The sequence below is a fragment of the Protomyctophum parallelum genome (assembly GCF_964188405.1).
Source record: "Protomyctophum parallelum genome assembly, chromosome: 15".
NCBI lineage: Eukaryota > Metazoa > Chordata > Actinopteri > Myctophiformes > Myctophidae > Protomyctophum > Protomyctophum parallelum.
The window spans coordinates 34,637,219-34,781,397 of NC_139710.1; the positions used below are offsets into that span (position 1 = coordinate 34,637,219).

General features: G+C 43.5%; 3 protein-coding genes across 3 annotated transcripts; 1 reads left to right on the forward strand and 2 right to left on the reverse strand.

The window, feature by feature from the left end:
* Positions 1-12,066: 12,066 nt before the first annotated feature.
* bmp2k (BMP2 inducible kinase) lies at positions 12,067-105,476 on the forward strand. Its single transcript, XM_083783447.1, has 17 exons — positions 12,067-12,696; positions 55,731-55,849; positions 62,694-62,799; positions 63,752-63,894; positions 65,632-65,753; positions 67,801-67,882; positions 75,576-75,708; positions 77,861-77,964; positions 79,628-79,707; positions 80,929-81,080; positions 81,498-81,754; positions 83,747-83,884; positions 87,743-87,975; positions 90,761-90,951; positions 92,679-92,802; positions 102,355-102,365; positions 103,869-105,476. The coding sequence occupies exons 1-17, from the start codon at positions 12,540-12,542 to the stop codon at positions 105,467-105,469; spliced, it is 3,753 nt and encodes a 1,250-aa protein (XP_083639573.1). The 5' UTR covers positions 12,067-12,539; the 3' UTR covers positions 105,470-105,476.
* Positions 105,477-116,550: 11,074 nt separating this feature from the next.
* Positions 116,551-129,652, reverse strand: paqr3a (progestin and adipoQ receptor family member IIIa). The gene is made up of 7 exons (XM_083783862.1): positions 129,488-129,652; positions 126,392-126,623; positions 123,934-124,096; positions 121,972-122,127; positions 119,646-119,843; positions 116,985-117,075; positions 116,551-116,840 (listed from the first exon to the last, which is right to left on the reverse strand). Exons 1-7 carry the CDS (start codon positions 129,546-129,548, stop codon positions 116,698-116,700), a joined length of 1,044 nt encoding a protein of 347 aa, XP_083639988.1. The 5' UTR covers positions 129,549-129,652; the 3' UTR covers positions 116,551-116,697.
* Positions 129,653-137,692: 8,040 nt separating this feature from the next.
* Positions 137,693-142,504, reverse strand: LOC310871813 (nuclear pore complex protein Nup214-like; the record flags this gene model as incomplete). Its single annotated transcript, XM_083783448.1, has 1 exon — positions 137,693-142,504. One exon carries the CDS (start codon positions 142,502-142,504, stop codon positions 137,693-137,695), a length of 4,812 nt encoding a protein of 1,603 aa, XP_083639574.1.
* Positions 142,505-144,179: the final 1,675 nt, after the last annotated feature.

Genomic DNA, 144,179 nt, shown 5'->3' on the forward strand with positions numbered 1-144,179 from the left:
CTCATCCACCAAAACCCTAGAAATATTCTTAAAGTGCAAAAAGGAAAATATAAAAAAGGAATATGTTATTATTCAACACTTGAGGAAAACAAACATTTTAATGCTTTGCCATACAGAAGTGTCACCGCCTGAAAATAGACGATCTACAAGCCTGTGAGTTTATTGGCTATGTTCGGCTCATGACATCGGCCACACAACAAAATGTAATAATCAATTCAAACTTAATTCAAAGGCACTCAAACGGGGGTCCATGGGGCAGTGCCAGAACACATGAAACATAAAAACACAAAAGTAAACAAAAATATAAATAAACAAAGCATACATAAACAAAGGGGACATTGTTGAGTCAAAACTCAGGAGTGGAACTTTTGACTAGCTCCTCTTCCATTATGGCCAACACTACACTTCCCAGAGTGCAGCAGAAAAATGGCCGCTGCTAATTAGGACACACAAACAAGCAGAAACCAGAGAGAAGAAGCTCCAAATTCTTTCAGGAGTTCAGTTCAACCCCAAAGACGCCAATGGTCTGTTAAAATGTTTATTTACTTTCATGTTTGAAATGCTGCTTTAATCCATTCTGGGCGGGAACCCCTTTTGGTGATTCAAGCATTATGTTATTCTAGTTAACTTTTGAAAAATAGCAGATCTACCAGCTCATAGCGCGGTATAGCCCCTTTCGGGACCCTACGTAAAACTTTTTTGATATTTTGTTTAGTTTTACGTTGGGTCCCTGCTCGCTACTGTATTTTCGTATGGAAATTCCTAAATGCGGATGTGGAGATTCTCTCTAAAATAGGCCCCGCGGCATGTGACGCCATTATTTTCCTTGAGTTATTCTGAATTCGGTAACTTTAAGTAGCTATACATCCCGGTGCGAATATCTCCTGTGGCGCGGAAGCCGTTAAGTATTTTTAATCTTTGTTTGACCGATTTGGTCGCTTTATTTCTTCTTGTTTGTTTACCGTTTATTGTACCGCCTCCCGGTGTGCGGTTGGCTTGTGAGGCTACGTCCCTGCCTCTGATCTGCTGTGTCATAGCTATAGCGCCACTAGCTAGCCAGATAGGCGGTACAATGAGGTGTCAATAAACAAGAAGAATCCAAGCTTCCAAATCGGGCAAACATATATTAAAAATACTTAACGGCTTCCGCGCCACAGGAGATATTCGCAAAGGTATGTATGTGTACTTATACTTTACATATTCAGAAAGCCTCATACTGAAGAATATCGTCAAAGACCGCGGGGAGGCGTTTTAACATGTAAACATGAGCCAGTAAATGTTTTAATCAGGTGGCATGGACGACGAGGAACAGGACCCAATGCACTGGGTCGAACAAATGTCAGAAACTTCAGTAGCATTTGGGTTCTGCTTGGAGGGCTAAGCGCGGTAGATCTGCTATTCTTTTTTAAATCGCGAAAATGTGGCACAAATGTTTGAATACGGTATACATTATTTCACAGTGAACATTTTTAACTCAAATTTTTGCTTCTGAGGGTCCCTGGAAGAACATATTTTCAGATGGGGGTGAGGCCAATTTGTACATAGGCTATAGTTTTTGGCATGAAATATGGAGCACCACTGATACAGAAACATGAGGTATTTCAGAAAACTGTCAGGATTTAGAAGACATTTTTACAATTTCGACATCAGGCCTAAACTTTAATGCTACCAAATTGGTTAAGGAACACATTGCAGCATTACCTGTGTGTTAATTTGGGCACACTGCTGTGTTGAACTTGAAACACACTTGACATAGTGTTTGGTAAATTAATTAATCTGTGTTTAAAGTATAAATTACAATTAGTCATATTTTAGTCACCTGTTAGTCTAGTTTTAGTCGACTAAATGTCAAAAGATTTTAGTCGACTAAATCTGCAGTTCATTTAGTCGACTAAAATGTATTTTGGCGGGCCTTGATGGCATCGTTATGGCGTAATGTTTTACTTGTTGAAAATAGATGATCTACTAGTCCACAACGCGTTGCACTGTGCAATGTAAAATGACTTAGAGTGGATCTCTTCGTGTCCACTAGTCCCTTCCTAACATTTTAGTCTAGTTTTTATTTGACGAAATTGTCAGTATATTTAGTCTTAGTTTTAGTCACCATTTCTGTTGTTTCCATTTAGTTTTCGTCAGTGGAAAAAGGTAGTTGACGAAATGTTTTCGTCTTAGTTTTAGTCGACGAAAACAACACTGCTTACAGGCTAGAGCGCCAGTGGCTCCATATTGTAACCGAGGCCCTAAATCAAGGTCCTAATCTGGTCTGAGAATTACTGCCGAGAGATCCCGACCTTAGCTCCGTAGTAAGGGATGGAAATGGGGTCTCTTGAGGCGAGCTTATATAAAGATAACAGTCAAAGTCACAATCGTAGTGCTTAAGCTTCATTCCATCTTTACTCGCTAGGCACCTATATTTATAGTGTTGAGTGCATGGTGTCAGAGGTGACGTCACCTCTGACACCATGCACGGTTATGGAATAAAGTGCTACATTAATACTGTTCACAGAGTCTGTTAACCTGCACATAAATCCATACACGGGTTTCGTAACACAGCAGGACAAGTGGGTACATTGATTTCCACAGCAGCAGGATATATTTTTGAATGGCAGCCCTTTTTGTAGTGTCGCCACAAGTGGGCAGTGTACGCCCACTTGTACAATGAATAGGCTCTAAAAAGTGAGATTTTCACTGGAACCGAGCAGAAATTAAATGTACGTGTGTGTTATAGGCCTATATGCTTGATGCTTCAGATTAAGAACAATTATACACAGCAACATGTCAGTAAAAATATCTACGATCAGGCAGAGGTGTAACACCCGGTTCAAATTAACCAGGGTATCCCACTCGCACTGTTTTTGGCAGCACATTTTAATTTTAATTTTAGTTTTAGTTTTCACTTAGTTTTAGTCACCTGGAATGTATTAGTGAAAGTCTAATTTTAGTCGACTAAATGTCATGAGATTTTAGTCGACTAAATCTACAGGTGATTTAGTCGACTAAAATGTGTTTTGGCGGGCCTTGATGCCGTCGTAATTGCTGATTTTACACTTTCTGAAAATAGCGCTGCGCAGCGACGCGTTGAGAGCTTGTAGATCAGCTATTTTCGGGGCGCAACACTGCACTCTTTATCTACTGGAGATGTGGTGTGTACGACATGGATTTGGAAACAAATTAGTTCAATGCAAAATGCTACGTTTCAAGTTCAGGAGACTTCGGAAAAAAAGAACAATTCTCCCGAATGCTGCCTTCCGGTATGGCATGGAAAGGAGAGGAGGGCATTTGCATTTCTTTCACCGACAGACAGACAGACAGGTCCCGACAGACAGACAGACAGGTCCCGACAAACAGACAGGTCCCGACAGACAGACAGACAGACAGGTCCCGACAGACAGGTCCCGACAGACCGACAGACAGACAGACAGGTCCCGACAGACAGACAGACAGACAGACAGACAGACAGACAGACAGGTCCCGACAGACAGGTCCCGACAGACAGACAGACAGACAGGTCCCGACAGAATCAGCTCAGAATCTATGAGAACTCCCAGGTTCTTTACCGTGGACTTGCTCTCTACGACCAGGTTGCCCAGGCGATTCATTATGGATAATTTCTGTGCGCTAGAGCCAGTTATGAGGACTTCTGTCTTATCCTCGTTCAGCATAAGAAAGTTCTCGCTCATCCAACATCTAATACTGATTAGACAGGTCAACAAAGATGATCTGTCATAAAAGTGGAAGTTCACATCATGAGCGCTAATGAGTTCACTCAGTGGCAGTATATACAGAGAAAACAGCAAAGGGCCTAGGATTGAGCCCTGTGGAATGCCAGAGCTAATGTTGCATGTGTCTGAAGCAAAGTCGGTTAAATTAACAGAGTAGCTTCAGCCTGTTATGTATGAAGAAAACCAGGACAAGGCTGTGCCTGACAGGCCTATCCAGTGCTCCAGGCATATCCAGAAATTGAATGATCAATAGTGTCGAATGCCGGCCCAGGCCGTAGCGTAACGGTCTGGGCACCGGACTGGTGATCCAGTCGCGGTGTGCCGCGGGTTCGACTCCCGGACCCGACACGGCCTTTACCGCATGTCATCCCCCCATCTCTCTCCCGTTTCCTGTCAGCCTACTTTCTATCCCTTAAAAAATCAATAAAGGCGTAAGCCGCAAAAAAATATCTTTAAAAAGATAGTGTTGAATGCCGCCGTTGGGTCAAGGAGTAGGAGGACGGATACCTTTTTCTTGTCAGTGGCCACCCTAAGATCATTCACTACTTTCACAAGAGCTGTTTCGGTGCTATGACCCTTTCTAAAGCCGGATTTACATTTATTATGCACCTCGTTGCTCTGGAGAAATGCTTCCAACTGATTACAAATATTTATTTCTATGATTTTGCCCAGAAAAGGGCAGATTAGAGATGGGTCTATAGTTTCCTAGCACAGAAGGTGCTAGGAAACTGGTTGTGTTTTTTTAAGTAGGGGCCTGACCACCGCTATTTTTAGTGTGTCCGGAAAGACGCATGATTTTAAAAGGAGCAGTTGACAATTTTTTGGATATCTCCAAGGACAATGTCTAAGACCTCTTTGAGGAAGGGGAAGGGGAATAGTGTCCAATGAGCATGTGGATGATGTCATCTGTGTTATTGTTTTGCGGAGGCCGTCTTCATCTTGAGCAGAAGGATTCCAGACTTCCCCTAGGGCAACTGGCACTTGCATACAAGGCAGTATTGGCTGTGTTAGCAGTTGGTGAATTAGTTTTGGCGGCCAAATTTGTGATACCAGCTCTGATGTTAATAATTTTATTGTCGAAGAAGGATGCAAACTCATTGCACAGTGCAGTGGAGGCAGGAAGTGGTTGTTTGTAGGACTGGGGAGGGTTGAGAACACGTTCGATGGTGGAGAATAGGACTCTAGCATTTTTTTAAAATTTTATTGATGATGTTGGAGAAGTAGGCTTGCCTTGCCAGACGCAGAGCTCTGCTATTTGCAGCTGTTGATGACTTAGGAATGTCTAGGTTATTAACGGTTTTATTTTTTCTCCAAACACGTTCATCTTTTCTGCATTTCTTTTAGCATGAGCGGTTGTGGTCATTGATCCAGGGTGTTGTTCTGGAGTTGGATTTATTTTTTTGTTTTCATAGCGGCACTGCGACGCTCTATGGAGGGAGTGATAAGCATTTAGCTGGTTGACCATGCATGCTGTTATTTGGACACAAAGGATTGTTGTATAGCTATTAGTGACCTTGACACACACACACACACACACACACACACACACACACACACACACACACACACACACGCACCAGGGCAGCCAACACCCCTGAATCCTGCAGGACGACTTGGTATGAAAGCCCCAAACATCACCAAAACACAGGAACTTACATCGGCTATGTTAAAAGGTTTCTGGGGGGAGACCCACAGCTTAATCGGGGCGTCAGGGCAGTGCATGCGATCATACAGAGATGTTCATGTTGTATAATTCCTTATAAAATGAACCAATATTATTGTCACTAAGTAAGTAAAATGTTTTTACTCGAACTCAGGCCAGGAATGTTTTTACACTTCACACCTGAATCCGAAGCTATTGTTCTCACTTTGTTTGAAGCTCACTCCCCTGGAGTGAGTCACCAGCTGGCCACTCTCCATTTTCCACTTTGTCATTAAACTCTTACTGATTTAAACTATTCCACAGTTAAACTTAAAGAATGACTTTCAACAATCGGTCATGAAACTATTAATAGTGAGTGCAACTTGTACTCATTTAGAATGTGCTATAAGATTATAGTGTTTAGCTCCATTGGGTTAAATCGTGTTAATTCACTTCTTAAAAGAGAATGTTCAGTTTTATTTTATAGTTTCGTTTCCTAACTATAAGTCTGTTTCCGTTTCATATACTTTTAAGTTATGATTAACCATGTTCATAAGAGTCTGTTCACAGTTTACATTTAAGTCTTGTTAAGTTTTAAACTATGTATTCATTATATCGGTTTATCGTCTAAAAGTTAGGGCTCCAGTTAAAACAGAATCAGGTTCCTTTGTCCTAGGTCCCGCCTCTCTCCAACCGGAAAGAGCTCCGTATGTCCGGAGAGGAGGGACCTAGTTACAAATATAAGGACAGGTTTGTGGGTTGATCTGGGTTCTGCTGGATCCGGTTGCTCACTTTTGGCTAAACGAATTGCTGTGTGTTTTTAATCCAGAGTTCCCAGAGGACGTTTTTTTTCCATTTGTGCTTTTGTCTTGACGGTGGATTGCTCTTTTGAATGCAAATAAAGACGTCTGCTTTAAACTCACTTCATCTGTACTTGACCCGTTTTTTTCCCTACCTTTGCTGCACGCTGGTTTTCGTTCTTCAGAAAGGAAAAGATACCGCATTCACTTAAATAATTAATGCATGTCATCAGAGATGGGTCTTACATGGCTTCCGTCATCAAATCAACTTTTGTAATTTAGGCCTATTTGTGTTGAAATGGATGAAATTGTACACGTCATTTTACAATGCGAAAGCAAAGCAGGCCTGATAAAAGTATCCAGTCCAATGTTTGCAGCCCTGATGTCAAGGACCCCCAAATTGACACTCATTAGCCCGTGAACCCCCCATTTGAAGAGATGTGCCAGGAGGCACCCATAAGAGAGAATTTCTATGGCTGTAGCAGTGATTCTCAACCCATTTCATTTCAAGGACCCCAAGTTTGACATGCATTATAGGCTTCGGACCCCCATTGAATGGCATTTCTATCTCTGGGACCCCCAATTATATTGTAAAATCAATGTAAAACCAAATGGGTTCCATTTGTACACTCTGTACTCTGTAGATACTCCTGATAAAATATAAAAATACAGTTCTAAGTGAAAGTTATTGATAATAGATTAATACCGTTATTATTATTATTAAGATTCTACTTGAGTACCATGTATTGTTTGCACAGTGCATTTACAGAAACGAGTCGTAGGCTAACTATCTGCCTAATGAATGCATTTACTAGCATTTAGAACCTTTATGCCACACGTTCATGGATGGTGGCTCACCTATTGCGAAATTGCAGAAAGAAGGAAAGAAAGAAAGAGAAAGAAAAATGGATTGATTGAATAATAGTCTACTTTATTAACAGTTTGAAAATAGCACAGTAGTACGATATAATACAATGGTGCTAAAGGGATAATCCCTGAGATTTAATTGTATTCAGTTCAGAGAGAAGATCACAAACTGATCTTTACTCACTACACTATACTAGGCAGCAGGGAGATTGAGTGCATGTGCGTGTGCGTGCTGAGCCACTACTGATGGTAAAACCAGGGCCAATCAGTCACTCACTTCCTATTGAGGTGGAGGAGACCCTGGAGGCAAAGTCGAGTTTATCGTTAAAACCATGTAATGACCCAGCCCTTCACTCTGCCTCTGCTGCCCTGCCTCTTCACCGCTGAAGGAAATGAGGACAGCAGAGGCTGCCAAACTGCATCTTTATCTGCAGACACACACGTGTGTGTGTGTGTGTGTGTGTGTGTGTGTGTGTGTGTGTGTGTGTGTGTGTGTGTGTGTGTGTGTGTGTGTGTGTGTGCGCCACATGCACGCACGCGCGTGCGTGCATGTGGAGTGTGAATGTGTGATATACAGTAGTGACATAATTTGAAGGGAATACCAGGGCCACAGGAGACGTCCCACTTAATTTAACACACACAGGACTTGACACACTGCTATGTTATGAGTATGACTGACAGTTTATGTGGTCAGAAGGACCCCATGAAGTCAGAACAGCACTATATAGACAAGCATGGAACAGATTGCAAAGAATTTCAACAGTTCAAAAGAGGCTCAGTGGTCCAGGCACCCTGAGCGTTAGCCCGAGCCTGGCAGTGTGTTCGACTCCCAATCCCGATGGCCTTCACTGCATGTCACAACCGCCCATGTCTCTTCCCAATTCCTGTTAGCCTACTGTCTGTCCCTCCTATAATTATTTTTTAAATAAAGGCGAAAGCCGCAAAGAAAACATAAATAAACCACCGCCTATTCAATTTTAAATGAAGACCCCCATGTTTTCTATTGTTGGACATGCATGAGTTATTGGCCCAGAAATCCTTTACTGCTAGTATTGTGCTGTAGGTAGTTGAGATAACAGTGTCACTGAACTCAACTCAACTCAACTTTATTGTCACATTTCATGTTTATGGGTGTAAACAAGTGTCCGGAATTCTTTGTCGTACAATCTCCAGGTAGAACGAGAGAGAAAAGGAAAAACAAAAAAAGATCAACATGTGAAATACATATATATATATATATATATATGTGTAGCCTGACCTATAGCATATCAAATACAAAACAAGAAGAAGGAACCACTGCTTTAGGACAGTGGTTCCCAAAGTGGGGTCCGGGAACCCCCAGGGGTCCTTGAGGGAGTTCCAGGGGGTACCCAGCTTAACACAATTTGTGCCCCAAGACGTCCACTGTGGACGGTCCACAGACGTCCTAGGAATTATGAATAGTTTGGAACAAACTTGACCCTTATGGGTCTGTAACTCTGAGAGTGTACAAAATGGACCCGTTAGGGTCCATTTGGTTCCTTTTTGTACACTCGCAGAGTTAATTTAACATTGATTTTACAATATTAATTGGGTCCCCGAGATAGAAATGCCATTAACCCATTCTGACCGGGCACCCATTTTGGTGTTAGCATCATGTTATGCTTTAGCTATTGAAAAATAGCAGACCTACAAGCTCGTATCGCGCCACCGAGTGGCGCGATACGAGCTTGTAGGTCTGCTATTTTTGAATAATAGAAGAACGACTGACATTTTTAGAATCTGATCTCAGGTCAGAATGGGTTAATCAGACCAGTGTGTGTCCAGTGGAAAACTCGTGTGAATCTGATCTCAGGTCAGAATGGGTTAAATGGGGGTCCGTAGACTAATGAGTGTCAAACTGGGGGGGGTCCTTGAAATAAAACGGGTTGAGAATCACTGCTGGAGCCGTAAAAGCCTTCTCTTATGGGGGTCCCTGGCATATCTTTTCAAATGGGGGTCCACGGGCTGATTAGTGTCAATTTGGGGGTCCTTGACATGAAAAAGTTTGGGGAACCACTGCTTTATAGGACAGAAGTGACCAGCAGGTGGCATCATTCGCTTCAGAAATCAGAGAACAATAAGTGTGTCAACAGAGACCCTCCTGTGGGGAGAAGAGGAGGAACAGGATGTGTCCAGACACGGAGTTACTTTGGAGTCATGTGACTCTCTCTCTCTCTCTCTCTCTCTCTCTGCGCCTCGTCTCTTATGTAATCTGTGTCTCGTCTCTGCCATGTGCTTTCCATATAGGCAGTGTGACCTAAATGTGAACATTGTGATCAGTTGCCACCAAACGCTTCGTCTTTCAAAGGGGTGTTAAACTTACTTGCAGAGAGCAAAGTGCAGCACATTGCATTTGGCCAGACAGCATAGAAACAAAGTGTCCCGAGACAACACTGCACACTGATGCTTTTTGTTCAAAATTAATATCCTGACCACTTTGACACATCAATTCCTCCCAGATTGATTCATCACAGGCTATACTGTCACTGAACATCCGCTTTTGGACTAGTGGGGAAATGGTACAATCAATCATGTTTATTTGACAGCCACACACAGACAGCTGTAAACCTATGCCCTAATTGCTAAACCCACATGACAAAAGTGTGTGCGACACACATTTTTGTCACGTGGGTTTAGGGCATAGGTTAGTCACACTAAACGTTAGTGTGTGTGGTAAGTGGCCTTGCCGAGCCTTGAGGCCCATATGTGCAGGAGCCTATCTCCTGTTTCTGTAGCGTGAGGCAGCTTGATGTACAAGTACACCCCCTGGACACAACGCTAGTATGTCGCAGGGACTTCAATCCAACTGTTGATGCTGAGTGTCAAGCAGGGAGGCACTGGCTCCCATAATCCCATTTTTAGAGTCTTTGGTATGACCCGGCCTGGGGATTGAACCCCGACCTCCCAGTCTCAGGGCAGACACCCTAACCACAACGCCACTGAGATGATAGAGCTAGTGTGTGGGGTGGGTAGGGGTATTGTCTTCAATAGCCAATTTAATTGATCAATAACTAGCCTATTTTATGTTTTGTTGTTGTGTAGGTATGTGTTACTGACAGTTTTTTATGTCCTTCTTTAACCTAGACTAAAATATTCTACTTCATATAGTAAAAAATAACAGATCTCCTTAGATGTAGGTCTTGTGGATCTGTTCTTTTTTTGAGGGGTAGGCCTATAGCCCCTCCTATGCACAGCTGTGTGTGTGTGTGTGTGTGTGTGTGTGTGTGTGTGTGTGTGTGTGTGTGTGTGTGTGTGTGTGTGTGTGTGTGTGTGTGTGTGTGTGTGTGTGTGTGTGTGAACATGGAATGGGCCCGGCCGGAATGCAGTTTTGTGTGTATGAGCATGGAATGCGCTCATGCAGCTGATTGATTTGCTGAGCACGGAAAGTGATGTATGAATGATGAAGTATGATTATGTACATGATGTATAAGAGCGCCCCTCACTTCACACAAGTGTGATTTTCGTGCTTTCCGCAGCACCTGGTTCCTAAACTTGGTATTTGCCACTAGGATCCGGTCTAAACCCGCCTACTGTATCCAGTATTTTTTCCCGTACACATACACGCACACGCTAAACCACTGGTTCACGAACACTAATTAGCCCGCGGCCCCCCATTTGAAAAGGTATGCCAGGGACCCCCAGAGAAGATTTTTACGGCTCTATGCAGTGATTCTCAACCCGTTTAATTTCAAGGACCCCCAGTTTGACCTGCATTAGTCTACGGACCCCCATTTAACTTAATGGCCTTTCGATCTCTGGGACCCACAATTCATATTGTAAAATCAATGTCATTTTAACTCTGAGAGTTGGACACTCTCTAAGTTACAGACCCCTATAATGGTCCATTTGGTTCCAAACTATCATTTAGCTGGGGACCCCCTGGACCTCCCTCAGGTACCCCTGGGGTCCCCGCCGGACCCATAGAGTACCCCACTTTGGGAACCACTGCGCTAAACCGTTTCCGTATCCGCTTCTAGACTGGATCCGTAAAAAAAAAAAAACTCAGCAAACCCCGCCCTTCTCCTCCTCGCGCGATAGGCTGACTGACACCACCAACCACCCAATCAGAAACGAGCGCAGCGTCTCTGTCACCAATCGGAACAACGGGAGAGGGCGGGACCGGCAGCCGCTGGCGTTAGGTTGTCAACGTTGATTGGTTGGCTCCTCATAACAGAAAAAAACCCACCCACTTCTATCTTCTTCATCCTCCGTCCGCCCGCCTCGCTCGCGCTGCTTGCTTTGCTGCTGCCAGCCCAGCGAGAGTTCTGTTGAGTTTAAAACGGTGAACTTGAAACGAAACAACAACAATAATAATAATACCAATAATAATAATAATGAGCCGCAGACGACGGACGAGAGGCGGTGGGGAATGAGCCGAAAAAGGACCGAATGTGGGTGATTTTTTTGTGCAGCAGAGCAGCAGCAAACAGGGCTCTCTCTCTCTCTCTCTCTGTAACCCCCTCCTCGGTCCGGGTCCTCCCGGGGCGGGTTGCCTTCTTTGAGTCAAACCGCTGCATGTGGCGTGCAGGGCGGCCGCACGTAACGCCGAGTTGTCGCTCCTCCGGTCCGGACTCCGGAGCAGCAGCAGGAGACACCACCACCACCACCACTGGCGTGTTAGCCGAGCTAAAGCTAACAGGCTAATAACGCCGCGGCGAGGAGGAGGAGGAGGAGGTGGTGGAGACTAGTGGAGGTGAAGAAGAGGAAGACGTGGTGGGGGGGATATTGTAATAAAAGCACAAAAACAAAACGAGCCTGTCCTGTCCCCCAGGAGGCTGTTCGTGGGGGTTACCTTACCTACCACCACTAAAACAAACAAAACAAAGCCACGGTCCGTGCCACGGCGCCGCCACCAGCAACCAGCAGTGTTCTTCTTTCTTTCATTGTTGTGTTCTGTTCGTTTCGTTGACTGACTTTGACTTGCAGCAGCATGCTAGCTGCAGCTGGAACACTGCTATTACACAGCGTGATGTGTCATGAGTGTGACTGTCTGAGGGAGTGACGGTCCCAGGAACAAACAGCCGGTACAGCCAGGCGTCAGGAGTCAGGACAGGCGGTCATCTGGGAGTGGAGTTGGACTCTCTAGACTCACTGGACTGGATGCTGCTGTCATTCGCACCCCGGCGGTGGTGAGTGAGGAGGAGGGAGCCAGGCAGCGGGACGTGATCTGGAAGATATCCTATCCGTTCACTCACAGAGCACAGCCAGGCCGACGGGGTTGGTTTAGGTTAGACACAGACTGTTCTTTCTGGTGGATCATGACGGTCGAATAGCTCCTCCACCACTACGGAGCATGCAGGAGGACAGAACACTCGGTTGATTGGGAGGGGACGGACGGACACAGAACGTCGCCGCCGGGTGGTTGTGGTACGATTCAAAGAACTTTAGTTCTCAACGCCATTTAGTTTGATTTCCTTCCAACACAAGGGTTGTTGTTGGTTGGTTGGTGTGGTGTTGCTGCTCAGACGAGAGTGGGAACTACTAGAAATGAAGAAGTTTTCACGAATGCCAAAGTCCGAAAGTGGCGGACTTGGAGGAGGTGCGTCCGGCGGCTCGGGGTCCAGCTCCGGAGTCAGCAGCTACTTGGGGAAGGTGTTTGCCGTGGGCCGTTATCAGGTCACCGTAGAGGAGCTGATTGCAGAGGGTATGTACTACTAACCGTAGCCTTGTGGTAACAACATGTCTGACACTTTAATACGCACCATTCATGGGATCCACACTTCATTCATTGATCTATACACAATTCAAGTTCGATCAACAATGGTCAAATGCCTTATTTTTGAGGGGCGCTGGCTAGACCCTCCTATATACAGTTTAATGTTTGTTTTTAGTTCAATGTTTGTTTTAAAAACGCCATTGACAATGATGGGAAGATTTACGTCATCTTGTCCCTAACACAAACATATAAATCCCATTAACAATAAAGATAATTCAATGTTTGTTTTGACACCGTTTGTTATATATCATTTTCATCACCTAATTATAGCAAACATGAGTGTTAGACTTTAATATATTAGCGTCCCTCACTTCAAACGGGTGTGATTTTTGTTGTTGCTCTACAGTTGTTTTTTTGTTTATTGTTGTTCCTTTAGTGCAGCAGTACTTTACTTGGTGACATTCTCTGAGTCACCCAAACGTGCAACTATTAAATATTCAGTATGCTCCAAACTCCAAAGACAAAGTTGCTTAGTTCACTGCAGAGATGGTCCCATCACTGCCCTGCCTCGTAGCAACTTTGTTTAACCTGTCAGTGTAGCTAGCTAATAGGGAAGCCCGACTACAATTACATGTTTTGAAAAAGAGAACAGGACAACCTAACTAAGTGGGAATGAGGATATAACATGCATGCATATGGAATTTTACTTCCTTAAGTGGCTGTTCTATGGCATTTTCCTTCCTTAAGTGGCTGTTCTATGGCATTTTATTTTCTTTAAGTGGCTGTTCTATGGCATTTTCCTTCCTTAAGTGGCTGTTCTATGGCATTTTATTTTCTTTAAGTGGCTGTTCTATGGCATTTTACTTCGTTAAGTGGCTGTTCTATGGCATTTTATTTCCGTAAGTGGCTGTTCTATGGCATTTTATTTCCGTAAGTGGCTGTTCTATGGCATTTTATTTCCTTAAATGGCTGTTCTATGGCATTTTATTTCCTTAAGTGGCTGTTCAATGGCATTTTACTTCCTTAAGTGGCTGTTCTATGGCATTTTAATTCCTTAACCCATTCTGACCGGGCACCCATTTTGGTGTCGGCATCATGTCGTGCTTTAGCTATTGAAAAATAGCAGATCTACAAGCTCATATCGCGCCACCGAGTGGCGCGATACGAGCTTGTAGGTCTGCTATTTTTTGAAAAATCGAAGAACGACTGACATTTTTAGAATCTGATCTCAGGTCAGAATGGGTTCATCAGACCAGTGTGTGTCCGGCGGAAACCTCGTATGAATCTGATCTCAGGTCAGAATGGGTTAAGTGGCTGTTCTATGGCATTTTACTTCCTTAAGTGGCTGTTCTATGGCATTTTAATTCCTTAAGTGGCTGTTCTGGCATGGCAAGCTGATGGCTTTTCAACTAAGTGAAAGAAAGCCATGTGTCAATGAACACCTACAGTCCTACACAAGGAAGTTTTAATCATCATGGTTCCTATGCAAGCAGAAAGGGGCAAGCCACACCTGCTTACCTCTAACCTTGAAGGCCCGTATACGTTGTCAACAATGACATTCATGTCAGTGGCATTAACACAAACAGCATTGATTGACGGTGTTCTTTTTGAGTTGCGTAACATTGCAAACATGCTGTGGTACAGCATGTTACAAGGGGCGGAAAAAAAAAACAAACAAAAAAAAAACCCTGTCTATGTTCAGTTGTCTGTCTTTGTTTGTGTTTTACAATCTAATCGTGGGAAGTGGCTCTAACTGGAATCTTCGCTAAGAACACAAAGGACGATCCTGACTGCCTCGCTCCTTGCAGCGTCCCAATAAGCACCCACCATTTCTAATCTGGGCTGTGTGAACATTCAGTGAAAATGGCTTGTGTGCAAGTTCAGCTTGTAGATCGCTATTGTCTGCGATTAGATTTGATGTATAGCAGGCACGTGCAGAGAGTGTTAGAGGGGCAGGGGCTGAAATCCCGTAAGAGGGCACTTTTGGACAGAAATAGCAGATCTACAAGCTCACAACGTGTCGCGTTGTGGGCGTGTAGATCAGCTATTTTTGGGGTGCAACCCAGCACTCTTTATCTACTGGACATGCGTTGTGTAACGACATGGATTTAGAAACATATTTGTTCAACGCAAAATTCTGCGTTCCAAGTTCAAGAGACTTCGGGGGAAAAAAGCGATTCTCCTGAATGCTGCCTTCCGGCATGGCATGGAAAGGAGTGGCATTTTGCATTTCTTTCACCATGTAGTAAACGCTGCATTCATGGTTTTGGAGAGGGCAGGTGTTTTACAGACGGGTAAAAGGGCAGGGGCTGAAGCCCCCTTTGATGTCTATGTGTGCACGTCCCTGATGTAGAGGGGGAAAAAGTAGCAAACCAAGTATAGGGCCCTGGGGGACCCCGGTCAACTAGGGTAAGTGCAGTGGTGAAGCACTGGTGGACGCAGTCACCCCCCTCTTGGTTCTCATTGCTGACACCTCTCGACGCACAGTGCTGCTGTCATACTGTATAATGGAGGACATTAAGCAAGGGCAGGGAGAGGCTCATCAGAATGCGCAGCCCGGCTGCCTCGGAAGTCCCACAAGCCGGGCGGCGTCTGTCTGTCACTTGGTGTGACTGCTTTCAGTGGTGCAGAATGAATCATGGGATGATTCCTAAAGTGATTAGTCTTAAAAAGACAAAATATCTTTTATTTAATTTATTAGGATGCAGAGTAGGAACCAACGTTTCGGCAGATGCAACTGCCTTGACGTATCTGCCGAAACGTTGGTTCCTACTCTGCATCCTAATAAATAATCGGCACTTTGGCTATGATATCGGTGTGTGGGGCCACTCTTTTGTCTTCTTAAAGGTCATTACACACTGGCGAATTAGCGACACGATATATTCGTGCGAATAATTCGCATTTAAAAAAGAAACAATTGAAGTCCATGCAAGCTTCCACATCAGTGGCGAATGTGCGAATGTGCGAAAATGCGACCGTTTTCGCTTTTATTTGTTCGCTCTGGTGTCGTATTTTGCAGAGATTCGCAGGCGAACTGCAACATGCAATATTTCGCATTTTCAGATCGCTTATTCGCATCGCGTCGCTAATTCGCCAGTGTGTAATGACCTTAAGACTTATCTTTGTAGATGTTTCTGCTGTGAGCTGGCACCACTACTAAGACTGGTGTGCATTTAGCATCCTCCTGCACAAATTCTGATTTATTCCTAATCCTAAAGTATCACTTTATTCAACCATTTGTCAGCGGTTTTCAGCTTTGACGAAAAGCACGACGCCGCCTCAAAGTGTAACAGGTGTGCCATTATGTGGCCCAGGTAGGAGGAAAGTCTCATTATCTGAATCATCGGTAAATAAAAAGATGGGTAGTGGTTATTGTATAATTAAAAAAAGGCCTAGAAATTGTGTATTATAAGTAAGCTTGTTTCTCTCCTTGTAACTCATCTGCAGAGTAGGACAGTTATTATGTTGAGCAGGAACTCGTCATTTCCCTTTGTGGTTTCTGTTCTGTCTGATGGCTGTCGGAGAGAACCCAAGAAATAGAGCACAGATCTAGTAACAGGATGCATCTGTGACTGTGTCACTCGTGCTCTACTAAATTAAATATCTTTGGTCTTAATAGCCATTCTTTTGTAGCGTTGGCATCTTAACATGCCCTCTCTCTCAACCGCAACACAAGTCTTTTCTTGCAATCCCTCTCTCAGGAAAAAAACGTTGTAGTGCTGAGGAGGACCCAACAGGAACACATTTTGCACAACACATGTCTTATTCACTAAGAAATGTATGCAAATTTGCTTACACAAGATACAAGATGAGCCCTGCCCTGGCCTGCGCCAGCAAAGCCCAAACAGTCATCAACCTGCAAGGGCACATGGGGTCTATCTATGCTCACAGAATAACTCCTCCTACTTCCGTGCCCCTTCCCTACTTCCTACAGATGATACTAATTAAGGCTCTGTTCCATTTTTGTGTACAGTGGTTCTCAAACATTTTAATTTCAAGGACACCCATAACTCTCAGTTGCACACCTTTACGGGGCCATTTTGCAACTCACTCAAGGACACTTTGAGACCCACTGCTATAGCAGAGTATTTCCAGTGAGCCAACATGACAGTCTGCTGGTCTTTGTGCACTTTGTGCATTTCTTTTGGAATACTTTGAGCCCTGTCTACGCACCCGTCTCTGAGCCTAACAGGTGTGCATAAGACCTTGTTGCAGACTATAACGAGGCAAAGGATAAATTAAAGGATCGTCCACACATACAGCAGTACAAAAAAGTTGCATGCCATGATGCCAAATCCAGTGCACAGTATAGCTGAATAATGGAATGGCTGCTAAAACAACAAAGGGAGTCTAGTACCAACACCCCTCAAGCCTGGAGCGGCTGGTCATCACAGGAACACAGGCATCACAGGAGCAAGGACACATTTTTCAGAAGAAGGAGAGGACACTGTAGCAGCATGGAGAATTTAAGCCTTTTTATGAAGTCACCGCACATGTTGAAATGTTAGTCGTTTTGTATACTAGCACCTAATAAAAAGGCTTATTAATTGTCTGTGCTGCTCCAGTGCCCTCTCCTTCTTCGGCTACTAAAACAAGTTAGGAATGGAATGGATACTACAATAATTAATGTTCTGACTGCTCTTTGCGCGGGTACAGGCTTTAGTTTAGACATAGTATTGGTCCGACTGTCATTAGACCCACAACCAACCGGCTCAAACCCTAACCTAACCCTAACCGCAAGCACGGGAGCAGTGCATGTTCGACCGCATGTCCGACCATTGTTTCAGTGTTGTTCAATGTTGGTCCGTTGGTCCGTTGTCTAATCTGTGTGTGCATCCCTCTTTGAGCATGCAATTTATATCACCATTAAAAGCTCTTAACCCATTTTTACCTGAGATCAGATTCTAAAAATGTCTTCTACATCCTGACAGTTGTTTCTATGTCAGTCGTTCTTTGATTTTTCTAAAATAGCAGACCTACAAGCTCGTAGCGCACCACTCGGTGGCGCGCTATGAGCTTGTAGATCTGCTATTTTTCAATAGCTAAAGCATAACATAATGCTAACACCAAAAGGTGTTGGCATAACTGACCTGAGCAAAATAACTGACCTGAGCAGTGAGCACACATTTACGTGTAATTAGCATATGTGCAACTATGGCATTAGTATAGTGGATTTATTCCATTGCCTGTGCAATTTGGCATCCTTCTAGTGATACTGGAAAGCTTAGTGAATAGGCTAGCACAGCTTATTTTTACACTTTGAAAGCAGCAAAAACTCTTGATGGAATTTGAGGCCAAGTTGTTTACTGTGCAAGTGGAACCTTGACTTAAGCCAAATTTGACCCAGACGGAAATTTCCGGTCTTTTCCAAATTCCAATCACAGCGATGGTCTTGGCCAATTTTTTTTTGCCTAATCAAATGCTTAAGTTTAGAATGCTGCTGACTTTCTTGTCGCACATACTTTGTATAGCCGACACAATGACTGACTAAATAATTCAAAACATGTTTTTTTTCAAATCTGGCATGCTCGTTCAGCAACATTACATGTCTGTAATTAAAATAATTTAAGACGTTGTCTTGTGCTAGTTCTTTTTTACTTTTTAGTATTGGTAGACTTCACTGTGTTTTGCATTGGTTGCTGGCAAATACGTTAGTTGATGCATTGGCTACTTGTGACTAGTAACTTTTGAATATGTCAAGTAGACAGAATTTGATCTATAGAACACATTTATGAACTATTCTTTGTTTCCTCTCCATTAGTTCTTTTTATTACAATTCCCCTTTTGACAATGATCCATACGGTCCCTCTCACTGCTGTCCCCAACAGTTGTTCCGTGGTAGGGTAGGGTGTAACCACATGCCTCCTGGCTCAGACACACATGGAGTCGACAGCTGCTTCTCTCACCTGACGGTGAAGAGCTTTGCTGTGAGGCCCGTTATGCGTGCAGTGCAAGTTAACCCATTCTGACCTGAGATCAGATTCTATAAATGTCTTCTACATCCTGACAGTTTTCTGAAAAAGCTATGTTTCTATGTCGGTCGTTCTTCGATTTTTCGAAAAATAGCAGACCTACAAGCTCGTAGCGCGCCACTCGGTGGTGTGCTATGAGCTTGTAGATCTGCTATTTTTCAATAGCTAAAGCATAACATAATGCTAACACCAAAAGGGGTTCCCGCCCCAAAATGGGTTTTAACACTATCCCTCCCAGTTCAACTCCTCACTGAACAATTTTAATTGTTTCCTTTTTTTAACGTTAGACTTAAGTGCACTGGAGGCGTGCGAAAACAAGACGATGTTGGCAAGTTCTCTTTTTCAGAGTAATAGCGGCCATGTTTTCCCGGCACCCCAGAGCTCCTATTTTGAAGGAATCCCGGGACTGATTGTGTTTGTGTTACCTAGGTTGTAACCCAGGGGTATTCAATTAGATTAGGCCGGGGGCCACAACTGTAGAATTATTGTGTGTGGGGGGCCGCACAGTGTGCGTGCGAAGCGCGGATATTTGTGGGTTCTCAAAATGCTTTTTGAGATTTATGTATATTTCCGCACAGTAATGAGCAGGATAATATGTCTATACAGGTATATGCCACCTTAGAATAGATGTAGGCCTAGACCTATTTGACAGTGCATAAACAGCATTGCTTTGACATTAACGACTGGACGGACACACACACACACACACACACACACACACACACACACACACACACACACACTCACTCTGCTGTGGGCAGTTCAGAAACCCGTCCACGACCACCAGTGACATCATCGTTAGGCAGATTGTTTTTTAAACAAGATTTATTTACGTGAGAATAGTTTATCAGACTATAAAGATCAGATTACATAGAGCAGTGATTCCCAAAGTGGGGTTCGGGGTCCGGGGACCCCCAGGGTCCTGGAGGCAGTTCCAGGGGGTCCCCAGGGAAATTATGGTTTGGAACCAAATGGACCCTTATGGGTCTGTAACTGTAACTGTGTACAAATGGAACCAAATGGACCCTAACAGGGTTTATTATTGTGAGAATGATGGCTTCCATTTTCGCATTGCAACTTTTCAGGACTAGAAAGCCTGCAGTTTCTATTAGCTTGGATTCTCCATTGATGTCACTGTTGGGTGGGTTTCTGAACTGCCCACAGCCCTCCTATGTGACACAGACCGAGTAGAAAAAAACGTGTCATTTTATCATGATTATTAGTGAGGACCTATTATATGAAGATAGGTTGAAAAGTGGTCCTTTAATGATTACCGTCATTATGGTAATCAAACAATTAATATCGCACACACCATACCTGTAACTTTTATTATCCCTCTTATTATTCTCAAAAAAAAAAAAAAAAAAAACGTTTTTTTTTTTTTCAAAATTCTTCCAGGGGCCACAAGGGGGCGCTCCGCGGGCCGCATGTGGCCCGCGGGCCGCCAATTGAATATCCCTGTTGTAACCTATAGAGCACCCAAGTCCTGACGTCACTGTCGGTAGAGGGCGTCAGTCCCCAGGTTCATGTATTTTTTATTTGCATTATAATCTCCATAGGGGGATTTTAGATCTCTTCATATAAGAACTGCGTTTGAAAAATAAGCCGATCACCCCAGCCTTTTCACTCATATGGATATGAAGCATCGACTGAAGGTGGAAATGTAAAAATATACCCAAAGAGTAACAAAATAACCGTTAGAAATAAATAAGTTAACCCAGAGACTACATTTCCGGGTAGGCGGGTGGCTGCATATGCCTGTCGCACAACATAAACTGAATGTTAATTACGTTTATTTTTATTTTATTGATATTTAATGTTTTGTGGTTAGTACGAGTTGAGTCACCACCAGCTGAGCTTATGTCAACAAGGAATCTCAGGAACGCAATGTGTTGACTGCTGGGCGTGACGTATATTAGCAGCGACATTGCCTTCATATCAGTGTTGTTTTTGGCAGGCATTTTTTAGATTTAGTCAGTCTTAGTCTTTTGGAAAAATGCTTAATTAGTCTTAGTCAGTCTTAGTCATTTGGAAAAATGCTTAATTAGTCTTAGTCAGTCTTAGTCATTTATATCCTTGATAGTTTTAGTCGACGGAAACTCCTAAGGGTTTTAGTCATTTTAGTAAAATGTTTTAGTCCATTTTTAGTCAAAATTTTAAAGAAATCTTTAAATAAAATGTCTATAGCTACAGGTATTAATACATTGGCATTGGAATCAAGGTTGACAGGTTGTCATTGTCATATGAAGCTATATGATTCCCTGCTTTCATATGACATGAAAAAAATAAAAATACAATGGCAGTCCCTCAGTCAAATGGTCACAAATATACCGGTATATAACTTCAACTGAGAGTTCAGATGCAAATAATAACATAAAAATAAAATGTATGATATGCTATTTCATATACCGGTAATATCTAGGGATGCACCGAAAGGGAAATTCTTGGCCGAAACCGAATACCGAATATAGGAAACAGTTGGCCGAAAACCGAATACCGAATAGCCGAATACATCTTTGTTGTAAAGCTACCTGATTATGGCAAAAGACATGATTATGGCAAAACCCAACTTAAATAATAAACACTTATGCGTCCATTAAAAAACATCTAATTAATTGGAGGCTTTGTGATTAATTAATCTCAATTAATCACATTTTAATCGTATATCAATTGGCCTATTTGACCTGAACGGTGAGCTTTTTTTTCTACATAAGCATAGTCAATAAAACAAGTAGTAATAATAATTGTGATAATAATATTATTTATATAATGCTTCTCTGAGTACTTTAAGGACACTTTTCAAGGAGAACATGAGAAAACAAATAAAAACAACTTTATTAGAGAAAAACTAAGTATGGAATAAAAAAAATGAAAGTGGAATGAGATAGCAATATTCCAGAGGTGGGTTTGAATTTATAGGTGGTGGCATGTCTCTGAATTTGCATTTTGTGTGCATTTTGACAGGTCTGCCTGCTGTGGACAGTGAAACCCTGAGCATTAAACACAGGCAGACGCAACGATAGTCTATCATTCATTGTTAAAGCTCCAAATGATATTCCCATTCGTCTTTGTCTGCCCGTGTAAACGCAGCAGCGAGTGTGAGGGGTTGGGGAACGGATGGAAAGTACATAGTGTTATTAAGGCAGACTCCTTCTAACTATATGGAAGAAACTAACGTTAGCTCCCATGCTAGCAGTAGCTTCCCTCGTCAGACAACACAACACCACCACAGATCGGGTGGAAGCTGCTGCCTGGCTGATATCACTGCTTGTGCCCGTGGATGGGAAATAAGATTTAAAAGGCTATGGAAGCTTGGATGAAAGCACAGATGTGTGCAATAACGTTTTGTCATCCCTGTGCATCCCGTCTGCTGCTCGTGTGTTGTGAGTCTGTCGCTGGACTCGCTGCCTGCTGATGCAACAGATGCATAGTTAAAGAGCGTCATAAGTAGGGGTGGGTCCCGAATCTCGGGACCAAGTATGTACCGAACCGAACGTGCCTGGGTACCGGGTACCCATTACAATAATTCAATTTCGGTTCTCTATCGGTTCCCACAGACACGCAGTCACACGATATTTATTTATTTTCTTCCAATAAATAGATGCGCAGGGAACAGAGCTGATCTACAAGCCTACATTGCGTTGCATTAGCGACGAGTTGTGGGCTTGTGGCTTTCAGAGGCGGAGCCATCTCTCTGCATGGAGTTAGTTGTCGAGGAGTCTAGAGACAGTGACATGCGCTATGCCTGGCACTGAGGCAACATCATTATTAAAGTTTCTTAAACGTAATTTTCAAGTGAAGTTTATGGGAGGAAACTTTTAAGAGGGGACAAGAATCTTGCGCCTTGTCTGAGTCTTCACTGCATACGTGCGCAGCACGCTGGCTGCGCAGCATTGAATCAACATGAGACAAGGAGAGAAAGCGTTGGTGCACTCATTCGAGTGCGCACCCGTGTGTGTGTGAGTGTGTGTGTGTGTGTGTGTGAGTGATCACGGCGTCCAGATACCCAGTCTAACTTCGAGAGGTGGCGAAAAAACAACAAAAGATAGCCTACTTTGGGCAGCCCATGCACATTTCTGTTAGTAGCAAACCACAGCATGCAAGCCGCCTTTGTTTTATTTCAATGATCCCCCATTGATGCACTGCCCCCTCCCCTTCATTAGCGATGCTAATTTACACAGTCAATCGTGTGTGTGTTGCTCTCAGATCTCAGACATGCTTTTATTTGTTATTGGTAATAAGAGAAGTAGCCTACAACACTATTGCCCTGGGTAAATACAGAATCGATATTATAAAGATACATTTAAAATAATCACTATATTATCCACAAATGGCTCAATAAAGGAGAAGATGTTATACTATTCATTATACATGTCTTTAGTATACAGTATACACTCTGCTCTGACATGCCATGCAGACTGTGCACCACATGAGACTACATGAGACTATCTTTTTATTTTTTTTCTAGATTTCTGACTTTGTGTTGCAGTGATGTTTATGTTGTGTAGTCTCTCAGGCATATTTGTTGTCATTGTCAGTAGTAGTAAGAGGTAACTGTAGTATCCACAAATGGCTCAACTGTTAAAGGAAAGGATGTTGGTCTATACTCTATTCATCTGTCTTAAATCAAAGTCTTAAAAATAAAAGCTTTGTGAAAAACAATTGACCTTAAGTTTATACAATTTATTTTTTTACTATATTATCCACAAATGGCTCAACTGAATGAGGAGGAAGAGGATGTTACACTATTTATTCATTACATGTCTTAAATTGACATTGAGCTTTTTGTTAAACATTTTACCTCTTTTATATCATTTTGGAACCGAAATAGGGAACCGTTAAGAACCGGAATCGATAAGCAGAACCGGAATCGGTACCGGACTCGAAAAAATCCTAACGATACCCATCCCTAGTCATAAGCATGCGCCCTTCCTGCGCTGGAAGTAGCAGATCTACAAGTTATCTACCCGTCGCAATGCACAGCGCTTTGGGCTTGTACATCTGTGATTTTCCCGCAGTTTAGTTGAATTATATCGATTCACAACTTTAGGACCCCTACAAACTTTGTTCGTCAATCCACTAACATTTTCGTCTAGCCTCGTCTTGTCAACGATAACACACACACGTCTCGTCATCGTCATCAAACCGAGCTATGGTATTTAGCTCGTCAGCGTCAGTCTTGTCCCGAATTATTTTAGTGTCGTTCGTTTTAGTCCGTCTTAGTCCTGGAAAAAGGGGCGTTGACGTCGTCATTTACGTTATCGTCAGTCCTGACGAAAACAACACTGCTTCATGTGTAGTTTCAAGGCTTTTGCGGCCACATTAATTCCATTTTCTACAGAAACTGGCTGTATCAAATATTAATGAACATCATTAACGACACAGCCACCCTCCTGACAGAAAGGCTGGGGTGGTCGGTTCATTTTTTCAAACATAGTTCTTATATGAAGCGATCTAAAATCCCCCTATGGGGATTATAATGCAACTAAATAAATACATGAACCTGTGTACTGGCGCCCTCTACTGAAAGTGACGTCAGACTTCGGTGCTCTATTACTGCCTCAGCTAATTGCACAGTGCTTTTCAAGGTTGGTGCTACAGACAGCTTCCCTGTGTTTTGCATGCCTTGCATGATTTAACCGTGTTCACGGAGCACTTCATTTAACCTTGTTCACGGAGCACTTCATTTGACCTTGTTCACGGAGCACTTCATTTGACCTTGTTCACAGAGCACTTCATTTAACCTTGTTCACGGAGCACTTCATTTAACCTTGTTCACGGAGCACTTCATTTAACCTTGTTCACGGAGCACTTCATTTAACCTTGTTCACGTAGCACTTCATTTAACCTTGTTCACGGAGCACTTCATTTAACCTTGTGAACAAAGTGTAGCGGTTGGTCTTCAGGGTATGATCTCTGCATCTGAGGTGAACGGGTGAAGTAGGCCCGTTGGCGTTTAGTAACGTTTTATTTTTCACAGGACATGCTGACGATGCAGAATTTCCTGTGAGCAAAATCTGACACCTATTCACAGTTTTTCAGTTTCAGGGGATACCTGTGATGAGCCACAAAATCACATAAGCGGTGTCTACTATACACGCAAAGGGTTGCCGTGTTGAACACGAGGCTTTTTCATCATGTCTTGATTCTTGGAATGGCTTTATAAGATGGCGTGCAAGCAAGTGGGCTTCTGGCCCGTGCGTTACTGTGATTTTCAGAACGCCTGCCCTGTTATCAATGCAAATCGGATTGCAAATGGCGTTCTGTCAATGCTGGAGCGGATTGTGAATGGGATGTGAAAGCCTCCGGTTTACAATGTCCTTAGTGTCTTCTTTTGTTAATGAAAGGAAAACAAACCAGAGCAAGCCTAATTAGATAACCCAACTGGGCACAGTGGATATTAGAATTTAAATATGCTGATAAGTAGGGATGCACCGATCCGGCTTTTTGGCATTCGATACCGATTTCGATACATGGGGGTCCAGTATCTGCCGATACAGAGTACCGATCCGATACCCCCCACAAAGAAACGTAATAACCTATTAAGCTGTATGCCTCACTGTGTGGAGTCTGGAATCCTATATTGTGTAAGGCAACATCAAGGCTTGACTTAAACATTACTTTCCCAACTTTGTAAAACAAAATGTAACAAACACAGATATAAATGCACTGAATTATTTATTAAATAACTGTGCAACAATTAGACCAGGTTAATGTGTGCGCAGGCTAGCCTGGCTGCATTCCACATGTTATACTGTCAATACTACACTGCTGTGTCACAGAGGAGGTAGAGTTGTTTTCATACTGTAATTACACATAATTATCGGATCGGATCTCATATCTCTACAAGCTCATATCGCGCCACCGAGTGGCGCGATACGAGCTTGTAGGTCTGCTATTTTTGAAAAATCGAAGAACGACTGACATTTTTAGAATCTGATCTCAGGTCAGAATGGGTTCATCAGACCAGTGTGTGTCCGGCGGAAACCTCGTATGAATCTGATCTCAGGTCAGAATGGGTTAACCCTGATGTCCATATTTGGGGCATAATCTGTTTTCACAGTATAATAAATACTGTGGTGTAAATAAGTGGTAAAATACAACTGGATACTTGCTGCAGTTTTAGATGGAAAAATTATCTGGGGCGGATATTTTGATATACTTTTTTTATCGTGCAGAGGACACACACTTGTTCTTCTTCTGTTAATGTTTTGTGTATGACCTATTTGATCCTCCCCTTTTTTCCTGTCAACCGTTGTGAGAGTACATCCCATCTACATGATTAGCATACTGTACTGGCCATGAATGGGTGGATTGTGTCCCCTTTGTTCGTCCTGTTCTAGCACCCTATAAAGAATGCTGGTACGGTGCAGTACTGGCTCCCATGGTGGGGATAGCTGTCTTTGTGCTTGCTTATTGAGGCCTTCTGTATCTCGACCACTACCCCTTCTTTGTGCCATTTGCAAATTCATTATTTTTTTTCCTCCCCAACGCATTATTGTCCAAATCTGAGGAGGGCATTGATTGGCCCTCGGCCAAATATGGGAGTGAACTCGGGGCCATATTAGGCAGAGACCATAGATTATTACACTATTCCCTTAGTTCTGCATTACAGTATTTCACTGTGTCGCATTTTGAAAATGCCAAATTCCTTCCTGGACCAAATGGAATGACACTTTAGGAACAGTGTTGGATGGTTTAAGTGTACAGTTCTCTATCTGTCACTGTGGGGTGTGCATACTTAGTTAGACTTAGACTACATGGGTTAACCAATTTTGGGCGGGAGCCCCTTTTGGTGTTAGCATTATGTTAAAAAAAAGAGTACCAGAAAAATAGCAGATCTACAAGCTCATAGCGCGCCACCGAGTGGCACGCTACGAGCTTGCAGGTCTGCTATTTTTTTTAAATCGAATAGCGACCGACATAGACACATAGCTTTTTCAGAAAACTGTCAGGATGTAGAAGACATTTTTAGAATCTGATCTCAGGTCAAAAGGCCTAACAAAAAAAAACGTTGGTTTCCGGTTGCCGACCGACTCTAAATAAATATGCGTGACCCATATTATTTTATTGGCATTTGGTGAAAAAAAAAAAAAAAGCTCAGAATACGACCGAGTAAGACCAAAAAGGTCTTTGATCATTACAATTCTCTTTGATGAGACCATCGGGACGCGCAAAGTAAAAAAAAATATATTTTTCGTCTAAAATATCACGTGCGCAAATGTTTTGGAATGCGTCATCGCGAGGAGACGCACAACCCAACACAACACAGCATGGACCTGTGCACCGTATCTGTCGTCTGCCCGTGCAAAGCACCGCCACAAATAATTCGATTGAATACTAAATCATTTGCAGACATAATTAAGGAGGTGAAACCGTGCCGGTAGTATGCGTGATTGCGTGGGGGTCTGCGAGTACAGTGACAGAGACTCAAACGTGTTACTGACTGTTACCCATTAAATCTGCGGGTCTGCTGCTGACGTTACGCCACTTTTTAGCTGCGCGCCACAGTTATGCTCAAATTAGTGCCCCTAAAGAATTCTGAGGCAACATGGCTGGAGACGAGGCAGCCAATCAGAACTGCTCGACTAGCCAAGCCGTGCAGACGATGGGATGTTCTGGGTAGTTGGCAACTGTCGTGACAGAAATAAGTTAACCAACCTCCAACCTTTTGGTATGTGAGTGATGCAGCACTTTACTTTGGTTTGGAGTTGAATTAAAACTCAAAAGTATTCAACCAGTGTGTGGTGGAGTGTGGACATTCTATTCAAAGTTTTCAAATGTTTAGCTCAATTAGCTGTAGGCATACAGTGTTATGTGTACTTGAACCATTCATTATTTAAAAATTTAAAAATAAATAAATAAAATAAAATAAATTCCTTGCTACCCATCCTTCCCGAGAGAAAAAAAAAAGAAAGAATTCCCTACCTACTAAGCCCAAAAATGACAGCCAATCGGAAACCAAAGTTTTTTTGTTTGTTTGGCCAAATGGGTTAAGGTTAGGTTTAGGTGTGCTGCCTCGTGGGAGGTGAGGGTTTTGTAGTTGTAGTTGTATGATTAATGACTGGTCTAACCAATGACTAGTACTCTAAACCAAATACTGTCTAAACTAAGTACTGCACCCGTCACTGACTGTATGAAGTGTTGGCCTGTTTTCCCCAAGGGTGCTTGTTTGCACACTGCATGGTCTCTTGACTCTCTTACAAGGTCATTACATGTAGATGATAATATTTAGTATTTACATGCCATTTCTCATGACACTGCATACAGTACATTGATGAATACATTTCTGTGAATTAACACATGAAATGAACAAAAAAAAGACAATAAGTAAATGGTACATGCTACATGGTGCATTTATATAGCTCCTTTATCCAAGGCCCTTTACACGGATTGTGCATTCCATTCACACACATTCGACTGACTATCATAAGATTTTAGTAGACTAAATCTACAGTTGATTTATTTAGTCGACTAAAATGCATTTTGGCGGGCCTTGATGCCGTCGTAATGGCTGTTTTTACACATGCTGAAAATAGCCGATCTACAAGCTCACAGCGTGTTACGCTGCAACGCGTTGTGAGTGAGCTTGTAGATCGGCTATTTTCAGCATGCAACCAATTGTAAATGGACTTATACGGGACCTCTTGTCAACATTTCAGACAGACACTGCCAGAACTCCATCCTAGTGTGTGATGGCTTACTTTCTTGTTGCAAACGACCCTTAAGACTTTGTCAGTGAAGTGCTCACGGCCAGTTGTGTGATCGGGATGAGATGATCGTTATAAGTGAAATGGTGACATTGTTATGCTATTACCTTGACTACACATTTATGAAGCCACTACTATATAGACCACTAGTGAACCTTTGCATGCCTAAAAACTTGTAAAGCTGCAAATTACAGCTTTACAAGCTCACGACAAGTCGTGACGTGCTGCGAGATTGTAGATCTGTTATGTTTGGCGAAGAGATTTGGTGTAGAGCAGTGGTTCCCAAACCTTTTTGGCCGTGCACCCTACATGGAAATATAAATGGCATACGCTACATAGAGACATATATTTCCTATTTATTTACATGCAGTAAAGGCCGTCGGGATCGGCAGACGGGATTACCAGCCAACCCGCTCACTGCTGACTGAGCCACGGCCCAGGCCAGACATCTCTGGTTGCCAGTTTGTTTGTTAGATGTCCAGTGCTGAGTTTTCAGAGAGTCAAAGTGTACAATGTGTGAAACAGATTCTATACTTTATGCTGACGAGCAGGCTTCTCTCCTAGACAGACTTACGTCTGTGAGTCTCGACTCTGAGCAATAGATTACCATTCGGACCAAGTGACGAAAGACTACTTCACCCGTAACCACCGAGGTTAAGGGCACAGTAAACATGCTCTGGTGCCAGTGAGTACTTGAAGAAGAAGAAAGCAAAAAGCAAAGCACTCGGTTGAGTAATTCCACGTCATAATGTCACGGGAACCGGGGTGCACTCACTGCACGGTTCTGGAAGACACTGTAGAGATGAATTATACCAAGCACTCACGTCACGTCACATAGTATCCTGGAAGGATTTAAGTTTTATTTAGTTCCTCTCCAGCAGCAAACGACAGTGTGGACGTTTCGGCCCGAGGGCCTTCCTCAGCGTGAATCTAGATAACAACTGCTTAGGTGTCACTCATAAAGAGGACCCGGGTGCCACGCAGTGTTGTTTTTGGCAGTTTTCAGTCTCTTGAATTTGAATTTTGAGTTTTGGTCACATTTTAGTCACCTGGAATGTTTTAGTGTTGGTCTAGTTTTAGTCTAGACTAGTCCCTTCCTTTTTTATTTTTTGACGAAATTGTCAACATGTTAGTCTTAGTTTTAGTTTTAGTTTTAGTCGTCATAGCTTAGTTTTCATTTAGTTTTCGACAGTGAAAAAAGGCAGTCGACAAACTGCGACGCGTTGTGAGCTTGTAGATCTGCTATTTTCAGCATGTGTCTGGAATGGATCATTATAAAACTATAAAAGTGAAGTTGATAGTATAAATTATCTTTTATGGGGTTCGCTGTCCTGATTGGATGCATTTTGTAACCCACCTGAAAATAATATTGTTTGAAAATGACCAGGCCTGATGAAAATGTCTTCTAAATCCTGACAGTTTTCTGAAATACCTCGTTTCTATATCAGTGGTGCTCAATATTTCATCTCAAGGACCCCCAGAAACTATATGTAATTGGCCACCGACCCCCATCTGAAAATATGTTGTTCCAGGGAGCTCCCAGAAGCAAAGATTTGAGTTAAAAACGTTCGCTCTGAAAGAATATATATTCAAAAATGTGCACTACATTTTCGGGATTTTTCAAAAATAGCAGACCTACAAGCTCTTAGCGCGGCACTCGGTGCCGCGCTATGAGCTTGTAGATCTGCTATTTTTCAATAGCTAAAGTATAACATCATTCTTAAAACACCAAAAGGTGTTCCCGCCTAGAATGGGTTTTGATACAGTTTTCAATTCAGAGGCTTTGTTTGATGCAGAGTGTACAGTTGTAGACCCATCAGGAGGTGGACGCTTTTCAGACAGGGCGTTAGTCCGACATTCATCCGCATGTCGGACTAGCGTCTGCTCCCGTGCTTGCGGTTATGGTTAGGTTAGGAGATGAGGGTTGGTTGGGTTTGGGTTGGGGTTAGGGTTATGCTTGCGGTTATGGTTAGGTTAGGAGATGAGGTGGGTTGGTTATGGTTAGGTTAGGAGATGAGGGTTGGTTGGGTTTGGGTTGGGGTTAGGGTTATGCTTGCGGTTATGGTTAGGTTAGGAGATGAGGTTGTCATTTGTCGGACCAATGACTTGTACTGCACCCGTGACCCGATCCATCACATATTCCCTCATGATTCACATGTTTTTTGTTTGCTTGTTAGGTTGGTTGGCCATTATTCACGTCATGTCACCATCAGAGGTGCAAACGTGTGTATTAGAGTAAAATTAGTGGTGGGATAATATGCTCCTCTAATGACACACCAAAGCACTGACTCACAAGCAGTGGTGGCAAAAGTACTCGGATGTTTAAATTTAGACCTGAGGACGATTCTACAAATGTCTTCTAAATCCTGACAGTTTTCTGCAAAACCCTAAGGGCTGTATTTTGCGTGTCTTAAGTACCAGGTCTTATTCCCTAACTCGAGTAAACTAAAGACCTGGAGGCGTGATCAATGCCATTTGGCTATTCTTCTGAGTGGCCAAAGAGCATTGATCACGCCTCCAGGTCTTTAGTTTACTCGAGTTAGGGAATAAGACCTGGTACTTAAGACACACAAAATACAGCCCTATGTTTCTAAGGGCAGTGGTGCTCAATATTTCATGTCAACATAAAATATATGTAATTGGCCGCCGACCGCCATCTGAGAAACCATGTTGTTCCAGGGATCCCCCAGAAGAAAATATTTCAGTTAAAACATTCGCTAGTGTGAAAGAATATATATTAAAAGATTTTCACAATTTCTCAAAAATAGCAGACCTAGAAGCTCATAGGCTCATAGGCACTCAGTGCCGCGCTATGAGCTTGTAGATCTGCTATTTTCAACAGCTAGCTAAATTACGGTATAACATAATGCTTCAAACACCAACAGGGGTTCCCGTCCAGAATGGGTTAAGTAAAAGTATCAATACTGCAATACTACTGTTACAGGTATAAGTCCGGAATTCAAGGCAATTTCAGAAAACTTTCAGGAACAGGATTTAGAAGACATTTATTTAAATTTGTCAGGCCTAAATGGGTCAACATCGGTTGTTATGATGGTACTTGGATGGAGAGCCACGTCTTTTCTGAGGTGGTACTTAAAGGACCACTTCACCACTTTTCAACCTATCTTCATATAATAGGTCCTCAATAGCCTCGGTACCAGGCTTTCAGGATTTTCATTAACGATGGCTTCCATTTTCGCTTTGCAACTTCTCAGGACAAGAAAGCCTGCAGTTTCTATTAGCTTGTATTCCCCATCGATTATCTGTCACTGGAAGACGGTTTCTGAACTGCCCACAGCCCTCCTATGAGACAGTAGGAAAAAAAAGCGCCATTCTTTCATGATTATTAGTGAGGACCTATTATAATGAAGATAGGTTGAAAACTGGTGAAATGGTCCTTTGAGTCTTCAGTTAGGAACCTCTAGTCTAGCGGTCACTCTTTTGGCTTCCAGTCACGCTGTAATTCAATCTCCTTGAGTGGCCTCTGTCCTCCCAAAGCACAGCCAGTTCTAATTGTCAGTGCAGTCTGATAAACCAAGTGCTATCGTTTTAACAACGCCATACTTTCATTCCACTGTGTGGTGAATGGTGATACAGTGATTTAGCCAGCCAGACAAGACCATGTTATATATCTTTGCTATTTTAGATGTTGGCCTCTTTGATCATCTTGTCAGCATGGCAGCGTATCCATTCCCAATCCTCCACAAAGCCTGACTGTCTTAACCGTGGCCTGATGGTCTCTGATTTCTCAGTTTGCTGTTTTAAAACCCATTTAGACCCGAGGACGATTCTACAAATGCCTTCTAAATCATGACAGATTTCAGAATGTTTCTATGTCAGTCTTTCTGAAACTATTTAATGTCAAGGACCCCCAGAATTATCTGTATTTGGTCGCCGACCCCCCCCCCCCCCCCATCTGAGAATATGTTGTTTCAGGGAATCCCACCATAAGCAAAGATTTGAGTTAAAAACGCCACATTTTCACGACCTACACAAGCTCATAGCGCAGCACTCGGTGCCGCGCTATGGGCTTGTAGATCTGCTATTTTTCCAATAGATAAAGCATGACATAATCCTTTAAAACACCAAAAGGGGTTCCCGCCCGTTGACTCCAAGAATGCAACACCAGGACACTTAAATCTCAGATGTTTGCGTTACACACACACACACACACACACACACACACGTACACACACACACGTACACACACACACACACACACACACACACACACACACACACACACACACACACACAGACCACGTGACATCACATATTAGGCCAAGCGGTCGGTGGACTCCCTCAGTCTGAGAGGGATCATGCAAGGATTCTGATTGATCATTATTCATATTGGCCCAACACATGTCCTACAGAGGTTTAATAAGTCACGTTGTGGTAATTAAATGCTTCCCAGTAGGGCTGGGGGCGGATATGACTTCAGCTTTGTACGACAAATTATAGGAAAGATTATAGCTTGATATGCAAGGCTCGCAATGTGTCACATTGTTAATTAATCCGGTTACCGGTTAATGAGTGACCCTGCTGGTGTAATTTCCTTTTTTTTTTACCCCACACCACCCACTTTCCTGCTTAACACATTCCGGGCGGGAACCCCTGTTGGTGTTTCTAGCATTATGTTATACTTAAGCTATTTAAAAATAGCAGATCTACAAGCTCATAGCGCGGCACCGAGTGCCGCGCTACGAGCTTGTAGGTCTGCTATTTTCTTTTATCGTGAAAATGTAGTGCAAATCTTTGAATATATATTCTTTCAGAGCGAGCGTTTTTAACTCAAATCTTTGCTTGGGTTCCTGGAACAACATATTTTCAGATGGGGGTCGGCGGCCAAATACATCTAATCTTGGGGGTTGTAACCTTGACATGAAAATGTTTGAGAACGACTGACATAGAAACATGAGGGTTTTTTCTAGAAAACTGTCATGATTTAGAAGACATTTGTAGAATCGTCCTCAGGTCAAAATGGGTTAATATTATATATACGTTTATTAAAAATCAACAACCCTGATAAAAGTTGTTGGATGGTTGTCAGCCTGGGTCTGTCTGTCGCAGAATGAGAAACACAGGCCCAGGCCCATGAGGCCCAGGCCCTACCCAGGCCCAGGCCCTACCCAGGCCCAGGCAGTAGAACCCAGGGGCCCAGGTCCCAGGCCCAGGCCCAGGCAGCAGCACCACTACCAAGCCAGACATGGCAGAATTTAAACTGTGAGGGGGAAAAATGGGTCAGTGGAGTTTGAGCTAGTGGAATGGAGGCTTGCATCATGTCATAGCTCAGAGCAATTTCGGTGGCTGTTATGGCTATAAAAGAAGGCAATAGTTCCATTGCTTCAGCGGCAACATCATTTTGATTAATTGCCCTACATATTTTTCCACATAACTTTCTTTATTAAATGGAATCCGCTTGTATAGCTCACAGTATTGTTTTCTGCCTTGATTAATTTGACGCTGAGCTCGTAGATCAGAGATCGGCATCCCGCTAGTTGTGATTGATTGGTCAATTCTTGATGTATTCATATTGTTTTTGATTGACTATAAAGAGGATAGATGTTGTTTGACTTGGGAAATCCACTTTCATAAGCAATCTGCATAATTAACTATGGATCCATGTAAGGTTGGGCGATATGCCAATTTTTTTCAACCGCCAATCGTCTGACCAATATTCGCCGATTGACGATGTATTCGTGTCATAAAAGTAAAGTGAGAACAGCTCACTGCAGGTCGCAAAAAAGCCAGATCTACAAGCTCTCAAGGCGCCGCGTCCTGCCTGTTTTCGCAGCTCCGTTCGCTAGGCGTTGAGAGCTTGTAGATCAGTCTGTTTCTGCAGACTGCAGCGCAGCTGCGCAGCCAGGGTAACTTGCTCCCTTCCCTCCCCGCACCGGTCGTCCGAGGCTCGGAGCGGAGCAGCGGAGCCCACAAGCTGCTGCGGCCGGGCTGATCCACACAGGCTCTCAAGGCATCACGTCCTGCCTGTTTTTGCAGTGCCGTTCGCTACGCGTTGAGAGCTTGTAGATCTGTCTATTTTTGCAGCGCTGGTGTCGGGGTTAGTTCACGTTGTCAATCAAAATAACATGGATTACAGGCGGAGATGAAGTTCAATCAGTGGGTTGCACTAGTATTGGCTACACGCTAAGCTAAGCGCTAAGCTAATGAATGATCCCCGTGCCTATACACTAACACTAGTAGACAGTTTTTTTATTTTCCCCCCCCGCCACTCACGGGTGGCGCATTGGGATTGTGATGAGACACGAGACAGCAGTGTGCATTCTGTTGTGACTGTATATTATTAAACTGCATGGGTCTGGACTCCGGAGCTTAAACAACATGTAGGCTACAGCCTCCCTCGGCTCCCAGCCAGGCTGCCGTAAGTGCCGTGCCACGGTGCCCGATGCTGGCTGCTGACAGTGCTGAGTGCGGGGACTGTGGGAGCATACCATTATAACGGGGGATTTCCACCTGGCCGCTGTTACTACTTTGCTGGGCCAAATTGATTCACATGTTGCTCACACTTTACAGGTTATCTGGGCTAAATCGTCCCGAGAAATCGCCTAATAAAAATATTCTGCGATTGGATTCGTATATTCGCGATTGACGATGTATTCGTATCGTCACCCAACCCTAGATCCATGTGGAACCCCAATGAGTGAAGTACAGCTATTAGAAGTGAAAATGAGCATTCATCGTTTTTCGACTGTGGTCGAGATCATGGATTTTACAATGCCACGCCAGACATCCCGGTCCTTCATTGCCACCCCCAGTTCCTGCTTACTGATGCCTGTGTCGCTAGCGATGACATCAGGGAACGACAGTTTTCTACCTCTGGTCCGCCCTGAGGCAGGACTCCAGAGAAGAAGGGAAGATATAACCTCATTGTCAGCTCTGTAGCAGTGACCGGCAAACAGTGTTCTTCTGGATCGCACTAGTGAAGAAACACAGGGAAGGTTGCCGTATATTAGATTAGTCGATGGGTGGCTCTTCCAAGACAGATTTTGCGCTCTCATTAGAAGGCGGGTGTAAGTGCCAAATAAGCATTATGACCACAATACTCAATGCTTGTGCATAGTTTTATGCTAGACTGCCATCCACAATGTAGCCTACAGGAGTGTGTTGACACTTTTTCATATGACTCTGGTTGTGAGTCTTGTGACGATTCCAAGTTTGAACTGATTAATTATCACACTAATACATTTCTGTTTGTCTGGCTTTTTTATGTATGAACATTTTTCCAACATGGACATGATTATGAAAATAATTGCGATAAGGCGATTTATTGTGACTGGCCTAGAAATGGCCAGTTAACCCATTTTGGGCGGGAACCCCTTTTTGGTGTTTGAAGCATTATGTTACACTTTAGCTATTGAAAAATAGCAGATCTACAAGCTCATAGCCACGAGCTTGTAGGTCTCCTTTGCTTCTGGGTAGGGTCCCTGGAACAACATATTTTCAGATGGGGGTCGGCGGCTGATTTTTGGGGTCCTTGACATGAAATATTGAGCACCACTGAAACAGAAACATGAGGTATTTCAGAAAACCGTCAGGATTTAGAAGACATTTTTTAAATGTCGACGTCGGGCCTAAATGGATTAAAAATGGCATCCCCGGGTAGTATTCTGTGTGGTGGAGAAATCACCAAGTGCAGAATCTCTCAATTGCTCACCAAAAACGAGCTCATGGCTATTTTTAGTCAGTCAAAGCCTGCCGCGGATCATTCTCTGGGTATCATTATAGTGCAACTTTGGAAGACTTTAGTCTTTTTTTTAACAGATAGTCGCTATAGCCAAAAGTGGGCCACGATGAGCTTGATGTTTGAAACTTGGGCATTTTTTTTTTTTTTTTTTTTTTTTTTTAAACATGTTTATTGATTTTCTTTACAGTACAAAGAAGTATTTTCAAAACAATTGACATATTTCCCCCCACCCACATCCCCATGGCAGCACAAATACAAACAAAATCTTATCACGAAATGTTTTGACAACAATACAGAACAAAAATAAATAAATAATAATGACAAAACTAAAAATTAAACGAAAATAAAACACAAACTTGGGCAGGTTAACTATAATGTGAGAAATGTACACTGTCAATTAATTCTCCATGTTAATTTAACCCAGAGTGTACAACATAAATATTTGCATCCATTTCTACACTCTGAGTTACAGACACACATTATGCATAAAACAAATATTAGTCAATGATAATCAGTTTGGGACCTGTGTGGAATATTACATATCATTTTTGGGGTCCTTGGCATGAAATATTGAGCACCACTGATACAGAAACATAGGATTTTCAGAAAACTGTCAGAATTTAGAAGACAATTTCTTTTTAATTTCGACGTCGGGCCTAAATAGGTTAAAGAAAGAACAATCTTAAAACAGGCTAAGCTTCAGACTGGTATTCCAATTCCAGTATTTAATTGACCTACATTTCTTGCTCTCGCACATCCACGCTTTTGCCAGCTGCTACTTCAGTTATGCACGTTTAGTTTATAGTAACTTGTGTTTCACAGTTATCAAATGACATTTTGGACTGCACTACTTAATGGCTGAGGTACAAAAGTCCATCTGTGCGTTGCCCTGCATAATGCCAAATCTCAATGGGTATTCTAAAGCGCTGGGGATCTAGAAGTCATTACTGGCAATTAACAGGAACAGTTTTGCACACAGGTGGTGAGCGGGCCTTTTTCGGAGTTGATGAAAATAAATGTGTTTTGAAAACGTTGGGAAGATGGCATGCCACCTTTTTTCTACATCATGTCATGTTTCTTTTGTAGAAGTTCTACTTTTGAGTCACAATATATTGTTTGCTGCTCACATATATTCTCTAAAAAAGTGCACGGGGACATTTATTTGAATTTGGAAAGCAATTTGAGCTCTAGAAATCCACAACATTGCCAAAGTTGTCATCCTTTGTTAGAATGCGTCGTTGTCATTATTGCTGCCTGCTTGTGCATTGCCACCAATGGAACCGCGTCAGTTTCAGTTATTGACATTCACATAATTTGTTTTGCAATGCAGTGTTTTTCTGATTGCATCATTGTTTGGCTGAATTTGATTTATATGAAATGATAACACTTACCTAAAAGGGGAGGTTGGTGAAAAGAAGCCATGTGGTTTGGGGACATTTAGACTGCTAAATAATTGCCTACCTCTGTAAACAATTGTGACAGGAGGAAACGGGTACCTTACTCTGGGTTTTCATTTTTGAATCACTTCAAGCTAACACACAGTATGTAAGGAGTGAGAGAGACTTTTGAGTAACCATTCTTAACCCATTTAGACCTGAGGATGATTCTACAAATGCCTTCTAAATCCTGACCGTTTTCTGAAAAAGTGAACCCATGTTTCTATGTCAGTGGTTCTCAACCTTTTCATGTCAAGGACCCCAAAAATGACTGAAAATATTTAGTTCAATATGTAGAAGCAAAGATTTTAGTTAAAAACCTTCGCTCTGAAAGAATACGGTATATATTAAAAGATTTGCACCACGTTTTCACGGTTTTTCAAAAAATAGCAGACCTCATAGTAACATATATGAGCTGGTAGGTCTGCTATTTATTTTTAAATGAGCTTGTAGACCTGCTATTTTCCAATAGTTAAAGTGTAACATGTTGCTTAAAACACCAAAAGTGGTTCCACTTCCCGCCCAGAATGGGTTAACTTGGGTACTGCTCGGAGACTACACAAAGAGAGGATGCAAACTTAATTAATTTAGTTAATTTCTCAAGCTGTAAAACCATGCAGAATGGTAAAGAGATTAGTGGGTTCTGTTCATATAGGGGAAGGGGGCCCCTAGGAGGAAAGGCCTCTGCTTCTTTCTAAAAGATCTCAACAAGAAATTCAATAGAGTTGTCCCGAAACCATTTTTCCCCCCAGACAGAGTACTTTTTATTACTCACCGATACAAGTACTTTTTTTTTTTTTTTTTTGAGTAACCACTTATTTTACCCCCTTTTTTCTCCTAGATGCAGATGCATCTCCTATCTACACTTAGTCAGTTGTCATTTATGCTTGTAGATCTGCTGTTTCTGGGCAATTTGCTGCAGTGTTGGTGTTGGGTCAGTTGGATGTTTTGGTACTCGGTTCCGAGTATCGGGGCCGGTTCCGAGTACTTGAGGGTACAACTCGGAACAACTCTAATTCTAGCCACTGTTAAAAGCAGGTCTACTAATTGGACTCTCTGAGGTTTTTTTTAACAAGCTAAGATGTCTTAGCCTGACACTCTGAATTTTCATTTGTTTCACTCTATTATTCAGTCTGAAAGCCCTCCCTACTACAGCCGTTTCTGGGATGGGCGTTGCCAAAGAGGCAGTCTTCGGTGATTGGTTCATACCAACCAATCAGAATAGTAGGAAAGCAGATGACTTTGTTGTCAATCATGTGGCTATGGCTAACCCGTTTGCTAACCAGACAAACACAGCCAACGAGCTCTAATAGTATGTAAACAAAAGCGGTAAAATATGTCGGATGATGATGTTTATAAAACATCTCTTGTCTGTAAAGAAACTATTTATCATACGTCGATTTAATAGCCAGATTGATATGGTCGTGAGTTACCGCAGTGGGGGGCGGCCATGTTTGTTGTTGTCTGACGCTGTTGAGTGACGGGGCTGATGGCCAATCAGCTGCTACGGTCGGATTTTCAACCGAGTCTGAGACCGCCTTCGGGAACGTCACCAGACCCTGAATCGCCTGAACATATTTTTTTAATGGGCGTGGCTAGCGATTCAGGGGCTGGAGCCAGGCTAAAGATGTCTTACTTGACTGAATATTAAGCGGTGGAGACAGAGAGAGAGAGAGAGAGAGAGAGAGAGAGAGAGACAGGGGTAATAACAGAGAGATCCATATCACCGATGACATCATGCCTCAAGAAAGACTCGGAACATCTGCACTCAAGGCCTGAGCAGAATCTACAAGCACACCACTAAGTCCTTTAATCCGCCCTCGCTCAAACACTCCTCTGCCTCTTCTGAAGATCTCTCTCTCTTTGCATGGATCATAAAGTCCATTCGGGGTCCGTTTCACAAGGCTTTGCCTGGTTCTCCTTTTCAAATCTGATTCTGCAGGCCGGGCATCCTGTCCTGTCACCCCCGTGACCGTCACATTTGGTCAAATTTCTTTTGTCATGTCTGGGTCCTCGATACTGCTTTTGCAGCGTAGGACATACTCTCCAGTAATTACAGCCTCATTCAGTTATAGGCTGTATCGTCGCCCCCCCTTCCCACACACACACTCCTTGGCTCAGCAGAAAGGGGTTTTTCCTCCCAACGCCCAACAACTGCCTGTGTCATGGTGGAGAAATGCTTCCACCTCCCTGCCCCTCGTGCACAGAGCAGCCATGAGGCCAAGTAACAGTCACTCAGTCACATCATGTGATTAATAGGTGATTAGGTGGGACAAGAGCTAGCAAATGTTCAAGGATTGTCTGCTCCTAAAGCATCATCTGTCAACTACCAATTTAATGTTCAAGGATTGTCTGCTTCTAAAGCATCGTCTGTCAACTACCAATTTAATGTTTAAGGATTGTCTGCTCCTAAAGCATCATCTGTCAACTACCAATTTAATGTTCAAGGATTGTCTGCTCCTAAAGCATCATCTGTCAACTACCAATCACTATGTATTCAAAAACCCAACGGCTTATAACTACAAGTAAACATCAGACCAGTGTTTGTTTTTTAGTTTTATTTTAGTTTTTAGTCACAGTCCTCCTGAAATGTTATCATTTAGTTTTAGTCACATTTTAGACAGTCACCTGGAATATGTTAGTGTTTAGTCTAGTTTTAGTCGACTAAATATCATGAAATTTGTCGACTAAATCTACAGTTGATTGCCTTGATGCTGTCGTAATGGCTGATTTTACACTTGCTGAAAATAGCCGATCTAGAAGCTCACAATGTGTCGCAGTGTGAAGCATTGTGAGCTTGTAGATCGCTATGAGCTTCTAGATCACTATGAGCTTGTAGATCGTTGTGAGATTGTAGATCTGCTATTTTCACCATGCAACCAAGTGTAAAAAAATGACTTGTACTGGATCTCTTGTCCACTAGTCCCTTCCTAGCATTTTAGTCCATTTTGTTTTGTTGACGAAATCTACAGTATATTTAGTCATAGTTTTAGTCACCATAGCTTGGCGTTCATTTAGTTTCCATTTAGTTTTCGTCAGTGAAAAAAGGCAGTCAACGAACAGTTTTCGTCGACGAAAACAACACTGCGTCAGGTCAGACGCACATCTAGGCCTATTTCGTCGTCTTAACAAAAAAACTGCAGATTTGCGTCGTAACCCAAACAACAACTAGCCGATGAACCGTACTGGGATTTTGGCCAGAGAAACATGTTTAACCAGATAGTTCAGTATGAGTGGAATTTACCCATGTTAACACATTGTATGCTAGAGTTTTCTATTTGCTCAGGCTTGCTGGTGCTAAGCGATTAACATTGGACTTTTGAACTTTTTAGGGGCCCACAGCGAGGGGCCTCTTATAGCTAGAATCACATCGCATAAATAAAAAGTAGGCCAAACATGTCCACTTCAATTTAAAAAAAAAATTATGATTCTACCATCTTCCATTCTGGAGATATTGACCTTTTTCTAAAACCTGCTTTTGAAGGCACGCTGCTCGCTTGAAAAAACAGCAGAGATATGGAAGGTTGAAGTTGACAGACATTGACAGACAGATATAAAAATGAACACAAATAATATCATATACATACTACACACTGAATGAAAGCCCTGAATGTCTACTTTTAGGAGGAAAACAAATACACATGGTCCCATGTATAGTTTGTCAGTAATTGGCTATTGAATGCAGCTTGCGCCCACCAGAGAGGATTTCAGAAAATGCATGGACCAGAAGAACTATTATTCACAAAATAAGGCCTATAGCGAAATGTACATACTATATACCGTATGAAACAGAAGACTCTCTGCTTTCATAAGAAAAATACTTCTACTGTAATAATAATGAAAATCACACCCCTGTGAAGTGAGCAGTGCAATGTTGCGCAACATTGCACTGCTCACTTCACAGGGGTGTGATTTTCATTATTATTACAGTAGAAGTATTTTTCTTATGAAAGCAGAGAGTCTTCTGTTTCATACGGTATATAGTATGTACATTTCGCTATAGGCCTTATTTTGTGAATAATAGTTCTTCTGGTCCATGCATTTTCTGAAATCCTCTCTGGTGGGCGCAAGCTGCATTCAATAGCCAATTACTGACAAACTATATTTGTATATATTTGTATATTTGTTTTCCTCCTAAAAGTAGACATTCAGGGCTTTCATTCAGTGTGTAGTATGTATATGATAATAATTTATTTATGTTTATATCTGCCTGTCAATCTCTGTGACTTTAAACCTTTAACTCGCTATGATAACTTCATGAGGAAATGCTCACTTCACAGGGGTGTGATTTTTATTATTATTACAGTATTAGTTTTTTTCTTATGAAAGCAGAGGGTCTTCTGTTTCATACGGTATATAATATGTACATGTCGCTATAGGCCTTATTTTGTGAATAATAGTTGGACCTGAACAACTGCATTCAATAGCCTGACAAACTGTACATGGGATCAATATTATGTATTTGTTTTCCTCCTAAAAGTAGACAATTAGGGCTTTCATTCAGTGTGTAGTATGTATATGACAATAATTTATTTATGTTTATTTTTATATCTGCCTTCAGAACGATAGTATAACGGTGAGATGCGTTACTGGATCGGTGAGTTTAGTGGTTGAGGTTGACATGTCTGGACATGTTTGAGGAAAGAAGCACAGGAGAGAGAGATGATCAAATAACTGGCTGCTTTGTTGGACAACGCTATCTTCACTTTGTTTGGGCAAAGAAGCAGAGATCAGCGATGGAAAAGAGTTTTATCCACGGCAGATAAGTAATGACGTATTATCGAGGGACCGCCATGATCAACTAACTGCCTGGGACCGAGGCTACGTTGTCACCAGCCAATGCAGCCATCGCTATCCGTTGTGTGATTGTAGCCTTTTTATTCATTATAATTGCAGTGATAAGACCTATATCACAGCCGGGCGTCTCTCTCGATACCGTGGATATAGCCTACACCCTACATCCACAATCACACAACGGATAGCGATGATGGCTGCATTGGCTGACGAAGACGTAGGCAGTAAGTTGATCATGGCGGTCCTTCGATAATACGTCATTACTTATCTGCCGTGGATATAAAGCTCTTTTCCATCGCTGATCGTGCTTCTTGCCCAAACAAACAAAGTGAAGACGCGATGGCGATACACACAACGGATAGCGATGGCTGGTGAAGACTGAAGACGTAGCCAGGCAGTTAGTTGATCATGGCGTGTGCCGTGTGCGTGTTGAAAACGTTATGAAATGGCGATCGTTGAAGATTATTCTTGGTTTATATACTGGCAGAGGGCAAATCGACACGACTGCGTTATATCTTTTTCCGAGAATGAGTGAGCGGTGCAAGGCGATCGCAAGGCGCAGTGGGGCCTGGGGGGGGGAACTCAAACTGCCAAAGCGATCAAGAGACTCCCCCCACAAAGCTTCCTCGGGAGAAACCATGTAGAAACAGGAGGGGAGGGGGAATCGAGTGTATTCACAGACACTAGAGTATGGGTAACTCCATTTTAGATGCCCTGACATCTGCGTTGGTCTATGCCGTTGCCGTGCAGACCCATACGTGTAATGGAGGCATTGGAGGAGGGAGCGTCTTCGCCACAGACAGACCTCTTTTCAGGAGGGAGGGGCTTTTTACTCCCGGATCACATATTGGAGCTTCCTGGAGACGAAAGCTGTTATTTTCTTCGGTGTCCTGGAGCATAGGACGTTGATGTACAGTAAGCAATAAAAAAACGTATAAAACGTATACATACGCTTCGCGCGTACGGCGTTCGATATTAATAAAGCGTATGGATACGTTTCCAGCATTTTTTGTGTTAAGGGTAACTATGAAGCCTAGCCCCGAGTGGAATAGTAAGAGAGTGGCGACACTAGCGTTGACTCCCATTGTAACAATGGAATGCGGAAGTGCTCATTCTATCTCAATGGGATAGTTCCAGCCACAGGAGCAATGTTTGGAACTATAGCCCATATTGGCACCCGCTTTGCGGCGAGATCAAAGCGTGTCGCTACTCTCCTACTCTACACTCTGCCCTAGCCTAAGTGGATCTCAACCTGTGGGGCAAGTGGCCCCCCAAATAATTCCCAAAACATTTTAAAGATAATATAACATAAATATAAAAAAATGTTATATTTCTGTAACCCATTCTGGGCGGGAACCCCCTTTGGTGTTTTAAGCATTATGTTATACTTTAGCTATTGAAAAATAGCAAATCTACCAAGCTCACAAACTTGTATATCTGCTATTTTCAAAAAAATCGTGAAAATGTGGCGCAAATCTTTGAATATATATTCTTTCACATTGAACGTTTTTAACTCAAACATATTGTCAGATGGGGGTCGGTGGCCAAATACATATATTTTGTGGGTCCTAAGGGTCCTTGACATGAAATAGTTTGAGAACCACTGACAGAAACATGAGGTTTTTTCAGAAAACTGTCAGGATTTAGAAGACATTTTGTGGAACTCTGGGGTCAGATGGGTGAGCAGCAAATAAATATACCCTTTGGTCCGATGGGTGGGCAGCAGACACTTTCTAAAGTGGGCCTTGTTTGATTCACAGCATGTTGACAACCACTGCCTACTACAAAAGTTGTCACATGACCTCCTAGGTGGAGTTGAACAGAGCGCTTGTCAGGACTCGTTTCTCAGGACTTCAGCGCAGGGCATTTAGTAACTTCATTCTGCTGTGTCAACATTGTAACATTTAGTAACTTCATTCTGCTGTCAACATTGTAACATTTAGTAACTTCATTCTGCTCTGTCATCATTGTAACATTTAGTAACTTCATTCTGCTGTGTCAACATTGTAACATTTAGTAACTTCATTCTGCTGTGTCAACATTGTAACATTTAGTAACTTCATTCTGCTGTGTCAACATTGTCCTTTGGGCACTTTTGATGCCTAGGACGCCCACACACGTCCTATCAAATTAAACCGCTGGGTGCCTGGCGGGAGCCCCTTCTGGTGTTTTAAGCATTATGTTATACTTTAGCTATTGAAAAATAGCAGATCTACAAGCTCATAGCGCGGCACCGAGTGCCGCGCTACGAGCTTGCAGGTCTGCTATTTTTTTTTTTATCGTGAAAATATGGTGCAAATCTTTGAATGTATATTCTTTCAGAGTGAACGTTTTTAACTCAAATCTTTACTTCTGAGGAAACTGATTGAGAACCACTGACATAGAAACATGGATTTTTGTGAAAACTGTCAGGATTTGGAAGACACTTTTAGAATCGGCCTCAGGTCTAAATGGGTTAAGGTATTTTTTAAACAATCTAAAACGGGATCGCTAAAATCACGGCCGTTGCTAGGTAACACCTTGCCGGTCCGTCCCGGAACCAACCTGTTTTGCTGCGCGCAGCCGTTCACTTTGTGGTTTACGACGGGCCGACGATCTTCCTTATTTACTCTGAATCTACGGCTTTGATCAGAACGCTCATGTTCCGTCCTCATTTCTGACTTCATCATGTGTCTCTTTTAGAATATTAACGATTCTAAATAGGGATGCCAGGAAGGGACCTTTTTTTTTTAATCAATATCTAAGATGTTATATTATGCACACCCATGGTCACATAACCATTATATGTTGAGTGCATGCTTTGATGGTTACAGTTTTATAATCAGTTTTGATGAGTAAACCTTCGTGGAGATCTTCTCAGTTCTCATTGTGTATGCTAGTTACTGCCATTCAGGATGGAAAATGAAATCCATTTGGATTTGGGGAGAAGTAGTTTCACAAGGGGCTGGTATGAAGTACTTGATATAAACAGAAAACGTTCAGTTCACTAGTCTACACTACTCTTCACCTGCCTTCATTTCATCTGATTGTCTGTCTGGCAGGCACTTAACAAGCGATCTGTGTCTGTTAGAGAGAGGGGCAGAGAAGAGTGGCTTTGCTCAACTTGATTTATACTTATATTCTCCACTCTTTTTTATTTATATATATATATTTTTATCCCACGATTTTGTAACCCATTTTTCACCCCTGTGTCAATCATCTAATGTGATCCTGGGCTCTACACACCCTCCACCAACCTAGTCCCCATATATGGGGGACATGGGGAGAGCAACAGACTTGAACTCATGCTTCCTTCATGCCTGAGTGTCCAAGTTGCTCCTTTTCTCCACTCTTGATGAAGGCACATGTTCGATATATCATGACGCCTTACTAATCGGACTAATCAGAAAATCGATTAATCGGCGGCATCCCTACTTCTAAAGAGAGATCAGTCTTATTACGACGGCGATGTCGGCGATCACCCATTTTCAACCTATCGCCATATACTTTGTCCTCAGTGATGCTTATGATATTGTGCCATTTCATTAACCCATTTTGTGCAGGAACCCCTTTTGGTGTTAGCATTACGTTATGCTTTAGCTATTGAAAAATAGCAGACCTACAAGCTCATGCTATTTTTGAACCACTGACATAGAAACATAGCTTTTTCAGAAAACTGTTTTTAGATCTGATCTCAGGTCAGAATGGGTTAAGAATAGTTTGATGGTAGTATGAGGATCTCAATCATTCTCTTGCCTAATATAACACAATCGGTTACTGTCTTGATGTGCAATGTTAACGTTGGTGTCCTTAGTAAGGATGGGTATCTTTAGGAGTTAATCGATTCCTTAATTCATTCATTTTGATGTGTACCCGGCATATTTTGATTCAGTTTGTGCTCTGAATGTAATTTAGATGCCCAACCCCTAGTCCACTCCTTACTACAGTCACTGTACTTAATGTAGATAGATGCCCAACCCCTAGTCCGCTCCTTACTACAGTCACTGTACTTAATGTAGATAGATGCACAACCCCTAGTCCACTCCTTACTACAGTCACTGTACTTAATGTAATTTAGATGCCCAACCCCTAGTCCACTCCTTACTACAGTCACTGTACTTAATGTAGATAGATGCCCAACCCCTAGTCCGCTCCTTACTACAGTCACTGTACTTAATGTAGATAGATGCACAACCCCTAGTCCACTCCTTACTACAGTCACTGTACTTAATGTAATTTAGATGCCCAACCCCTAGTCCACTCCTTACTACAGTCACTGTACTTAATGTAGATAGATGCCCAACCCCTAGTCCACTCCTTACTACAGTCACTGTACTTAATGTAGATAGATGCACAACCCCTAGTCCACTCCTTACTACAGTCACTGTACTTAATGTAGATAGATGCCCAACCCCTAGTCCGCTCCTTACTACAGTCACTGTACTTAATGTAGATAGATGCACAACCCCTAGTCCACTCCTTACTACAGTCACTGTACTTAATGTAATTTAGATGCCCAACCCCTAGTCCACTCCTTACTACAGTCACTGTACTTAATGTAGATAGATGCCCAACCCCTAGTCCGCTCCTTACTACAGTCACTGTACTTAATGTAGATAGATGCACAACCCCTAGTCCACTCCTTACTACAGTCACTGTACTTAATGTAATTTAGATGCCCAACCCCTAGTCCACTCCTTACTACAGTCACTGTACTTAATGTAGATAGATGCACAACCCCTAGTCCACTCCTTACTACAGTCATTGTACTTAATGTAGATAGATGCCCAACCCCTAGTCCACTCCTTACTACAGTCACTGTACTTAATGTAGATAGATGCACAACCCCTAGTCCACTCCTTACTACAGTCACTGTACTTAATGTAGATAGATGCCCAACCCCTAGTCCACTCCTTACTACAGTCATTGTACTTAATGTAGATAGATGCCCAACCCCTAGTCCACTCCTTACTACAGTCATTGTACTTAATGTAGATAGATGCCCAACCCCTAGTCCACTCCTTACTACAGTCACTGTACTTAATGTAGATAGATGCCCAACCCCTAGTCCACTCCTTACTACAGTCACTGTACTTAATGTAGATAGATGCCCATTAACCCCTAGTCCACTCCTTACTACAGTCACTGTACTTAATGTAGATAGATGCACAACCCCTAGTCCACTCCTTACTACAGTCACTGTACTTAATGTAGATAGATGCCCAACCCCTAGTCCACTCCTTACTACAGTCACTGTACTTAATGTAGATAGATGCCCATTAACCCCTAGTCCACTCCTTACTACAGTCACTGTACTTAATGTAGATAGATGCCCAACCCCTAGTCCACTCCTTACTACAGTCACTGTACTTAATGTAGATAGATGACCAACCCCTAGTCCACTCCTTACTACAGTCATTGTACTTAATGTAGATAGATGCCCAACCCCTAGTCCGCTCCTTACTACAGTCACTGTACTTAATGTAGATAGATGCCCAAACCCTAGTCCCCTCCTTACTACAGTCACTGTACTTAATGTAGATAGATGCCCAACCCCTAGTCCCCTCCTTACTACAGTCACTGTACTTAATGTAGATAGATGCCCATTAACCCCTAGTCCACTCCTTACTACAGTCATTGTACTTAATGTAGATAGATGCCCAACCCCTAGTCCCCTCCTTACTACAGTCACTGTACTTAATGTAGATAGATGCCCAACCCCTAGTCCACTCCTTACTACAGTCACTGTACTTAATGTAATTTAGATGCCCAACCCCTAGTCCCCTCCTTACTACAGTCATTGTACTTAATGTAGATAGATGCCCAACCCCTAGTCCCCTCCTTACTACAGTCACTGTACTTAATGTAGATAGATGCCCAACCCCTAGTCCCCTCCTTACTACAGTCACTGTACTTAATGTAGATAGATGCCCAACCCCTAGTCCCCTCCTTACTACAGTCATTGTACTTAATGTAGATAGATGCCCATTAACCCCTAGTCCACTCCTTACTACAGTCACTGTACTTAATGTAGATAGATGCCCAACCCCTAGTCCACTCCTTACTACAGTCACTGTACTTAATGTAATTTAGATGCCCAACCCCTAGTCCACTCCTTACTACAGTCACTGTACTTAATGTAGATAGATGCCCAACCCCTAGTCCACTCCTTACTACAGTCATTGTACTTAATGTAGATAGATGCCCAACCCCTAGTCCCCTCCTTACTACAGTCACTGTACTTAATGTAGATAGATGCCCAACCCCTAGTCCCCTCCTTACTACAGTCATTGTACTTAATGTAGATAGATGCCCATTAACCCCTAGTCCACTCCTTACTACAGTCACTGTACTTAATGTAGATAGATGCCCAACCCCTAGTCCACTCCTTACTACAGTCACTGTACTTAATGTAATTTAGATGCCCAACCCCTAGTCCACTCCTTACTACAGTCACTGTACTTAATGTAGATAGATGCCCAACCCCTAGTCCACTCCTTACTACAGTCACTGTACTTAATGTAGATAGATGCCCAACCCCTAGTCCACTCCTTACTACAGTCACTGTACTTAATGTAATTTAGATGCCCAACCCCTAGTCCACTCCTTACTACAGTCACTGTACTTAATGTAATTTAGATGCCCAACCCCTAGTCCACTCTTTACTACAGTCACTGTACTTAATGTAATTTAGATGCCCAACCCCTAGTCCACTCCTTACTACAGTCACTGTACTTAATGTAATTTAGATGCCCAACCCCTAGTCCCCTCCTTACTACAGTCACTGTACTTAATGTAGATAGATGCCCAACCCCTAGTCCACTCCTTACTACAGTCACTGTACTTAATGTAGATAGATGCCCAACCCCTAGTCCCCTCCTTACTAGTCACTGTACTTAATGTAATTTAGATGCCCAACCCCTAGTCCACTCCTTACTACAGTCACTGTACTTAATGTAGATAGATGCCCAACCCCTAGTCCCCTCCTTACTACAGTCACTGTACTTAATGTAATTTAGATGCCCAACCCCTAGTCCACTCCTTACTACAGTCACTGTACTTAATGTAGATAGATGCCCAACCCCTAGTCCCCTCCTTACTACAGTCACTGTACTTAATGTAGATAGATGCCCAACCCCTAGTCCACTCCTTACTACAGTCACTGTACTTAATGTAGATAGATGCCCATTAACCCCTAGTCCACTCCTTACTACAGTCACTGTACTTAATGTAGATAGATGCCCATTAACCCCTAGTCCACTCCTTACTACAGTCATTGTACTTAATGTAGATAGATGCCCATTAACCCCTAGTCCACTCCTAACTACAGTCACTGTACTTAATGTAGATAGATGCCCAACCCCTAGTCCACTCCTAACTACAGTCACTGTACTTAATGTAGATAGATGCCCAACCCCTAGTCCACTCCTTACTACAGTCACTGTACTTAATGTAGATAGATGCCCAACCCCTAGTCCACTCCTTACTACAGTCACTGTACTTAATGTAGATAGATGCCCAACCCCTAGTCCACTCCTTACTACAGTCACTGTACTTAATGTAGATAGATGCCCAACCCCTAGTCCACTCCTTACTACAGTCACTGTACTTAATGTAGATAGATGCCCAACCCCTAGTCCACTCTTTACTACAGTCATTGTACTTAATGTAGATAGATGCCCATTAACCCCTAGTCCACTCCTTACTACAGTCACTGTACTTAATGTAGATAGATGCCCAACCCCTAGTCCACTCCTTACTACAGTCACTGTACTTAATGTAGATAGATGCCCAACCCCTAGTCCACTCCTTACTACAGTCATTGTACTTAATGTAGATAGATGCCCAACCCCTAGTCCGCTCCTTACTACAGTCACTGTACTTAATGTAGATAGATGCCCAACCCCTAGTCCACTCCTTACTACAGTCACTGTACTTAATGTAGATAGATGCCCAACCCCTAGTCCGCTCCTTACTACAGTCACTGTACTTAATGTAGATAGATGCCCAACCCCTAGTCCACTCCTTACTACAGTCACTGTACTTAATGTAGATAGATGCCCAACCCCTAGTCCACTCCTTACTACAGTCATTGTATGACGGAGCACTTCAGCTTATAGTCGTTGTTTGTCCTCCATACATACAGTGAGGGGCCTTTTGTGTTCTTTAGGTGCCCTTCATTTGTCCAGGAAGTCATGTTGCTTGGCGCAAACTGCAAAGCCCCCCCCCCCCCCCCCCCAAACAAATCTTCCCATCCAGAACCACTCGTGGGAATAATGGCCTCTCTATAACTCCACTTCCGTTGGTTGGCATCATGACCGTGGGAGGCAACAAAAGGCCTCTAGGCAAGTCTTTTAGTGAGAACCTCATCAGAATATGACCGTCAGGGGAAAGCAGGCATGCCAGTTAGTAGGCAGCCACGCATCGCTAGTGGAGCCTGAGCGATGTAACCGCCAGGGGGAAGCAGCCATGCCAGTCAGTAGGCAGCCACCATAGACTGTAAAAAATATGGACAAAGCGTTCCCCGGGTCTAACATGGACGTAAAATGAAGCCTGTAATTCCTTGCACTGTAAGTCGCCATATTTCTAGATCCGTTTGGGCCCAGCTGGCCATTGGCTGGCTCCGTTTGGGCCCAGCTGGACAACGAGGCGGGACTTCCCCCCCTTACTCTTCGTTGGTTTTTATTCATCGTTATTATATGCAGTTTCCCTTGTTGAGCCGTACAGAAAGCTTGATTTACAGAGGCTTATCATGTAAAGGGTATTTTAATGAGCATAAAATCCCTCTACTTTTTTTTTTCCTGTTTTGTTTCCAATTGGTCCATGGTCTACTTCCTCTTCTTGGCAAATGCTTAATTTGATTTGTGTAATCATGGAATTTTGCACCAAATCCCAGTAATATTATTATTTCAGTTCTGTTAAGTCTACTACATCTCAGCTGGGATTTGGAGTCGACCAATAAACGGATATTATATCAACATGACTAATCTCCCCTAAAAGGAGGTTATGGTATTTAGCTATTGAAAAATAGCAGATCTACAAGCTCATAGCGTGGCACTCGTCTACTATTTTTGAGAAATCGTGAAAATGTATTGCAAATCTTTGAATATCAAGGAAGCTCTGAGAAGGAAGTGAAGTCGTCACGTGACTGGGCGGCGCCATGACACTTTCATGGGAGCCAAACTACCCGGAAGTTTGGCAGAATGCACTGGAGTCAATGAGAGCTCAGTGACCAGCTCATGAACAAACATTATTTATGAACAATTGAGACCTTTTGTAAAGTAATCACTTCTGGAAAATAACAGAAGACATGTAACACATTATTGTCTGCTGTGTTGTTATTCGATGTGTACACTCTCTGTGTAATCTTTATAGAGTATGGTATCTAAAGAGCACAAAGTACCTTTCTGAACGCACCAAGTATTGCAAGACTTCCCACCGTTTCCTGCCTGGCAGCAAAATCTCGCGATACTTCGGAGCCAGAAACGATACCTGCTGCTGTTTAGATCCTCAGATAAAATTATATACTGTGCACTCTGTGCGCACATCGAAAAGTAAGTGATTAGAAAACAACCTGTGATATGTCTTCTGTTATTTTCCAGAAGTGATTACTTTACAAAAGGTCTCAATTGTTCATAAACAATGTTTGTTATGAGCTGGTCCAGCCGGCTCCATTCACTGCTATGTATTCATTGCACTTCCGGTGTGAGTTTGGCTCCCATGAAAGTGTCCATGAAAGTGTCATGGCGCAGCCCAGTCACGTGACCACTTCCTTACCTTCTCAGAGCTTCCTTGATGTGTGTTGCGCTTTGTGATGACGCTGAAAACGGGCCTCGGCGCTGATTGGTTGTTCGTTAGACCCACCCCCACCACCGATTCTCATTGGATAATACATTTTTGTACCGAAAAAAATTATAGGTTCACAGACAGTGTAACACCAGACCAAAAGATGCAGTCCACTCAGAGAGTGGGCGGGGTCTTTGGGCTGCATCCAGGCTACCGCCGACCCCCATCTGAAAATATGTAGTTCCAGGGACCTCTTAGAAGCAATCATCACTCTGAAAGAATATATTCAAAGTAGGGCTCTCAAAGTTAAGGCACTATTAACTAGTTAACTCACAATCCTTTTAACGGCACTATTTTTTTTAACGCGCGATTAACGCACTGTGAAGTTTGACAGAATGGTTGAGAGATGCATGGCAATTTTACACTGAAGAGTTGAATAATTGAGTACCACAGACGAAAAACAGTCTAAGTCCAAATTTCATTCTGACCCCTCCACGAAAGGCCGTTGTCCTGAACCCTTATCTATAATTTATACATTATGGATAAATAGTGTGGACTTAGACTGTTTTTCGTCTGTGGCATTCATTATTGTTAAACAGCTGCATTACTTAAGTTAATTTAAGTCTACACAATTAGAAAACTTAGAAAACATGTTATTTTGATCAACATGGCCTGTTATCTCTCGTAATGGTACCATTGGCCAACATCAATACAGTTCTTTATTTTGGGTCTGGAAGGCTAAATGTCATCAAATGGTGGTCCGTGGCTCAAATGCAGAATAAATAATGGACCTTGATATGAAAAATCTCGAAGACCACTGATTTAAGGTATATTTAGAACGGATAAAAAATATGCGATTAATTTGCGATTAATCAGTTAACTATGGACAATCATGCGATTAATCAGATTAAATATTTTAATCGATTGACAGCCCTAATTCAAAGATTTGTTCCGCATTTCCACGCGTGACACTCGGTGCCGCGCTATGAGCTTGTAGATCTGCTATTTTTCAATAGCTAAATTAATGCTTAAAACACCAAAAGGGGTTCCCGCCCCAAAATGGATTAAGAGCGTCTAAAATCTAAATGGCTAAATTGTTCAGAGAAGAAGCTGATTGCTGCAATGTGTCTACCAGATAGCAGAACGTTAGTTAATCCAGACACGCTGTAGTGTAATAAACATCATCGTCATCAAACATTTTGATAACTGATAACTTACAGTTTGTACAGTGTTGCCACATACTGTGCTGTTGTTTTGGTGGAGTGAGTCAGTCAGTCATGCGCTCGGTGGTTGGTTGACTTACTCCATCCTTATTTGAACTCTGACCCCAAACTCCACTGAGTCAACAGCAGATGCGCTGATGTAACATCAGCCGCTACAGTGTGTCAAGAGGGATGACATTGAGCCGGTCATGAGCTAAACTCCAGCTAGGCTGCATGGCAATTAAACCAAACATATCCAAAACCACATTTAGAACCAATAACCCACTTGGTCTTCCTCATTTGGGTTAACCCATTTTTGGGCGGGAACCTCTTTTGGTGTTTTAAGCAACATGTTGTACTTTAGCTATTGGAAAAATAGCAGATCTACAAGCTCATAGCGCAGCGCCGAGTGCCACGCTACGAGCTTGTAGGTCTGTTATTTTTTTGAAAAATCGTGAAAATGTGTCCCAAATGTTATATGTTAATGTTAATATATTCTTTCAGAGTGAACAGTTTTTAACTCATATCTTTGCTTATTGGGGGGTCCCTGGAACAACATATTTTCAGATGGGGGGTCGGACTCCTTGACATGCAATTGTTTGAGAACGACTGACATAGAAACATGGGTTTTTCAGAAAACTGTCAGGATTTAGAAGGCATTTTGTAGAATTGAACTTTGGTCTAAATGGATTGATCGAATTAGTGAGAAGCATATAATAGTTCTTTTTTTTAAATGTCTTATCAATGAATTGACACAGGAAACTTCTACTACTTCTTTTTTTAACTAAAGCGATTAGGCTGCCCTATTTTATATTTCTTTCAAATATATAGCTAGCGAAATCTACAAGCTCGCAACGTGTCTTCCGTTTTCGCTACGTTTGAACATGTTTAAAACATATTTTGAAAACACGTTTTGGGAACATGTTATTGGGAACATCGGGAAGCCAGGGTTAATGTGGTTAAGATGCTTTCTAATGAGCATGGAGCCAGGATCAGTAACCTGATGGGACACGACCAGACTCTTTCTCCACAGGCTGGAGCAGGCCTGGCCCGTCTGTGTGTGTCATTAGATGGCTGCTACAGATGCGTATCAGTAAACCGCTCGCCCACATGTGTGTTTTTAATTCTGTAATCCAAGGTGTGCCTGCATGGGCCGTAGTTAATCTGATAACTTCTGCTACACTCCTCCTCCTCCTCCTCCTCCTCCCCTGCTCATGTCCAAACCAAATCCATGCTTTTTCTCCTCTTTCCATCTGACCTATGGGAACTTTGGGTTTTGTTTGGCTACAAAGTGCACCATTGTTGGCCCTCCTGTCTTTCTACTTCTGGCCCATGGGTCCTTGATGCTCGCCGCTCCGTTTGGCAGCCAGGTCTGTTAATGAGGGCAGAAGTGGCTATGTTGTTCACTTATGGCTCTTTCCAACTGTACTGTGCCGTGAAATTGGTTCTGGACTTGTTTCCCCCGCTCTCCGGATGTGTGGCTTCACATACATGATCAGATTATCCAATTCTGACCTGAGATCAGATTCATACGAGGTTTCCGCTGAACACACACTGGTCTGATTAACTCATTCTGACCTGAGATCAGATTCCAAAAATGTCAGTCGATTTTTCAAAAATAGCAGACCTACAAGCTCGTATGAGCTTGTAGATCTGCTATTTTTCAATAGCTAAAGCATAACATGATGCTAACACCAAAATGGGTTCCCGTTCAGAATGGGTTATAGATATTATTGATACGGAACCGAAATTCTGATTCTGAATATTACATTTGCATTAATTTGAACAACTATATTGAGCCCATCACCAGTTGAACCACAAGCCTAGCTTACTCGGTAGTCATCATCATTTTTCGACCGTGGTCGAGATTGTGGATTTCACAATAACACGCCATACTTCCCGGTCCTTCATTGCCATCCCCAGTTCCTGCTGGCTACTGATGCCTGTGACTCAGTAGTAGTTGATTAGGAATCTTGAGTTTCTTTTCCAGAAACTTGTTGCCATTAAACAGGCTGTAAAGGCCAGTCTACAGCAATGCAACTCCTCGCAAGTTGCAACATTGAACTAGCAATGCAACCATTGTCCCCAATGGCAGTTGCAATGAGTTGCAACCGATCGGAAGCAAAACAAACGTGATCGGGACATCCCTACCACACAGTGATATTAGTATCGCTATCGCTACACGAGGCTACCGCTAACCTAGCATCCTGCTGTGCTGTTCTGGTGCTGAAATCTGAAAGCGGTTGCTACATTGCGTGCTACATTGCGTGCTACATTGCGTGCTCTTTCGTAGGCCCCGCTAACCTAGCATCCTGCTGTGTTGTCCTGGTGCTGAAAGCTGAAAGCGGTTGCTACATTGCGTGCTACATTGCATGCTACATTGCGTGCTCTTTCGCAGGCCCCGCTAACCTATAGCGACCTTGCCGTGTTGTGTCTTCCAGGGGGGTTTTCGGTGGTGTTCCTGGCTCGCACACACAGCGGTGTCCGCTGCGCCCTGAAGAGGATGTACGTCAACAACGTCCCGGACCTGAACATCTACAAGAGAGAGATCACCATCATGGTAAATACATGCACACGGACGACTCCATGACACACGCATACAATTATTAGGGATGGGGATTATTGATTATAAGTCAATAACTCATTGATTGATATTTGACAATTTTTGATAACCCTAACGATCGATTAACTGTATTTTGTCTGGGATCAAAGGAACAAAAAAAATGCAGAGCTGAAGTAGACACCCTTCAATGTGTATGTGCTGTCGTTCTTAGTCTATGCATTCTGCTGACAGCTGTCATCTCAGGGTGTGACAGACAGACAGACAGAGAGACAGGGTGTGTCGAGAGAGAGAGAGAGAGAGAGAGGAGAGAGAGAGAGAGGAGAGAGAGAGAGAGAGAGGGGGGAGAGAGGAGAGGAGAGGAGAGGAGAGGAGAGGAGAGGAGAGGAGAGGAGAGGAGAGGAGAGGAGAGGAGAGGAGAGGAGAGGAGAGGAGAGGAGAGGAGAGGAGAGGAGAGGAGAGGAGAGGAGAGGAGAGGAGGGAGGAGGGGAGGGGAGAGGGAGAGGGAGAGGGGGAGAGGGAGAGGGAGAGAGAGAGAGAGATGCGCAAACATTGCATAAATGTGAGCATGCATGTCGTTCAAAAATGACATTTGACAATAATGTAAATAAAATAAAATAAAATCCTTTTACAATTTGACTTCCCAACATCAACAAAAAATATATAATACCGTTTTTAACTCAAATCTTTGCTTTCGGGGGGGGTCCCTGGAACAACATATTTTCAGATGGGGGGTCTGCGGCCAATTACATATAATTTTGGGGCTCCTTGCCATAGTAATAGTTTGAGAACCACTGACATAGAAATATTTTAGAAGACATTTTATATTAGTCACCTAGCAAGTTTTAGTCGACTAAATATAAGATTTTAGTCGACAAAAATATATTTTGGCGGGCCTTGATGCTGTCATAATGAATGTTTTTACACTTGCTGCAAATAGCCGATCTACAAGCTCACAACGCATCGCACTGTGAGCTTGTAGATCAGCTATTGTCAGCATGCAACCAAGTGTAAAATGACTTATACTGGATCTAGTTTATATTTGTTGACTACATTTTCAGTATATTTAGTCTCAGTTTTAGTCATCATAGCTTAGTTTTGATTTAGTTTCCATTTAGTTTTCGTCAGTAGAAAAAGGTAGCCGACGAACAATTCTCGTCTTTAGTTTTAGTCGACGAAAACAACACTGCCTGGCTCGTCGGTCATTGAAACATCACAACGCTAGAAGGTCCTGGGTTCGATTCCCGCTGGGGACGTTGTGGGCGCTGGCGGCGCGTTTCCTCCTCCGCGTCACATGCAGTAATCCTGGTCTCTAAACTGCCAACCCCCTGGCCAGCCGGGGCGCCTGATGGAGGGGAAAGGAACTGGTCTCTATACTGACTCCCCCTGGCCAGCCGGGGCGCCTGATGGAGGGGAAAGGAACTGGTCTCTATACTGACTCCCCCTGGCCAGCAGGGGCGCCTGATGGAGGGGAAAGGAACTGGTCTCTAAACCGCCTCCCCCTGGCCAGCCGGGGCGCCTGATGGAGGGGAATGGAACTGGTCTCTAAACTGCCTCCCCCTGGCCAGCCGGGGCGCCTGATGGAGGGGAAAGGAACTGGTATCTAAACTGCCTCCCCCTGGCCAGCCGGGGCGCCTGATGGAGGGGAACGGAACTGGTCTGTAAACTGCCTCCCCCTGGCCAGCCGGGGCGCCTGATGGAGGGGAAAGGAACTGGTCTCTAAACTGCCTCCCCCTGGCCAGCCCGGGCGCCTGATGGAGGGGAAAGGAACTGGTTCCTTCCACGCGCTACGTCCGACCAGGGAAACTCCCCCCTGTCAGGTGTAAAAGGAGCGACTTGGACACTCAGGCATGAAGGAAGCATGAGTTCATGTCCGTTGCTCTCCCCAGGTTGGTGGAGGGTGTGTAGAGCCCAGGATCACATGATTAGATAATTGACACAGGGGTGAAAAATGGTTTAGAAAATTGTGGGATCATTATAAATATATATATAAAAAAGCATCACAACGTAGCGCATGCCCAGTGAGAACTCACGTGGCTGCCTGTGGATAACAGCCCGGCATTGTCCCGAGACCCATCCTCATTCTAAATGCTTAAATTACCACTAATCTGCTGCTTGGACAGATGTATCTGTTGAACTCCTAACCCTACTGTCTCTCTCTCTCTCTCTCTGTGTGTGTGTGTGTGTGTGTGTGTGTGTGTGTGTGTGTCAGACTGATTCGCTGGAACTGTGAGTGTGCAGGCCTAACTCTCGCCACACACACACACACACACACACACACACACACACACACACACACACACACACACACACACACACACCCGACTTGAACCACTGACACAGATCTAGCCTGTTGCACCATCGCCTTTAGGTGTGTCAGTTTCCACAACACACAGCAGTTCCCTGAAACCGCTACAGCTGGCTTTTCACAGCCTAGTAAGAACGCACGCACACACACACACACGCACGCGCACACACACAAACGCACACATTGCTATATTTTATTTTCTACTCTAGCTTCGTTTCAGGTCTCCATATAGCATTTATTCAGACCAGTGTTGTTTTTGGCAGCACATTTCTATTTTAGTTTTAGTCATAGTCTTTGGAATAAAACTTATGACCATATTTTAGTCACCTGAAATGTTTTAGTGTTAGTCTAGTTTTAGTCGACTAAATATCGACTAATATTTTAGCTATTTTTTCAATAGCTAAATCATAACATAATGCTTAACACCAAACACCAAAAGGGGTTCCCGCTCAGAATGGGATAAATCTTCTGAAGGCAAATGGGTTAAAATGTGAATGGAAAATACCTGCATTTACACCGTTATTTTAGTGCGTGCGTCTTTTTCCGACGAGAATGTGAAACCATATCTCTCTTCACCATGTCTGAGGGTTTTTCTGGGTGCAGTATAGCTCAGGAGGAGGTCGTGTGGGAACCCCTTTTGGTGTTTTAATGCATCTTGTTAATTTAGCTATTGAAAAATAGCAGATCTACAAGCTCGTAGAGCGGCACCGAGTGCCGCACTACGAGCTTGTAGATCTGCTATTTTTGAAAAAAATCTTGAAAATGTGGCGCAAATCTTTGAATATATATTCTTTCAGAGCGAACGTTTTTTAACTCAAATCTTTGCTGCTTTAGTGCGTGCATCTTTTTTCGACGAGACTGTGGAACCTTTATCACTTCTGAACCATGTCTGAAGGTTTTCATAAGGTTGTTCTGGGGTGCAGTAGGTCAGGTGTTAGGTCGTATTATGGGGGGTATGGACTGAAGGTTGTTCTGGTTTCAGTAGGTCAGGTGTTAGGTCGTATTATGGGGGGTATGGCCTGAAGGTTGTTCTGGTTTCAGTAGGTCAGGTGTTAGGTCGTTTGGGGGGTATGGACTGAAGGTTGTTCTGGGTTGCAGTAGGTCAGGTGTTAGGTCGTATGGGGGGTATGGACTGAAGGTTGTTCTGGTTTGCAGTAGGTCAGGTGTTAGGTCGTATGGGGGGTATGGACTGAAGGTTGTTCTGGGTTGCAGTAGGTCAGGTGTTAGGTCGTATGGGGGGTATGGACTGAAGGTTGTTCTGGGTTGCAGTAGGTCAGGTGTTAGGTCGTATGGGGGGGTATGGACTGAAGGTTGTTCTGGGTGCAGTAGGTCAGGTGTTAGGTCGTATGGGGGGGTATGGACTGAAGGTTGTTCTGGTTTCAGTAGGTCAGGTGTTAGGTCGTTTGGGGGGTATGGACTGAAGGTTGTTCTGGGTTCAGTAGGTCAGGTGTTAGGTCGTATGGGGGGTATGGACTGAAGGTTGTTCTGGGTTGCAGTAGGTCAGGTGTTAGGTCGTATGGGGGGTATGGACTGAAGGTTGTTCTGGGTGCAGTAGGTCAGGTGTTAGGTCGTATGGGGGGTATGGACTGAAGGTTGTTCTGGGGTGCAGTAGGTCAGGTGTTAGGTCATATGGGGGGTATGGACTGAAGGTTGTTCTGGGTGCAGTAGGTCAGGTGTTAGGTCGTATGGGGGGTATGGACTTTTTTCCAGTAATATGTAACTTAACTAGTTACTTTCACATTTTGAGTAATAATATTACATTGACTTTTTTCCAAAAGTAATATTATTACTATTTTCACGAGCCTTGGTGGAACTGTGGGTTTGAGTGTTTATTTATAATGGTAGACTGGATAGGGGTCAAGTTGCTTTGCAGGCTGCTGATCCGCTCTAGATCTAGACTCGAACGGATATGGAAACGATGCACACTCGTCGGTACGTATGTGTGAAGTATCGTATGCAGAAGGGCGGGCCTTAAACAAACACGGAACAACAACCTAAACTAGTGTGTGTAACTCGTTAGACTGCACTGTTAGAGAGAAGAGACGTAAACAAACTAAGCATGGAGGAGGTGGAGGAGACAGACACCGGCACAACAAAGCGTTATAACATTCAATACTTGGAAGTATTCGCATTATTTTGAGTATGTCCGCGATTGAGACGAGATGAACATTATTGTCCGCTGCAAGTTGTGCATAGGGAAGAAGCTATATTCCACGTCGAATCTACTTCTAATCAATGTGTACAAATGGACCCATCATCATGTGTACACTATACAGTACACTTTTTAGAGTTAAATAAACACTGCAGAATAGGGGAGGGGGGACTGCTAATGTTGAAAATGCAAAGTAAGACTTTTGGGGACAAAATATGCAATTAAGTGTCCTTGAGGTCCCTGTTGTGCCGTTCAGCAGTTGCCCACCGCTGCTTAACTAGGAAGGGTTAAAGTCAGAGGACAGACTGCGTGTGGTTTATGTGCAGCACTTAAATGTTCCCTTTCTTTCTGTGTGGAAAAAACTGCCGTAGTGAAGAATTACACTATAATAGTGTGTGTGTGTGTGTGTGTGTGTGTGTGTGTGTGTGTGTGTGTGTGTGTGTGTGTGTGTGTGTGTGTGTGTGTGTGTGCGCGCATTGTGAGATATCATTTGGCTTCAGAAGACTTAGATTATGTCGCACACGACCACACACTCTTTTTGAGATATGCTACTACGGTCATTTTGTGCACTTTTTGAAACCGTTCAGTAGCCGGGATGGATGGATGTCGTTAGGATCTTGTCGATTCCGGTTCTAATCGATTCCCCCGTTTCAGTTCCATAATGGTAACCATTACCGTTAATAAAACATAAAAGTAATACATAATTCCATAAATAAATAGGTTGAATGTTTAACGCAAATATCTTCATTTCGTTAAGTGTTAACAGGAGTTAAGTAACAGCCAAGCTACACCAGGCTTTTCTCGCGCGTTTACTCTAAACACGCGGACCGCGCGTGCGTAAACCAAATGCCCCGGCTACACCAGATCTGTGGCGCGCGGCAGATTTGTGCGGGACCTTCCGGGAGGATATATAGATACGCGCGGAAGGGGGGCATACGCACGTAAAAAAAATTGAACCGATCCTATTTTTAGAGCACGCGTAGGATGGCCCGCGGTAACCGTGCGTCTGGTGTAGCTGGTATCATTGACATATATTGGTCCTATCCAAACGCACTGTACGCACGCAGTAATCGCTCGCAGTAATCGCATACGCACGCGCGCAAAATTGCCTGGTGTAGCTTGGCCGTAAGGGATAATATCTGCCTAGATCAATGTTGGGAGATAATTCACCTATAGGGAGTTTAACCACTGAGGCGAAGCCAAGGTGAATTATCTCCCGACAATGACCCCCTAGCCAGATATTATCCCGCTTATTAGATCGCTACCCAACATAAATTAATAAATTGACCCAAAACACAAACAACAAAAAAATAATTCCATAAGTTTGCGCTGGCTGCGTCTGCATGGCCAGCTGCAGGGCTGCAGCACTGTCGGAAAACAAGGAAGTGAGTTGATCAAATAGAATCAATTTTCGGGTTTTACGGCTTCGTCTATTTTCTCGCTCAAATGTTTTCAAAAACATTTTTGAGAGCAATGTTTAGCTGTAGTAAATGACATTGTGTGTCACTAGTGTGTGTGTGTGTGTGTGTTTACATGGCTGTCATGTTGGAAACAGCATTAACCCATTTTAGGCGGGGACCCCTTTTGGTGTTGGCATTACGTTATCCTTTAGCTATTTTTGAAAAATCGAAGAACGACTGACACAGAAACATAGCTTTTTTCAGAAAACTGTCATTTTCAATTTTTTTGAATCTGATCTCGGGTCAGAATGGGTTAAATCAAGCGGGGTGCAGCCGCGCAGCTGGTGCTCCGAGGGTCTGATTAGGCAGCGGTCTGTTGTAGCGCGGAGCGGTCCGTTATCAAGACATAACTCACCGCTGAATTCAGCCATTTGACCAAAGCACAAGATTTCTTGAAAAGTTATATACCACCTTAAGTCAATGTCACTGTGGAAGGAGGTAAAAGGTGGCGAACTTAACCCATTCTGGGCGGGAACCCCTTTTGGTGTTAGCATTATGTCATGCTTTAGCCATTGAAAAATAGCAGATCTACAAGCTCGTAGCGCGCCACCGAGTGGCGCGCTACGAGCTTGTAGATCTGCTATTTTTGAAAAATCGAAGAACGACTGACATAGAAACATAGCTTTTTCAGAACAGATTTTTTTTTAATTCTCAAGTCAGAATGGGTTAGAAGAGGGTCCAAGGCAGCTCTGTCCACTGTGTCCAGTTGAAGTGAAAAAAACATTTATTTCACATTAAAAAGGGTTAAAAACACGACCAACGCTTATATGAAACCCTCTCCAAAGAGCACCTAGTCTACAGTTTTCTCCACAACAAAGGACCCACGTAGCGCTTCTTCTTTTCTTTTTTTTATCAGCGATTGACCAATCAGAATTAAGTATTCGAACCAAGCCATGTAATAATCGTATTCCTCCTCTCCCCCAGAAAGAGCTGTCGGGCCACAAGAACATCGTCAGCTACCTGGACTCCACCATCAACGCCGTGTCAGACAGCGTCTGGGAGGTCCTCATCCTCATGGAATACTGTAAAGGTGTCTGTCTGTCTGTCTGTCTGTCTGTCTGTCTGTCTGTCTGTAGGGGCTTGTCTGTCTGTCTGTAGGGGCTTGTCTGTCTGTCTGTCTGTCTGTCTGTAGGGGCGCCGCACAAAATCCTGCTTAGGGTGCCAGATTGCTCAGGACCGGCCCTGGTTGGCAAGTAAAGGTCACCCTACCCCTAACCCTACCCCTGCTGTAGGGCATTAACCCATTCTGACCTGAGATTAGTTTTAGTCACATTGTAGTCACCTAGAATGTCTTGGTGTTAGTCTAGTTTTAGTCGACTAAATATCACAAGATATTGAAATGTATTTTTTGGTGTCTTGATGCCGTCGTCGTAATGGCTGATTTTACACTCGCTGAAAATAGCCGATCTACGAACTTGTAGATCGGCTATTTTCAGCATGCAACAACCTTCATCAGGACAGACTGATGAAGGTCTAATCGACGTTGACCCAATAAAGAGTGTCTGACAGTGTTGTCTGACTTTGTTTTTCCAAAGATACCCTTTTTAATGTATGCTCTATAGAGCATCGCAGTCCCTCCCCCTTTCAGAACGAGTGGCCCAGGAAATGATCAAAACGTATTTATTTAAAGACCTTTTAAGCGTCGTACGAAGCCAACTCTTGTCGTGACAAATCATGACAACACACAATATTTTGGACCAAACAAATAATTACAAAGAAGAAAAATTGTGTGTGTTGTCATGATTTGTCACGACTCGAGTTGGCTTCGTACGACGCTTAAAAGATCTTTAAATAAATACGTTTTGAAAAGCCTATGGAGAAAATGAATGGAGAATCATTTTCTGGGCCACTCGTCGTTCTGAAAGGGGGAGGGACTGTGACGCTCTATAGACTTCTGAGGTGTGTTTATCGGCCTTTTGCTAAAGAAAATGTCAACATGGAGATGACCCTTTGCTTCTCCTGCCCCCCCCCCCCCCCCCCAGCGGGCCAGGTGGTGAAGCAGATGAACCAGCGCCTGAACGTGGGCTTCAGCGAGGCGGAGGTCCTCCACATCTTCTGTGACACCTGTGAGGCCGTGGCCCGCCTGCACCAATGCAAGACCCCGGTCATCCACCGCGACCTCAAGGTGACCCCCCCCCCCCCCACCCTATCCCCGTGCAACACCTGTGTTCTCTCTAATTAACCCATTAACCCATTCTGACCTGAGATCAGATTCAAAAAATGTCAGTCGCTCTTCGATTTTTCAAAAATAGCAGACCTACAAGCTCGTAGCGCGCCACTCGGTGGCGCGCTATGAGCTTGTAGATCTGCTATTTTTCAATAGCTAAAGCACGACATGATGCCAACACCAAAATGGGTTCCCGCCCAAAATGGGTTAACCATTTTCATGTCTTCTTTTCTGAAATACCTCATGTTTCTGTATCAGTGGTGCTCAATATTTCATGTCAAGGACCCCAAAAATTATATGTAATATCACCGCCCACCCCCGACTGACAAAAGACGGGACGTAAAGGCTCTGTTCAAATGGCTAGTTGGATTTTCTTGGGCATTGTTAAGGTTGAATTTGTGTAAACCCTTTCTGCCCCTTCACGCTTTGGATTCATTGTGCCGAAAAGGGTAAGGAGCGTGTATTGTGGAAACTTGCGCCGTTTCTGAAATGCGGTGGGAGGGGCCCAGTGTGTGACCTCATCTCGGAGCTACAGAATGAGCGTAGGGAGAGGGAACATATGGGGCTAGCTTGGCAACAGAAATGTATCCAGCAAAGGAATGGCACCGTTCCTGAGCTTAACTCTGCTCGTCTGCCAAGTTTGCTGTCGGAGTTATTGCCGTGACAAACAAAGAGTACAGATTATACAACGGGTCGTTTCGAGGAAGCAATCTGATTGTTTGAAACATCCTTCTAGCCGTGGTTCAAACCAGCACCACTCCACACCTAGCCTGAGCTAACGTGTTAGTGTTAGGGTTTCTGGTCTAGAGGGGCGGGTCGCGGCTGAGATTTGCGCACGCCCTGATTGGATCTCATCGATCTGTCCGTCACCCCCGGCCCCTCCTCTCCCCCCTAGTGCAGCGCTACGTCACATCATTTGGAGCGACGCCCACCCGGAAGGGTTGACTCCCACTTTTAGACCAGAGCGGCCAATGCGTTCCTCCAGGCTTTCAATTTTTGCACCAACAAAAATGAAAGCCCGGTACCGAGGCTACTCCACACCTAATCAAAACAAAGAATTCAGCTGCTCTGTTTTTCCCAGAGCGCTAGCAAACTCGGTGGCTAGCTAGTTTATTGGGACATTTGTGGTCGCAGTGACTACATCTGTCATTAAAATAAATATTTTTTTCCAGCGATTTTCTTAGTTTTAAGGGTAGGCTAACTGTTGTATAATTGCAATATTATACTCAAGGGTGATTGTCACTTCAGTGATGCTTGTATAGTATAAATCCTGAAAAACCCTGTTTCTATGTCAGTTCTCAAACATTTTCATGTCAAAGACCCCAAAAAATCAAGCAAATATGTTCGCTCTGAAATAATACAGTATATATGGGTGAAATATAGCTGGGTGAACGTTACTTCAAAAGCAACGTCCCCTCCACAGGAGTCCGTCTTTAATCTCCTCCGTTGCTTCAGGTCATTAAGCGTCATTTAAAAAGGAAACGCCGAGTGATGACAGGAAACCAGAGACATTCTGTCATGTCAGCAGTATTGTAAATGAGTCCTCTCCTCTCCTCTCCTCTCCTCTCCTCTCCTCTCCTCTCCTCTCCTCTCCTCTCCTCTCCTCTCCTCTCCTCTCCTCTCCTCTCCTCTCCTCTCCTCTCCTCCCCTCCCCTCCCCTCCCCTCCCCTCCCCTCCCCTCCTCTCCTTTCTCAGGTGGAGAACATCCTCCTTAACGACCAGGGGAACTATGTGCTGTGTGATTTTGGCAGCGCTACACACAAGGTGCTGCTGCCACACAAGGACGGAGTGACCGCAGTGGAGGACGAGATCAAGAAGTGAGTGTGTGTGCACGTGGGTGTGTGGGTGCACGTGTGTGCCTGGAGGGTGACACAATTATCATATCATCGACTAATCGCAATTGTATTTGCGATGATCACAATTATTTTTGCATAATCTATCTTTTCCATATTGAACAATATGACATTATTGCATTTTCAATTTAAAAAACGTTCTGTTTTGAGACCGATTCGATACCGATTTAGATACTCTACCGATTTCATTGTGCATCCCTATTATATGATACAAGTTATTTTTTTTCAGATTTTACTTTGTGCAATTTTTAAACAACAAGACCAACTGCACCTGATCAAGATGATAGACTTATTTGCTGCCAACAATCTGCAGTTGTTCCAACTATGTCCGTTCGTTGCACAGTTCTGTCCTGCTCGCCTGTAGGCCAGTGTAGCCCTTTATTTACGCTCCATTTGTTCCGTCCTTTAAAAACCTTTTTGGGTAAGCCTCCTTTTCATGTACTGTAAGTGTTCCAGAGCCGATTATAATCCGACACATATTTTTCTGCTGCCATTTTTTATAGGATTAGTAGGTTAATGTTCAAATTAAATGATTTACTTTGAAATCATCGCACAAATCCGTGTATAATACTGAGGTTATACTCTGGTGTATTACACAGGGATTGGAGTTGTTCCGAGTTGTGATTTGTTTCCCCACATTTGCAGAAGCCAGTGATTCAACTTCCTATTATGGCCCTTATCGCCATTACATGGCAGCTCATAAACCCATAAACTATGGCTTATATTGACCCAGCACGGTCCCAATCTTCACAGGGCAGAACTTTGGCTTATATTGACCCAGCATGGTCCCAATCTACACTAAACTATGGCTTATATTGACCCAGCATGGTCTCAATCTACACTAAACTATGTCTTATATTGACCCAGCATGGTCCCAGTCTTCACTAAACTGGACTTTATTGACCCAGCATGGTCCCAGTCTTCACTAAACTATGGCTTATATTGACCCAGCATTTTTTTTTTTTTTTTTGCGGCTTACGCCTTTTATTGATTTTTGAAGGGACAGACAGTAGGCTGACAGGAAACGGGAGAGAGATGGGGGGATGACATGCAGTAAAGGCCGTGTCGGGTCCGGGAGTCGAACCCGCGGCACACTGCGACTGGATTACCAGTCCGGTGCCCAGACCGTTACGCTACGGCCTGGGCCACTAAACTATGTCTTATATTGACCCAGCATGGTCCCAGTCTTCACTAAACTATGGCTTATATTGACCCAGCATGGTCCCAGTCTTCACTAAACTGGACTTTATTGACCCAGCATGGTCCCAGTCTTCAATAAACTATGGCTTATATTGACCCAGCACGGTCCCAGTCTTCACAGGGCAGAACGTTATCTCTCACTTAGTTTTGTGTCAGTTGGTATTTAACACACCTACGGTGCTTTTGTGGACTTAAAGTAGCATTGAGTAGCAGTGTTATTATTCTCCCATTTATATCTGGCTTGAGGCCGATTCTTAAAAATGCATTCTAAGTTAAAAAAAAATTGCTATATACTGTAGATGGCAACAACTATACCCCAAAAGGGGTTCCCGGTAATGTTACTTATAGGGGTTCCGTCACTTAGGGGCGGCGGTGGCTCAGGGGTAGAGTGGCTGGATGGTAACCGCAAGGTTGCCAGTTTGAACCCTGTGGGCTCCCCCAGAGTTGGTGTCGAAGTGTCCTTGAGCAAGACACTGAACCCCTAATTGCTCCTGATGTGCTGGTTGGTGCCTTGCATGGTTTCCGCCGCCATCGGTGTATGAATGTGTGTATGAATGGGTGAATGTAATGCACAATCTATGTAAAGCGCCTTGGATAAAGGCACTATATAAATTTACCATTTACCATTTACAACCTGGCATGCCTATTTTGGGCATGTCATTATAGGCAACACAACAAAAGTTACAAGCTCACAACACATTGGGAAAAGGAAAGTTTGATCACATCGCATGTTTATTATTTGAATGCGTGTGTTTTATTCACATCTGTGACAGTAAAGCTCATTTGAACATTTGTCTCTTTGTTTGCTCAGGTACACTACGCTGTCGTATCGTGCCCCAGAGATGATTAATGTGTACGCAGGGAAGGCCATCACCACTAAGGCTGATATATGGGTAAGGTCCTCTTGTTTGTGTCTATGCTTGTGTCTTTTATTTTATATCTTTTTTTTATCCTGCGATTTTGTACCCCATTTTTCACCCGTGTGTCAATTATCTAATGTGATCCTGGGCTCTACACACCCTCCACCAACCTAGTCCCCATATATGGGGGACAAGGGTAGAGCAACGGACTTGAACTCATGCTTCCTTCATGCCTGAGACTGTCCAAGTGGCTCCTTTACACCTGACAGGGGGGAGTTTCCCTGGTTGGACGTAGCGCGTGGCCAGGGGGAGGCAGTTTAGAGACCAGGATTACTGCATGTTTTTTTGTGAGGGTACCTATGCTTGTGTCTATGTGGACATGTTAGCGTTTATTCAAATGCTGTGTGTGTGTGTGTGTGTGTGTGTGTGTGTGTGTGTGTGTGTGTGTGTGCGTGTGCGTGTGCGTGCGCGCACTTTGTGCAGTGATCAATTACGGCAGTGTACAGTCCACTTTGTCCATCCCCGAGTGGAATAGTAAGAGAGTGGCGACACGCTTTGATCTCGCCTCTGGGCTATAGTTCCAAACATTGGAACTATCCCATTGAGATAGAATGAGCACTTCCCGCATTCCATTGTTTACAATGGGAGTCAACGCCAGTGTCGCCACTCTCTGGTCCATCCTATCCGGTACGTTACTATAGGTGTGATTTGAACCGCCCAGAGAGAGAGCTCACCGTGCACAGGACATGTGGATGAGTGTCACATTATTGCTACTACCCAAAAAACACGAGGTATATATATAAATGATATGAGTCAAACCTTGAACTGTCATGTTCGACTATGCTGAGAGCATTGGGCAGATTGCGGACGGACTTTGTGAAAGGAGAACTTGTTGCTGACAGACCCGCCCTACCTGTATGTACTATGTTACTATTGATGGAGACACAGATATTTTGGTGTTTTAAGCATTATGTTTACTTAACTATTGAAAATACCAGATCTACAAGCTCATAGCGCGGCACTCGGTGCCGCGCTACGAGCTTGTAGATCTGGTATTTTTATCGTGAAAATGTGGCGCAAACCTTTGAATATAATTATATGCTTTCAGAATGAGGGGGGGTGGGGTCCTTGAAATGAAATATTTTGAGCACCACTGACAGAAAAACTGTCAGAAAAACTGTCATGTTTTAGAAGGCATTTGTAGTCTAAAAATGTGGTTACATGAGGAGGGAAAACAGGTAAACAGAGTTGCTGGACAACAACCAGTTCAGCCTGCATTACATGCAGGTATATTTGACTGAAGAGAGACTGGTTTGAACTCGACTGACTCAACTGGCAACCTGAGAGGGCCAGGGGTTTCTTAACCACTCCCTATGGGACTATGTGACTATGTCCTGGTGTTTACAGTAACAATAGGGGGTGCTGTTGCACCACTCACTTCAGACTGGTCTGATTTTTTTACTTTGAAACTGAGAATTATTAACCCATTCTGGGCGGGAACCCTTTTGGTGTTTTTAAAAGCATTAAGTTATACTTTGGCTATATTGAAAAATAGCTGATCTGACAAGCTCATAGCGCGGCACTCAGTGGATGTACAGTAGATCTGCTATTCTGCGGCCAATTACATATTTCTTTGGGAGTCCTTGACATGAAAATGTTTTGAGATTTTGTGTTTACAGGAGAAAAAAAAAATGGTAAAGAAAAGAGTTATTCTACAAGCTCACGGTGTGCCACGACACAACGTGTCGTGTACTTAATTGAAACATGCCGCCTATCAAATCATGGCCAAATATGTCCACTGCCAGTTTGAAAGTGGTGGTTTAACTATTGAAGCCCTATTGGCAGCCCTAGCTGGTCCAGGGCCCGGTTGAGCCTGTCTTGTCTGTCTGTCTGTCTGTCTGGCACCCTGGCGGTTATTCTACCCCCTGCAGCCCCTCCCCCGGGCTGTGTTCCTCCACGATCTGTCCCTCAGTGGCCTCCTTTCCCCCCCATAAAACATTCAGCACACTCATTCATAACACTGTCTGGGTCTGGAGCACACACACACACACACAAACACACACACACACACAAGCATGCACGCGCACACGCTATCTTGGCCAGTTTCATTGACTGTGTGTCGGCAGCATTTCTGCTTCAGTAAGCAGTAAAATGATGAGGGAGAGAATAAACAAGGGTACAGACAGAGCAGAGAAGAGGGGACGGTCCTTCCTAAGCTGGATTCACTGCCCAGACATGTGTTGCTGTCATGCATGTGAGGAAGCAGCAGGCAGAGAGCGGCCCTTTCCGGTTGAACCAGAATACCTGTTAAAACAGCATTTTTTTACTGAGTGCCTCCGAACTAGCCACAGATAGGAGATTATGGGCTCTATTTTCGTCACCGCTAAACCCCTTATCCCTAAACTTCTTTCACTATTTTGCTAAACATTTTTGAATAGTTTAAAATGGCCAGTCTACAAGCTCACAATGTGTCGATGTAGATTGGCTAGTTGTTGAACTATTAAAAAAATAGTAAAAAGAGGCAAATAAGTTTAGGGATAAGGGGTTTAGCGGTGACGAAAATTAAGTCCGATGTGTCTTTCTGGAGCTAATCTAAGGGTCTCATTAGGGATGGACATTTCCAACTTTACTCTGACCCATTTCTTTTTTTAGTAGTATCCTGGTCACTAAACTGCCTCCCCCTGGCCAGCCGGGGCGCCTGATGGAGGGGAAAGGAACTGGTTGGAATATCGTGTTCCTTCCACGCACTACGTCCAACCAGGGAAACTCCCCCCTGTCAGGTGTAAAGGAGCAACTTGGGCACTCGGGCATGAAGGAAGCATGAGTTCAAGTCCGTTGCTCTCCCCATGTCCCCCATATATGGGGACTAGGTTGGCGGAGGGTGTGTAGAGCCCAGGATCACATTAGATAATTGACACAGGGGTGAAAAATGGGTTACAAAATCGTGGGATAAAAAATATATAAAAAAAAAAGAAGTAGCGGACGTACAAGCTAAAAAAAAACGCATCGCAATATGTTTCCCCCAGAATAGGCATCATGCTGGGGTATTAACAGAAACCGGTTAACCTGCTAGAAAACAACATGATATTTAGATTAGAGTGAACCCAACGTCTGTGACTCACTCTCAGGGCTCCCAAATTAACACGACGCCAGGAATCCATTTGCGGTTGTGAAACTGTTACGAGCCTGGCTGTTAACTTCCTGAATTGCGTAAGTTTCGTATGTTGGTATTTTCCCCCTTGTTTTTACTTGTTAAGGCAGCACCAAGGGCAGCGATCTTAGAGCAAGTTGCAGCTTCATAACGTGGCGATTCAACACCACGTCCATTTAGCTACATCTTACCATTCAACAGTATTGTTAATTAATTTGTAATGATGGGTTAAACCGATAAACACCTTTTTTCTTTCTAGTTTTCACACTGAAATCCAGGAACAAGGAAATCACATGGTCGCTAAAACTCGCTCCACTTCCATAAAGAACGCTCATATCTCTCCTGCTGTATTGTCCACTCTATCCGCAACCACCATTACATTTTTAATGTACTCTTAACTACTGGACAAACACATGCCAACGTCTCTCCGATTATCAACGGTTGGCGATGCGATCGTAGTCGAGATTAATATTTTCGACTACTTAAAAGTTAAGTATGGGGGGGGGGGGGGGGGTCAGGTGCTAGGAGTGAATGAGTTGATGGTCGGTCCCTCCATCTGGCTGAGTGTCGTCATAATGTCAGAGATCCACAGGGCAGCCACGCCTTAAAACCCATTTAGGCCTGACGTCCTTATGTTTCTGTATCAGTGGTGCTCAAAAGATTTGAGGCACATTTTTACGATTCTTTTTCAAAAATAGCAGACCTACAAGCTCGTAGCGCTACGAGCTTGTAGATCGGCTATTTTTCAATGGCTAAAGTATAACAGAATGCTATAAAACACCAAAAGGGGTTCCCGCCCCAAAATGGGTTAATTACACCCTGTCCTTTGCGCAGGAAAACCCCTGTGAAGGTGTCCCATTTGAAGGTGTGACACGCAGCAAGGCAATCAGTAAGACTTAAGACAACTAGGCCATTTTTTTCACGTCGTGCAAATCGCTGAAGCATGATGACTCAGGAAGCCTGTTGATTTGACACCTTAACACCACCCCGAGCGGCGAGGACGGAGTTCTCTGTTCAATCAATTAGTAACGCCCAGCGCTCAGGACGGAGATTGATAAAAGAACAGAGATATTTATTGATATCAAAAACCGATCGCATCGCTCCACAGGCTGGGAGCGTCTGTTGCACAACATTCAATGTTAGCCGAATATCTTAAAACGTGAATAACTCAATGAATCATTCCGTCCAATTCTAAGCAAAGATCATGTGTTAGACGGCCCACCGTGGTCCCGTCGCTATAGTCGCGTTAGAATTAATCATACCCTCGCGTTGTTGTCGATCGCCTCAGGAGTGTTTTGGCTACTTCAGCCACATCCGGGATAGCTCCTGGTCAGTCTCTAAATGTGCTCCGCTGCTATGAATCGCTGGACGCTCTGATTTAATGGATTAACCCATTTTGGGCGGGAACCCCTTTTGGTGTAAGCATTATGTTATGCTTTAGCTATTGAAAAATAGCAGATTTACAAGCTCATAGCGCGCCACTCGTTGGCGCGCTATGAGCTTGTAAATCTGCTTGTAGGTCTGCTATTTTTGAAAAATCGAAGAACGACCGACATAGAAACATAGCTTTTTCAGAAAACTGTCATTTTCAAACAGACATTTTTAGAATCTGATCTCAGGTCAGAATGGATCAAATGACCCCGGGCGTTTGGTGTGTTAACAGGTGTCAGATTATTAAATAAGGGGCCCATGTTCCCTCAGCCCTATTTTCATTTCCCCTCCCTTCATCAAGTCACGAGTATGATCGTGTCACATGTGCTCTCCCTGCTCTCTTTGTCTGGCACAATCTTTTATGCTGCTAATTAATCCATCTTGACCTGAGATTCAGTTTTCTGAAAAAGCTAAGTTTCTATGTCAGGATTGTCAGCTCGATTTTTCAAAAATAGCAGACCTACAAGCTCGTAGGCGATATGAGCTTGTAGATCTGCTATTTTTCAATAGCTAAAGCATAACATGATGCTAACACCAAAATGGGTTCCCACCCAAAATGGGTTAAAGCACGCGTGTCCAAGAAATGTCACATCCACTTGGCCTTGAGAAACCTCTTTTTTAAAAAGGTTTATTTGTGCTGCAGCTTTTGGTCAGGACAGAAAACGGTGTCCTGTCTGTGCACCTCCTACCATCTCACTAGCTGTAATAGACAATTATGACTGTATTTACTTAGTGATGCCAGTCTTTTTTTAGCGGTGCAACCACTTACGGAGCTATGTGTGTGGCTGGCTGGGTATCTGACTGGCTAGGTGGGTGCGTCTGAGCACGGAAACAGCATGGTTGTTTTTCACCACCTGTGCGCAACCTAACACACACACACACAAACACAAAGTAACTACCAGTACAAGGGGTGACCTGAGGCAAAAAACACCGTTTTCAAAGGACTGCTGTAGGACCACATACCCGTCGTACCCATCCCATTTCAGTTGGGTGTCAGAAGCAACACTTCAGACTTCAGGCTGGTTTTGAGGTTTTAATTAGACAGGATAGTGTAGAGAGACTGGAAGGCGCCACTCACAAGGAGCATGCTGTCCGTGTGCTAATTGACCCTGCCACTGGGCACTGTGTCTGTTTCTGTTTGTTCCGTTGCTTCTTGGGTCGTTTTTATTTTTTAACCCATTTTGGGGCGGGAACCCCTTTTGGTGTTTTAAGCATTGTGTTGTGCTTTTAGCTGTTGAAAAATAGCAGATCTACAAGCTCGTAGCGCGGCACTCGGAGCTTGTACGTCTGCTATTTTAGACAAATCGTGAAAATGTGGAGCTTTTTTTTTAATATTACAGTATGACATTGACACTGACATTAGAAACATGGGGTTTTTCAGAAAACTGTCAGGGTTCAGAAGACATTTTGTAGAATCGTCCTCAGGTCTAAATGGGTTAAACCTGAACGTTGGTCTGAATCAGTGTGATTCAATTGCTTTCACAATTGATATTCTTTTTTTTTATCCTAATTGTTTTTACGGTGTATATGTACAGTATTCTATTTAGTTTTTATTAATGTGAACAGTTCTGTTCTGTGTCATGCTGACAATTCTAATTCATTAAGGTTTTAAAGTGTTTGAAGAGCATATTATTGTCAGGCAATAGAGCGCCTGGTTCACGGAAGTAATTTCTCTATGGAGAATAACATGGGCTCATCTTAAAATCATCTCATATAAGCGTTGTGGTCCAAAAATAAACAAGCTGTCTCGGCATTATTGTCGGGGAGGTGGCTCTGTATCGTTTACGAAAGTCAGTCACTCATATATGATATATATATTTTACTAATTCAGCAGCAGTAACATTGGCGTTTTATCTCAGTCAGTTGATTCTTCATAACCATATGAGTGAAGCGGCCGGGATGATTTGTTTATTTTTCAAACACAGTTCTTATATGAGGCGATCTAAAACCCCCCTATGGGGATAACAATGCAAATAAAACCTGTGGACTTATAGCGCCCTCTACCGATATTGATGTCAGACTTCCGTTGCTTTATATATACTTATTGTTATACTATATTATGGCACTTTTCCAAAAGTATTGGCCTGACTTGACCCGGTTCTACCAGCTGCTTGTCAATAACGGTTTCGGCTGCTTTCACCATTGATTTCACATTATAGTTTAAATAAAGCAACGTCGGTCAGTGATGTATTGACATTAGTGACGACCAATCGGACTTTCAGGTCACATTTTGGTATCCTTCAGATCACTCAGAGCAGTGCTCTTCAACCCTTCTCATATCAAGGCCCATTATTTATTTGTAAATAAATTTGACTGGATTTCTTTTCGTTTTTTCACGTCATATGAAAGCAGGGAATCATAGCTTTAAATTGACATATTGGTTGTTCAGTTTGACCCACCAGTTTTGGAGATATGGCTTATAGAGTAATGTCTTGCAGAGAAAACAGGCTTGAAAGGTTAACTTCTGTGGTCTCTAACATTACACCTAGCTACATGTTTAAGCTTTTATTTCATATTTACATGTCAATTTCAGCTCTGACACTTATTTCAGACATGCTCTAGTATGTGAAGAGTCGGCCTGTGCTATTAACTCTTTTTTTTTTAAATAAGGTTTTCTGCTCTGGTGAAAAGCTGGATTTTGCGCGATGGCAGGCTCTCAGTCAAATCTGGTCACATTTATCCGGACCACCGTTTGAATGGGATTTAGCCTCTCAGACACTAAACTTATTGTGTTGTTGTCGTTGATAAAAATAACAATTATTCTATACATTCTCTAATTCTAGTATAATCATCATCATATCTAATAAATCTAGTATAATTATCATAATAAATTATTCACAAATGTTTTTTTCACAGAATCAAAGGTAGTGAATCACCTGAGAATCTGGACGGTTTGCTTCTAGGCTTAAAATAATTTGGTATAAATATTTGTGTTTAAAAAAAAAATGCAGATGTTCAACAATAACTTTGATAATTTTGTCGAGTTGAGCCAGAAACATGCAGTGGAAAAAGTGCCATGTTGAATGAGCTGATGTGGAGTCTTAGTTGTAGTGTGTATGAATGTCTGTGTAAACTGTAAATGATTGAACGTGCATTGCGTGTACAGTACATGTACACGTAACTTATGTCTCTTTATGTTTGCAGGCACTCGGATGCTTGTTGTACAAGCTGTGTTTCTTCACCCTTCCGTTCGGGGAGAGTCAGGTGGCCATATGTGATGGAACCTTTATTGTTCCAGACAACTCTAAATTCTCCTTGAAGGTGCACTGCTTAATGCGTAAGTAGATGCTCCTTCCAACCTGCATTCATTAAACCCATTCTGGGCAGGAACCCCTTTTGGTGTTTTAACCCATTTAGACCTGAGGATGATTCTACAAATGCCTTCTAAATCCTGATAAAAAAAATGTCTTTTTAAAATGTATTTTCTTCTGAAAAACCTCATGTTTCTGTCAGTGGATCTCAAACTATTTAATGTCAAGGACCCCCAAATATATATGTAATTGGCCGCCGACCCCCATCTGAAGCAAAGATTTGAGTAAAAAAACGTTCTGCTCTGAAAGAACATGTATTCACAGATTTGCACCACATTTTGATATGGGCACGACCATGGGGGTCGGCGGCATATCACATATAATTTTTGGGGTCCTTGACATGAAATATTGAGAACCACTGATATAGAAACATGAGGTTTTTCAGAAAAAATATATATTATTATTCTTTAATTTCGATGTCAGGCCTAAATGGGATAATGTCCAAATTGAGAATCTACCCCCACCCGAAGAGTGTTTTTATCTGTGTTGAGGGTGAATGCCAGGCAGGTGTTTCAAATTGTTTCTCACCATACATGTATGCAACAAAAGGCCCCGAGCTTCTATTCTATGAAAGAGCTTTTTTTATCTATGTTCAAAAAGGGAGTGTGTGTGACTGTCTGGGTCCAGAAAAGTTATATTTTTAACTTTTTAATGAACTAAATGTAAAGTGCAACATGATGTGGCCTGCATAAAATGATTACCCAATATTTTCTATCCACACCTGTAACACTTGATTTTACACACACACACACACACACACACACACACACACACACACACACACACACACACACACACACACACACACACACACACACACACACACACTAGTTCGTTTAAGAAGGTGACTGTATGTAATATAATTGCTGTTGTGTATATAGGACGGTCTGCCATAAGTTCCAGTTCCTAAATGACATTGATTATGTTCTGGCCCACCGTCTAATAAACTTAGAGAAAAGACAACTGTCCCCCCACGGCCAACCCCTGCAATTCATGTCGAGGACCCCCAGAATTATATGAAATTGGCCACCGACCCCCATCTGAAAATATCTTGTTCCAGGGACCCCCCAGAAACGTTTTGAAACGTTTTTTTTTCACAATTTTTCAAAAATAGCAGACATATAAGCTCATAGTGCGGCACCGAGTGCCACGCTATGAGCTTGTAGATCTGCTATTTTTCAATATCTATAGTATAACATAATGCTTATATCACCAAAAGGGGTTCCCGCCCAGAATTGGTTAATTAATTAACCATTAATTGTTTTTTGTTTTTTTTAGAAAGTCTTGTGTGCTTGGACGTGTGGACGTGTCAAATGGACGTGTCGTGTAGATGCCTTCATGCTGTCTTTGTTGTGTACAAACAACAACATTCTCGCTTTCTGTTGTGTACAAACATGACGTTTAAGTACAAACCTGTGCTGTCAGTCTGGACGAGGCCGTCCGTCCTTCAACCATTGTTTTGAATGTCTTACCCAAATATGTGTACTAGTGTACCTCTGCTTCATCAGAGAGGAGGGTGGATCTTGTGTTCATTATTTGACAAAGGGCTCCCCCCAGTGGCCAAAGGTGCACGCTACATGTCACAGCCAAAGCATGCAGTAGTTTGCATTTTTATTTTAGAGAAAGCCGTGAGGGTTTCCATTGATTTCAGTACAGTATGAAAACCAACTAATAGATATAGTACATGTCAACAAGTCTTCATGTTTATATTATCGGGTTTTAGTATTCAAAGAAAAAAATTATTGCTAAACTATATGCATGTTGTTAATGATTCACCGCTGGTGGTGGCTATATCTTTGACGTGTGAAATAGCAGATATACAAACAGATAGTGTGTGTGTGTGTGTGTGTGTGTGTGTGTGTGTGTGTGTGTGTGTGTGTGTGTGTGTGTGTGTGTGTGTGTGTGTGTGTGTGTGTGTGTGTGCCTGCCGCACACGATCACAAATCTCTTCTGGGGGGACCCTGGCAAAAATATTTTCAGAAGGGGGGGGGGGGGTCTGCCGGCTAAATAAATACATATCAATATTGGGGTCCTTGACATGAAAGAGGTTTGAGAAGCACTGTTCTAAAGCTGGCTGTTGTTAAATGACCTTCCTCTGTCTTTTTGCCCGACCTCCAGGATACATGCTTGAGCCTGACCACGACCTCAGACCAGACATCTACCAGGTGTCCTACTTCTCCTTCAAGCTGGCTGGGAAGGACTGTCCGGTGCCAAACCTCTTCGTAAGTATTACACTGGCTCCCGGTTGTTTTTAGAATAGATTTTAAAATAATTGTACTTGTTTTACAAAGCATTAAATGGCCTCGCCCCCACCTATCTTCAGGACTGATTGCCCAGGTAGGTATGTCCCAAACCGCCTCCTTAGGTCCGCCACTGCTGGCCTGCTTGAAAAGCCACAAAAAATGGCTTTGAAAAAATACGGCGAAGCAGCGTTTTCTTTCCACGGGCAGATGGTTTGGAATAAACTTCCAATCCACCTTAGACTGGCACCCTCCCTAGATGTTTTTAAAACTCAGCTGAAGACCCACTTTTTTATTTTAGCATTTGGCTGAATCCTTTGATTTTAATCTCACTGTTTTACCTATTTATTTTGTCTTTTTATGCATTTTTATGTCGTTTGGTGTTTTTTTGCATTTTATTTACTGACTATGCCTTGATTGTTATGTTTGATATTTTTTTATACTTTGTTGTCTTGTAAAGCACTTTGCGCTGCACTCGTGTCATGAAAGGTGCTCTATAAATAAAGTGTATTATTATTATTATTACATCATCGCCTAAGTTCAGTTGTTTGTCATATCACTGTGAAAATTAAACCTAAAAAAAAAACCCGACAACATAGATCGTCAACTTGAACTTGTAATCGTGACAGCCCCGTTTGTAAGTCACCCAGGTGTGTTCGTCATGTGTTCAGAAGTATTGATGGAGTGTGTTCTGTTTGTCATGGCATCAGAAGTATTGATGGAGTGTGTTCTGTTCGTCATGTCATCAGAGGTATTGATGGAGTGTGTTCTGTTTGTCATGTCATCAGAGGTATTGATGGAGTGTGTTCTGTTTGTCGTGTCATCAGAAGTATTGATGGAGTGTGTTCTGTTTGTCATGTCATCAGAGGTATTGATGGAGTGTGTTCTGTTTGTCATGTCATCAGAAGTATTGGAGTGTGTTCTGTTTGTCATGTCATCAGAGGTATTGATGGAGTGTGTTCTGTTTGTCATGTAATCAGAAGTATTGATGGAGTGTGTTCTGTTTGTCATGTCATCAGAGGTATTGATGGAGTGTGTTCTGTTTGTCATGTCATCAGAGGTATTGATGGAGTGTGTTCTGTTTGTCATGTCATCAGAGGTATTGATGGAGTGTGTTCTGTTTGTCATGTCATCAGAGGTATTGATGGAGTGTGTTCTGTTTGTCATGTCATCAGAAGTATTGATGGAGTGTGTTCTGTTGGTCATGTCATCAGAAGTATTGATGGAGTGTGTTCTGTTTGTCATGTCATCAGAGGTATTGATGGAGTGTGTTCTGTTTGTCATGTCATCAGAAGTATTGATGGAGTGTGTTCTGTTTGTCATGTCATCAGAGGTATTGATGGAGTGTGTTCTGTTTGTCATGTCATCAGAAGTATTGGAGTGTGTTCTGTTTGTCATGTCATCAGAGGTATTGATGGAATGTGTTCTGTTGGTCATGTCATCAGGAGTATTGATGGAGTGTGTTCTGTTGATCATGTCATCAGAGGCATTGATGGAGTGTGTTCTGTTTGTCATGTCATCAGAGGTATTGATGGAGTGTGTTCTGTTTGTCATGTCATCAGAAGTATTGACGGAGTGTGTTCTGTTTGTCATGTCATCAGAAGTGTGTTCCAGTCTCACAGATGTGTTTGTGTTTGTCCTTCAGAACTCTCCTCTCCCCACCTCCCTCCCAGAGCCACTAACAGCCAGTGAGGTCGCTGCTAAGAAGAGTATGACGAAGGCCAGGTACGGAGTAGTACAACGACTTCACCACAAAACAAACACAAAACATCTGAATTATTTAGAGAATAGTGGTACTCGGGGTGGGTACAAGTATATGCAGTGGGTATGATATGATATGATATGATATGATATGATATAGTACTTTATTGTCAGTTCACACTGAAATGTGTCTTGCGACCCAGCAGCCAAATATGCAGAACACATTTGACATAAACACAAAGAACAAGACAATTTACATACATAAAGACGTGAAGACAAGAGCAATGTCCACCGCCTAGAATACCCACTAGGTAAACATGGGTAATCTAGACCAGGGGTGCCCAAAAGGTAGATCGTGATCTACCAGTAGATCACACAGGCTGTGCAGGTAGATCACATGACATGCCGCTAAAATATAATTTAAATTATTTAAAAACTATTTTTGGCATCTGCCACTTGAATTAAGGTGACTTCACTTGATTAAAGTGTTTCCTGACCGTGCACCCGGTAAAATGTTCCAAGAGACTGAGATAGCTGGAGTTGTGCTTGCTTCTTCCTTTCGAAAATGTTCACTTGATTAATAGACATCAAAAAGGGAAGCTCAAAACCCAAAATGCAATACTTTGTTTTCAAGAGTGTTTCGCAGTGTCGCACAAACATCAGTATTACAAAGTTATACAAAAACACCCTACCAATTCCATTTCCATGATGTAGCCATGGCCACGGTGTGAATGACATCAACGCAGCAGATACTGTACTTGCTACTAGTAAAGAGATCTCTCTAAAGTCCAAACTACGCAGCATCCATTCCCTCTCAAATGTTATTTACTGTACATGGATCAGCTGGTCAGAATGCACCACACGCTGCTGAATGTAACCCGACATGGCGAGACAGCGAAGTGTTGGCGTGCCGCTGTCCTGCACACTGCTGCGCAGGACAGGTAAAATAGCAGATCTGCAAGCTCACAGTGTCACTGTGAGCTTGTATATCTGCTTACTGCACGCAACAAACACCGGTGCGCAACTAAGTCTGTTGTGCTCGATCGATCGATCGATTCGATTTCCCTCCTGCTATTCTGACTTGATACAAGGGATGAAAATCTGTTTGTTTTGCTTCAACCCCTGCGTCATCAACTCCCCACAAAATGTAATTATCTCATGTTCAATGTATACACAGTCAATAAAGCTGTACCCTACAAGAGAAACCAGACCACACATTAATTTGTTCTCCCCTCCCACCCCCAGAATAACAGAGTCTGTCGGGCCGACGGAAACGTCGATCGCTCCCAGACAGAGGCCCAAAGCAGGCAACAGTAACGTGCTGCCCACCCTGCCCAACACAGTCACCCCCGTCAAGATGACGGTGCCTTCAGCACCCGTCAGCAACGGACAGAAAGGTACACGTACAAGCCTACACACACACATTTAATGTCAAATGAAATGTGTAACAGTTAATTTGTCATTCCTAGTCGCTTTTTTTTCCGTTCTGATACCCTGTTCAAACTACTCCCTTCCAAAAAACGCTACCAGAGCATCAAATCTCGTACCACCCGTCTCAGTAACAGTTTCTACCCTCAGGCAGTCAGGCTGCTGAACAGCTGACCTTGGACTGTATTGCACTGTTTTGTCACTTCACTTGCACTTTTTTCTGTTTTTTTGTCTTTTTCTTGCACTATAGATGTTTGTTTATGTCCTGTGTATGTAAGACTGAGAGTGCTCTGAGCAAAATAAATTTCATTGTATTTATACTCTGTATCTATACACACGACAAATAAACCTGAACCTGAACCTGATTGTGCGTTGTCATGTCTTAGCTCCCACTCCCAACCCTGGACAGCCAACATTGCAGTCCCAGCCCCAATCCCAGTCTCAGTCTCAGGCCCATCCCCAGCCTCATCCTCAGGCCCAGGCCCAGCCTCAGGCCTCCCACCATCAGAACCGTGTGCTCCAGCAGCTGCAGCCTGGTGACCTGCGTCTCCAGCAGCTCCACCACCAACAGCAACAACAACAGCATCACGCTGTGCAGCAGCAGCAGCAGCAAGCCAACGCACAGCATCTGCAGTACCTCCAGGTAACGGTAGAGGACAGTGGTTTCCTCAAAGTGGGTGCAAGACAAGTCCACTTTGATATTATTATCTGGAGCACCTGGTTTTCCTCTCTTTCTCTGACTATATTATATAGTGTGTGGTTGTCTCTGAGTGTCCTCTGTCCTCTCCACTATATTATATTATATAGTGTGTGGTTGTCTCTGAGTCCTGTCTGTCCTCTCCACTATATTATATAGTGTGTGGTTGTCTCTGAGTGCTGTCTGTCCTCTCCACTATATTATATAGTGTGTGGTTGTCTCTGAGTGTCCTCTGTCCTCTCCACTATATTATATTATATAGTGTGTGGTTGTCTCTGAGTCCTGTCTGTCCTCTCCACTATATTATATAGTGTGTGGTTGTCTCTGAGTGCTGTCTGTCCTCTCCACTATATTATATAGTGTGTGGTTGTCTCTGAGTGTCCTCTGTCCTCTCCACTATATTATATTATATAGTGTGTGGTTGTCTCTGAGTCCTGTCTGTCCTCTCCACTATATTATATTATATAGTGTGTGGTTGTCTCTGAGTGCTGTCTGTCCTCTCCAGTATAGTGTGGTTGTCTCTGAGTCCTCTGTCCTCTCCAGTATAGTGTGGTTGTCTCTGAGTCCTCTGTCCTCTCCAGTATAGTGTGGTTGTCTCTGAGTGTCCTCTGTCTGTCCTCTCCAGTATATTGTGGTTGTCTCTGAGTGTCCTCTGTCTGTCCTCTCCAGTATAGTGTGGTTGTCTCTGAGTCCTCTGTCCTCTCCAGTATAGTGTGGTTGTCTCTGAGTCCTCTGTCCTCTCCAGTATAGTGTGGTTGTCTCTGAGTGTCCTCTGTCTGTCCTCTCCAGTATAGTGTGGTTGTCTCTGAGTGTCCTCTGTCTGTCCTCTCCAGTATATTGTGGTTGTCTCTGAGTGTCCTCTGTCTGTCCTCTCCAGTATAGTGTGGTTGTCTCTGAGTGTCCTCTGTCTGTCCTCTCCAGTATAGTGTGGTTGTCTCTGAGTGTCCTCTGTCCTCTCCACTATATTATATAGTGTGTGGTTGTCTCTGAGTGTCCTCTGTCCTCTCCACTATATTATATAGTGTGTGGTTGTCTCTGAGTCCTGTCTGTCCTCTCCACTATATTATATTATATAGTGTGTGGTACTGTGGTTGTCTCTGAGTGCTGTCTGTCCTCTCCAGTATAGTGTGGTTGTCTCTGAGTGCTGTCTGTCCTCTCCAGTATAGTGTGGTTGTCTCTGAGTGCTGTCTGTCCTCTCCAGTATAGTGTGGTTGTGTCTGAGTGCTGTCTGTCCTCTCCACTATATTATATAGTGTGTGGTTGTCTCTGAGTGCTGTCTGTCCACTCCAGTAAAGTGTGATTGTCTCTGAGTGCTGTCTGTCCTCTCCAGTATAGTGTGGTTGTGTCTGAGTGCTGTCTGTCCTCTCCACTATATTATATAGTGTGTGGTTGTCTCTGAGTGCTGTCTGTCCTCTCCACTATATTATATAGTGTGTGGTTGTCTCTGAGTCCTCTGTCCTCTCCAGTATAGTGTGGTTGTCTCTGAGTCCTCTGTCCTCTCCGGGATAGTGTGGTTGTGTCTGAGTGCTGTCTGTCCTCCACTATATTATATAGTGTGTGGTTGTCTCTGAGTGCTGTCTGTCCTCTCCACTATATTATATAGTGTGCGGTTGTCTCTGAGTCCTCTGTCCTCTCCAGTATAGTGTGGTTGTCTCTGAGTCCTCTGTCCTCTCCAGTATAGTGTGGTTGTCTCTGAGTGTCCTCTGTCTGTCCTCTCCAGTATAGTGTGGTTGTCTCTGAGTGTCCTCTGTCTGTCCTCTCCAGTATAGTGTGGTTGTCTCTGAGTGTCCTCTGTCTGTCCTCTCCAGTATAGTGTGGTTGTCTCTGAGTGTCCTCTGTCTGTCCTCTCCAGTATAGTGTGGTTGTCTCTGAGTGTCCTCTGTCTGTCCTCTCCAGTATAGTGTGGTTGTCTCTGAGTGTCCTCTGTCTGTCCTCCAGTATCAACAGGCGGTGCAGCAGTCCATCCAGATGCAGCAACAGGCCATGCTGCTGCAGCAGCAGCAGCAACAACAGATGATGATGCAGCAACAGCCTCTGTACCAGCAGCAGGTTGCACAGGCCCACTACGCTGCTATGGTAATAATAATAATAATATCTAGAAAAAGTGCCCTTCTGGGCACAGGTCTCCACCAGGATTTCTTCCTCAGCCTAGTGGGAATATGCGTGCACAGTTTCATCGCAATCGGACGCTGCGTTGAGGAGTTGTGGCGATTTGTACAAAGCGGGCTACTCCTGAAAACTGTAGGAGCCATTCGTGGCCAATCAGGATGGAATATGAGAAATCAAACAAACCTGTCTTGATCACATGACTATGGAGATTATGTGTACCGATTTGCGTGAAATTTGGATAAAATCTGAATAGAATAATAGAAAATGTGTTTTACATATGTCGGCCTCCTGGTGGCGCTATAAAGAGCAGATGTGAAAAATTCCAGGCAAAGGTTTTTCCTTGGCCTCTAGGGAGTTGGCATACAAAGTTATCCACAGATCCGTGCAGTTAGAGGTAAAAACACTTTTCGGCCAGTTATAGCGCCACCTTGAGGCTGAGTTGAAATTGTTCATGTGGCATTTCGTCCTCGGCCTAGTGGGAATGTGGGTGCACAATTTCACGGAAATCACGCGATGTGTTCATGATTTGCAGCATTTGGTTTGAAACTGAGCACTCCTGTGAACTTTGGAAGCCAATCTTAACCAATCAGGATGGAGTCTGAGAAATCTGAAAGACCGGTTTCGTTGAATGGCTCTAGAGAGACTGTGTACCAATTTGCGTGATGTTTGGACAAAATCTGTAGGTGTACTGTGCAAAAACTTGTTTTGCACAAAGCGGCCTCCTGGTGGCGCTATAACAGGCCGTTCTGGAAAGTTTGGGGCAGAGGTTCATCGTTGGCATCCAGGGAGTGTGTGTGCAAAATTTGGCATCGACCGGGTTAACGGTGGCCGAGATTAGCTGCTCACGGACACACACACACGGACGGACGGACGGACGGACACACGGACGGACGGAGAGCAAAACATACTCTCCCCCCAGGCCTTCGGCCTGGTGGAGACAATAATATAATAATACCTCTGTACCAGCAGCAGGTTGCACAGGCCCACTACACTGCTATGGTAATAATAATAATAATAATAATAATAATAATATAATAATACCTCTGTACCAGCAGCAGGTTGCACAGGCCCACTACGCCGCTATGGTAAGAAGAACACGCGTGTCACTGATAGGGCTGGCTCCCACCTAGCCCCAATATGTTCCCTCAGTCCCTACGCTCATTCTGTAGCTCCCACCTAGCCCCAATACGTTCCCTCAGTCCCTACACTCATTCTGTAGCTCCGAGATTATGTCACCACCCACGCCTGCTCCCACCGCAGTTCAGAAACGGCACATGGTTCCCAAAAGGAACGCTTCTTACCCTTTTCTGCACAATTAATCCAAAAAGTGAAGGGCTACTAGAGTGCTAAACTAATTTAAACTCGGGAACGGCCAAGAGAATCCAAGTTTAAACGGTTAAACGAGCGTTTAAATTGGCTAGTTCGCACCATTACATGTTGAGCCATTGATTGATTGTCGCACAAATAATTGCGACAAGCGATTTCATTGTGTTTTTGGCATCAGGCATCAGAACGTGTGTGATTTTTATATATATTTTTTTTCATACAGTAATTTATACAAAGCAATTACTGACACGTTTATTCATTTTATACTAACAACACGTCACAAAGTTCGACACATTTTTACCTTGTAGATCTGCTGCATTTGATATTTTCTTAATTTGAATTCTGAAAATAGCAGTTTTGGACTTAAAGGACAACTTTAGTTTTTTTCAACCAAGTTTTAGGTTGTTATTAGAGAAACTAAAAGGTGAGTGTTAATTTTCTTTCATTTGCTGCTTTCTTTTGTTTTAGGGATTTTAGCAGTTTTTGACAGGGGGGCGGGGGCATTCGAGCATGGGGCTAAATATGTATTTTTTAACAAAATTTTATGGTGATTTATTTTTTTATGGTTTACTATAGTCATAATAAACGCCAGGAAATTACATCTGGCCACAAAAGATCACGGGATCTATTGAATGTGACAAACTGACATATTGAGCCTATACACACAGTATAAGCCTTCCCCCCAGTAGGCTACCTTCACATTCAGTAGATCCTGTGATCTTTTGTGGCCAGATGTAATTTCCTGGCGTTTATTAGGACTATAGTAAACCATAAAAAAATAAATCGCCATAAAATTGTGTTAAAAAATGCATATTTAGCCCCATGCTCGAATGCCCCCGCCCCCCTGTCAAAAACAGCAAAAATCCCTAAAACGAAAGAAAGCAGCAAATGAAAAAAAGATTAACACTCATCTTTTAGTTTCTCTAATAACAACCTAAAACATGAACCGTGGTTGAAAAAAACAAAAGTTGTCCTTTAATAAGGTTTCCACCCGATGTCCAGGTGTCCAGGTATCTTTCTTTAGAAACCTCGAAAAATAAGTTTTTGCTGCGATGCTGAAAAATTGCACTGCACTAATATTGGTGTCATTGATCCAAGCCGACACAATCGACTGATTAAATAAACATGCTCCGAACATGTACTCGGCCCACTGAACATGGCAGCCTTTCCGTTATGATTTCATCAATTCAGATGCATTGTGAGCTTGTAGATCGGCTATAGAGTGCCGAAGTCCTGACGTCACTCGCTCATCCCCTGGTTCTGCCTGGTTCACGGAAGTCATGTCTCTATGGAGAACATCATGGGGTCATCTTAAAATCGTTTCTTTATAAGCATTGTGGTCCAAAAATAAACAAGCTGTTTTCTCTGTCAGTTGATTCTTCATATGTGACCCCTTCCAGTATTTTCACCCACAAGTCGGCTCTAATGAAACTCCACGATGGTTTTCGTTTTTAGCCACATTAACACAGTTGGAATGTTAAAGAATGTTTTTATTCCATCAGAAAGTCGTTTTAGTGTCATTAAGTCGTTGTAATTACATACATACAAAAATGTCTCTGTGAACATTCCTGCACGTATTTACATAGTCATTTCGATTGGCTGTAGCTATCTTTGTTCTCCAGCTTAAGCTACCCAGATTACTTGCAGTGTTTCTGTGACACAATATTAAACACAACAACATCATTACCCGTCGTCGTTGCCAGTTTTGTGGCAAAAAAAAGTCACAGGATGGATGTTGCTGGATTTGTTTGACAAAAAAGCCTGGTTTTTGAAGTGAGCGATTGTATGGTTTTTAACTTTTTATAGGTCAAACATCAATATTACTGTAAGTATATGTCTGGGTGGTGTCGTGTTTTCCTTTAACTTCACTCATTACATGGTTCGCTATGTACCCCTAGGGCTGCAACTAACGATTCTTTTCATAATTGGTTCATCGGCCGATTATTTAAACGATGAATCGGATTATGACACTTATTTAGCTATTACCTTAAAAATATATTTTAGGTTATTTTAGACATTATTCTAACTAACAAAAAAGATAAATCATTAAAAAATACAGTTGATTAGCTGCTGATTAAGCTGCTATTCAAATTAATTAAAGCAACTCATGGTGCAACTGTCAGATTGTAAGGGAAGTCTTTAGTTTAGTTACACTTAACACTGGATTGGATATCTATGGTTAAGTGGGAAAACACCTATGATAAATTGCAAAAAACTAGTGATTAGTGCCGATTTGATTAATCGATTACTAAATTAGTTGACAACTAATTGAATAATCAATTCGATTACGATTCATCGTTGCAGCCCTAGTACCCACCCCACCCACCCACCCACCTACCTACCCAACCACACCCACACCACCAGCTGTCTTTAATTAACAACATGTAATAACAATGAGTGGCCGTCAGTCGTCATCATCGTGCATCATGTGATCTACCCTTCCCGTGTCCCCCTCCCCCTCCTCCTCCCCCTCCTCCTCCTCTCTCCATTCCATCACAGCTGCACCAGTATCAACAGGCTTTTGTCCAGCAGCAACAACAGCAACAACAACAACAGCAGCAGCAACAGCAGCAACAGCAACCTCTCCCCTATCTCACCTCCCCGCTGGAGTACCAGCTCCCCCTGGGGTCCTATAATTCCCCCGCGGCGGCGGCGGCGCCCGTGGTGGCCGGGAGCGTGTCCGGAGGTGGAGGTGGTCCGTCGCCTGTGGATCCCTCGTACGCTAACCCGAGGTAAACACAAAGACATCCTCTCTAACCCGAGGTAAACGCAAAGACATCCTCTCTAACCCGAGGTAAACACAGAGACATCCTCTCTAACCAGAGGTAAACGCAAAGACATCCTCTCTAACCCGAGGTAAACGCAAAGACATCCTCTCTAACCCGAGGTAAACACAAAGACATCCTCTCTAACCCGAGGTAAACACAAAGACATCCTCTCTAACCCGAGGTAAACGCAAAGACATCCTCTCTAACCCGAGGTAAACGCAGAGACATCTTCTCTAACCAGAGGTAAACACAAAGACATCCTCTCTAACCCGAGGTAAACACAAAGACATCCTCTCTAACCCGAGGTAAACGCAAAGACATCCTCTCTAAACCGAGGTAAACGCAGAGACATCTTCTCTAACCAGAGGTAAACACAAAGACATCCTCTCTAACCCGAGGTAAACACAAAGACATCCTCTCTAACCCGAGGTAAACGCAAAGACATCCTCTCTAACCCGAGGTAAACGCAAAGACATCCTCTCTAACCCGAGGTAAACACAAAGACATCCTCTCTAACCCGAGGTAAACGCAAAGACATCCTCTCTAACCCGAGGTAAACGCAGAGACATCTTCTCTAACCAGAGGTAAACACAAAGACATCCTCTCTAACCCGAGGTAAACACAAAGACATCCTCTCTAACCCGAGGTAAACGCAAAGACATCCTCTCTAAACCGAGGTAAACGCAGAGACATCTTCTCTAACCAGAGGTAAACACAAAGACATCCTCTCTAACCCGAGGTAAACACAAAGACATCCTCTCTAACCCGAGGTAAACACAAAGACATCCTCTCTAACCCGAGGTAAACGCAAAGACATCCTCTCTAACCCGAGGTAAACGCAAAGACATCCTCTCTAACCCGAGGTAAACACAAAGACATCCTCTCTAACCCGAGGTAAACGCAGAGACATCTTCTCTAACCAGAGGTAAACACAAAGACATCCTCTCTAACCCGAGGTAAACACAAAGACATCCTCTCTAACCCGAGGTAAACACAAAGACATCCTCTCTAACCCGAGGTAAACACAAAGACATCCTCTCTAACCCGAGGTAAACGCAAAGACATCCTCTCTAACCCGAGGTAAACGCAAAGACATCCTCTCTAACCCGAGGTAAACGCAAAGACATCCTCTCTAAACCGAGGTAAACGCAAAGACATCCTCTCTAACCCGAGGTAAACACAGAGACATCTTCTCTAACCAGAGGTAAACACAAAGACATCCTCTCTAACCCGAGGTAAACACAAAGACATCCTCTCTAACCCGAGGTAAACGCAAAGACATCCTCTCTAACCCGAGGTAAACACAAAGACATCCTCTCTAACCCGAGGTAAACGCAAAGACATCCTCTCTAAACCGAGGTAAACGCAAAGACATCCTCTCTAACCCGAGGTAAACGCAAAGACATCCTCTCTAAACCGAGGTAAACGCAAAGACATCCTCTCTAACCCGAGGTAAACGCAAAGACATCCTCTCTAACCCGAGGTAAACACAAAGACATCCTCTCTAACCCGAGGTAAACGCAGAGACATCTTCTCTAACCAGAGGTAAACACAAAGACATCCTCTCTAACCCGAGGTAAACGCAAAGACATCCTCTCTAACCCGAGGTAAACGCAAAGACATCCTCTCTAACCCGAGGTAAACGCAAAGACATCCTCTCTAACCCGAGGTAAACACAAAGACATCCTCTCTAACCCGAGGTAAACACAAAGACATCCTCTCTAACCCGAGGTAAACACAAAGACATCCTCTCTAACCCGAGGTAAACTCAAAGACATCCTCTCTAACCCGAGGTAAACTCAAAGACATCCTCTCTAACCCGAGGTAAACACAAAGACATCCTCTCTAACCCGAGGTAAACTCAAAGACATCCTCTCTAACCCGAGGTAAACACAAAGACATCCTCTCTAACCCGAGGTAAACGCAAAGACATCCTCTCTAACCCGAGGTAAACACAAAGACATCCTCTCTAACCCGAGGTAAACTCAAAGACATCCTCTCTAACCCGAGGTAAACTCAAAGACATCCTCTCTAACCCGAGGTAAACACAAAGACATCCTCTCTAACCCGAGGTAAACACAAAGACATCCTCTCTAACCCGAGGTAAACGCAAAGACATCCTCTCTAACCCGAGGTAAACACAGAGACATCCTCTCTAACCCGAGGTAAACACAAAGACATCCTCTCTAACCCGAGGTAAACTCAAAGACATCCTCTCTAACCCGAGGTAAACACAAAGACATCCTCTCTAACCCGAGGTAAACACAGAGACATCCTCTCTAACCCGAGGTAAACACAGAGACATCCTCTCTAACCCGAGGTAAACACAAAGACATCCTCTCTAACCCGAGGTAAACGCAAAGACATCCTCTCTAACCCGAGGTAAACGCAAAGACATCCTCTCTAACCCGAGGTAAACACAAAGACATCCTCTCTAACCCGAGGTAAACACAAAGACATCCTCTCTAACCCGAGGTAAACACAAAGACATCCTCTCTAACCCGAGGTAAACACAAAGACATCCTCTCTACGCCACTGGGTTCCCAGAGATGTCTCCCCCCAGGAGCCACAGTAGTGAAAATGGCAGATCTACAAGCTCCTAGTTAGCAGCTGGTCGGTTCGGCTATTTTCACTACTTCTTGACCCATTTTGAACTGGCGGGATGTAGAAGACATTTTTAGAATCTGATCTCAGGTCAGAATGGGTTGAAACCCACAAAGTGATGTTCAATGCTTGTGTCTCTTTGCAGCAGAACTCCTCTCCTTGGGGGGACGGACACGGTGGTCCTGCCCGCCTCTCAGACCTGCAACAGTGCCAGTCAGCAGCCGGTCAGCAGTAACCCTCCGGACATGTCCGGCTGGAACCCGTTTGGAGAGGACAACTTCTCCAGACTCACCGAGGAGGAGCTCCTGGACCGCGAGTTTGACATGCTCAGAGCAAGCAAGTGGCCTATTTGACTTTTAAAAAATGTCTTTTTTAAAATGTATTTTTTTCTGAAAAACCTCATGTTTCTATATCAGTGGTTCTCAATATTTCATGTCAAGGACCCCCAAGATTATATCTGAAAATATGTTGTACCAGGGACCCCCCCCAGAAGCAAAGATTTGAGTTAAAAACTGAAACTCCGAAAGAATATATATACAAATAATATATATTTCACGATTGTTCAAAAATAGCAGACCCTACAAGCTGAGCTTGTAGATCTGCTATTTTTCAATAGCTAAAGTATAACACAATGCTCAAAACACCAAAAGGGGTTCCGCCCGCAGCCGATTTTCCATTAGCCACAAAAAAAGGCTTTTCTGCGGTGAAAAAGTTAGAACTCCGTATTCGGGATTGCAAGCATTGCCATAGTGTTTGTTCAGTAAAAATTGATAATTACCAGTGAATATTTTGCATACATCTCATCTTTCCTGAAATGGGACTCTGAACCCTACCAAGTAATTTCCCCAAACCTACCGAGTAATTTCCCCAAATTCAAGGTACCAAAAGTTAACTCTGAAATTGGTAGATCTGCCTTTAGCTTCTGAGGCCCTAATACATGGAATGACCTACTGTACAACAAGCGACATTAAAATTGACCCACATTGGTACCCTTGAGTCGTTTTTAAAACCTTGGTGAGCACACATACCCCCATAATATGTAACTGTTTTGATAATTGTCTTAGCTTTTTTATTTGTAACGTCATTTTGTAGTGCTACGTTACGTCCGTGTCCAAGTGGCACCAGCTCCCGTCCGCATCTCACTGTAAATAGAATATCTAAACGCGTGAATCTTTTTACAATGACGTTATTTTTCAGAAAGGAATCCATTTAGGGTTAAAATGGGTCTTAATGCTTCCAACTCGAGTATAATTATAAATTTTTTGTACAATTGTCCATGACAAAGAAAATATATGATGTGGAGACAATAAAGACTATTATTATCATTATTATTGAAGGTGGTAACAGTCCATTTGCTCAGTACAATATTTCGGGGGCATATTTAGAATGTGTGCAGGCTTGAGTATGTTGAATTTAGTTTGCAATTAATGAGGATTTAGTTGACACAATGAAATAAAATGGTGATAGTATTCCGTGTGGGGCAGATGGCCTGCTGTCACAGCCAGATTTGGGGAGCAGCAGCTTTGTTGTTGCGAGGAAAGCGGTAAAATGAGACTTTCGTGGCTGTTTTCGTCTCAGATTTAGTCCGGAGCGTCACAGTATAACTATGGGGACACAAAAGCAACACAAAAGTAGGAGCCGGAAGTATCTCTGGAGGGGGGCGCTCACGTCACGGCTAAAATACTGAATCACTCGACGACACTGGAAATTAGTTTGATTACTCAGTTTAACCCATTTTAGGCGGGATCCCCTTTTGGTGTTAGCATTACGTTATGCTTTAGCTATTTAAAAATAGCAGATCTACGAGCTCATAGCACGCCACTGAGTGGCGCGCTACGAGCTTGTAGGTCTGCTATTTTTGAAAAATCCAAGAACGACTGACATAGAAACATAGCTTTTTCAAAAAACTGTCATTTTCAAACAGACATTTTTAGAATCCGATCTCAGGTCAGAATGGGTTAATATCGAGAATAACTAAAACTTGAATGAAATTGGCAAAGGGGGGGCTAGGAGTATAATACCACCTCCGTGTGACCGTGTCCTCCTCTGTCTGTCCCAAACAGAGAAGCCGGCGGAGGGTAGCGGCGCCGCCATGAGTGCGGAGGCGGAGCCAAGGCTCGCCAGGCCTTTCCTTCCCGAGGACGTGTTCGGCTCCGTCCCCTTCGCGGGCAGCGCAGGCAAGTCTTAGCCCGAGTCTCCACCGTGAGGGACCTACCCGTCCACCACCCGACACTGTGTGGACCCACCCACCCACCCCTCCCTCATTCTCTGCCCCTTTCTCAGAACTGTCCCACTGTCTCCTGTCCACCCCTCCTCCTCTTCCCCCACCCTGACGTTCCGTTTTGTAAAGGCATAGTCTGGATTTTCGGTGGTGAGGTGACCACCACTCCGGTGGTGAGGTCAAGGTGACCACCGCTCCGGTGGTGAGCTGACCACCGCTCCGGTGGTGAGCTGACCACCGCTCTGGTGGTGAGCTGACCACCGGAGCTGAAATAACGTTGAGCGGTGGTGAGTAAAAACAGAGAAGGGCTGGAGCGGTGGCGGTGGTTTGCTCTTCACCACGGCTCGTGACGTCATGTTGTAGTTCGGTGGTCACCTAAAATCCAGACTATGTATGAGCCTTAACCCTCCCCCCCCTCCCTCTCCCGGCAGGACCGGCTATGCCACCACACAAAGCTCGAGAAACAGGGGTGGCCCCTCCCCCAAAACAAAACAAAACGAGAAATCAAAATGAATGCTTTTTTTTGTTCCTTTTTTCCATGGCCAGAGTAGCCTGTGTGAGTTGTGCTTGTGTTTAATGTACATTGCAGAAATGTTAATGAGGTGAGATAATTTGTCCTTGTGGAATAATAAGGCAGTGTGTTTGAAGAAGTAGTTGAGGCTCAAAGGAACCGGCCAAAGACTTCAATCCAATGTAGTCGTCTCTGGCTTTTTGTATATGTCAGTTTAAACGTGATTCTACAACGGTCGGTCGTGTCCGAGCAGTTGTCATGTTTTGGTGGTGTTAGTGATACCTTGTGTTAAAAAGAGAAAAGGTTATAAGCTCTAATAATCTGATAGTAGTCAGATCATTCCTATAGTGTGCGTCTGTTCAGTAACGGTGGTCTCTGTCTCTGTCCAACTTGAGGACCATGAGGACAATTCTACAAATGTCTTCTAAATCCCCAAAAACTATGTTTCTATGTCAGTGGTGCTCAACCTTTTTCATGTCAAGGACCCCCAAAAATATCTGCATTTGGCCGCCGACCCCCATCTGAAAATATGTTGTCCCAGGGACCCCCCAGAAGCAAAGATTTGAGTTAAAAACATTCGCTCTGAAAGAATATATATTCAAAGATTTCACATTTTTCATGATTTTTCAAAAATAGCAGACCTACAAGCTTGTAGATCTGCTATTTTTCAATAGCTAAAGCATAACATAAGGCTTAAAACACCAAAAGGGGTTCCCGCTCAAAATGAACAAACGCAGCAGTGATTGACAGGGGGAGACAGACCCCTGTCACTGAACACACACTCAACAGCAGTGATGGACAGGGGGAGACAGACCCCTGTCACTGAACACACACTCAACAGCAGTGATGGACAGGGGGAGACAGACCCCTGTCACTGAACACACACACAGCAGTGATTACGATCAGAAGGTAGAGCTTTATAACACAAAATCACTTAAAGGACAACTTTAGTTTTTTTCAACCAAGGTTCATGTTTTAGGTTGTTATTAGAGAAAGTAAAAGATGAGTGTTAATTTTCTTTCATTTGCTGCTTTCTTTTGTTTTGGGGATTTTAGCAGTTTTATTATTTTTTATTTACTATAGTCCTAATAAACCCCAAGAAATTACATCTGACCACAAACGATCACGGGATCTATTGAATGTGACAAACTGACATATTGAGCCTATACACACAGTATAAGCCTTCCCCCAGTAGGCTACCTTCACATTCAGTAGATCCTGTGATCTGCTGTGGCCAGATGTAATTTTCTGGGGTTTAATAGGACTATAGTAAATAATAAAAAAATTAATCACAATAAAATGTTGTAAAAAAATACATATTTAGCCCCATGCTCGAATGCCCCCGCCCCCCTGTCAAAAATAGCTAAAATCCCTAAAACGAAAGAAAGCAGCAAATGAAAAAAAATGAAGACTCATCTTTTAGTTTCTCTAATAACAACCTAAAACATGAACCTTGGTTGAAAAAAACTAAAGTTGTCCTTTAACACCATCTTTAAATATTTAATTGTCCAATCAGGGGAGACTCGGCAAAAGCAAAAAAACAATGTCACGAAAAAAATGAACATGTTTTCTGAGGAAACTTTTTTTTTCTTTTTTTTGTCAAAACAAAATTTTCATTTTTTTTAAACCAACAAACTTCCAATGTCATGGCTGTTTTTGCCATTTGTTTACATTGTTATACCATAGTGCTCCTTTTCAGCCATTGAAAGAGTGATGCAATTGATTGATTCCTTCTACAAAAAAAATATATAAAAGAAAAAAACTTTTTTCATTTAAAGGGGTTGAGCTCTCAAATGCTCCTGGTTTGAACTGTGCACTTTATGATGGAGGCTGATTTCAACAACCACCCCCGAAAACTTTGGATTTGGTTTAATGACAAATCTGAAAGCCTTGCAGTTTGCCCCCCTATTTGAAAATAATACATTTTGGTTCTAAAAAAATGTGAATATAAAAAGTGCAGTATTTCTCTTAAACTACGTATATTACGTTGTTGGCAGCAATAAGCTTTGTGCCTCTGTACTCCCTGCTCCTTAAATGTGAATCGGTAGTTCTTAATCTAAGTAAGTAATTTCTAATGTATAGGATTCGTTTAGTGACCACCACAGTGTCAACGTTGAAAAACACTTGTAGATTTGGGCAAAAGAAACAATGTTTCTTTATTTTTCTTTTATTTTAACCATCTTTTCTGTCCTTTTTTAAATAAGCTACGATAAGTGCAGTAGGAGTGTAGGATAATGTTACGATGGTGATGCAGTGTAGAACTTCCAGCTAAAGTATCGAGTATGAAAAATGTACAAAGTTTAAGTATGTTCTTTTTGAACAGAGCAGAAGAACAGCGTCCAAAAAAGGAAGACAAAAAAAAACAACATATTATAGAAAAATTCCAACATTTTGAAGAGAATGCTAAAATACTGAAATCATTATTTTTTTTTTTTCAACATGTCATTCCAAAAGGCTGGCATGACAAAATTTGTTTTACGAATTTTCGATCAGCCCCATAATGTCCTCGTGTGTGTGTGTGTGTGTGTGTGTGTGTGTGTGTGTGTGTGTGTGTGTGTGTGTGTGTGTGTGTGTGTGTGTGTGTGTGTGTGTGTGTGTGTGTGTGTGTGTGTGTGTGTGTGTGTGTGTGTGTGTGTGTGTGTGTGTGACTGCGCGCGCGACTGCGTCCGTGCCATTCTAATTGTTCGAGTTAGTTGATTATCGGTTTTTTTTCCCGGTTTGAAGGGATACTTTTGTTGCTCTATATATACCACTTCCAGTCGAGTCTCTCTAATTTTGTTGTGATTGAAGCATTTTTCTTTGAAGGCCTTACATTTGCAACTAACAAGGCTGTGGTTTCCGCTCGGTGATTCATCAAGTGCCTTATGTGGCATTTTAATATAACTGTCCAACAATGTTGACGCAGCTTTTTTTAGTTTTTCCATTTTTCTGCCAGAACCTGGTGTTGGAACATGCTTGACCCCGGTGTTGGAACATGCTTTATGCCAGACCCCGGTGTTGGAACATGCTTTATGCCAGACCCCGGTGTTGGAACATGCTTGACCCCGGTGTTGGAACATGTGTTCCCGGTGTTGGAACATGCTTGCGTGACAATCAGGGACTAGGGTACTGCACATACAGCCAGTGATGTGCCAGCATCCACTTTCTGCTTTAGCCCATTTAGTCTTCTAAATCCTGACAGTTTTCTGAAAAACCTACATTTCATGTCAAGGACCCCAAAAGTTATATGTAATTGGCCACCGACCACCATCTGAAAATATGTTATTCCAGGAACCCCTCAGAAGCAAAGATTTGAGATAAAAACGTTCGCTCTGAAAGAATATATAGTCAAAAATCTGTGCCGAATTTTCATGATTTTTCTAAAATAGCAGACCTACAAGCTCGTATGAGCTTGTAGATCTGCTATTTTTAAATAGCTTAAAGCATAACGTAATGCTAACACCAAAATGGGTTCCCGCCTAAAGTAGGTTAAGCACGTAGGTCTAGGCAATTTGTTTTTGGAGAAATGTTTGCCTCTATAATGGCATGTAGGGAGTTAATTAATGTGGTTAAATCAAATGGAACGCGCTTGCTTATTTGGTCTGGTGTATGATTTGTTTTCTCAGTGGTTGTCAGTAACTCATTTAATTAGCCCCCCCCCCCCCCAGGAATCTGAAGTATGTTTTTTTTTAACATTACATCTTCACTAACACTATTCTGCTCTGCGCTTTTGAACCAACATAAAATCTTTTAATTCGTTTCCGGAGACGTCAATTGGAGCAGAGCGTTAATTTGTTAGTTGTTGGTTGGCATGTGGGCACATTCTCTAGACACATTTTCGTCACTGCTAAACCCCTTATCCCTAAACTTCTTTGCCTTTTTTTTTAACTATTTTTAAAAACATTTTTGAATAGTTCAACTAGCCAATCTACATTGACACATTGTGAGCTTGTAGACTGGCCATTTTAACTATTCAAAAATGTTTAGCAAAATAGTAAACAGACTAGATTAGGGAAGATTAGGGATAAGGTGTTTAGCGGTGACAAAAATGGAGCCCATGATTTGGTTTATTTGAAAGGGAATGATTTGAGGAGAAAATACATTAGATGACAGAACAAAGAGGGCTGAGTTCAGGGTCTCGCTGAACGAGGCTTGCCTTCGTCTTTGTCTGTTGACATTATTTGTTGAGCAATTTGGTTCTTGGTTCTGGTCCTGGGGAGATCAGTTCTGTGGCTATAGTTTTCGATTCTGCCAGTTCGGTGTCACAGTCTAAATCCGTATCTAAATCCCGGGGGAACCAAACCCGTTATCGGAGGAACCAGGAATCGATTCCATCACATTTGGAACCTTTTGCGGAACCCGGTTTTCTCACACTGTCAGAGCTGGTTTGCAGGAATTGCATGTCTGCTAAAACATACAATTACAATCCCGGTGGCGCGTTTTATCGATCCCCGTTTGCAAAGGCCCTTTAGCGATCTACTGTTATCATCCTGAGATGTACACTAGGCCCTTTAGCCATCTACCCTTATCATCCTGAGATGTACACTAGGCCCTTTAGCCATCTACTCTTATCATCCTGAGATGTACACTAGGCCCTTTAGCCATCTACTCTTATCATCCTGAGATGTACACTAGGCCCTTTAGCCATCTACTCTTATCATCCTGAGATGTACACTAGGCCCTTTAGCCATCTACTCTTCTCATCCTGAGATGTACACTAGGCCCTTTAGCCATCTACTCTTCTCATCCTGAGATGTACACTGGGGCTTTGGTTGCAATACTTCACCGGTTAAAGCATCCATGTACATTTTATTTGCCCCAAGGTAAGTTGGGATTGGACTTTTCTGTTTGCATGTACAAGGCCAGAAAGTAGTTTTTTGCCACTCGGTAGACGTTCCCGCATAACTTCCGGTTTTGATGATGACGATGATGATGATGATGTCACGAGCATACCCTCTATTCCCCAAAACCATCTCATGTTTGTTTTTTTTGTTTTGTTTTTAATCACTGCTTTCTTATTTCTACTACGGAGGGGGAAACATCAGAATATTTTGTTGGATAATTGATTTGTTCCATATTCATTTTTTTGTAAAGACAGCCATACTCAGAAACATCTTGTTCATGCTGTGTGTAACGGGTGGATAATCAGTCCGATTAATTAAACATTAATTAAACATCTTGTTCATGCTGTGTGTAATGGGTGGATAATCAGTCCGATTAATTAAGGCATATATCAAGGCTAATGATTTGTAGTTAAGTTGAGAACAAAGACAACCAGAGCCATTTACTGCACTTTATTATTTCTTTTTTTAAGTGCAAGAAAAAAATGTGAAATATTAGCCAAACATTTATAGGAATTGTGAAGCCCACATTATTATTATTATTTTTGTCATGTAGTTTTTGTCATTATATTGTATTGATTACCTTTGCCAATATTTGTGTCTTTTTGTAATTTATTTTCTTTTCTTTTCAGTTTTTTTTCTCTCCACTCAATGTGTTATTTTCCACTTTTGATCACTAAATCTTTGGAAACTGTTTTTCTTTTCTATATATATATATATTTATTTTTTTTGTCACCGCTAAACCCCTTATCCCTAAACTTTACTATTTTGAAAAACATTTTTCATTGACACGTTGTGAGAAGTCTAGGGTGACGAAAATGGAGCCCATAGACAGAGAGAGAGAATGTCAAAGCTCTTCCTAATTAAGTTTTACTTTACTACTACTTAGCAGATTAACAGGTACCGTATTATTATACAACTCATGCCTTTAGGCGGATAAGATATGTTGGGTTTGTGTGTGTTTTCAGCAGACTGTGTATACTGTACATGGTCTTGTATCATACTGTGAGTGTGAATGTATTTTTCTTTCTAGAATGTTACGTATATATAAATAAACCATATCCAAAAGCCAGTATATATATTTTTTTTGGATTCCTTTCTTATATGGCTCTGTAAAGTCTTAGGTGAATGAAGGGGATATATATGGCTCTGTAAAGTCTAGGAGGTTTTGTTCTGCCCATCTCGACACCTCATGAACAAGATGTTCTGATGACATGGCTGTCTATAATATGCTCTAGTTCAGTGGTTCCCAAACCTTTTCGTTTCAAGGACCCCCAAATCAACATTTCTTAGGCCACGGGACCCCCCCCCCCCCCCCCCATATGCCAGTGCCCCCGATAAGGGAGGATTTTTACTGCTCTAGCAGTGATTCCGAAACATTTTAATTCCATGGACCCCCCCCCCCCCCAGTTTCACACGCATTAGTCTACGGACCCCCGATTGAATGGCATTTCTATCTCTGGTACCCCCAATTTATATTGTAAAACCACTGTTAATTTAACTCTGAGTGTACAAATGGAACCAAATGGATTCCATTCGTACCCTCTCAGAGTTCCAGACCCATAAGGGTCCATTTGGTTCCTAACTATCTCTATTTGAGCTAGGTACCGTCTGGAAGTCCCTCAAGTACCCCTAGGGGTCCCCGGACCCCACTTTGGGAACCACTACTCTAGTATCAAGGGCTGCAACTGATGCTTTTCTTAGTGATTTACAAACTGTTGATTCACTTTTTTGGTTAATTTTGAAGTGAGTTTTTTTGAAAAATCGATTAGCCTGATTTATGGCTTTAAGCAACTAGTCGACTAATCAACTAGTCAGCTAGTAAATCCACGAGTTGACCGACCGTCAACTAGTTGTCCATCCCCCCCCCACCCCACAACTATTATTATGCATAATAATAAAACATAATAGGTAGGCCTAGTCAACTAGTAAAATAATCACTAGAAGTGAAAGCCTGATTCAAGCCCTATTTCTACATGTAATATGTAAATAGTACATTGTCAGAACATGTAGATTGGTTTTTTTTTCTGTATTGACCCATTTTGGGCGGGAATCCCTTTTGGTGGTTTAAGCATTATGTTTCCTTTAGCTGTTGAAAAATAGTAGATCTACAAGCGAGGTCTGCAGAGTGTCATCTTTGCTTTTGGGCGGTCACTGGAACTACATATTTTCAGATGGGGGTCGGCGGCTAATCATATATATATTTGGCAGTCCTTGACATGAAAATGTTTGAGAACATTATAGAAACATGGGGTTTTTCAGAAAACTCATGATTTAGAAGACATTTGTAGAATCGTCCTCAGGTCTAAATGGGTTAATGGAATCTGTATAGAGGGTATGTATGTGACATCATCATCATACCCGGAGGTTATGCAGGAACGCCTACTGAGTGACAAAAAAACTACTTTCTGGCATCGGCAGCCCCGTACAGTACCGTACATCCACACAGAAATCTGATCGCATTAAACGACTACCACTAATCCTGGTCACTAAACTGCCTCCCCCTGGCCAGCCGGGGCGCCTGATGGAGGGGAAAGGAACTGGTTGGAATAACGTGTTCCTTCCACGCGCTACGTCCAACCAGGGAAACTCCTCCCTGTCAGGTGTAAAGGAGCAACTTGGACACTCAGGCATGAAGGAAGCATGAGTTCAAGTCTGTTGCTCTCCCCTTGTCCCCCATATATGGGGACTAGGTTGGTGGAGGGTGTGTAGAGCCCAGGATCACATTAGATGATTGACACAGGGGTGAAAAATGGGTTACAAAATCGTGGGATAAAAAATATATATTAGAAAAAGAAAAAAAACGACTACCTTTGCCATTCGATTTGACACTCACTTTATGAATGTGCATACCCTCTACTGCAGGAAAATATGTTTAGTACGGTTGAAAACTAAATGTTATATTATATACCCCTTCAAAAAATAATCTGTATATTTAATTCAAATAACCTATGAAATGGATTAGTTTGATTTACCGTTGCACCTCTAGCTCTATCTAATCCTTAAACCACATTCATGTCGGAACATGTTTAAAGGACATCTTTAGTTTTTTTCAACCAAGGTTCATGTTTTAGGTTGTTTTAGAGTGTTATTTTTTTTCATTTGCTGCTTTCTTTCGTTTTAGGGATTTTAGCTGTTTTTGACAGGGGGGGCGGGACATTCGAGCATGGTGCTAAATATCTATGTTATAGTGATTGTTTTTTATTATTATTTACTATAGTCCTCCTAGACCCCAAGAAATTACATCTGGCCACAAATTTTGTAAAAATATACATATTTAGCCCCATGTTCGAATGCCCCGCCCCCCCTGTCAAAAACAGCCAAAATCCCTAAAACGAAAGAAAGCAGCATTATTATTATTTGTACATTCTCTAATAACCTAAAACATGAACCCAAACTAAAGTTGTCCTTTAAAACCACCACATATGACCATATATTACACAGCACACTTACAAAAACAGTTTTCATGCCGAGGACCCCCAATTTGAACAGATATACCAAGGACCCCCCAATTTGAACAGATATGCCAGGGACCCCCAATTTGAACAGATATACCAAGGACCCCCCAATTTGAACAGATATGCCAGGGACCCCCAATTTGAACAGATATGCCAGGGACCCCTATAAGAGAAGATCTTGTTTACAGCTCTAGCAGTGATTCTCAACCATTTACATTCCAAGGACCCCCAGTTTGACCTTCATTAGTCTACGGACCCCCCATTCCATTTTTATGACATTTCTATCTCTGGGACCCCAATTGTATATTGTAAAATCAATGTTAATTTAACTCAGAGTGTACCCTAGCGGGGTCCATTTCGTTCCATTTCTACCTGTACAAATAACCAATGTGTGTTAATTGTTGGCTAGTGATTTAAAACTGCACCTTTTTAATAGATCATGAATAAACTATAGTATTAGCCTATTATAAAAAAAATCATAATCATCAATACTGGAAAAGGCCACAGATATTCTTTCAAAGTGAACGTTTTTAACTCAAAACTTTGCTTCTGGGGGGGGGGGGGTCCCTGGGGAACAACATATTTTCAGATAATTATGGTGTCCTTGACATGAAAAAGATTGAGTACCACTGACTTTCAGAAAACGTTTAGGATTCAGAAGACATTTTGTTTAAGAATCGTTATCAGGTCTAAATGGCTACATTTATAATGTGATTATTGGGGCTGCAGTGGCTCAGGAGGTACAGTAGGCGGGATTCCCTCCCAGGTTCCAGGTTTGATTCCCAGCTCAAGTGTCAAAGAAGTGTCCTTGAGCAAGACACTGTACGCCTCTCGCTGCTCCCCCGATGAGCAGGTTGTTGCCTTGCATGGTTTCCTCCGCCATCTGTGTATGAACACAAGGCTGCTGTACTTTATACCTCATACTAAGCATTTACAGTATGATGTATAAAGTACTTGCGTTCTTTCACAACAGAAAGATTGGGTGTTGGGTAAGACTGAGGTTATGTATCTTTCAGGACATTTCACTCACTGCTTCGTCTCAACCATTACGCTATGGCTCTGGTCTCAGCCACCGTGGTGTATTTCTTTTTGACATTCCGTTTCTATCCAAAGTTGAATGTTGCCACTACTGTTGGAGCAGCCATAAACTACACAGGTTCATCCTGGGTGTTCTGGGCATCTTTGTAAAGTTAAGTGTTAGTAAAAAAAAGCAGGTAAAAGGAGTAACGTTTGAGCCGGCGAACACAACCCAAGTCACTTTTCCATTCACTGTAGTAGAAGTTGCCTGTTTACAGTTTACACCTCAGCTATGTCTGCTCCTAGTGGGGTTGTCTCTGATACTGTTTACACCTCAGCTATGTCTGCTCCTAGTGGGGTTGTATCTGATACTGTTTACACCACAGCTATGTTGCTCCATGGCCACTGATACTTCCGTGACCATGGAGAGCAAAGGTCAGTTTCTCTGTGGACTTATCATCTATGAAGCTTAAAAAACACATTGAGCCCCGCATGTACCTCGCAACAATGCGGGGAAAATTCATGAGAGCCCCAAATCAATACGGCCACCATCAAGGCACAATAAGGCAAAATTATTTAAAATTCATTCTGATTTCAGTAGCATGTGACGTGTCAAAGTAACTAGGGGGTTTTCATGATTCTGAATCCATTCCAAGTATTTGTTTTGCACAAAAAACACTCCTTGGGCAAAAAAATGGCCATAGCCGTCATCACAAATGTGATGAGGTCAGCACATTTGAGCACAATTGGGCACATTTTCCAAAAAATAGCAGATCTACACGCTCGTATAGCGTGGCACTCGGTGCCGCACTATGAGTTTGTAGATCTGCTATCTTTCAATAGCTAAAGTATAACATAATGCTTAAGTTAAAACGCCAAAAGGGGTTACCCCGTCCTGAATGGGTTTAATAATGAATGAGACTTTACATTGGCTCTTGTGTCCCAAGCCTCACGCCCTACATCGTGAAGTTTTAACACCCAGAATTTACGATACGATACAACTTTACTGTCAGCTTGCACTTAAATCAGTTTTGCGTCCATGACGTCACCGTTCAAGATACAGACAAGACAGACACAATACATTACAAAACTATACGGTCCCTGGAAGAACATATTTTCAGATGGGGGGGGGGGGGGGGTCGGCAGCAGCCAATTACATATATTTTTGGGGGTCCTTGACATGAAACACGTTACCATTAAAGGCGACCATTTCTTTGCTTCCACAGGTATCCCTGCCGCCGTGGCAGAGCCCTCCAGCGAGGACCCCCTGGTCTCTGCAGGCTCCGCCCCCGCCGCCACCGAGGAGGAGGAGGAGCCTCCGCGCCCCGCGGCCGCCGAGGAGGAGGAGCCTCCCCCCCCCACCGCCGCCAAGGAGACCAGAACGGGCAGGAAGAGCGGTGGCGGTTCCACGGGGGCGGGCCCTCAGGGACGCAGCAGGACGGGCGAGGAGTCCGACAGCGACTTCGAGTCGGACCCGCCTTCCCCGAAAAGCAGCGAGGAAGAGGAAGAGGAGGAGCCCGAGGAGGAGGAGGAGGGGCTGAACGGCGACAGGGAGCCGGAGAACGTGATGGGCCAGAGGCCGCTGCTCATGGACTCTGAGGAGGACGAGGAGGTCAGCGAGGACGAGGAGGAGGGCAGGGCCAATAAGGGCCGCTCCAAGAAGACCCAGGTCGCCACGGGCAGCAGCCGCAGAACTCCCCAGGGGGACTCCGGAACCACCCTGATCATCATTACCCCCCCTCCGGGTTCTCCCAGCCAAGCGGCGATGGCGAGGGCCTCCGCGGTGATGGACGTATTCGGTGCCGTTCCCTTTGTAGGAGGAGGAGGAGCCCCGCCCGCCGCGGCCGCCGGGCCCTCGGAGAGCACCGACATTTTCGCCAAAGCGCCTTTCAGACAGGTCAGCCAAGAGCCGCCGCCGCGGGCCGCGGACGAGTTGGACCTGTTCGACATGTTTGACGTGTTCACCAAAGCGCCGTTCAGCCGGAACCTCTCCAAGTCGGCCAAGAGCGGCAGCGACGTCGCCATGACGACGGGCCAAACCCCGCCCGTCTCCCCCGAGGGTATCGACGTCTTCGGCTTCTCCCCCTTCCAGCCGGGAGGGGGAGGGGGGGGTCCCACCCCCACCCCGCCGCCCCCTCCCACCACCTCCCGGAGCTCCGAGAGCATCTTCCTCCCCTCGGCGGCGTCGGAGACGGCCAGCCCGCTGCAGCAGCGGCTGAAGCAGCGCAGCCTCCAGAAGCTGTCGTCCCGCCAGAGGAAGACCAAGCAGGAGGCCGGCGAGGGCAAGCGCCACCACGGCACGCCCACCGGGGGGCGCAAGTCGTCCAACAACAAGCCCGGCGGCACCTACCGCACGCCGGAGCGTGTCCGCAGAACGCACAAGAAGGTCGGCCGGAGGGACTCGCAGAGCAGCAACGAGTTCCTCAGCACCTCTGACTCCAAGGAGAACATCGGCGTGGACGTCGTGACCATGATGGGCGGCGAGGGCAAGGAGAAAGGAGCGCCTCTGCCCGGTGGCGGCGGCGACGACGCTCCGTTGGATCCCTTCGGGGCCAAGCCTTTCCACCCGCCGGACGGCGGCCGACACACGGGCCAGTACCAGGGCCTCCTCCTGGGCCTGGACGCACCCCCCCCGGCCAACAGCAGGTCCTGGTCGGGGCCTCTTCACGGCGAGCTCGGAGAGAGCAACGTCATGGATGACTTTGGGTCCACGCCCTTCACGGAACCGGCAGACCTGGACAGACCCCCCCAACCCTCCCAGCCTCCTCCTCCACAGCACGTGGAGCTGGATCCGTTCGGAGCGGCGCCGTTCCCTTCAAAACAGTGACGTTCTGTCTTTGACACACATCTGTATTACTATACTACTTTACGAATGCCTATTATTTTTTCCGTTATAGTCATTCTTGACCCTACACAAGCTCACAGCATGTCGTGCTGCAGCTGCACGTGATAATATGTCGTAAGTTTGATCAGATTATGTCTGGTGCGCGGAAAACCCTGCGTGCAGCTGTGTGTGTGCATCAATCAGGAATGACTCCAACCCCAACAAATGTGTCGCGAGGACCAGGAGAATTGGCCTTATAATGTCTTATATCTGTCTGGACATTTACAACTACAAGTATAGTAATATACAAGTACACTCTCTCTCTCTCTCTCTCTCTCTCTCTCTCTCTGTGTCAATCACTGTCGAAACGGCAAGTCTAACAGACTCTGTTGGACTTGGAAACGCGGCGAGTTGTGTTTGTCAATCAAATCTAAAACGACAAGCTATATAACAACGTTTTAATGCTTTTTTCTTCTTTTTTTAAGAACATTTATTTTCCTATACGTCTCGGCATCGAATAACAGAAACCTGAATCCTGTGGAGAAACGGACGGAGCGGTTAATTTTCCAGGCCTTGCGTTGTTGCATATCTCTCTCTCTCTCTCTCTCTCTCTCTCCCCGTGCGCTCTGATGCTGCATCCCAAGCGCTTGTTAGAAGACACTTGAAAACCAGTAGAATTTAAACGGGGAATTTAAAACTCACGAAACTCGTGATCGTACTGTGACTACAACAAGCTCGCTCAACGTTTGACCGCTTGACTTAAGAAAAAAAAAAAAAGGAAGCTCAACCACTTAAACCGCTTGGTGTCCCTCAAGGATCTCCACTAGTGTATTTCCTGTTTCCTGTGGCGAGGAGCTCGCAGCACGTTGCGAGCCTGTCGATCGGCTCATTTCAAACAGGGCATAGCAGTGGCGGCCATTTTTTTGATTCCCCTCAAATTCACTCCAAAAAAATATGTATAGCAATTCTTATAGCAAGCCTAGAATCATGGTGAATCATGGGCCTAAAACATTTGATTATGTGGAAAAATAAACCCCAATGAAAACTGCAAAAACACATGGTATTCATAGTAGGGCTATCGTATATCAGAATCAGGGTTCAAGGTTCTTTATTATTTGTCTCCCGAGGAAAAAAATTGTCTTGGACAAAGGGAATGCAAGAGTAGCCCTTATGCCCCATGTCGCCGCAGAGCGCCAAAAAATCTTTCATTTTAATTTTCACAGAATCTAATGTATTTATGCTCGTGATTCACCCCAGATGGCTTGATTCTAGGCTTCAAATATTTTATGCATGTAAATATTTTTCTGGAATTCTCTATGGCAAAAATGAATGAACTGAATCAAGATGGCCACCACAGCACCACTGCTACGCCCTCTATACAGATGTCGGGGTTTAAGTAGCTCTGGTCCATAGCCCTAATGCCCTTTGCTGCCTTGGAAATAACAGTCTCTGCCACTCATTGCTTCTAGCCCTCGTATGAAACGCAGACCAGCCTCTCCTCTGTAGCGGAAATATAAAAAACGTTAAACGTAAGAAATAAAACGCACTTTTCGGCCAGAAAGGGATTGTTTTTTCCACCGGAAAATAAATACTTTTAGTTACTCCACTGTGCTCTCTCTCTACCGATATTGCCAAGAGAAAGAAATCCCTTTCTGGCCAAAAAGTGCATTTTTCCCACGATGTACTCACCAAAACAAAGGCGGGTTGTGTAATTACAACCCGCGTTTGTTTTGGTGAGTGCAACCATAGACTGTAAAAAGATATGGACAAATCGTTCTCCGGGTCTGATATGGACGTAAGATGAAGCCAGTCAGTCCTTGAATTATAAATCGCCATCTTTCTAGATCCGTTTTGGCCCAGCTGGCCATTGGCTGGCCCAGACAACGAGGCGGGACTTCCCCCCTTCTTCTTCGTTGGTTTTTATTTTGACTCGAACAGGGGGTGGCTCCCGATCATAGACTGTAACGGTAGCCACGCCCCTCAGAACATACTCAACTTTATTTATTTTTTAAATAAACGGGACCATAATTTTCCAAAAAGAATATTATGACATGAGAAATGAGACTTTAAACTAGTGACTGGAAGCAGAAAGTATTCATGACCATGTTTATTAAGGTAATACAGTCTAGGTGAACAGCGCCAGGTGAACAGCGCCACAACAGGCCATTATATGAACTTTCAGGAAGTCCTGATTTCCTTAGTAGCTTCACAAAATATCTGTCTGGCTGCCCCCCTGGTCCCAACCTATGTGACTATGTCCGTTTAGACTACCAATAGGGGGTGCTGTTGCACCACTCGCTTCCGACTGGTCTGTTTTTTGAGTGGTGCAACCACTCCTACATCCAGCAATGTCCATGTACCTAGGTAGGTAGGTACCTGTATGTGTACCTGTATGTATCCGTGAGCACGAGTGGTGTGCGCATGCGTGAAACCAACAATGGCCAGCAATGTCCGCGCGTGTGTGTACAATGCACGTGCCATGCTGCGTGCGTGCGGTATTGCACGTGTGTGTGTGTGTGTAGTCGCACGTGTGTGTGTGTAGTGTTTTATTAACGGTTCCCCAAACGGTTCTCATCAGTCGTCATTTAGCTCCGCTGTGTCTGTGCAATGTGCATGCATGCAAGCAGAGCCTGAGGTGACGTCACCCCACCTAAAGGAGTGTGTGGGGTCGGGGAGGATACGCCCACTGTTCTGTGCATTCAGCGACCGCTCACCGCCGCGGAGCGAGTGTTGTCGAAGAGATCTCCAAAGTGTGGTTAACAGAGAGGGAAATGACTCTGAGGCTGAGCACGCAAAGTGGAATAAATTTTATGCTATAGTTCCCTGCAAAGGTTGTTGCAACTTGTACCAGTTGCACGTCCACATTGATGAAACAACTCAAAATCAATACGCCTACACGACTCCACAACTCAGGAGAATAATCTAGGCAAATCGCGTTTGAGAGCCATGCGGAAAGCCCGCACTCCCCGCAGCTCCACCACAGCCGGCGGGGGATGAGGATGATGCAAGGCTGGTTCACTTTCCACAGGCTAGTAACGTAATAGAAAATAAAAACTACTAATGTCTACAGAGCTTTTCATTAGGTGTATTGTACAACTTTTGTTAATGGTGTTAATTCAGAACGCCAATGTCTCTACGTCTTTCTGTCTGATATTTTATGAATCACGCCAAATCAATTTGTCTGCACTTATTTTTTACAACTTATAAGCAACTCAACTTTGATTTGGCTCTAAATTAATCCAGTGACTGTTGAGAGCCCAGCGTTTAGGTGCATATACCTCCATAGATTGATTAGCCTACTTTATAAACAGTTTGCAGAAAAAAGCACAGGAACGTAGCCTACAGTTCAATACAAGGTCTGCTAAAAGGATTTCATAATCCATCCGATTTGTTTCCATTAGGGTAAGGGGTCCTTCATATTAAATTAATCTGAACATTAAAGACAACATTTGTCCACAACAACAATATCATTATTGCAATGTGTACTGTATTTAATATACAGCAAATTGCAATATACAGTACAAATTGCAACAATGATATTGTTGTGGTGGCTAGCTGGTGGTGGTGGTGAAGTTTAAATAATAGTGCCACCTCATAATTGTAAAGTGCATTTTCAATAATTGAATTAATTTGTTTTTATTATGTACTTGGTTAGGTTAGTTATAATATAAGCATAATTTATATCAGAAAAAAAGGGGAAAAAAATAATATTAGGATCCGTTAAGGGAACCGTTAGGAACCGGAACCGTTAAGAGGGATCCGGGAAGGATCCGGAACCGTTAAAATCCTAACGAATCCCAACCCTAGGCAGGCAGGGTGTGTGGGTACTGGAGCTCCATTGGCAGACCACTTCTGTCTTGGTGGTGTTGACAGACAGCCCCATCCTGCTGTAGGCCTTGACAACCACAGCAAGGATGGACTGGAGGTCCTGTGGGGAGTGTGCCACAAGAGCACAGTCATCTGCATACTGCAACTCAATGACCTGCTCTGTGGACAGTTTGGTCTTTGCCTGTAGCCTCCTGATATTAAAAAGGTTTCCATCCAGTCTGAAATCCACTAAAACACCACTGCTGGACTCAAGCTCCTTATGGAGAAGATGGGTAACACACATGTCCTCGGGTGGGACGGTACAGTACAGTACAGTACAGTACAGTGAACCCCTGGGGACCCCCACACGGTAACTCTGTTTCTCAACTGTTTCGGACGCGGGCAGCCCGCCGGAACCGGGCCAGCGCCCTGGGCTCGTTCCTGTGGGTCTGGAAGTTCCGGGGACCCCCTGGGGACCCACACACGGAGTTGCACCACTCACTTCACACGGGTGTGATTTTTTAATTATATTCACACTCCAGACGAGAGGCTGGTCTGCATTCATGAGTGTAGGAAGAGAACAGCTCTAATGAAGGCGTTGGAGCTGTGGACCAGAGCTAGGGCTTAAGCATTGGTGGAAAGTAACTAAGTACTAACTACTGTACTTAAGTACAATTTTTAGGTATTTGTACTTTACTTGATTATTTCCAATACTTTTACTCCAACTCCACTACATTTATACTTTTACTCCGCTACAATTATTTGAAAACTTTAGTTACTAGTTGCTTTGGAGATTAAAATTTTGATTAGAAAACATACATTAACCACTTCAACCCTATACATTTTGGCCATTTGAAAATAGCCGGTCTACAAGCTCACAATGCGTCGCAACGCGAGCTTGTAGCTCTGCTATTTTCAACAGACTTTGAACTTGTGAAATGGGACATTCTGCAATATGACTACTTTAACTTTTAGTACTTTAAGTACATTTTGATGCCGATACTTTCGTACTTTTACTCAAGTACATTTTCAATTCCGTACGTTTACTTGTAACGAAGTAGTTCTAAATTGCAGTATTGGTACTTTTACTTAAGTAAAAAAATTAAGTACTTTTTTTTCCACTGCTGGGTTTAAGTGGTTTCTGCCTTCCGTTTCCGACGCACCCATACCATTTTTATTTAACACCACAAAAGCCTTACACGAGCATGGCCTCCGCCTTGCCGCACAGTACCTCAAAGAAAGGAAAAAATGAAAGACATGATACAAAATGGCCGACGCTGCCTTTTGGTGTCATGGGCATTGTTTAGGGAGTAGAACTTTAGACACTTTATTTGCTCCTCGAATATATTTCTCTCTATGCATATAATCTTCCACTATAGACTGACACGGGAAAATGTTTTTTTTGTTTTTCTTTTTTTTTGTATTGCAGCCTTGAATTCTACAATGGAGTCCTTTTTTATTGAATATCTGGACCTGTTAATTGGGAGTTTCTTTTAAACGCATTATTGTTTTCTATATTTTTTGCAGCAAGCTTACTAGTTAAGTTTTATAATTCAACCAATTGTAAACGAAAGAGGGTATGCGCATGCATAAAGTGAATGGCAGATCGAGTGACAAAGTGAATTTAATGTTTAAAGTCATTTAATGCAATCAAATAGGACTTTTCTGTTTGGACGTACGGGGCTGTCAAAGACAGAAAGTAGTTTCTTGCCACTCGGTAGACGTTCCCGCATAACTTCCGGGTATGATGATGATGATGTCACACGCATACCCTCTATAGAGCGTCGCAGTCCCTCCCCCTTTCAGAACGATTAGTGTCCCAGGAAATTAATCCCAATGCATTTTTCCCATAGGCTTTTCTTAAAGTATTTATTTAAAGACGGTTACGCCACGGACAAAGCCAACTCGGATCGTGACAAATCATGACAATGAACACAATGTTTTGGGCCGATCAAATAATTTATAAGAAGAAAAACTAAACGAATAGTGTTGTCTCCTGCCTTTATTTTCTTCTTTCTAATGATTTGATCGGCCCAAAATATTGTGTTCATTGTCATGATTTCTCACGATCCGAGTTGGCTTTGTCCGCGGCGTAACCGTCTTTAAATAAATACTTTAAGAAAAGTCTATGGGAAAAATGCATTGGGATTCATTTCCTGGGCCACTCGTCGTTCTGAAAGGGGGAGGCACTGCGACGCTCTATTGGAAACAAGGATGAGCCCACCCCTCCCCCCCTCCCCCACAGTGACTCACTGGACTGGGATTCTGATCCCTACAAAACAAACTAAATGTAACTGCAACATATATTGAATGTAAAGTAAGGGTGGGGACGACTCACTCACGTCTGATTCCATACCATCTTGATACCTAGGGTGCCGATTCCATTTATATTGCCATTGTAGAGGTGCTTCGATTCATAATTATTGCCATGTATGTGCTTTTGGAGAAAAATGAATTAAAAAAGGGAAAAAGTTTCAATGCCTTCCCTGACAAAATCGGATCGTTTTTTTTGTAAAAAAAAAGGATTCGTGGCTAATAACACTTGTAGACCATAATGCATTATAATTGCCCTCTTATAACCAAAATTAAAAACAACTTTGATATTTAATTTATTTTAGAAATAGTACGTCTTTCACTCAATAGGGTGCAGACAGCTCTGTTCACAATCGCGGCAGGTACATTCATAGATAGATAGAAAAAATAGATGCCTCATTGGCCGCTGCAGTTCATTGGAGCGACCTCATTGGCCGCTGCAGTTCGTTGGAGCGACCTCATTGGCCGCTGCAGTTTGTTGGAGCGATGTGTGTCGACTAATCACTAAGGGGGAGGAAGTCGTTTGGAAGTACGCCGGAAGAGTGGAAGGCACGCTATACGTCACGTCACGCGCTGCCACTCAAAGTGACTACTGGCCAATCACAGCGCATCTTTTCCGGGGACTTATCAGACCCGAACATGCGCTCTGTGAGTGACGCAACACTCATACTTCCGCGGTGCTTCGCAAGGAATCTCGGGAGTGTTTTGCCCTCCCATGAGCACACATACGCTCCAGAGCCGAAAGGGGCGTCTATACCTTTATGTCTATGGGTACATTCACAACTACTGTAGTGGGTGGGGGTGGGGGGCTGTGGTGACCAGAAACATGAACCTTGGTTGAAAAAAAAACCTAAAGTTGTCCTTTAACTTTAAGCCGCTGATTTCTGACTAGCCTAACTACGCTAAAGTGACACGGATGCTTCCCCGGATTTAATGGGTTAATTTGGGCTAATTAAGTACTTTTTTTTTTTTTTTGCCAGCGGAATGAGTTGATGACTATCCTTTTACATCCTTGATGTACTTTTGATGAATATTTTGTTTAGATATACGAGCGTAAAATCTCTTTATTGGATTTCATGCTATAGATACTGCTGTTTGATGCAATAAAAAAAATAACATTTATTTCATTGCTGATCTTACAGGTGGTGGGAACAAATTAAAGACTTGGTTTTACACTTTCCCTTCTCTCTCTCTCTCTCTCTCCACGGTGCTCGATTGATTTGTAGAGAGTTCATTCTATCCCGTAACACCCAACGTTGCAATAATACAACATATTTTAATTCATTACATTTTTATGTGTTCTTTTTTCACCTAAACGTCGTCATTGATGTTCATTGCAATGCCATTGGTCATGATATTTGCATATAAATACCCCCCACAGAGGCTCAAATTCACACAAATTAAAAATCTCTGGACATTTTTAACCTTTGACCCTGATAAAAGTAATTAAAATAACTAATATGTTTTTTTGTGATCATTAGAATGTCTAGAACATGTTTTATGTATTGTGAAAGATATCCCCCAAATGTAAATTATTAATTTATTATTATTTTAATAAGTGTGCATAATTATTTTTTAAAGCTTTTATTATTTTTACATAATTTCCTCTGATAAGTCCTAGTAGTAAAAAGTAGTAGTAAGGTTGAAATCTCTTATTTTAGTAGACATTATTCCGGGTTTTACAGGGTTAGGGATGCACCGATGAGACAATTTGTCCGATATCGATTTCCGATATAATTAATTGCTATCATGGCCGATAACTGATGTCGATATGATCTCATTCTGTATTAAACAAATATATTTATTTTGGCCATTCTGAAAAAGGCTGAATTTGGAGGAAAAAAAGCAATGCGTCTTTATTTCAAAACCGGGACGCACCCGTTATTGAAATGTTGGCTTCATATCCCAACATAAACAGCTTGAATGTATATATTTTTTAAGTGTTCCAACTATTGACTCTTTCATGTGTTTCCACAGACAACACTGATATAATGTGAAGCTTTCATCACAAAAGGGGCATAATTATATCTGCTAAATACGATATATTATTTTACCGATTACCGATCAATTGGGTTAAGGCCAATATCGGCCGATACCGATCTGTTTGCCGATTAATCTCCCATCATTAGTTCATTAATTTACTCACTCTGGTAATAATAAAAAAAAAAAGAATCTGACAATTTCATTTATTTAATTTCAAAATACATCGAGCTGCTACAAAACGAATCTGGTCACACAGTGATCCATCTCTCTCTCTCTCTCAAAGATCCATCCATACGCTAAAAACAATAAAGTAGACCTGCGGCGTTAATTAAATAAATACTGAACAGAAGCAATGAGAGACTACAGCGGCAGAAAGCACAGAAAGATTTGGTGTTTAACCCATTTTGACCGGATGTCTTCTAAATGCTGACAGTTTTCTGAAATACCTGTTTCTTTATCAGTGGTGCTCAATATTTCATGTCAAGGACGCCGAAAATTATATGCATTTGGCCGCTGACCCCCATCTGAAAATATGTTGTTCCAGGAACCCCCCAGAAGCAAAGATTTGCATTAAAAAAAGTTTGCTCTGAAAGAATATATATTAAAAGATTCCCCAACTAAATGATAGTTTGGAACCAAATGGACCCTTGATGGGTCTAACTCTGAGTGTACAAATGGAACCAAATGGACCCTTAAAAAGGGTCCATTTGGTTCCATTTGTACACGTTTGTTTCATGTCCTTGACATGAAAAGGTTTGGGAACCACTGTCTTAGAGAAGCTCCCATGCAGGGTAAAACGTCCACCCGGTCTCAGGCCTGACGAAGACCCGTTTGGGTTGAAACATTGTCCCTCATTAAAACTAAAAAAGTCTATCCTGGAAGCTTCTCGAACGACGTGCCGACATTGCTTCGTCTGTTTCGGGGTCAGACATTGTTGCACTTGGCCCTGATGGGCATAAGAAGCAAACACACTGTACAACATGTGTGTTACATCCTAGGACAGGCCTTACCATATTATAGCCTCCAACCCTGCTGTTGTGAAATGGCTTTTTTTTTTTTTTAACACAAAAATAGCTGATCTACAAGCTCACAATGTGTCGTGTTGAGCTTGCATGACCTGCTAGATATTTCAAGAATGTAGAAGACGTTTTGAAAGAGTTTGACAATGGGATGCCAATTATCTTAGCAAATGAAATGACTTTCATTACATTTTCCTCTCCTTTCTCGTAGCACAAGCTTGTATATCTGCTATTTTTCAACAGCTAAAGCATAACAATGCTTTAGAACACAGAGGTTCCCGCCCAGAATGGGTTAACAGTGCTAGTAACTACATTAAAACATTAAGAACTGTACTATATGAAAGTCACTTATTACTACAGTAGATAATGACACTTTTAGAATATGTTACACGACAAGTAAAACCAACGTGGCCCAATCAAAGTGAACAAGGAAATCATGGCAGTGGGAAGGTTTCCTATGAAGGCTTACTGCCTTTTTTTGTTTGTTTTTGTAAGAGAGTAGTTACATAAATAAACCCCATCATAAGGCATCTAAAGCAGTGGTATTGTATTATTTTGTCGTCTCTGGGACTCCAAAAATGCTCAGCGTTAATTGAACTCATACACGGTGAATTTATTTAAGTATTACATGTATAATAAAACCACGTCAACTGTGCTTGCAGCATAATAACCGATTGTTTGTTCCAAATAGAGCGCTGAGGTCCTGACGTCACCCTGGGTCACGGAAGTAATTTCTCTATGGAGAATAACATGGGCTCACCTTAAGAATAACATGGGCTCACCTTAAAATCGTCTCATATAATATAAAGCGTTGTGGTCCAAAAATAAACAAAGTGTCTCGGCGAAATTGTCAGGGAGGTGTCTCTGTGTCGTTTACGACCATCAGTCACTCACATTATGATATAGTCTGTTTCTAGCGAAAGTTTTACTAATTCAGCAGCGGTAACAATAGCGTTTTCTGTCAGTCAGTTGATTCTTCATATCCATATGAGTGTGAAACTGCCCGTCAGGATGATTTGTTACATTTTTCAAACACAGTTCTTACGTGAGGCGATCTAAAAAAAATCCCCCAACAGGGATTTACAATGCAAATAAAAAGTACATGAACCCGTGGACTTATAGCGCCCTCTACCGATATTGACGTCAGACTTCGGTGCTCTATTCAGAAGTGTGGGGGGGGGGGGGGGGGGATCCAGAAAGGAGGGCGTCTTTCTGAACATCTAAAAGTAAACAACGCTCACATCAAAGATAACCAACACTGTACAATTATTATTAGTTTGGAGGAACAGCACACAAATTTCAGTGACCGACGAAAAAACAATAAATAAAAGCATAAACAAAAAAAACAATAAAAATCTATTGTTTCACGACAGCGGCGGGTTCTTCATGCATTTGGTGTGTTTCCAATCGATCCTATAATCCAATACTGTTCCATTTGACTTTCAGGAAAAAGAAAATATTAATAACAAACATCGACAAAATTCCGTCACGTTATCAGTGCAGCTTAATTAATAATGTCGGTGCCGAAGATTAAAATTAATTTCATTATTTCAAAAGGTGCTACATTGTTTTCGGTGAGTAGGCACTTAAAAAAAAAGAGGGGGGCAGTGGGGGGAGTTGGCTTCTTCTCAAAAAAACAACTTCACCGCAACTTTGTGCTGGAGAGACTAGTGGAGTCTTCCTTTCCTACAGCGGTGTGTCGTCCGCAACGTGATTTGTACTCAAAAAGGGATTGTAATAAATTGGGCATTAAAAAAAAGTCTCACTAAAGTGTCCTTGAATCAGGATAAGTGACACGTTAAAGCCTGGCTTACACTTCATGGCCGTGGACCAAAAAACTGCCAAACTACGTCTCCTATCTTCGGTGAGCGACACCGCCACGTCGTATAAACACCAACCAGGCTTCAGCCATCAGTTCCTTGACATCAACACCGTGGCTCCACCTGCATCGTCGTCATTGTTGCCTCAACGTTGCACCAACTCACAGAGTTGGTTCTCCTGGTGGATCCTGGGTTATAGGGGCCAGGCAGCGCTCCCTAGTATATATAATGCTCCAATCGCGGGCGGCGGTCTTTGCAGAGGGAGAGCCCTTACGTGTGTGTGTGCTGGCTAGGCGTGCTGGGGGTACTCGGGGCAGGGGTGGCTGTGTCTGTAGGTCATGATGAAGATGGAGGACTGGTGCCACCAGTAGAACATGAGCACCAGGAGGACATGCCACACCTGGTGACTGGAGCCCAGGTAGTTCAGCTGACCTGGAGAGGAGAGAAGAGACCCACACGACACGTTTAGCCATAATTAACTCTTCTAGCCCATTTAGACCTGAGATCAGATTCTACAAATGTCTTCTAAATCCTGACAGTTAAATCCTGGATTTGGACGGCAGGAAGTGTGCTCACCTGGGAGGTAGCGCTCAGGAACCTTCGAGACGTAGAATACGAAAGCTAGTGCAGCGATGAAATACATCCCCAGGATCTGAGGAACAAATGCCTGCAAGGAAAAGAAGCCATTAACTGTTAAAACACAGATAAATAGTTTTTTTAGTTTTTTAATCAGAAATGAGATTTGGTGTACAGTAGAGGGGGAAAATGGAGACATGTATTTAGCACGTGGATATCGTCTCTGTCGGGTGGAAAAAACCCAATTATGTTTTCAGGATAAAAATTCTAAAGTAGCGGATCTACAAGCTCAAAGCGTGTCTCTTCGCGGCGCGTTTCGAGCTTGTGGATCTGCTGCTTTTGATGCTTTTTGTGTGACGCTGTGGTATGATCATGTTAATTCACAACGAGAAAAGAGAAGCCTCCAGTGAACCAGACTACTAGTACTTCACCGACCTGGACCAGTGCCGAGCCTCCAGTGAACCAGAAGGTCCAGACCCAGTGCACGGCACGCTGGGGAACACCTATGTGGTACACGCTATAATTTTGGCGTCTCTGCCTTAGGTTGTGACCAGGCTTTTCACTCTGCCTTATGTTGTGACCAGGCTTTTCTCTCTGCCTTAGGTTGTGACCAGGCTTTTCTCTCTGCCTTAGGTTGTGACCAGGCTTTTCTCTCTGCCTTATGTTGTGACCAGGCTTTTCTCTCTGCCTTAGGTTGTGACCAGGCTTTTCTCTATGCCTTATGTTGTGACCAGGCTTTTCTCTCTGCCTTATGTTGTGACCAGGCTTTTCTCTCTGCCTTAGGTTGTGACCAGGCTTTTCTCTCTGCCTTAGGTTGTGACCAGGCTTTTCTCTCTGCCTTATGTTGTGACCAGGCTTTTCTCTCTGCCTTAGGTTGTGACCAGGCTTTTCTCTCTGTCTTAGGTTGTGACCAGGCTTTTCTCTCTGCCTTAGGTTGTGACCAGGCTTTTCTCTCTGCCTTAGGTTGTGACCAGTGTTGTTTTTGGCAGGCATTTTTAAGATTTAGTCAGTCTTAGTCTTTTGGAAAAATGCTTAATTAGTCTTAGTCAGTCTTAGTCATTTGGAAAAATGCTTAATTAGTCTTAGTCAGTCTTAGTCATTTCTATCCTTGATAGTTTTAGTCGACGGAAACTCCTAAGGGTTTTAGTCAGTTTTAGTCATTTTAGTAAAAGGTTTTAGTCAATTTTTAGTCAAAAATTAAAATGAAAATATTCATATGACATGAAAAAAATAAAAATACAATAGCAGTCCCTCAGTCAAATGGTCACAAATATACCGGTATATAACTTCAACTGAGAGTTCAGATGCAAATAATAACATAAAAATAAAATGTATGATAGGCTATTTGATATACCGGTAATATCTAGGGATGCACCGAAAGGGAAATTCTTGGCCGATTATGGCAAAACCCAACTTAAATAATAAACACTTATGCGTCCATTAAAAAACATCTAATTTTTGGAGGCTTTGTGATTAATTAATCTCAATTAATCACATTTTAATCGCATAGGCCTATTTGACCTGAACAGTGAGCTTTTTTTCTACATAAGCATAGGCAATAAAACAAGTAGTAATAATAATAGTGATACTAATATTATTTATATAATGCTTCTCTGAGTACTTAAAAACACTTTTCAAGGAGAACATGAGAAAACAAATAAAAACTACTTTATTAGAGAAAAACTAATACTATGGAATAAAATAAATTAAAGTGGAATGAGATAGCAATATTCCAGAGGTGGGTTTAAATTTATAGGTGGTGGCATGTCTCTGAATTTTGGGAAGTGCATTTTGACAGGTCTGCCTGATGTGGACAGTGAAACCCTGAGCATTACACAGGCAGACGCGACGATAGTCTATCATTCATTGTTAAAGCTCCAAATGATATTCCCATTTGTCTGTGTCTGCCCGTATAAACGCAGCAGCAAGTGTGAGGGGTTGGGGAACGGATGATAAGGCCTTCTAACTATATGTAAGACGTTAGCTCCCATGCTAGCAGTAGCTTCCCTCGTCAGACAACAACACCACCACAGATCGGGTGGAAGTTGCTGCCTGATATCACTGCTTGTGGAGCCTTGTGCCCGTGGATGGGAAATAATATTTAAAAGGCTATGGAAGCTTGGATGAAAGCACAGATGTGTGCAATAAAGTTTTGTCATCCCTGTGCATCCCGTCTGCTGCTCGTGTGTTGTGAGTCTGTCGCTACTATCGCTAGTGGACTCGCTGCCAGTGCCTGCTGATGCAACAAGTTAGAGAGTGTCATAAGCATGCGCCCTTCCTGCGCTGGAAGTAGCAGATCTACAAGTCATCTACCCGTCGCAATGCACAGCGCTTTGGGCTTGTACATCTGTGATTTTCCCGCAGTTTAGTTGAATTATATTGATTCACAACTTTAGAACCCCTACAAACTTTGTTTGTCAATCCACTAACATTTTCGTCTAGCCTCGTCTTGTCAACGATAACACACACACGTCTCGTCATCGTCATCGTCATCAAACAGAGCTAGGTTGTGACCAGGCTTTTCTCTCTGCCTTAGGTTGTGACCAGGCTTTTCTCTCTGCCTTAGGTTGTGACCAGGCCGTAGCAGACTACCTAAATCACTGACCTGGACCAGCTCGTGGGAGAAGTCTCCAGTGAAACCAGACTACCTAACTCACTGACCTGGACCAGCTCGTGGGAGAAGCCTCCGGTGAACCAGATCCAGTGCACGGTGGGGACCAGGCCGTAGCACGCCACGGAGCAGAAGATGAGCGAGCGCATCTGCTTCCACTGCTTGCTGAGGTAGTGGGGATGGATCTGGGCGAAGAACACGGCCAGGATCATGGCCAGCACGGTCACCAGGTACACCTGACGCCAGTACTGCAGACACAAGCAGTCAGAGACATATTCAGTCATATACAGGTATCACTGCACAAAAAACATGGAATCCGGATGTGTACATTACAGGAAACTCCCGTTAAACTTTCCAACAAACTTCGGTAAACTCCCAAATTGTACCATCACACCTGTATATTACTGTATATGCCCGCTAAAGTTGAGGTTTACGGGCAAATCTAGTGCCCATAATTGCCTGTTAACTCCTCTTTTCATAGGTCATTATTTGACTTTTGTTGACGACAAACGATCGGTGCCAATTTTGCCCCAGTTCTTTTTTCTTTTTTTTTTTACCTTTACCTTTTTTTTTTTTAAACTGGTACTACACCATAAATGAAAATCAAAAAGCACCACGTTTCCTTTACCACAAAACGTGCAAATCCCAAAAAGCTCCTTTGACAAAAAAACGCTCGAGTTTGGCTAAATATAGTTTATATATTATAAACTATACCCAAAGCAAATTCCATTTGCTTTGGGTGGGGGGGGGGGGGGGGGGGGGGGGAGAGGGGGGCTCTTGGCTCGCAGAATGGAGGCCGCCCCCAATAGCGGAGCCCGAGTGTTGGCAGGGAGAGGAGGCTTTCACCAGAGATTGGTTCCTCCACTTGTGAATGTCATATGGTGGTGGGGGTGGGAGGGGGGGAGGGACCGCTCAGTCGATGACGCGGCCATCTGGGTGGTGGGGGTGGGAGGGAGGGAGGGATGGACCGCTCAGTCGATGACGCAGCCATCTGGTTTCAGACTGGAGCAGATTTCTCCCGTGTTTCCGAGGCCACAAGAACCCGGCACTTCCAATATGCGAGGGGGGGAAACGCCGAGGGGGGGGAACGGCGAGGGGAAAAGAAGAAGACATGATGGGTGGGCGTCTTGGAAGGAGAACATGGAGCTACACCTCGTGGGCTTTGAAAGTACCATAGCGTGTCACACTGTTGCTTCTACTCTGTGAACAATGAGCCCGTCAAGAGGAAGATGGAGGAAATTTAAAAAAAAAGAAAGTGGAAGATGGGCTCTATTTCAGTTTTATTCAATTACGGCTTTTCAAAGAGCCACTGATGTCAAACTGCACGCAGACATTCTCTCGGGGGCCAATGGGCAGACATTGAGGCCTAATTTATAACGTCTCAGCAAGCGGGCGATGAGAGAGATTGTTCCGATAATGTTGCAAAGAATCTAATTGGCTGTGTGTTGCTTCTCCTATTTTTGGTCCAGACTTCATTGGCTGTTCAAAACTCAGCATGAAGCTAGTTCACGTTCTACACCAGAGTCCAATCATTTCAGATGCATGTATAAGTTAGATTATTAGCCCATTCTGGGCAGGAACCCCTTTTGATGTTTATACTTTAGCTATTGAAAAATAGCAGATCTACAAGCTCATAGCGTGGCACTCGCTTGTAGATCTGCTATTTTTGGGTTCGCTCACTGCATATAGGTAGCGTTGCAAGTGGCCCACTGGAGAGGCATGCTAGCCATCTGCTGACAGAGAGCCCTCTGTTCTGACGCGTTAACACTGCCAACGTACGCTCCCCCACATCCACTGGAAGCCGCTGAAAATGCCCACCGTCTTTTTTTCCCCTCAATTTGCCAACTAGCTGCGACTTGGATCGTCTCACAGTCCCATCTGAAGCCCGGCCCCGTTCGACCACCCACTCATTCTTTCTCATGCCCAACATGACATGAAGTACAGCGTCGGTCTAACTTGGGAGACATTTATCAAATAAGAGTGATTTACTGTACCTCGTGGTGGTACAGAACTTAGAAATGTAACTACAGTTAGTCTCCAACTGTAGTTAAGAGACAAACATATTCTTCCCCTCTACGCCATACCTCAGCCAGTCTACAAGATCACATTGTGCTGCTTTGCGACACATGTGCATTGGGCTATTTTTTTTGGCGAATGTTCCCCCTCAGAAAAACGATGCTAGAATTCTGAGGTGTAGAAGACCCCAGGGACCCCCCAGGACTTACGTTGTCGCAGTAGAAGGTGTAGAAGACCCCAGGGACCCCCCAGGACTTACGTTGTCGCAGTAGAAGGGGTAGAAGACCCCAGGGACCCCCCAGGACTTACGTTGTCGCAGTAGAAGGTGTAGAAGACCCCCAGGGACCCCCCAGGACTTACGTTGTCGCAGTAGAAGGTGTAGAAGACCCCAGGCACGTAGCAGCCCAGTATGCCGATGGAGATGCCAGCGTAGTCCAGCGCCATCCAGCGGCGGCTGGTCTTCTCCGAGCGGTGGCAGCAGAACACATGGTGACCGGCCGAGCACAGCATGCACAGCTGGAGAGACGCACACACACACGCACACGCACACACACGTACACACACACGCACACACTTTATTTTACCCATTTAGACTTGAGAACGATTCTACAAATGCCTTCTAAATCCTGACAGTTTTCTGAGTTTCATTCTCAAACATTTTCATGTCAAGGACCCCCAGAATTACATGTAATTGGCCGCCGACCCCCCCCCCCCCCCCCCCCCCCATCTGAAAATATGTAGTTCCAGGGATTTGAGTTAAAAACGTTCGCTCTGAAAGAATATATAATTATATTCTTTCTTTTCAAAATATTTTTATCGGAAAAACAGTCAAAATCAAATACATAAATCTATATACACATACACGAAATGCATGCATACATAATTACAAAAATAATAATAAAGCAGATTTTAATAGCAGAGCAGAATTTGTTTCAGTTGTGGTTGGCGTGGCCGAGACATAGGCACGGCACACTATACCGTTTGTGTGTTGTGGTAGAATGTCATAAATGGACCCCAGGTTTTGTAAAACTTTTTTTCAGAGCCGGCAATTGAAAACCTTAACATCTCCAACTCGAGACAGGGCATTATATCACAAAGCCACTGACGGAGCACGGGCGGGGCAACATCCTTCCATTTGAGCAGAATGGCACGCCTAGCGAGCAATAAGGCAATAAGTCGACCATACGACACTCTATGCGTGTTAGAGGAAGGTCATCCCTTCCAGCAGTGGAGCCATTAAGTAGAGCCATTAAGGGATCTGGGTCTAGATTTTGGTGTAGAATGTTGGACAGAGTATTGAACACATTCCCCCAAAATGGTTGTAATTTAGGACACATCCAATACTGATGGAACAAAGTTGCATCACCGCTCTTGCACTTGTCACAGGTAGGAGTTACGTCAGGATAAATACTAGCCAGTTTAGCCTTAGACATATGAGCTCTATGGACTATTTTAAACTGCACTAAGCAATGTTGTGCACAAAGAGAGGACCTGTGTATAGAAGAGAAAACAGAATCCCATACTTCCTCAGACAGTGTGAGCCCCAGATCATGTTCCCAGTCGGCCTTTATCTTATCTAAGGGTGCTGGCCTCGAATTTGAAATGGTATCATATAATATTGAAATGGCGCCCTTAGTCATTGGGTCAAAAGACAGATATATTCTAAGATAGACCACATTTTCACGATTTAAAAAAAAATAGCAGACCTACAAGCTCGTAGCACGGCACCGAGTGCCACGCTATGAGCTTGTAATAATAATAATAATAAAACTTTATTTGTATAGCACCTTTCATGACATGAAATGCAGCTCAAAGTGCTTTACAGAACAATGGAGAATAAAAGAAAAGCAAGGCAACGACAGTAATGCAATACAGTGTAGATCTGCTAAAGTATAACATAATGCTTAAAACACCAAAAGGGGTTCCCGCCCGGAATGGGTTAAACCCATTAAGATCTTAGACCAGATTCTGCTAAATGTCTTCTAAAATCATGACAGTTTTCTGAAAAACCCATGTTTCTATGTATTGCGTGCATGCGTGATTTGTTGAATAATGTGCATACATGTAGATCCGATTAGATTCTCCCAGAATGTCCCGTCTATTACAACTTGTCCACAGCAATGGGACGTGAAGGCCCACCGGCACACCAACGGTATGCAAACTGACACTGCTTTGCCACCATTATCCCCAAATGGCACCGGTCCCCAACTGGTCAGTCTAGACCGCTGAATCGGGCCCCAACGCGCAGCAGCGTACCTGGAAGCAGAAGACTCCTATGGAGTAGACGTTTTATAAATGGGCCCCAGCGCGCAGCGGTCGTACCTGGAAGCAGAAGACTCCTATGGAGTAGATGACATAGTCCTCCTTGGAGACGCCGGCAGCCGGCAGCACGGAGGCCATGTTGTACACGGCCAGGCAGAAGAACCACATGAAGCCCAGCAGGTGGCTCCAGATGTTCCCCGTCTCGTTGGACAGGATGAAGACACTGCAGGAGGACCAAGAAGAAGAAGACCACGACAACCACATCATCATCGCCGTCAGGGCTCGACGCTTAGCATTTTTCCAAGTAGCACGTGTGCGCCTAAGTTGAAAAATCTAGTAGCACACAAATTATTTTAGGAGCACGATGAAAAATGATGTATTTTTAAGGGGCGCTAGCCCCTCCTATATACAGCCTTTGTCCCCACACATCTCAAAATGAGCCATTGACAATCAACAGAGAAATTACGTCAAAATTCTGCTAAATATGACATAAATTAAACGCCATTGACATTTAAGGGAAAATGTATGTCATATGTAAACGAGCAAATCAGCTAACCAATCACAGGCAACAGGCATTCTGATTGGCCAGTATGAGATGATATCTGATGATGTATGATGACAAGAGCGCCCCTCACTTAACATGGGTGTGATTTTTCTTTAATGAAGTGATGAGGTAGGGGTGGAAAATAATATGTCAAAATATTATATCACTATCTTTTCAGCAATTATCACAAAATAGTGATATTCATCATGATATCATTGTTATGTTTGTTTTCATATAATCTATATAATCAATTTGTTTTATGCTAATACTATCCGTTTTTATCCTTCTGTTTTCTATCATGTTAGTGTGACATTCAGACAGTGCAGAGGCTGCTCGATGGTGAATTAGTATTGTAACATTCTCCTTGGCTTTGACTGACTGATATTAATACGGTAATCCAGCCAGTTCGGTCATTCGCATTATCATTTATGCTGGGCACACGCTTTTGTAAGCAAACGCTAAACAAGGGTTGTTTTTGATAATCAATCCGTCCACTCCATGTGTGCGTGTGTGTGCGCGCACGGCTGCACGCTGTTTCACCCGCGTTTGGTTAAAAGTAAGTTACGTTTGAACTTTGAGCATTACAAACAGACTTTGCAAATAACGTGTCGCCGTGTCGGGGTCCAAGAAATTCCTTCTGACTCTGTGCTATCATGCTAACGCTATCCCGCTCTGACTTATTTTCTGACTGCCGCTGCTGACAGACAGAAAGCACTGACAGTGCTCCGCTCCGTGGAGCAGCAACACAGTGAGGGGAGGGGCGGTGGGAGCAAAGGGGACAGATCTACAAATGAACACTGCATTGAGCCTCGACACGTTGTTAGCTTGTAGCTCTTCTCTTTTTGGCGAACGACACCGCCGTTCAGAAATATAAATGTAGGTATAGAACCGCGACTATAGAATGTGCACTTGCTGTAGACAGAGACTTGTCTTTATCAATGGTCAAATCCTGTAGTCGCACCTGTGCGACAAATTTAATTTTACAAGTCGCACGGTGATATTTGTAGTCGCAAATGCGAGTACCTAGTCGCACTGTCGAGCCCTGATCGCCGTGTTCAATAGACTAGCCCATTTTGACCTGAGATCAGATTCTATAAATGTCTTCTACATCCTGACAGTTTTCTGAAAAAGCCATGTTTCTATGTCAGTCGTTCTTCGATTTTTCAAAAATAGCAGACCTACAAGCTCGTAGCACGCCACTCGGTGGCGCGCTATGAGCTTGTAGATATGCTATTTTTCAATAGCTAAAGCATAACGTAATGCTAACACCAAAATGGGTCCCGCCCAGAATGGGCTAGAGCAATGTCAAGAAGGAGACAAATATTCTGATTTTTTTTTTTTTTTTTTGGGGGGGCGGGTTGGCCTCTCCTTCTGCACCATACTCATTGCTGTTCGGGCATGCGCGCTGCCGTTCACTTCACTGTAATACCTCTCAGAAAGCTCTCCGTGGTTTTGACCAGATGGATATACTAAGCTCTTCATTCCTGACTTCAACATGCCTCTCGTTTTAAAATATGAACGCGAGGGATTATCGAGCGACTTTATTGTAATCCTAGCGAGGTAAAGCAAGCAACATTATTTCTCCCGTTTTTTGTATGGAACGGAAGGAGGGGGGGGGGGGCTTTCAGAGATTTTCATGTCAAGAACCCCCAAAAATATGTATGTAATTGGCCACCGACCACCATCTGAAAATATGTTGTTCCAGGGACCCCGGCAAAGATTTGAGTTAAAAACGTTCGCTCTGAAAGAACATAAATATTCAAAGATGTGCGCCACATTTTCACGATTTAAAATAAATAGCAGCCCTACAAGCTTGTAGGGCTGCTTGTAGGGCTGCTATCCCTTTTTTTTTCTTTTTCTATGAGCTTGTAGATCTGCTATATTTTTTCAATAGCTAAAGTATATAACACAATGCTTAAAAAAAAACACCAAAAGGGGTTCCCTTCCCGCCCAGAATGGGTTAATGTCCTTTACCTCTTGAGGCAGAGTCTGGAGGGAAGGTAGGCTCGGTATCCATCGGTGATGTAGGGGTTCTCCCTCAGGAACACGGGGATCTGTTCATAGGTGTAGAGGCGGATCCCCCGGGGCACCAGCACCGGCCAGTACTGATAACTGCCCAGCTCGATGTAGTGAGACGTCTGGGCACTCTTCAGCAGCTTCTGAGGCATGGCTGGGGCATGGGAGCTCTCCTTGCTCTGAGCCGAAGCTGGAAGAATGATAAAGAAAGCACTCATTTGTTTTTTAAATATATTTTTATCCCACGATTTTGTAACCCATTTTTCACCCGTGTCAATCATCTAATGTGATCCTGGGCTCTACACACCCTCCACCAACCTAGTCCCCATTGTTATGTAGACAGCACTATAATTGTATTGTATATAGTCATAGCACATATGTATAGCATAGTAGTAAATATGTATAGTTTATATGTATAGTGTATGTATAGTTTCATTATATACATAGATATCCCACTGTTACCTTCTTAGCTTACGCATGTTTCATGATAAATGCTTTTATGTGATGTATTCCCATGCTTTTTGTTCTTGCTTAAATGTAAGTCGCTCTGGATTAAGAGCGTCTGCTAAATGCCTAAATTGTAAATTGTAAATATGGGGGACAAGGGGAGAGCAACAGACTTGAACTCATGCTTCCTTCATGCCTGAGTGTCCAAGTTGCTCCTTTACACCTGACAGGGGGAGCACTCATTTGTGTTTGCATTTTGTGAAGAAGAGCTTAAAATGTGGCCCCTGGAAGAATTTCCCAAAAAAATTAATAATAATAATAATAAAAAACATATATATATATATATATATTATATATATATATATATAATGCCATATAAATGGCATTACATGGGGGTCAGTAGCCTATGCATGTCAAACTGGGCATCCTTTTCAAATGGGGTCTTCAAGACCTCGACCTCGCACGTGCAGACTCGGCCCCCAGCCTGGTACACTAGTCAAAATATGGCCCTTGAGGAAAATGTATTGGGGAACCCAACCCTGGCTTAAATAGACCTGAGGATGATTCTACAAAATGTCTTGTTCTAAATCCTGAAAGTTTGTCAGTGGTGCACTTAGTCTGGTGCTCAACAATTTCATGTCAAGGACCCGCAGAATTATCTGTATTTGGCTGCGGACCCCCATCTGAAAATATGTTGTTCCAGGGGACCTCCCAGAAGCTACAAATCTTATATGACGTGGAAGAAATGCTTGAGAGACTCCCCGGCTTAAATAACCCCCCCCCCCCGACAATGTCCCCCAAGCCAGTATCACTTAAGTATCCAACATGTACTGTACATACTGGTGTGTTTCGTCTCCTAGCCCCCTTAGATAGCAGCCACTGTCTGACTGGCACTATCAGTGACTCATGATACCATCAGTAGATTCTACTCCCCGGTAACACTGGAGGCCGGGGGTTATTGCACTGATGCCAGTGTTGTTTTTGGCAGCAAATTCTGATTTTAGTTTCAGTCATAGTCTCTTGAATAGTTTAGTCACCTGGAATGTTTTAGTGTCAGTCGAAGAAATCAACACCGACTGATACTACTGATAACGTCCCTGTGTTGTTATCAGGGTGTTCTGTCGATGTCGTAACGACACTGTGATTGTGTGTACTTACTGTACTTGATTCTGCATGACATTATTTCCTCTTTTCTGCATAGTTGCAGCCAGGTCAAAGCACGATACTGTAATGCAGTGGTTTTCAAGTAACCCTTTTCATATCAAGGCCCGTTATTTATTGGGTATTTGAGCTTGCAAAACTGGCCCCCGGAAAATCTGAATCCCCCACCCACCCCCTCACTGTATATGTTTGTTTTTTTCCCCTTTTTACCTCCTCTATGATGATTTCCTGTTTTTGGCTATATAGAAGTGTATATTCGTACGTCTCTAAATGTTTTGATGAATTGAAAATGGTGGGCCCTATTGTAAACAAGTGTAATGCTTTATGGTGTCGTCCACTCACAGTTAATAGTCTTGTATTGAGTTGTGCTCGAAATGTACTGTAATTCTGCAAACTGTTGCAAAAAACAGATGCTAGGTTAATCTGTTGACCTGGCATATCCTTGGTTGTATAGTTTCAATGTACAGTATATATATATATATATATATATATATATATATATATATATATATATACATACACACACACAAGGCTTGTAGGTACTCTTAACTGTATGCGATTGGTTGCGACCATATACTCTAAGGTTGCAGACACCACCTGCCGCTTCCCTGGTCATTTTGTGATGACGTCTGTGGTGATCAGAGGAAGTTTTGATAAATCCAGTCCAGCTGGGACTCATCCATCCCCGGGCCCGTCAGCCCGGAGAGAATCTCGTCCGTGTGTGCGGCTCGTTAAAAGTGGTAAAGTAAAGTGGATATTATGTCTAAAACAAAATACACGTTTTGTGCCAGAACTTTCAAATGGATATGAAACTGTATAGACAATAGCTGAACTCCATGTCTTAGGAATCATGTATTGGGTGAATATACATACATGTCGCTCCCCCGCAGCACTGCACGACACACATTTCATGCCCGCGGACCACCATTAGAAAACATATGCCAGGGAGTCAGGGACCCCCATAAGAGAAGGTTTTTACGGCTCTAGCAGAGATTCTCGACCCGTTTAATTTCAAGGACCCCCCCCCCCCCCCCCAGTTTGACATGCATATTAGTCTACAGACCCCCCCATTTAATGGCATTTCTATCTCTGACCCCCAGTTTATATTGTAAAATCAACGTTAATTTAACTCGGAGTGTTACAAATGGACCCGTTCGCGTCCGTTTGGTTCCATTTGTAACACTCTCAGAGTTACAAGACCCATAAGGGTCCATTTGGTTCCTAATTCTCATCTATCGGGGGACCCCCTGGAACTCTCTCAGTGATCCCTGGGGGTCCCCGGACCCGCACTGCTCTACAAGCTCGTAGATCTGCTGTTTTAACAGCCCCCTGTAATACTATATTGTGTTAGTTAGCCTGAGGCTAACGTTAGCCACGTCGCTGCTTCTTTCAGTACAAAACGGTGACAGCATCGAGACAACGTTCCGCGGACCACCACTCACTCACCTTTCAGTTTGGTGTAGGTACACTTGGAGCCATTGGGGGTCTTGCTGTAGGGACTGTACATTTATTTATATAGAAGAGCTTCGACTAAACGTACGTTTTTAATTCACAAAACAACACAAACAATATATATATATTCCTCCTCGTCGAGTTTCATCTTCCTTTAGTTCCAAATCATCACACAGACAGACGTGACGTCATCATTAGGCCAGGACAGGAGGACCCCTCGCCCCACCCACTGAATCATAGCACGCCTGAATATTTGCCTGTTTTTTTTTATACAAATAAATAAATAAAAGTAGTTGGCATTCTCCAAATTTCGGAAAATAAAAATGAATACATAAAGTTGCCCACATTAACCCTGGAACTTTCCTGTAACTGATTAATTGATTGATTGATTAAATACTGTCTTTTTAACAGACAGTTAGGTAGGGCGGGGGGGGGGGGGGGTCACACTCTTGTGAAGTGAGGGGCGCTCTTATCGTCATACATCTTCATCATCATCATCAGGCTCTGACGCCTCTTGACCCTATAGAGCGTCGCAGTCCCTCCCCCTTTCAGAACGATGAGTGGCCCAGGAAATGAATCGCAATGCATTTTGCCCATAGGCTTTTCAAAAAGTATTTATTTAAAGACGGTTAGGCTACGCCGCGGACAAAGCCAACTCGGATCGTGACAAATCATGACAATGAACACAATATTTTGGGCCGATCAAATCATTAGAAAGAAGAAAATAAAGGCAGGAGACAACACTATTTGTTTTGTTTTTCTTCTTATAAATTATTTGATCGGCCCAAAACATTGTATTCATTGTCACGATCCGAGTTGGCTTTGTCCGCGGCGTAACCGTCTTTAAATTAATACTTTAAGAAAAGCCTATGGGAAAAATGCATTGGGATTAATTTCCTGGGCCACTTGTCGTTCTGAAAGGGGGAGGGACTGCGACGCTCTATTGTGTCTGGATGTAGGCCTACCCACTGTGAAGGCAGAAAAGTGAAGACGCCAAGTGTGATTGGCTGGAAAGATTTGTGATGATTTTTATTGGCTGAGCACGGAATGTGATGTACGATGATAAGAGCGCCCCTCACTTCACACAAGTGTGATTTTTCTTTCTCCTTTTTTTTATTTGTATAGATCTACAATATAAATAGTGAGGTCACATGTCAAAATGACTACACATAATGTAACTCAGCAGAAACATTTATTCTGTTGGTTCAACTCATGCTCTAAGTAATTGAAACATTCAAATAATCTTTAATATTTAACAGATTGGCTAGCTATATAATTTGCTTCTCGGTAGAAACATCTATTAGAGTTTTCAATTTGGACCTTGAATCAGAATAATTTTTTCAAGCCCTGAACCAATTCAATTCAAATTGCTTTATTGGCATGAGAAAACATACGTTTACATTGCCAAAGCAGAAGAACAATACAGTACAGCAATACAATCAAAACGAAAATGATGTACATTTGAAGGTCAGAATCTTCCATAGATCAAATTCTATGTACCAAGGTCACTCGATGCAGGTATAGTGCAGGAATATACACAATGGTTAGTCTTTAGGGTGGTTGTGTTCCATTTGATATCCTTCTCCTATCACAGTAACTCACAAATCTTGCTGCTGTGTTTGCACATTGTTGTACTTCTCCCAGCAGATATGAACCACTGCCCTAGACAAACACAACAGCACCACCAGGTGGAGCATCAGAGCAACAGCAGCCTTCAATCTCGAAGCTGAGAACGTAGCAGACAGGATGGTTCGGGCATGCAGTTCAGGGTTCAGGCTTAAACCAATTTCCCCTGTGGTAACTTTTTGGACACCTACCACTTAAAACCCAAAAAGCCCGCTTTTACCCTCAGCTCGACTTCTATGAGTGTTTCTGGGAAAGCCTGTCGCTGTGTGTGTCCTCCAATAGGCTTGTGCCGCCCATCCATCACACGAGACTCGGAGTTATTTTTTACTGCTGTTTATTGACACCACTGTGCTGTAAAACACCGTAGAACTGACATACAAAAACAAGACAACAAAACATTAACTTGGGACATATTGTTACATTCACAAGAATACATAAACCTTCACAATAAGAGTCACAAACAAATACAGTACTGACCACTTTGCCTGCTTGCACATGAATGGGGGGGGGGGGGGGGTCGACTTGGATCCTTCAGTCTCTTTTCTTTTTTTCTCGATTTTACTTTACTTCATTTCTTGTACTTAACTTAACTTTCTTCTGCTTTACATTTTACAGTTCACTTTACTTCGTTCACTTCACTTCTCTTAGTTTACTTTACTTATTCTGGTCTACTTTGCTTTCTTCCTTCTGCCCAGAGCTCTCTCTCAGTGATCTGCTCAGTGCACTCTCCTTCCGTGTAATTAGACTTCTGCCCTCACTCACTCACAAACGGGTGTAACCAACAAGCTTAATTACCCAAACACAGATGCAATCAAGACACATAATGGGAAACCCACAACATATTGAACACAAGAGGACTGAAACATGAAAACCTTGACATGGCTGCAGTAACACTCCCACCAATCACACTTTGTGTGATTCTTGAAAACTTGAAAAAAGGGTACATTGTATTCAACAAACTTATTTACATCACTTTTTTCCAGTCTCAATAAAACATATTGTATGTGTGTGTGCGATCTGTGTGCATGCGTGTTTCTTCAGCTTCCTTGGATCTTCATTTCATGTCTTTTGCTTCTTTCCATGACTCTTGTATCTTGCTGTGGCCTTTTACTTTCATCCAAACTGAAGATGTCTGTAGGCGATCCTCCTTTGCTGTAGTTAGAACCTGGGCTCCATTCCGTTCTGGGTCTTCATTCAGCTCTCCCACCATAAACTTATTTTCTTCTTTAGGGAGCTTCCTTTTCCCAGTGAAGCAGCTTGACTCTACCATCTCCTTTGTGGTAGGCCTGTGAGAGACATGGTTCTTGTCAAATGGCATAACTTGCTTTGTGATGATATGATGACTCACCACTAACCTTTCTTGGTCGACACTTTCATTCTTATGACCTATAATGCTCCAACCTAACGCAGGCTTGAGGGCAGTCATAGCCAATCAACAATCCTACTTCACAGTCAAGCATAGGAGACATTTCTTCAGCCAGATGTCGTAAGTGAGGCCAGGACTTTGCCGTTTCTCTTGTGGGTATATGGGACTTATTTGATGGGATATAATCTCTGGTGTAGGTTGCTGGGTGTTTGATTTTAGTCTCAGAGTGGACTCCTCTTACTTGTAGACCGTCCACCCTTTGGCTAGGTACAACCTTTGCTTTTGATGTCATTGTAGACATTTTGAGTTTTACTGACTCCTTCTTGACGTTCAGTTTCTGAGCTGCATCTTTACAGATGAAGGTAGTGTCGCTCTGAGTGTCCAGCAAAGCATACACTAGAACTTCCTTGTCTGGTTCAGTGGTTGTGGAAACATATACTGGAACGATAGGTGAGGTGTGAGCGCTGTTCCTTTCTTGAACGACTCTATTGGAAGTAACAGTCTGTATTGGTTCAGACTCTTCATCTGAGACTCCCTTACTTTCATTCGACTGTACTTGGTTTGCTCTTCTTCTTTGTTCTTGGTCCTTCTCACGATCTTCATGTAAGCATGTTGGATGAGACTTTCCACATGAGGCGCACACATTTCTGGATGTACATTGTCTGGAGTAGTGGCCAGTATTAAGGCAACCAAAACATAACTTCTCCAGTTGCACAAACTTCACTCTTTCTTCGATAGACTTTTCCATTATCTTGCGACATTCATCCAGAGTGTGGCCTTGCTTCTTACAAAACATGCACATGATACTTGTCTCACTTGAGCTAGTAGTGACAGTGTTAGCATGACACTTGCGATCCTGTTGAGACTTATAGTCTCTTTCTGCTGGCTTTATTGCTTGTAATGACGTAATAGGATTGCATGCAATTTGAGCCTCAAGGGTAAGAAACCGTATGAAGTAAATGAAATCAGGGAACATTTGGTGTTCATCTTGAAACATTGTGACTCTTCTATTCCAACCTGCCAACCTGAGCTCAACCAGTCAGGTAATTTGGCAGCCATCTTTTGGTTCTCCATGCAGTCCTTGAGTGCTTGTAAACCTTGAACATAGGGCATGGCTGATTCAACGCTGCTCAGGAAATCCACACAATCACGAAGATCTTCACTGTTCTTTGTGCCAATTTTGGGCCATGAGTGGATCTTGTCACGGTATGATTTGTCAATTATGAATGGATTACCAAATCTGTCTTCAAGTGTATTCCATGCAGCAAGATACGCAGCTTCTGTTCCTGCTAGGAAATGTCCTTCAATGGCTCTCTTTGCCTAGCCACCAACATACTTGCGCAGTAAGAATAGTCTCTCTTGTGTTGGCAGGTTCTTGCGATCAATCAATGTTGCAAAAGAAAGTTTCCAATCAGTATAATTGAGGGGATCTCCTGTGAAAACAGACGGTTCTGGTATTGGAATCCGATTTGCTGTGATAGCTTCAGCAAGCATTCTCACAAGGTCATTGGAAACTTCATTAGAGGTAGTGGTTGTGGCTGATTGGGTGATTGGAGCTTGGTTAATATGTGGTTTTGGTGTGGGAGGTTGAATGGGGTTGACTTGATGACTAAAAGTGACTTGTGGGGTGGAAACTGAGGTGAACACGGAAAGACCTGGGGGAGAGGTTGTGGTGACTTTAACTTGACTTGGGAACTGGACTTGAGTCATGGCTGCTGCTTGTTGAGCAGAGTGTGTTTGGGAATGCTGTACTTGTTGAGGGGGATGAAAAGGTTGACTTAAAGGGTTGAGTGTGAGTGGTAGATAGGGAGAAACTGGGGTTCTTGGCTGGCCTTGGCCTTGTTGAGGGGAAGCAGCTGACACATGCTCTTCTTCGTCACTGTGATCACTGTCTAAATACACTTGCAGTCTTGCTTGTGCTGCGTTGTGCCTTTTTAGTTCCTCCAACCGTTCCACTTCTTTCCTTTTCTCTTCCAGCTTCATCCGTATGGCAGCAGTTTCTGAAACAAAGTGAGCGCCCCCAAGAGGACAAATACTGAAACATGAAAACCTTGACATGGCTGCAGTAACAAGGCTATACAGTAAACATGTTCTGAAAAATACAACAGCAAAGATAATGTTTAAGTAAGCAAACAAACAAACAAACAACATAAGTACTATAGACGAATAACAGTTTAAGTCCAAATATTATTCAGACCCCTCCACGAAAAGGCCTTGTTGTCCTGACCACTTATGATCCATCATTTATGCATTATGGATAAAATTAGTGTGGACTTAAACTGTTATTCGTCTATAGTACTTTAGAAAGCCATCAACTTATTCAAATCCATAGTTACTTAAAGCAGCACAGTGTAACTTTCCTCTTCTATGCCGGATTTGAACCTGCGCTGAACCTTTTAAAATTAGGCTAATAGTGTTAAATTAATAATTTGTGTCCACAAATTAATAATTTGAGATCACGAGATAACAAATTATGAATTTGAGGGCACGGAATAGTATTTTGAGGCCACGAGTTACTAATTCGAGATCACAGATAACGGGAAAAAAAGAAGAAAAAAATTGCCTCTCTCCCAATGGCCACTGTGGGGCTCCGTAAAATTTCATGTCAAGGACCCCTAAAATTATATATATTTGATTTCCCCCCCCCCCCCCCCCCATCTCAAAATATGTTGTTGCAGGGACCAAGTACTCTTCATGAGCAAGAGCAGTGCACAGGATTTATTTTGTTCGTGAAAATATATATTTTTGCTTCGGGTTGCTTCGGTTGTATCTCCGCTATACAAGCAGCTTGCATATCTGCTATTTTACTTAATAGGCAAAGTATTAAAATTAAAAATTGGTTTAAAGTGTTTTATAATGATTGGGATAATATATATATGGACTGCATGACCGCGGATGCTTTCCCGGGTTAATGGGTGTCGACCCTCCCCTCCGATCGCCCCCTCTCTGCACCTCTGGCTAACGAGAGCGGGCAGAGGGAGGCTTCACAGCGGGTCGTGTCTTGTGCGTTTCACCGACGCTTACATGATGTGAGGGCTGTTGTTTTGTTTGGTGTCTGCAAGTCTGGCCGTGGCTCGACGCTATTTCAGGATGCTGACACTTTAGATGTAGGCCTACGTACATCTGAAGCATCTTCTGCTGTGTCCTAGACACCCCCCTGTGTCACTCTGCCTATCCCCTCCCTCCCATCCTCATGCACAGGTCCTTCTCAAACATTAGGATGCTGTGTTAAAGTTAATTGTCTTCTGTAATATATAATTTAAAAAGTGATACTTTCATAATATTCTAGAATTGGTTCTCAACCTTTTTATACAAAGTAAGTACCACCTCAGACAATGTCTGGCTCTCCCAAGTACCACCATAATGACTGTTAAAATACAGGAGCGTAGACCTGCCCCCATCCTATTCAGATACAGTATGCACAGCTAACACAGGAGGGAAATGTAATTTATTCTTTGAATTGTTTTGTTTTTGTTCCATTCCTAGGCAAATAATGCTGCTGCTCTGACGAAACTCAGTCTAATCAGCACAACTGATGATATTACTTGCGCAAGCAGAGCGCGCAAGTAATGTGATCGGCCTGGTCCATTTGTCGTGACAGCCGTTCCGCCATTTCAGGACCCCCCCAGAAAAACATCAAATCTGTGCCCGTATTGCTGGACCAATGATGACGAAATGACCATATTTCTTACGTCATCATTTAGAGCTAGTCATACACGTATTTCTTACGTCATCATTTAGAGCTAGTCATACACGTATGTGTATGACTAGCTCTAAATGATGACGTAAGAAATATGGTCATTTCGTCATCATTGGTCCAGCAATACGGGCACAGATTTGATGTTTTTCTGGGGGGGTCCTGAAATGGCGGAACGGCTGTCACGGTTTTTGGACCAGGCCGATCACAGAATACCGCTAATCAACTTACAACTACACACTTTATACAGTATAGAGTATAGAGTATATATGTATACATATATAGTATATGCCTATATACTATATATATACTATATATATTTCTTACGTCATCATTTAGCTCTAAATGATGACGTAAGAAATATGGTCATTTCGTCATCATTGGTCCAGCAATACGGGCACAGATTTGATGTTTTTCTGGGGGGGTCCTGAAATGGCGGAACGGCTGTCACGGTTTTTGGACCAGGCCGATCACAGAATACCGCTAATCAACTTACAACTACACACTTTATACAGTATAGAGTATAGAGTATAGAGTATATATGTATACATATATAGTATATGCCTATATACTATATATATACTATATATATTTCTTACGTCATCATTTAGAGCTAGTCATACGTATACTATATACATAATCAATAAAAAATAATTTACCAAATTGTGCCTGATCTGCTGGGACCAGAGTACGTGGTGTGTATGTAAGAAATATGGTCATTTCGTCATCATTGGTCCAGCAATCCGGGCACAGATTTGATGTATGACTAGCTCTAAATGATACACACCACGTACTCTGGTCCCAGCAGATCAGGCACAATTTGGTACATGCGCGCTCTGCTTGCGCACTAGTTGGCCATTTATGGCCTACTAGTGTGCAACAAGCAAGTATGCACTCGACAGAGTGCAGTTCTAGTTTCTATTGTGATGAATCTTTAAACAGCTAGGTGTGCTGTCATGCTCATTTCAAATCTTCTATTAACAGCTAGGTGTGCTATCATGCTCATTTCAAATCTTCTATTAACAGCTAGGTGTGCTGTCATGCTAATTTCAGCACGGCTGGAGAGCCTATTTCAACCCATTGCTGCGTCAGACAAAGTTTATGTTAGAACGTACACCAAAATCTGGACATAGGAGGGGCTATACTGGAGACCAGGAGGATTTCTAGTTCTCTATGTGCGTGTCTGCGTGACTATTTACTTATTTGTCTATTGACTGCTCACTCCTTATTCAGATCGTATGGGTAAAAGTGTCTGTTAAATGGTAGCCTGCCCCAGCCTGTGTGATTTCTGGTCTAGAGGGGCTGCCACGCTCCTCTCCCCCCACGGTAGAAACAAGCCGAGAACACTGACGTCACTGTGCACATTTGATGAGCACATGCAGCTTTGTGTGTGTGAGCACGGAATGTGCTCAGCTGATTGGCTGAGCACCGAATGTGATGTATAATGATATATGATGATACGAGCACCCCTCACTTCACACAAGTGTGATATTTGAAAGTATGATGCAGTTTAGCGGAACACATTCGGGGACTGAAAAGGGAAAGGTTGAGGGTGCTGGACAATCCCGGAGAAGCTGCCTGAACCAAAACCTGGAGCCTGCTGGGCTGGGCCACCAGATGAGGGAGCACTCTGATTGGCCAGAGAGCCAAAGGAGAGGCCACTAGAGGGCGTGGTAAAGCCAAAACCTCCCGTGCTAGGAGCTGCTGCTGCTGTGACGTCTCCAAACGCCTTGCCGGCTGCCGATGCCATGGTGTTACTGAAGGCAGGACTTGAACCAAATGTGGCTGCTCCACCAAATGCTGGGGAACCCCCAAAGGTTTGGCTGCTGCCGAAGCCACTTGGGGTAGAGAAGGAGCCAAACCCCTGGGACGCTACGCTCCCTCCTCCGGTGCTGAATGTTCCACTAGGCTTCTCACCAAAGGAGGTCTGTCCAAACCCAAATGTTTTAGTGCCGCTGTTTCCAAACAGGCTTGTGGCACCAGCACCAGTCTGACTTGACTGAGTGCTGCCAAATGGGTTGTTGTTGGCTGCATCTGCACTGGGTTTACTGCCCAGGCCACTGAAACACCCACCAGCAGAAGGGCCTGTTTCATTTGCTGAGTTTGAACTAAAGAGACTGTCTCCAGATGATGGCTTCTGTCCAAAGACACTCCCACCACCAGACTGTTGGCCGAACTCGGATGAAGTGTTAGACCTGCCAAAAGCTGAGGACTGTCCAAAGCTAGTTCTGGTAGGTGAGGTTGTGGTGGTGTTAATACCAAACACAGATGCTTGTCCAAAACTGGTGTTCTGCTGTCCAAAGGCTGGTGTAGAACTTTGCGAGCCAAATGCGGTAGATGAAGTTGTGCTGGTGTTACTGCCAAACACAGGCCCTTTTCCAAAACCGGTGCTCTTTTGTCCAAAGGCTGGGGTAGAACTTTCACCAAAAAGCCCTGTTCCATTGTTGCTGGTAGCAAAGGAGATGGGGCTGGCAGTTTGTGCTGTGGAAGCTCCAAATATACTGCCACTACGTCCTGTGATGGGACTACTGGAACTTTCTCCAACCGCTGCTGCCTGGTTAAATGAAAAGCATGCTACTTGTGGAACAGGCTTGCATAAAGCAGTTCCAAACCCAGTTGAACCAAACTCTGTAGCCCCTGGGGCTGAGGTGACTTGAGCCACAGCAGGCTGCCCGAACCCAGCGATAGTGGCTGCACTGCTGCTTGCAATGATAGGAGTAGTGGTTGTGGATGGAGAGGCAACCGTGTCCATATGTGGAGGCGAAACTTTGTTCATAAGTGGTGTGGCCCATATAGTCCTGCTGCTTGTTGTTGCAAGGGAGGGCTGAGTGAAGTTTGAACCTTGTTTGTCAGAACTCAGGGCCTGGAAGGACAGGACAAGAGGCTCCAGAGAAGGAGTGGCTGTTGTTGTTAGTGCCCCAGGAGCAGGGCTATTCTCTGGGCCTGTTGTTGGTAGTGCCCCAGGTTCTCCTGCTGTAGCTGTTGAAGTGCAACCCTCTGGTGGAGGGGATTCTTCAGCTGGTGCTGAAATGGGTGCAGCAAGGACTGGAGTAGGGATAGTTGAAGAGAAGTGTTTACTGTTGCTCAGATCAGACTTTGGTATGTCTTCAGTGTTTTGTTTAGTACGGATGGTGGTCGCTGTTGCAACGTGCTGTGTGGAATTGTTGACATAATTACTGTCCTTGAGCTCCTCAACTTGAACTTGAGGAACAGTCTTCAGAGTGGGCTCTGTCAGGGGGACACTGATAAGTGGCTGATGGCTAGCCATTTGTCTACGCAGAGCAGCTGTGGCTGCAGCTTGTTGAGCGGGAATGGTGACAGGTTCAGCCTTCTTGGTAGGCAATTTCACCTTACCAGCCAGGGAGCCAATGGGGTTACTGAAGGAGTGATTTGAATCTAATGGGGCAAGTGAGTCTAATGGGTCTGGTGCAGTCAAGTCCCCTAAGAAAGTGGATCTATCGATACAACGTGGTTTTGTGGGTGTAGAGGAAACTAACCTCTGGGATGCTACACTCCCTCCATCTGTGCTGATGGTTCCACTAGGCTTCTGTTCACCAGAGAAGGTCTGTCCAAACACACATGTCTTTGAACTACTATTTCCAAACAGGCTTGACTGACCAAATGGCAATGGGGAGGCAGTGGTACCAAATGGGCTCTTCTTCACTGGGTACCGAATGGGTACATCTTCACTGGGTTTACCACCGAGGCCACTGAAACCCCCACCAGCAGAAGGGCATGTTGCATTTGCTGATTTGTCTGAACCAAATAGACTGTCTGCAGATGAGGACTGCTGCTGTCCAAAGACACTCCCTCCACTGGACTGTTGCCCCAAAAGGGCAGTAGGTTCCAACTCCTTTTCTTCTTCCTCATGCTCCAGCTGGGTGGGTTGTATGCCCTGGGATTGTGACAAGCTCACACCTTTCAGGTCTTTACAGCTTTTAGGGGAGAGGAAGGCTGAGCGATTCAGGTTGGCTGGTGCAGTGGAGTGAACTCGAAGCATTCCCTTAGAGAGAAAGTTATGCAACTGGGACTGTTTTGCAGAAGATATCTTCACTGGGGATTTGGTGGTGTTTTTTGGAGGGGTGACATCCAGTTTGAAGTTCAGGAGGGCATCCTTCAAACTCTCTAACTCATCGTCCAATCCAGCAGGTGTAGCTGCAGTCATTGGTCTCTGTGTTTCCGGTGTATCAGTGCTCCGAGTTGAGGTTGTGTTGTAAAGGTAAAGAGAGCCCAGTTCCTTGGTCAGCTGATCCAGTTTGCTCTTCTGCTTATTGATGATGTACAAGTTGTTTTTCAGTGTGGCAGACAGAGTCTCACGTCCTGGGAGCACCATGTCTTTCTGTTTTTTCTTTATCTCCAGGTGTTTTTCCCATTCCAAATCCAGGACATCATTGACATCCTCCACAGCAAACACGACAGACTGGTACAGCCTGCGGATTTCCTTAATCTGCTCTTCACTACAAGGATCAAGAGGTTTCTTAGACAAGAGTTGCAGGTAGTTTCTATCTTTGCCAAGCTTAATTTGGGACTTGGCATCCACTGCCCCTGAAAATCCCTCCAGCAAGTTAGTCTTAAGTGTGCCAATGTCCCTGTGGATAGACTCTGTGGTCTCCTTGATTTCAAGCATGCATACTTGGAGGTCTTTTGATTCCTTCCTCAGCTTCCTCATCTCCTCAGGGGTGCCCACCTGAAAGTCAGCCTTGGCATTGCGTGCCTTTAAGTCATCCAGCTCTTTCTGGAAGTGTATAATATCTTCCAGTGTGCCCAACACAATGGGATCAAAGTCTTCTTTCAGTTGAAGCCGTTTCTCCAGGGCCTCAACACTAAGGGCTGGCTGGTTGTCACTCCATGCCATGATTGGAGGTGGCAATAGTGAAGCAGGTGGCACCAGTGAGGTTGGCACCAGTGGTAAATCTGTTTCAAGTTTGGCTGAACAAATTGGCTGCAGCAAAATGGCAGCAGATGTGGAACACTGCAAGGACAAGGTTGTGTGTTTGTTGCCTTCAGTGTTTTTAGGTGGAGCTGAAGTCTGAGGGCCTTCACCGGGAATTCTCTCTCCCTCTAAGGACATGGCAATGGGGGGAGATACCAGTTTCTCCGGTTTGTTGAGGTTGATTAAGGTGAATGGACAAAGCACACCATCTGTGGACAGTACCAGCATAACAGGGGCTGGGGGCAATATTTTCTCCTCGCTGATCTTTATTTCGAGCTCGCTGGTTCGGTCTATTGCTACCCCAAGTGGGAGGGTGATGTCATAGTCCAACGCAGGCAGCTCTGCCCTGTTGGCATCGTCCAGAATCCATAACTCCCAGCTGGTCTTGTCCTCCTGCAAAGCAATGCTGCCGACCTCCATGGAAGCTGCCGATGCAGCAAAAACAACGTTCCAGTCCTCTACTTGGCTGAGGAAGTAGTGGTGCTGTCTCTCAGTACAGGTGCCATACACCAAGTCTTTGAAGTTCATGTAGTGCTCAGTGCTTCTCTCTTCCTTTTTAGGAAGGCTGATCACCACCAGCTCGGGAGGGGTGGAATGGGAGCCATCAGCTGCAGCGTACACCACTGCAAGCACGTATGTTCTCAGCCACAGCACATCCAATGCTTTGAACCGGTTGTCAGAGTTGTAGAAGCTTGGACAGGGAATCACTTTCTTTTCCTCCAGTGTTGGTGAATACTGGATGACCGTGCCGTTCATTTTACCAGCAGCCACTTGTTTCCCCTTAGGACTCCAGCAAACACATGTCACACCATTTGAAGCAGGTAGCAGCCGATGGGCCTCTGTGATACTGTCTGTAATTTCCAAAATCCACATGCTACCCTCAGACAGACAGAGAGCCAAAGTGGATGCCTGGACAGGGTTCCACTTCAGGTCCTGCACACAGATGTTTGGGTCAACTTCTGGCCGTATACATGCAAAAGGTAACTTATTTTTGTTGACTTTGTTCAGGAAGGCACGGGTGTCATAAAAGTTAATCAACAGGCCCTCTTCAGTCGTGCCAGACACTGACAGAGTTCGATCATCACTGCTGAGGGCCACATGATGCATGGACATCTGCACATCCAATTCCACTATCCCCTTCACCCCTTCTATTATAACATTGGAGTTGCCATTCTTGCCGTCCACGGCAAGAATGTCTAAAGTCCTGTAGACCTTCAGCATGTTGTTTAGACCAACAAATGTTAGTCCAAATTTATTTGAGAGGGCAAGCAAGCTAGATCTACATTTTGGCAAATCTGCAGGCTTGTCGAAAACTCTTAATTTCTTCATCTGCCGAAACTGAAAATCATCCATTTCCCTCTCGGGGGGAGCGCTCGGAGAGATACTCATCTTAAACTTCTAACTGCCGTCTCCCTGCTTGTTTAAATGATTATGTATTTGTCACGTGTATGGCACTGCACTGTTGCAAAAATGTAGTTGTTCCTTTTTCAGCCTCTTATGACTCTGTCCTAAATAGAGAGTGCTATTTGTTGCGTGTGACATCACATACATAACATCATCGCAACAATTGCACCCATGAGAGAGTTGGTAGGAGCCGCTACTTCTGCAAGGACTCCTGCGCAAATCGCTACTGTTTGCATTGCCTGACAACTGTGTGTGACATCACATGCAACACTCTGGTCAGCCTATATAAACTGCTGAAGACAGCTTCAAACTTCTTTGTCAGAGAGAGAAATGGCAGACAGACCGGATGCAGTTGCAGTGATGAGCTCTAACGGGTGTTTTGGATGTGGCCAAACGGGTCACCGGGTTAAAAACTGTCCCACTCCTGGGGAAGGAGCGGCACAGTCGACAAGGCCGAGGGAATCTCGACGTGGTCGAGGTCCCTTCTGTTTTCGCTGCGGTGAACGAGGACACGTCTCCAAGGACTGTGAGAAAACCGAAGATGTCTGTTATAACTGTGGCACGTCTGGTCACATTTCGAAGAATTGCAAGGAGGTACCCAAAAAGGGATGTTACAGGTGCAAAGAGATTGGGCATATAGCGGTTCAATGCAGCAAGGTGTCTGAGGCATAGAGTCCACTGCACACACTCCTACAGACTGGGATGGCACCCGCCGGCAGGGAGTGTTGGTCGGGAGGAGGACCAAGGCTCTATGTCCTACTTGGGTGAGCCATGAGGGTACAACAGCATGAAGACTAAATCAGGGAGGAAAAGATGTCAAATGCAACAACAAAAAGGGAAGAAAAGAAATCACCCGTGTGAAGAGAGGGACACCTCACTCACCTTTAAACAGTGTGTTGCCGGTACGTGTAAAACCAAACCAGTCACAAGATGCAGGGCCAAATTGGCCCGTGGGGCCGTGGCCCTGACAAGGGCCTCAAAGTGCTCTAAACAAACATGAAAAGACCGTAGAGTTGGTTGCCACTCTGTTTGTTGAAAGTGTTCTAAACAAACATTAAAAGTCCATAGACTTGCTTGCCATTTGATGAAATTCCAAAAAAACACATTGGAGGGGCTAGTGCCCCTCAAAAAAATATATTGTAGAAAATGCAAATAAGAGGGATATTTATCTCCTGGCCCATAAAAAACTGTCCGTGACCCAGTATTTAGGAACCGTTGATTGGTGACTGGAAATACATTGCCTTGAATTTCGACGAAGCTGTTCACCATTGGTAAGCAGCTTCTGACCCTTACAAGTCAATTAGACCCACCTAAATGAACCCAGTGTCCCTGGAATCCACTTTGAGAACCACTGGCATCACACCCGTCGTCCGTGGGTACAGACCTTTTTGAGGGGTGCTAGCCCCTCCTATATGCATTGACAAGGAATGGATAATTTATGTCATGTGTCTGAGCAAATCGACTATGATGTCCTAACTCAAACATTCATTTTTTATTATATTTATTTTCCTATTTTTTGTTTTACATCATGAAGATGTATGATGATAAGAGCATTTTATATAAAAAGTCAATGGCAGTGGGATCGGGCTGGAACCTTGCCCAAATATGGAGTTATACATCGTAGACATGTCATAGATGACTGATGTCATAGACCAGGGGT

Excerpts from the sequence above, each read along its gene's own strand:
- paqr3a (XM_083783862.1), bottom strand. The coding sequence starts at position 129,548 with ATGTACAGTCCCTACAGCAAGACCCCCAATGGCTCCAAGTGTACCTAC. Across the intron at positions 122,128-123,933 it reads TAGGAGTCTTCTGCTTCCAG|CTGTGCATGCTGTGCTCGGC; the intron begins GTACGACCGCTG and ends GCGTCTCTCCAG. Across the intron at positions 119,844-121,971 it reads ACACCTTCTACTGCGACAAC|TACTGGCGTCAGGTGTACCT; the intron begins GTAAGTCCTGGG and ends TTGTGTCTGCAG.
- bmp2k (XM_083783447.1), top strand. The coding sequence starts at position 12,540 with ATGAAGAAGTTTTCACGAATGCCAAAGTCCGAAAGTGGCGGACTTGGA. Across the intron at positions 81,755-83,746 it reads AGCATCTGCAGTACCTCCAG|TATCAACAGGCGGTGCAGCA; the intron begins GTAACGGTAGAG and ends TCTGTCCTCCAG. Across the intron at positions 87,976-90,760 it reads CCCTCGTACGCTAACCCGAG|CAGAACTCCTCTCCTTGGGG; the intron begins GTAAACACAAAG and ends GTCTCTTTGCAG.